Genomic DNA, 144,179 nt, shown 5'->3' on the forward strand with positions numbered 1-144,179 from the left:
GAGAAAAACTGCACAACTTCATTCAAAATATTGTGTTAAAAATTCGTTGACAGGTGCATTTCTTCATTGATATAAAAAGTGACATATCCAACTATTCACCTGAAATCAAATATTTGAAAATTAATGATTCTCAGTGACCTTGTCATTGTTCTCCTGTAGCCAGCTACATTTGATATGAATTACTTCAAGCATATCATATTTTATTATATAATTGTCAAATTTTATTCTTTTATGGAAGATTATTTAAAAGTCAGTAAAACTAACTAGACGTCTGAGGAAGTACTAGATTAAAACACTAAATAAGTCGTGTAATTCATGTTATTTTTAATATTTAACTAATTTATACAGTTTTATAAGTTAATATTATAGACATTTGTTTTAATGTCATCTATTAAAATATTAATGCCATTAAACAAAATTTTAATAAAATTAAAAATTACATATATATATTTTGATGGTAGTGATATTTATTTTCCTTGAATGCTACACATAGGACACATAAACGTATATACCACATCCCCACATGCATCCTTCGACATCTAGATACACAGACAAATACTGAACACTGTTCTTTGATTCCCAGCAAGAAAGACTAAAATCTATGTCTAATAATAATGATTATCTCCCTTTTTGTTTTTTAGAGTTAATTTTTAGTCTAACAAGATTGTAAGTTTGATTAGAGGTGTATATACATAGGTGAAATAAAAATTTTTTAAGACTTATGTGTATTCAAACGTATATGTAAAATTCAACCTTGCTTGTACAATGGAAGCACTTGAATAGACAGCTTCTCTGAAACCTGTTTATATAGTAAAGACTATCGGACTGCCTTAGCCATATTTATGCAAAGTTTAAACCCATAGAGCACTTGACTTACAAAAACCATATATTTTATTATAAAATTATATGACTTATGTTTTGAAAAAAGTATTTCTTATCCTACATTGGCAATGATAACTGCCATTAGCAGGCAGCATAGAATAATTGCTTTTGGTTCATTTATACTATTAGTTAATTTTTAAAGTATATTTTAATAAAGCAAAATCCACCTAATTTTAATTAAATCCATACCTAAAACATATATCTTTCTATTATAAAAAGATTTCTCATATATAAATATATTTGTATATCTCTATGCAATTCTTATGTGTATATATACCTAGATAATGTTCTCCATGTTACAAGACATTTAGAAATGATGATTAATAGAAATAAATGACTTCTATCATTTGAATTCATTCTCCAATTGGCTAAATTAAATTTTAAAGGAGACAATTGAAAATAATCTCTTAAAAGACAGTAAATTTGGGCTTAAGTGATAAAGATTTTAATTCAGCTCATACTTTCTAATTGAGGTAATTCTATAATAGAGGGATATAGTGTCTTTGAATATATGGAACTGTGAATACCGTATAATTGGCAAATGAACAACCAGCACTACAGAGCTGGTAGTTGAAAGCCTTTTTAAAGCAGATAGCTGATAATTTCATTGTTCAAGATCAGCAGGTGTTCTCACAAATTACCTGAAGTAATTTGCAGTAAAGAGGTGCAACAGAGAGCTTCACATTAAATATGAATATGGTGTATGCAGTTCTTTCTATAAAACTAAATCAATGGTAATTTTATCTTTTTTTCTGGTACTCATTATTTACCATATAATTATTACCTCGGCTTATAAGAAAATGTGTAAAGTACATATTTTAATGTAAGGTGGCATTTTCAAGATCTTAAGTTGCCTAAGCAATTAGGATATAAATTGTACTTTTTAAGGAGAAAAATGAAACCTATAAAACATATTTTGTGTTACTAGAGTGGTTATTAGTAGTTATTCACAGCTTTGCTTTCTACGTGTAGCCTATGCCATTGTATGTGTTTAAATGTATACACTATCCTATTGAAATTTCATTGACACGTATTAATCAGATGACATTTTACCTACAAACATCTGTGAAGTCACTTAAACATTTTTATAAAATTTATTACATTTTGCATGTGTGCCTAGTTTCTGATAAACCTCGTGTGAGAGTTACATCAATTTTTGTGCCCTCGAGTTTTTTTTTTACTTCATCCCAGAATGGACTTTGATAGTAACATAATATAGTTTACTTTGCTTTATGAAAATTTAAGGTACAACAGCTTAGAGTTTTTGTTAGTTCAAATAATTATAATAAACAGCTCTTGTTAATGTGTATCTAAATATTCATTTTTAATCATCGAATTTTAGATATCTATTAATTTAAAAAACAATAATATCTGGACAGTGCCAAATTCTAATGGATAGACATCATTGTTACTGTGTATTTCCTTTAAACTGTATATAATCTGCCATAAGGATGTTTCAGTGTTTGACAGTGTAGTTTTGTGATTAATTTTCTAAATTTGGAGAAGAAAGTTTATTTCTAATTCAAATATCAAATAAATTATTTACTTCTGACTCCAACTTCTTTGCTTCAAACTTCTATCTCTAATAGAGGTACTTCAGCTATAATGATTTTGAATTAGAAAAATTTAGTCAAAGCAAGTTAGTAAGTTAAAAGACATAAGAGTGGTCTACATGATTTGTGACAAGAGCAAAATTAAACTACCATAGGGTAAATATACAGTTTCATTATTTTTACTACAAATTCAAATATTCCAACATAGTTAAAATTTAAAATCCACAGTATCAGTACAGCCCGATACATGTCCTGTAGGTCTGATAAAATTTGATATTGAAAAATGGAAGCTGCTCCTTATGCTATTCCAAAAAATGTAATTATAAAAAAGAATCATTCCATTTTACTCATTAGTTTTATTTAAATTTAATCACATTTTGTTCTTATTAAGTTAAATATTTCTTATCAAAATACATTACTCTTTAAGAAGAAACAAAATTTGAAAAAAATTTATGTAAGATTACAAAAACATTTTTTGCCAAAGTGTTTCAGTTCTCTAGGATGGATAAAATGTACATTTCTCTGTGATGTAGGTCTCTATTAGATAAAGAATAAAGAAAGGAAGATAGGAAGAAAAAAATAATAAAGCATGCCACCTAGTTTTACAGCTGTTATTGGCAGGTAATATAACCATGAGATTAATGAAATGTTCAGGGCTTCACTTTCATTTATTTGTTTAATTTTTATTTACTTATTTAATTTATTTATTTTTTTCCTTGTTAGAAAATAGGTGTAAAAACAATACGTAAGACAGACTGGGAAGCTTTTTATTATTGTAAATTATTAATTTAAAAAATAAGAGAAAAATGAAAGCTATTATAAGAATTTCATGCCTAATGTAATTTAAAAAATAAGCAATATTACTGTCTTTCTTCCCAAAATCAACTCTGTAAAATCAAAGAGAGAGGGACATATGACCAATATGTTGCTATGAAGAAACCCCTGACACTGGGTAATTTATAAAGAAAAGAGGTTTAATTCACTCATAGTTCCAGATGGCTGGGAAGGCCTCAGGAAACTTACAATCATGGTGGAAGGCACCTCTTCACAGGCAGCAGGAGAGACAATGTGTGCCAGCAGGGCAAATGCCAGGCATAAAATCATCAGATCTCATGAGAACTCACTCACTATCACGAGAACACCATGGGGGAAACTGTCCCCATGATTCAGTGACCTCCCACCCATTCCCTCCCATGACATGTGGGGATCATGGGAATCACAATTCAAGATGAGATTTAGGTGGGGACACAGCCAAACCATATCACAAACTAATTGGAAAATATAACCACAGAAAAACATGCACACAAATATTTATAGCAACTTTATTTATTATACAATCATCAAAATGTGAAGCAACCAATATTTTCTTTAACATGTGCATGCATAAACATATTAGCATACATTTATAAAATAGAATATTATTATTTTTAATAATGAGCTATGAAACCACAAAAAGACATAGTTGCACCTTAAATATATATTGCTAAATGAACGAAGTTCATCTGAAAAATTGACATACTGTACAATTCTAATTTTATGATACTGTGGAAAGTAAAGATATGCAAAGGGTAAGCACATCATAGTAACTAAGACAGGGTCGGGTTAAATAGATAAAGCACAGAGGATTTTTTTGTGATAGTGAAATTTTTCTGGATAATACTGTAATTGTTATCACACATTTGTCAAAACCCATTGAACTTTACAGCACACACAAAAAAGAACCTTAATGTATGAAAATTTAGGCACATCATTTAAGTGGTCTAGGGAATTCTGGTGTAGAATACAGAATGTGACAAAACATTCTAACTGTACTACAAGTATATAAAACAATGTCACTGAAGGTAATCAGGGAAATGGTGCTGACCTAAGGTACTGAAAATTGATGAAGTCTGTAAAACTGAAGTCCAACTGAAAAATACACACACTCTGTATTCTAGAGCAAGGGAAGAAGGCTTAAACGATTCATGTGGGAATAGATTAGCATTGGAGAGATTAGTATGATCTTGTTTTAGCTTATTATATACAGATGTTTACATATAGACATATTTATAGATATGTATACACATACAAGTTAGAATACATGTATATATTCCTTTGTTCTATCAACAGAAAGAGACCAGAAGCAACAGTTCTGCAGTAGCAAGAAGCATATCCAGTACCCAGATATTGCTTCTAAAAGTATTCTGCAATAAAATGCCCCAGGACTCCTTGGAGAAAGGATAATTCTAGAACTGAAGCATGAAATGTGGAAGATGGGCCCAGAGCACCTTGTAATGCTAGATATCAAGGAAGTGGATATATATATACACACACACATATATACCTGCAGTGATGGGATTTATTTCTCACTAAAATATTGTATCAGATGTAATTTGGCCATGGTGCTGCTCCATGAATCTTTATTCCAATACCCAGACTGTAAGTTCCCATGCTCCTATAGGAAACACAGGAAACTCATGGCAGAGTGATATAAATTATTGGTTGAACCACATGAAGGCTTTTAAAGTTTGTACTGAGATGTAGTATTTATATGCCACTTACATTCTAATACCAAAGTAAACCATATGGCCACATCTGATTGTATTAGTCAATTTTCACACTGCTGATGAAGACATACCCAAGACTTGGTAATTTATTTTAAAAAAGAGTTTTAATGGACTCACAGTTCCGTGTGGTTGGGGAGGCTTCACAATCATGGCGGAAGGTGAAAGGCACATCTTACATGGCGATGGGCAAGAGAAAAAATGGCAGCCAAGCAAAAGGGGAAACCCCTTATAAAACCATCAGATCTCATGAGACTTACTACCACAAGAACAGTATGGGGGAAACTGCCCTTATGATTCAATTATTTCCCATTAGTTTCCCCTCACAACACCTGTGAATTATGGGAGCTACATTTCAAGATGAGATTTGGATGGGGACACAGCCAAACCATATCAGTGATATAAAAGTGTCAGGGTAGATTTGATTTTATCATCATGCCTTATATATGCATTATATATAATAACACAGGCATGATAAAGTAATGTGTACAATATATGCTTGTGATATGCATGTTATTTTATATGTATTATATCATATAATCAATAAAATAAAAATAAAATTAATAACTGTCAATGAGTAGCAAATTTTGAAAATGTAGAGCAACATCAGGATAATGTGCACTTTCAGAAAGATATAGTAATGAAAACAAGATAGTATGACCTTAAAGAGGAATTGCAAATAGAATAGAATAGCAAGGTCTGACAATGTATATATGAGAACATTATGTAGAACACCTTGTAACAAAAGTTTATGGGCAAAAACCATGGCAGAAATTAACAATACATATCTATATCTGTATGTTCGTTTGGTAAATGTACTTTTCCTAATAAGATAAATGTTTTGGTAACCTACTGGTAAATTAGAAGGCAGACCACATGTCTTCTCAGCCCACAGGTCTGAAGAAAGTGTAAAATGAAATATTAGAATGTTAGCCATTACTATCTGTGTTAGAGAGGGTATTATAAGAAAGATACAATCTCAAAAAAGAATTGCATGTTTTACAGTAGAAATAAAAGAAAATAGTTTCCTATAATCCAAGGTTTTTCAAGATTGGGAAAGATGATTGATTAGGCTCCAAAGACAAAATTATGAGATTCATAAAAGACTTTGAATGATAATGGTTCAATTCATATGTGTAGTTAAATAAACTTAGAGCAAATACAAGTTTAAAGGTGCAGCTTTCCTATTTAATTCCAAGGTTCTCAAGGAAGCTTCTTTGTTTTAAGGAGAGAGAGAGAGAGAGAGAGAGAGAGAGAGAGAGAGAGAGAAATAGGATCAAGAAAGCAGTTAATAAAAAGGAGCTTTGTGAAAAATGTTCATTAAAAATATTGAGTGTGTTTTTTGGCACACGAAACTGGCAGCAAACAAATGATTTTTCTTTGCAAACATTGTTAGTTTTGAGGAACTCCTACCACCAAAAATTAGGACTAAATAGTCTTTGAATATTCTGGACCCTTAAAATTCTCAAAGCTGGAGACAGTTTTCAGAAGTCATATAGCTCTAAATAGGGCCAGAGTAATGATTAAGAATAAGCTTCCTAAAGTGTGGCACAACTAGCTATGATAATGATGGCAGAAGCAGATTGCGCTTAGTTTATAGATCAGAAGCCTTAAAAGACAAATATTTTGAAGACTATACATAAAGAATATTCCAGACTTTCTGTCCCACAGAAAGGGTGTGAGTGATCTGTGTGTGGGAAATGGGGACAAAAGTATTTGAAGACCACAAGGCTTTGAGTGTAAAAGTTTCAAATAGAATGTTGTACTCATACTTGCTTGAATTAAACACATTGTGACTCAGAAAGGTCACTCCTACTGTCAGATAAATCTTTTTTATTTTAATTTTAATTTTTACATTTAACTGGAGTAAATACATTTATGAGTTACCATTAGAACCATTCTTCAAATGTACAAATATGTAGTGTTAAGTACATTTACACTGTTGTGCAATGAATCTCCAGAACTCTTCATTGTGAAAAGCCGAAACTCTACACCCATTAAAACATAACTTGGGAGTGGGGCCAAGGTGGCCCACTAGAAGCAGCTAGGGTGCATGGGCTCATGGAGAGGAACAAAAGACATGAGTAAATAGAGCACTTTCAACTATAACATCCAGGTATTCACATTGGGACTGATCGGGGGACAGTTTGACCCATGGAGAATGGAGAAAAGCAGGGCAGGATGATGCCCCGCCCTGGGAGCAACAGAGAGCCGAGAGAAACTCCCTCTTCCCAAGGAGGCAGTGAGTTAAGTGTGACCCTGGGAAACAATGCTTCTCCCACAGATCTTTGCAACTCTCGGGTTAGGAGATCCCCTCATGAGCCCACTCCACCAGGGCCTTCAGTCTGACGCACATTGCTGACAGAAGTTTTGGCCGAGCAGCTACTCAGGCAAACACGGAGACACAGGAGCTTCACATACTCCGCTCTGGGATCTCATTCTATGAGGCCAGCATCAGCCTGATACCAAAACCCGGCAGAGATACAACAAAAACAGAAAACTTGAACGTCGATGCAAATATCCTGAACAAAATACTGGCAAATCAAATCTGGCAGCACATCAAAAACTTATCCACCCAGTCAAGGAGGCTTTAATCCTGGGTTGCAGGTTGGTTCAATATATACAAATCAATAAATGCGATTCATCACATAAACAAAACTAAAGACAAAAAATACTTAATTATCTAAATAGACCCAGAAAAAGCTTTTGATAAAATTTAACATACCTTCATGTTAAACACTCCCAATAAACTAGGTATTGAAGGAACATACCTCAAAATAGTAAGAGCCATATATGACAAACCCACAGTCAATATCATATTCAATGGGCAAAAGCTGGAATTATTCACCTTGAAAACCAGCACAAGACAAAGCTTCACTCTCTCACTACTCCTATCCAACATAGTATTAGAATTTCTGGCCAGAGCAATCAGGCAAGAGAAATAAAGGGCATTTAAATAGGAAGAGAGTATGTCGAAATATCCCTATTTGAAGATGGCACGATCCTGTATCTGGAAATCCCCATTGTCTTAGCCCAGAAGCTTCTTAAACTGATAAGCAACTTCAGCAAAGTTTCAGGATGCAAAAATCAAAAATTGCAAGGCATGCCTACACAGCAATAACAGTCAAGCTGAAAGCCAAATCACAAATGAACTCCAATTCATAATCGCCACACACAAAAAAATACCTAGGAATACGGCTAACAAGGAACGTGAAAGATCTCCACAAGAAGAATGGTAAACCACTGCTCCAAGAAAACAGAGATGACATAAACAAATGGAAAAACATTCTACAATTATGGATAGAAAGAATCAATATCATTAAAATGGCTATACTGCCCAAAGCAATTTATAGATTCAATGCTATTCTCATTAAACTGCCATGACATTCTTCACAGAATTAGAAAAAAACTACTTTAAAATTCATGTGGAACCAAAAAAGAGCCTGAATAGCCAAGAAAATCCTAAGCATAAAAAACAAAGCTGGAGGCATCACCTACCTGATTTCAAACTATATTATAGGGATACAGTAAACAAAATAGCATGGTACTGGTATAAGAACAGACACATAAACCAGTAGAAAAGAACAGAGAACTCCGAAATAAGACCACACATCTACAAATATCTGATCTTTGACAATCCTGACAAAAGCAACCAATGTGGAAAGGATTCCCTACTCAATAAATGGTGCTGGGAGAACTGGCTAGCCATATGCAGAAAATTGAAACTGGACCCCATCCTTATACCATACACAAAAATCAACCCAAGATGGATTAAAAACTTAAATGTAAAATGCAAAACTATAAACATCTTGGAAGATAACCTAGGCAACATCATTCACCACATAGGCACGGGCAAAGATTTCATGATGAAGATGCCAAAAATAATTGCAACGAAATTGTGAATGCAAAAATTGTGCAAAAATTGTGAAATGGGATCTAATTAAACTAAAGAGCTTCTGCACAGCAAAATAAACTATCAACAGCATAAACAGACAACTTACAGAATGGGAGAAAATTTTTGCAATCTATCCATCTGACAAAGGTCTAATACCCAGCATCTGTAAGAAACTTAAACAAATTTACAAGAGGAAAAATAAAACATGAAAAATGGGCAAAGGGGCCAGGTGTAGTGGCTCATGCCTGTAATCCCAGCACTTTGGGAGGCTGAGGCGGGCGGGCGGATCACGAGGTCAGGAGATCAAGACCATCCTAGCTAACACGGTGAAACCCCGTCTCTACTAAAAATACAAAAAATTAGCCAGGCGTGGTGGCAAGCGCCTATAGTCCCAGCTACTCCGAGGGCTGAGGCAGGAGAATGGCGTGAACCTGGGAGGTGGAGCTTGCAGTGTGCCTCTCGAGATTCTGCCGCTGCACTCCAGCCTGGGTGACAGAGCAAGGCTCTGTCTCAAAAAAAAAAAAAAAAAAAAAAATAGACAAAGGACATGAACAGACACTTCTCAAAAGAATACATATATGCAGCCAACAAACATATGAAAGAAAGTACAATATCACTGATCATTAGAGAAATTACAATCAAAACCACAATGAGATACCATCTCTCACCAGTCAGAATGGCTACTATTAAGTTAAAAAATAACAGATGCTGGTAAGGTTTTGGAGAAAATGGAACACTTTTACACTGTTGGTGGGAGTGTAAATTAGTTCAACCACTGTGGGAGACAGTGTGGCGATTCCTCAAAGACTCAAAGTCAGAAATACCATTCAACCCAGCAATCCCATTACTAGGTATATACCTGAAGAAATATAAATTATTCTATTAACATTTTAGACACATGGATGCATATATTCATTGCACAACTATTCACAATAGCAAAGACATGGAATCAGCCCAAATGCCCATAAGTGATACACCTGATAAAGAACATGTGGTACATATACACCATGGAATACTGTGCAGCCATAAAAAAGGACGAGATCATATCCTTTGCAGGGACATAGATGGAGCCGGAGGTCATTATCCTTAAAAAACTAACACAGGAACAGAAAACCAAATACTGTATGTTCTCACTTATAAGTGGGAGCTAAATGATGAGAACAATGGACACATAGAGGAGAACAAGGCACACTGGGGTCTATAGGAGTGTGGGGAGTGGGAGGAGAAAGAGGATCAGGAAAAATAACTAATAGATACTAGGCTTAATACCTGAGTGATGAAATAATCTGTACAACAAACCCCCGCAACACAAGTTTAGCTGTGTAACAAACCTGCATATCCTGGATGTGTACTCCTAATTTTAAAATAAAAGTTAAATAATAATAATGATTTAAAAAAAAAACAAATAAAAACCTTTCCAATATTTTTACCCTTTGGGCACCTGGCACCCACCATTCTACTCTCTGTTTCTGTGAATTTGATGACTCTAGGAACATTGTATGAGTAATTGTCTTTTTTTGTGACTGGCTTATCTCACTGGGCACACTATCCTTAAGGTTCATCCATTTTGTGTATGTCAGATTTCCTTCCGTTTAATATCCCATTGTAAGTGTTCTACCATATTTTGTGCATGCATTCATCTGTCAATTAACAATTGGTGGATTGCTTCTACATTTCGGCTATTATTAATAATGCTACTATTAATGTGGATGTACAAATACCCATTTGAGTCCCTGCTTTCAATTCTTTGGGTTTTATTTCCAAGTGGAATTGGTGAACCATGAGAGAATTCTACATTAAGGTTTTTGAGGAGCCACCATATTGTTTTTCATAGTGGCTGCCCTATTTTTTATACCCACCAACAATGAGCAAGGGTTCTAAATTTTCCACATCCTTACCAATACTTATTTTGGGGTTTTGGTTAGTGTTTTGCTTTTTTTTTTAATAGTAGCATTCTAGTGGATATGAGGCAAATCTCATGGTGTTTTTGATTTGCGTTTCCCAGATGATTAGTGATGTTAAACATCTTTTTATGTGTTCAGAGAAAACTTTACATACATTCAGAGTGAAAGCATATGAAATTATTAAGTACTAAATGCAATCTATGCTTCCATTACTGTGAACTGAATATATACAATATGGTTGGTGCTCATTATGGCATAATCCCAGAACTGCTACTAACAGTGTAGTATCAGGGTACATCCAGCAACATGGATTGATTTTTGCAAGGATACTTAGTAAAAGCAGTGAAATATAAAATTAAAACTATTGCATACTATCATTCATAAAAATAAAAAAGCTGTATATTTGATTCAAAAATAAATATATGAATTAAATATTCTATCAAACACATTAAAATTCTGCCTATTGAATGAGAAGAGAATGAGACTCATGAATTGTCAAATAAAAGCAATAGAGAAAAAGAATAAATGAAGAAAGGAGTGAGTGGAGACAGGGAGGGAAGGAGAAGTAAGATGGGAAGAAAGAAGAAAAGAATTAAGAGGGGAAATAAAAAATAGAGGAAGGAATTAAGTAATAAATAAAGGAAAAGGTGAAAAACAGGTAAGAACTTTAGAACTTAACAAATACATATTAAGGGATAAATACATTATTAGTATTATAATATTCTGTTTTTATTACAAAGCAATCATTCATTAGAGTAAGATTTATGCCAGTACCGTTGCGAACAGGTTAAATTAAGCAAATTGTGTTTTTTTGAAAAATATAAATGTGATTCAATTCAACTATTTATTGAGGAATTTTATCAATTTAGAATGTTTCTGGTTAAAATTTATATGTACAAATAGAATGCTGTTACTAACTCTTTATTGGTCCTCCCCAATTTAAAATTATTAATAAAGTATACTTGTGGGTAAACATTGCTCCACAGCAACATATTTTAAACAACAACAATTTACACATACGTACATAAGTGGAGAAGGAATACCCATGCAGAGAAGTTGTAGGAATACACAGATATAAGAAACCTGTAGAGCCCAGAATATTTATTCACTTATTTATTTATTTTTATTTTTATTTTTTTCGAGACGGAGTCTAGCTCTGTCACCTAGGCTAGAGTGCAGTGGTGTAATCTCGGCTCACTGCAAGCTCCGCCTCCTGGGTTCACGCCATTCTCCTGCCTCAGCCTCCCGAGTAGCTGGGACTACAGGCACACGCCACCACGCCCAGCTAATTTTTTGTATTTTTAGTAGAGACGGGGTTTCACCATGTTAGCCAGGATGGTCTCGATCTCCTGATCTCGTGATCCACCCCCCTCCGCCTCCCAAAGTGCTGGGATTACAGGCGTGAGCCACCTCGCCCAGCCCCAGAATATTTAAAATCTGCACTCATCCTATTCTTTAGCTAAGCTGTCTTCCCACTACTCATGATGTTCCTTTGGCAGCAGCAGACATGCTCAGACAAGGAATGAATCTCTATAACCAAACTTCTCTCCCTCAACCTCCTCCCACTCACATATACATGACACTGCCTATTTATGTGCATCAGCTTTCCTCCATTCCAGTGAACACAGACTATTGCTTTCAATTATTTCTGTCAAGAAGACAATTCCAAATGTTGATTAGTGTTTAGACCTACTGATTATCAGTCAACCTAATTGATCCACAAAATCTATCTTGCAGAGTTTCAAAGATCTCTTTGATTTGTATTAATTCTCACCGAATGAGGCACCACATAACAGCACTAATTCAACATTCTGAAGAATTGACCCTTGGCAAGGAATTAATGTAATTCCATTAACAACATCTGCTTAAAGAAAATTTGAGAAATACAATGCGAAATGAGTTCAGCAACTTCACTAAGATTTAGCAAGCAGAGTGTCTCAGCTAGTGGCAGGGCCAAGGCTGATTTACACACACATAATGTTGTGTTCTGAAAGGGGAAGTGAAATATTCCTTATACATTCCGAATAGTATAACATCAGCAGTGCTGTACTAGTAGCTCAGGCAAAGAACAGGGGTACTCATTTCCTATCATTTCCTTTTGGATGACTTCTCCTTTCAGATAGGAAAAATACATCACTTGATCCATGGAGGTCACCATAAATTTAACCACATCCTTAACCTGTCTAATAATGTAATGAATGATAATAAGTTTATTAGCTCATAGCTCTGAAGGGTGGAAATTCCAAAACTGAGGAGTTGACACTGTCTAATGGCCTTCTTACTGTAGTATGTAGTGGTGGAATGTGGAAGGACAACAGAGGGACAGACTTGTCCTTATATGACAGCACAAATGCCACCCGTAAGTTGGAACCCTTATGGCCTAATGGCGTTTTAAAGGTCCCACTTCTTAAAACTGCTACAATGACAAACTTCAAGATTAGTTTTGAAGGGGATAACATTTAAATCATAGCTTTCTGCCTCTGACCCCTAAAACTCAGGCAGTAGTTGCATAAAGACTACATTTATTCTATTCCAATAACCTCTAAATTCTTCTTCTTCTCCTTCTTCTTCTCCTTCTTCCTGTTTTTCTTCTTCCTCTTTTTCTTCTTCTTCCTCTTCTTCTTCTCCTCCTTCTTCCTCTTTTTCTTCTTCCTCTTCTTCTTCTTTTTCTTCTCCTTCTTCTTCTTCTTCTTCTTCTTCTTTTTCTTCTTCTTCTTCCTCTTCTTTTTCTTCTTCTTCTTCCTCTTTTTCTTCTTCTTCTTCTTCCTCTTCCCTTTTTCTTTTTTATTTTTTTTGATGGACTTTCACTCTTGTTGCCCAGGCTGGAGTGCAATGGTGCGATCTCGGCTCACTGCAACCTCCACCTTCTAGATTCAAGCCTCATGAGTAGCTGGGATTACAGGCGACTGCCACCACGCCCCACTAATTTTGTATTTTTAATGGAGATGGGATTTCTCCATGTTGGTCAGGCTGGTCTTGAACTCCCAACCTCAGGTGATCCATCCGCCTTGGCCTCCCAAAGTGCTGGGATTACAGGTGTGAGCCACCATGCCCTGCCAATCTCTAAATTCTTAACTGAATTCAGTATCAACTAAAATATCCAAAGTCCAGAGTTTCATCTAAACTGGATACAGGTGAAACTCAAGGCACAATTCACCTTGAGGCAAATTTCTCTCCAGCTGTGAGCTTGTGAAATCAAACAAATTATATATTTCCAAAATAGAATAGGAAAACAGATATAAGATAGACATTACTATTCCAAAAGGAGAAAACAGACAAGAAAAAACCCAATAACTTGTTCCAAGTAATTACAAAGCCCAACAGGGAGAGCAAGATTAAATCTTAAGGCTGGAGGACAATCTTTTTTGACTCCGTGTCCCACCCTCTGAACACAATGGTGCAGAACTGGGGGCCGCAAGACCTAAGGAAGCCCCATCACTATAGCTTTGCCAGGCAGAGCTCATGCCTGCAGCTCTCATACACTGAGGGCAGGTGCCTGTAGCTCTCTCAGGCTGGAATTGAACACTGGTGACTGCATTTCTGGGGTCTCAAGGGAAGCCCCATTCCAACAGCTTTCCTCAGCCCACTGGGGATTCGCTGTACAGATCCAACCCCAAAATTTTGCTAGATATTTCTCCAGTGGGAGCTTTTTGCAGTGGCTCTGCCCTTATAACAAGTCTTTTCCCGGACACCAGGCTGTTAGCAACATGCTTTCAAATTCAGGTGAAGGAAACGATGCCCCTCACAGCTTGTGTATTTTGCACGCCTGCAGACAACACCACTTAGGTGCCACCAAGATTTGCTGCTCATACCTTCTGGAGAAGTGGGTGGGATTGATTCTCAGCTGTGTGTAGCTGATCCTGGCAGCCCTGAGATGTGGCTGGGGCAGCTGACGAGCCCTGCACTAGAATGAAGGGAACTGAGACTTGAGTTGGCCCTGGACAGTAAGTCCTAAGTTCCTGAGAGCACCTGAAACCTCTCCTTTGACATATTTCCTTCGATCAGGCCTTGACACTCTGGGCCTGTGATGGGAGGGGCCACATTTGTAAGCTTCACAGTACCTTTGTGGCCATTCTCCCACTGTCCTGATGAATAGCTTCTGGCTTTGTTCTATTCCTACTATCTCCTTATCAAATAGGTCACTTGGCTGCAACCTTGGATTCCTCTCCTGAAAATGGTCTTTTATTTTCGACCACACCACCAGGCTCAGAATACTTCAATTCCCTAAATTCTGTTTTCCTTGCAAGTATTTATTTTCCCATTTTCTGTATGCAGTTAAAAGTAGCCACACATCATCCTGAATGCTTTTCTGCTCAGATATTTCTTCCAGCAGACATCTTAATTCATTGCACTTAAATTCTGCCTTCCACAAAGCCCTCTGGCATGGACACAATTCAGCCAAGTTCTTCGCCACTGTATAACAAGAATGGTCTTTACTCTAGTTTCCAATATCTTGTTTTTATTTCTATCTGAGACCTCATCAGAATTGCCTTGACTGCCCATATTTCTTCCAACATTCTGATCACAACAACTGAAGTAATCCTTAAGAAGTTCCACTTTTCCTAAAGTTCTCTTCTGAGCCCTCACCGGAATTGCCCTTAATGTTCTGTTTAGGGCTGTATAGGCTTTTTCTAGCCTACTCCTCCAAATTTTTTCAACCTCCACCCATATCCGTTTCAAAGTTGCTTTCACGTTTTTGGGTATTTGTTATAGCAACAGCCCCACTTCTCAGTACCAATTCATTATCTTAGTCTGTTTTGTCTTCCTATAACAGACTACCACAGACTGACTTATTATTAAGAATAGAACTTTAGGCCGGGCGCGGTGGCTCACGCCTGTAATCCCAGCACTTTGGGAGGCCGAGGCGGGTGGATCACGAGGTCAGGAGATCGAGACAATCCTGGCTAACACAGTGAAACCCCGTCTCTACTAAAAATACAAAAAATTAGCCAGGCGTGGTGGCAAGCGCCTATAGTCCCAGCTACTCGGGAGGCTGAGGCAGGAGAATGGCGTGAACCCAGGAAGTGCAGCTTGCAGTGAGCCGAGATAGCACCACTGCAATCCGGCCTGGGTGAAAGAGCAAGACTCTGTCTCAAAAAAAAAAAAAAAAAAAAGAATAGAACTTTATTGGCTTATGGTTCTGAAAGTGTGAAGTTCAAATCAAGGGATCGTCATCTGGCAAGGCCTTTTGCTGCGTCATCCCATAGGAGAAGGGTAAAGAAACAGTAAGACAGCAAGAAGGAGAACAAGAGGGGGATGAATTGAAGTCACCCTTTTATAGCAGTACCAATTCCACCCAAAAGTGTGAAGTCTTCATGGCCTAATCACGCCTTAAAGGTCCTACCTCTTAATACTGTTACAATGGCAATTAAATTTCAACATGAGTTTGGAAGGGGACAACGTTCAAACCATAGCATGTAGTAACCTGGGATTGAGAAATTAATGAAGCTAAGAGCATGTGAAACTTATGTGATGGTGAATGAAAGTGCACTAAGCAAGTGCATGAAAATCAATGTGGTCAATAAATAGCAAAATACATAATGACTGTAAGGTTTAAAAATTCATCTGAGTGATGGAAAAGGGCCTGCGGCATGAATTAAGCCAGGTGACATTTGAAAAGTATTATAAATTATAACACGAAAAATAACTTACACATCATAGGCCTCTTGTCTATACTTATCATATGGAAAGTTGAAAGATACACAAAGGATACAAGAGATAATCTAAGCCCAAAGCAACAAACAGCCAAGTATATTAAATGCAGAATAAATAAATGTTGATTTATTTATTCAATAAATTTTATTATCTGTACAATTGGAGCAAACTACTAATACATGTTTTTGCATCTATGAGGGAAAAGGTGTGATACTCTAAAGAATACACATTGTATAATTTCATTTATCTAAATTCCAAGAAAAACCAAAATGAATCTATGCTGAGAGATTATTTACTGCTGGGTAATTGAAGAGAAAGTTTACGGAATTATTCTAAATCTTGTTTAAGGTGGTAGTAACATGGTTTTCTACAATCGACAAACTTATCAAAAGGAAAAATTGTAACCTATGCATTTTGTTCCATGAATATTATATCTTACTAAAATCATTTAATTCATTAACTATACATGTCTTTACCTAACTTCAATGTAAAAAATTAGGCATTTATGTATACTTTTAAAAATTAATAGGCCCCTGATAACTTATGTAATTTTTTGCTTTAGAAATACATAACAAGTGTATTATTTTATTTAATAACAAAATAAGAAATTAGATTTGTTTGATGATAGTATGTATTTTATACTAGGGCCTTCTCTTTCGTATTGACAATTGTTATTTCTACTGTTGACATTAAAAGGTAAATATTTTCAGTGATGCGGCTGTTGGCTTAGCCATGCAGAACCAATACATATGCATGCATTATTCAAATGAGATTTTGAAGCATTTTTGGCTTCTGTTTGTTTGTGTGTAAAATTGGCATTTTACAGTAATTATGCAAATAAAGTTTTCCAATGAGAGTCTTTTCATTTTTATCCTACTCTTTAAAGAATTTTATGACAAATTTTTAACCCATGATAATCTTTTTAATTGAGAAAAAAAGATGCATTACTTTCTAGAATGTGAAAATATGTATAAGATTAACTTCTATGTTTCTATTGTAGTTAGTTTAACCTACATTAGTTTATCTTTTCTAAAATGTACTTAATTAAACACTGTATGTACCTTTTATTTTAGTTCTAAATCACATACCCACAAATTAAATTCTATTTACTGAAAGGCAAAACATGTTCAGTCATATTGCTTCCAGCAAGACATAAACAAATACTGTCAGAGGAATAAAAACTGGAGAAAGGAGGTGTTCAGGAATGGTCAATAAACACTATTAGATATTTTTCTAGGCAAAATTAAAAAGGAAGAGTTTTAATTTTAAATTTATATTTATATTCTGAAATCAACAAAATATAATCCAAGTTTGGATTATTTTGAAGTGCAACAATAAAAGTCTTTCCCTTTTGTCTTTTGCACAAAAACATTCTGAGAATCTGTATTAAAAATAAATTATAAATTTAAAATACATTTAGAAAAAAGAGTGATAGATACATATATATTGTGCAAATAATATGAAAAAACAGAATTTAAACATTCCAGCCATCACAAAAATGCACAAGAATAAAACTTGTTAATTGATTAAAAATACTTTTTGTTTGCATTTTTAAAAGTCATTATTATGTAATTTACAAAAGATGTGCCTAAAATGTAAAACCCGGGGTTTTTAAATAAGTTTAAAATTAATTTACATCATGCAAACATTAACACAGGTAAGCTGATTCAAATTAATACCAGGAAAATTGATGTTAAGGCCAAATATATCAGTAGATATAAAGAGGTTGTACACAACAAGGCCTAATTTAATTTACCAATTAAAAAATTTTAAAATACTAAATGTAAATAATAAATTTGTATAGCTCCATTACATAAAACATATAACTCAAAAGTGAAGTAGAGATTGAATTATCCAAAATCACTCTAGTAGTTTTAAGCAATCTCCTTAGGTAGTTTCTAGATCACGTGGACAAAACTACGATGATGATGTAAAGTGATAATTTCAATGTCACAATGAAAAATTGCTGTCTAAAATATATACATGTATGGTCCTAGTACTATTAATTCCCAATCTTCGTAAATGAATACATTCTTTACTAATGTTGACCAAATTCCAGAAGATAAAAAATATGTACAAGACCTACTGAAGAAAAAATAAAATTAAGTAAAAAGACACAGACTTAAACAAAATTAAATATCAAAATATATGAAAATGTTCACTGGATTCATCCATAGAGGGCTCAATATAATATTTCTCCAAAACTAACCATAAGTTAATAAAATATTATTCACAAGTGCATTAGGGCTTTGTATAAAATTTGATTGCATTGATTATTTTTTAATTGTAAAATGTTATTTGCCACAACATATTTAGCAAACTTTTGAAATTGAAAGAGAAAGAAGTAGTAGAAAGAGTTTTGGAAGAAAGAGGAGAAGAATGAGTGAGAAGAAGAGGAAGAAAGTGACAAGGTGAAGAACATCAGGACAGCAACAACGTGTCTTAAAGACATGTCTAAGAATATTTTAATATTCACTGTTTGTCATAGCCAAAAATTCAGAACAACTCAAGTGTCCAAAAGGAAGAGACTGAACATGTATATTGTGGAGCATGCAGGATGCATAAAGGAGCATTAATGAAAGCAGGAAAGAGAGAAGAGGAGAGGAGGAAGAACAATAACAAGAGGTCAGGGTAATGGTGTACCAGATACCTCTATAAATCTTAGTTAATTAAGTTAAGCCATGTAGTATATGTACAGAATGAAAAATAGAATATTGGAACAAAGCAGCTGAGAAACAGAATTACAATTTTTAACAAAACATCAATTTATGACAAATATAAAGGTAAAGATTTATCCGTTAATATTGCTTAGACAATTCTCTAGGAAAAAATAAACCTATCTCATAATTTCTATAAAAGCAATATCAATTCCCTGGTATTAAAGAAAACCAAATTTCTGCTATTTGAAGTAATGAAAAATCCCATGATGCACACACACAAATACATACCGTCTTATAGATCAACTAGACAAAGACAAAAATTTTCAAATCCCTCCTGTGGAGCTCCTCTCCAACAGAGGAAATAGTTTTGAAAAGACAATTAACAAAATAGGAAACTTAGTTACAAATAAATATATAAAATAATGATCAACTGCCAAATAGGAAAATGCAGAATAAAACTACAAATGGATATCATTTTACAAACTTCAGATGAGCAAAGATTTTCGAATCTGACAATATCAAATAGCATAAAGATTGAGAATATTAGAATGTCTTATTTATTCTTGTTATTAATATGTATTGATATTATTTCACAACACTCATTCAATTGTGAAGACATGCCTAAAATATGATATAGCAATTCTGCTACCAAACGTATGCTCTAGTGAAAGGTTCATGCATGCTCATGGATACTAGTTCAGGAGTATTATCAGATGTAAAGCTTGTAATAGCCAAAAATTAGAAGTAATTTAAATATGTAATTGCAAAAGATTGAATGTGTACATTGTAGAAACGGAGGACAAAATGTGCGCAGTATTATTGAAAACAGGTATGTTAGCTCATTTGCATATTGCTATAGGGAAAGAAAGGAAGAGAGAAAGAAGAAGGAAGGAAAGAGAAAGAAAGAAAAGAAAGAAAGAAGAAAGAAAGAAAGAAAGAAAGAAAGAGGAAGAAAAAGAAAGAAGGAAAGAGGTTTAATTGACTCACAGTTCAGTGTGGCTGGGGAGGTCTCAGGAAACTGATAATCATGGCAGAAGGCCAAGGGGAAGCAATGCACCTTCTTCACAAGAAGGCAGGAAGGAGAAGTGCCAAGTGAAGGGTGAAGATCTCCTTGTAAAACCGTCAAATCCCCTGATAACTCACTCACTATCACAAGAGCAGCATGGGGGGAGACCGCCACCGTGATTCAATTACCTCCACCTGGTCTCTCCCTTGAAGGTAGGGGTTACGGGGATTATGGAGATTACTATTCAAGATGAGATTTGGGTGGGGACACAAAACCTAACCATATTAACAGGATAATAGCATTTATAAATATATATATATATACACATACATATATATGTATATACATATATATAGTGTTAAAACATCTAGTGAGACCCTACACTTTGTTGCTAGATATATAAATATGAAATTAGAATTTAAATTAATACATGAGAAGGATTAATAAAAATCTAGGATAGTGATATCTTCTGGAGAAAATCCCGTTATAAAAGGAAGGACATTTTTTAATGCTTTATTTTTTAAGATTGGTGCTGTTAGATACATCAATCATTGTAACTTCATTACATTGAAAATAATATCATAAATTTTTAAGTTGATGAGCCTTGACTTTTTTCTTACTTGTAGCCTCTTCGGGGTTTTTAGTAAAAATTATCTACACTTTTTTACAGCTCGTATTTTGATAAAAGTAATTTCACTGGATCAAACCACATCAGCATACTTATTGAACACTTCTTATGCTTCTAAGAAAGAATATAATAACCAAAGGAAATTCACAGTGTGGTTTGGTGGATAACATATACATATTTCTAAAATTAACCAAAAATACTCACTGTACTGAAAACACTAACATTTTAAAAATGGGCCAGGCCAGCTGGTGGCTTACGCCTCGTGGCTCGTGCTTGATGGCTCACGCTCGGAATCCCAGCACTTTGGTAGGCCAAGGCAGGTGAATCACTGGAGCCCAGGAGTTGGAGACAGGTCTGGGCAACATGGCAAAACTCTGTCTCTGCAAAAAGTACGAAAATTATCTGGGCATGGTGGCATGTGCCTGTAGTCCCAGCTACTTGAAAGGCTGAGGTGGGAGGATCACTTGAGCCTGGGAGGTGGAGGCTCCAGTGAGCTGAGATGGCGCCACTGCACTCTAGCCTGGGCAACAGAGTGAGAACCTGTCTCAAAAAACCAGACTCAACTCTAAACTAAAATAAACTACATTAAGATAAAATAAAATTTGAAAACTTTTCAAAAAACAATTTTTTTTTCCTGGATTTCATTTCAGAGTTTAATGACTCAAACTTTATTGTCAATCTTCAAAAGGAGATATAATGTAGGGCACCTCCCAAATTACCTGAAAAGAGAATATTTGGGTGGAGAGACGGTGTCAATTTCAAACACAACCTTGGAAGTAGTGCTGTGGAATTGCAAAAGGGGAAGGGTTTTTTGGGAAGCTTCATGAAAACATGATGGTTTTTTATGAGCACTTTGGAGAAGAGAGGATAAATATAACAACAGTTTCTGACCATTATTGGTAGACTAATAAAACGTTACATAAATGTCAGAGAAATTAAACATATCCAGCAACTTTTTTGTAGTAAATTAAGCATAAAATATGTGACTTCTTGTAATTCTCCAAAACTTATTTAAAATTTAACATCTTTAGATTATTACATTTTATCATGGCAGGAAGAGTTTTCTGTGCAATTTTGACTAAAATATTAATATTTGACTGGAATATTACATTAAAAAGGAATAATATGGAGAAAAAATATTTACTTTGTTTTCTGATAAATATCCTTTGGGATTCATGGGTATGTCTGTTATCTATTTTTTTTCCACTTAATTGAACATCTGTTAGCCTAGTCCTCTTTTTTTTTTTTTTCTCTTTCTTATAAGGATTCTGAACTTGGAAAGTAAACTCTAAATGAAGCACCAGTTGTTCGTAAGACACTCAAGCCTGTTTTGGAGACCCTCTGGGACACCAGGGCATGTGTTGTTGCTTCCAGGCTACAGACAGCAGAGAAGCTGACAGATGTTAGTGTTAGTCCTTAGATTACTCCTAACGATCACACACCTCCAAAGATGCCAGTCCATGTTTTCTGTAATGGATTAAGTGGAGAGACAAGAAAAATAAAATGAGAATATTCAGTGTCTTATATAAACTGCCTGGAATGTATAGAAAGCTAAGATATGAACCATAGATTGTCTTCTTAAAATGTAAAATACATCAAGAACTGCATTATACATCATCTTGGTATTATTTTGTGATCATTTTCAATAGCTTTTGGATTTACTGAGATTTATGGGCATATCAAAGGAAGAAAATATTTCTATTTAACTAATTCTTCTAACATTTGGAAACTACTGTGGATAAATATTCAAAACACTTTTTTAAAGTTTCGAAAATAAGAATTATAATCTGTCAGTTATAGCCTACAATTCAACTGAACACTTTTTTCTTTGGTGGCAATGATGAGTTCCCTTGTGTTAGCTTATGAAACAAAAAGTAGTTTTTATTGGAACTTTCTCGACATTCTCTTCTTGACCACTAATTTTTTATTTTTAATTTGCCTCTAAAAGTTAGCTACTAGAAAGGGCCAAGTGCCTTTTGACAAATTAAGAATATAGGAAGATATTATATAATTATATAATTCTTGCATTGGCAATGCTGCCATATCATTAATGAGCAGAGAGAATCACTTATTTTTTTAAAGGGAGGTTTTCTCCTTCACACATTTTATAGATTATAGATTTATACTTTAAGCTCTTTTTTCAGTATTGAACTTCTACAAACATTTACAGTTCAGAATGTTGACAGATTCCAGACAGCTCATTAGAATGAAAAATAAATTTGGACATTTTTAAATTTACTTACCTTTAGACTTCATTAAAATAACCTTATTTAAATGTTGTACAACCAAGATTTCCACTAACAGACTGTTTATACGAATAAAATATAATTTATTAATTTAGCACATTAATATTTATAAGCAGAAGTTATATAGGCAAATTCAAACATTTAAATATATTTTATTTTTTAATGTCCTCTTTTTTTCTATTTTTATTTTAGATTCCAGGGATACATATGCAGGTTTGTTACGTGAGTAAATTGTGTTGTTTTTTTTTTTTTTTTGAGACAAAGTCTCACTCTTGCCCCTCAGGCTGGAGTGCAATGGTGCACTGCAATCTCCGCTCACTGCAAGCTCCACCTCCCAGGTTCAAGCAATTCCCTTGCCTCGGCCTCCCGAGTAGCTGGAATTACAGGCACACGCCACCACGCCCTGCTAATTTTTGTATTTTTAGTAGAGACAGGGTTTTACCAGGTTGGCCAGGCTGGTCTCCAACTCCTGATCTCAGGTGATCTGCCCTGCTCGGCCTCCCAATGTGCTGGGATTACAGGCCTGAGCCACCACGCCCGACCATAAATTGTGTTTTGTTGAGGCTTGAGGTACAATGCTTACCCAGATAATGAGCATAGTACCCCATATATAGCCTTCCAACCCATGCCCCCTTCCTACCCTCCACTCTAAAGCAGTCCCCAGTGTCTACTGTTCCCATCAGACTCTAAGAATTTTAAACATCTCAGCAAGCAAATAAAATACAAACCTTCATAACTGGATAAATTATGACCTCTCGTTAAACCTGATTAAAAGCCCTAACACACCTAATTCGGGTTTGTTTTTCATTGCCTCTGTGCTCATCCTTGTTTTGGACACAGAGATGATAATTTCTCCCAGCTACTAAAGCTGGTAGAAATTTTATGTGATATTACCTTTATATCTGTGTATAGTGCAGTGCTTTATCTTACACAAAAGGAAAACAGAAAAATAAATAAATAAACAAAACAACCCAAAACACCATTGCAGACCAGCCAATCCAAGGTTGCAGGATCTGAGGTGTTGACCAACTGATGCTTGGTGAGAGAAGAAAACTGTTCTACTTGGTAAATTTATTCAACTCTATGCATAAAGTCATCATTTCGTTGTTTTTATTGTGATGTCAAAAGAAAATTGAAATCCCTGTTCTCACAGAATTTTAGTTTTGAAGATTCAGATGTGTAGTGTTTAAACAATGTAAACTGAATTAATATTTAGCAGGACTGTGCCCTGCTAGAATAAGAGAACAATATCCTACATATCCACTAATGTTAACCACATAGTGTTATATATGAATAAATAACACAGACTTTTAGAAGTAAAAAAAAATCTGATGAATCAATGCAATATTTAAATTTGCTTGACTGAAAATACCAACTCATATTGGTATTCATATACATAACCTTATTATATTATCTTAGTAAAATGCATGCACATTCATCTATAAATATGATTTAAGTGACACATATTTTACCACATTTACATAATTAAAGATCCATTACATTTTATACGTGAAGCCTATATTCTATATTACAGGTTGGCAATGTACATTCATTTAAATATTGTCCCTGGCTGCTTTTGTGCTACTTTGGCAGGGTTGGGTAGAGATGACAAAGACCATTTGGTATGCAAAGCCTAAATGTTTACTTTCTTTAACTTTGTAGATTAAATTTGCTGACCTCCCTCCTGTGTTACACGGATTTATATAATATTCATGTATATTATGTATGCACATATTCTCTCTCTATCTCTTTCTTTCTCTGTCTCTATCTTTCTCTCAAGGTAAATTGAAATGGAGACCAGGCCTGAAAAATCCTTGAGCAGACAAAGCCAATTAGGTCTTGAAATTAACCTTAATCTTACTTGAACTGCAAAGCTCAACTAATCAAAAACACTCACTTTATAAAAGCCCGTCCAATGAGCTTCCTCATCAGAATCCAAAACCCCTTTTGGTTGGTGTTTACCAACTAATGAAATTGTGTTTGCTCAAATAAACTCTTTAAAATGTTCCTTTGTTTTTTTCAATCTGCTTATCTATTTATCTTTGTATCTATGTATCAATCTGTCTGTCACTTATCCAGCTAGCTATCTTTTTTGGAATACTTTGAGAAATGAAATACCAGGTTTCTTCAGTCATGACATTATATTACCTGTACTATGATCCTTTTTAATAGAAATAATGAGATTTTTATACCTATGTAGTGAAAAACTCAGTCATGAAGTAAATGGCTCTTACAGGCTTCAGAGCAGAGAAATAGAGCTCAAAGGTTATTATATTATTTTATTCAAAACACAAAAACAACTTTCAGAAAACTCTTGATTTTGAAACAAATACTAATTAGAGAAAATAATGTATCTACCATACTTGACTATTCCTTAGCCACTTATTCATGTGCTCTTCCAGTTATTTTATATAGACTTGTATTAATAGTTAAAAAATTATAATCACCACAAAACCCCACTTCTTACCGTTAACTGAGAAAAGAATAATTGTTGAATACAACCACAAGAAGTCTGCATTCAAATGAGAAAACACACTAACAACCAAAAACCACGCCTAAAAAATAGTGTACAAGGCTACCGTTTCAATATTTAAAATTACCAACATGAATTAAGTTTATATTTGCATATATGCACAACAATTTTTATTGATTCTTAGATTGTTATACACAAATGAAAAATGATTCTGAGGATGCTATTATCTGTAATATATAAACAAACGGATCAGAATGGGGTTCTTTATTGTGACTTGATTGGCTTCCATTGCTTTACAATCTTTGTTAACTCTGGGGACACTCCAAGAAAACTAGTTTGCCTGAAATGAATGTTGAGAGTGAATTGTGAATCTATAACTGTGTTGATACACTGAGTCTGATACAACAGAGATGAGTCTGATAAAATAAGATGATACAACATCATCTGAGAAACATTTGTTGGGGTGAATATTTTATTCCAAATCTGGTATCACTTCCGCAACAATACGTGTGGCACTCCTTTTGGCTCCACTGCCAAATCATCCTGGCCAAGGTCCTTCTGGATCAACTGTTGTGCAACCAGCCATTACCAGCAGGTTGCAGTGGCATTACTCCAGAGTGAATTACAGCAAATCAGATATTTCTGTGTAGCAGACATAGAGAAAGCAAAGAAAGCGACACAACGATTTCCAGATTAAAATCATTTAACCTTACAAAGCATTTAATATCATCAATTGGTAAGAATGCTGGTAAAGTTTAAGTCAAAGATTCACCCAGAGACTAAGATTTATCTCTTACAAAGTTTATTGTGCCTATCTTTTCGAATTTAATGACTTTAACTGTATAGAAATACTACAGAGAGCAGGCGTTGGCTCGTAAATAGGGCTTTGGAATTTTTTATTTTAGTCATTAAGAATATTATTCAAATTGTTGAGATCCCCTCAAATAGCTTTAAGGCTTTGATAACAAATCTTAAACATAATTTTATAACTACTGATGGAAGCACACATATGGTAAACAATATAAAAGAGAGTTGGATATCTCTGCAGAGGCACTTAAAAGTTATAGAAAAGATGGACAATCTTCAAAAATACAGAGATTATTGCAAGGGGCTATTATTCCAGTAGAACTAGTCGTGGCTGGGCTAAAGGTGAGGAGACTTGTGAATAGCTAGTGAATGGCAAGATTCTCTTTCTTCATTTTATTCTAGTCAGAGCCTATTTTCTTTCTAGGTTTTGCCTAATAGTCTGTGTTTCCTCTATCCTTCCCACACAACCTTCCTAGGACCATGTTACTCACCTAAGACCCTGTAAGAATCATTGGCTGTCTAGCATTTTATCTTCCCCTTTACCTCACCTCCAGCATTGGAGATTAAAGGTAGCTATCCATATTTTTAACTCCTATTCAGACATTTATGTTGTGTAACACGGCTGGTGGCCATTAAGAAAAGAACAGATACTCAAATGTTCTCCAGGTAGCTGGGAAGTCAGCAATGGTAGAAGCATCTGCACTTTTAACAACTTAATTAAGCTTCATGTGAATTATAAAATATCTCAAATTCCAAAGTAAACAAATAAAACACATAAATTACCCTTCTGTGTATCTTGGTATTTTTTTTTTTAATTTTGGGATCAATTAAGTTGCCAATATGAGATACAGTTTGGAAAGCTTCAACAAAGGTGAAAATTCATGTTGGGTAGAGAAGACCTAATTATGGATAAAGTTTACTGTGTGGTCTTCGTTACAAATTTCACATGTGAGTCATCATCTAAACCATAAATTATAGAACAGAATCAACATCTGAGTAAAGGTCAGATAATGTATCATTGGAGCCATGGAGTAATTAATCCTGCTTGGCATGTAAATACCTTCACAAACATTGCTATTTTGAGATTAACTCTACATTGAAAGAATAGCCTAACTGAAGATTACATTGCTAAATTATATTTTCTCCTTAGGGAATACACTCATTAAACTATTATTAAAATGAACTAAATGGAAAAAATACCAATAATAATAATAATAATAGCAGTTGTAATCATCTCTTCAGGTAACCTCCTTTATATATACATAATAAAGGGCATCCAGAGGCTTCTACTAAGTCTGAGAAATTGTTCTTTGCACTTTCATATATTATATTTTCTAATTCTTATAAATATCTTATAGCATAATTATTATTAATTCTGTTATGTATTAAGAGACCAAACCTGCCAGGGACTGATCAAGTAGTTAAAATCCAAACACATGTATGAATGAAGTGGCTGGAATTTAAATCTACAACTTCTGATTCTTAAGCCCTTGATGGGTTTCTTGAGTAAACTGAATGACTGGATGAATCAGGGTCATTGATTTTTGTGGGAAATGCAGACTGTGGAAGATCATGAGCTTCCACTTTGGCTCATGCCTGTAATCCCAGCACTTTGGGAGGCCGAGGGGGGGTGGATCACCTGAGGCCAGGAGTTCAAGACCAGCCTAGGCAACATGGTGAAACCCCATCTCTACAAAAAACACAAAAATTAGTTGGGCATGGTGGTGTGCCCCTGTAATCTCAGCTACTCGGGAGGCTGAGGCACGAGAATCACTTGAACCCAGGAGGCAGAGGAGGCAGTGAGCCAAGATAGTGCCACTGCACTCCAGCTTGGGTGACAGAGTGAGACTCCATCTCAAAAATAGTAATAATAATAAATAAATTTGACTAGCAAATAAGATAATTTGGGTGGGTAGAGTGGTAAAAAGCAAAGAACATGCATCTCAGGCCAATCAAGACATCTGATAACAGGTAAGATACAGGCTTATAAAATGCTATAAAATATGAATGGTGTTGGCAGACACTGGATTTGAAAGTTGTAGCAAAAGTGATTGATCAGACATAAAAGTGTAACCAGATAGAATCACAAAAGCCAGAGGAAAAAAAAATTTAAGAAGATAATGGTAAATAGTCTTAAATATTGCAAACGGACTGAGCTGCATGTGAATGTGAAAGAGGCTGTTATATTTTTCAGATAGAAGGCAGGTTATTATGTCTGAAAAAGCAATACTGTAGTCAGAGTGACATTTTGGGAGTGAATGAGTGACTGTGATAAGAGAGAGCAGTAAAGATAGAATCACCAAAATACAAGCAAATATTAAACAATCATTTTTCAAATTTTCCAAATATATTGCTCTATGACTTTTACAGCATTTCAGACAAAATATTTGCAAAAAGACTAAATTTTCTTAAATGATATTCTTAATGTATTAGTTTTGAATGTCACCCTACATTATTTGACCTTTCGATGTATTTGGCCATATAATTTTTACTACCTACTTTTTCTCTAAGAGTGAATGTTTTCTTTTAATCCTAATATAATGTTACATGCATAACATTGTTTAACTAAAATGTCAAATTGTGTTAGAAATACTTGCTCTTACCAAATCTACCTCTACCTGCACAGGTGAAAATATTGGGAGCAAAAGAGACCAAAAAATTGAAGTGTAACTAGAAAAAAAAAATAGGACTCAGCTTCACTGCTTTCAAGGTGAAGCTGAGGACAAACGATGTACTGGGCCACTGGGCTTAAGAGAATACAGGTTTGAAAGGGAAATTAGAGTCCATTTATCTAATTAGTTAATTTCCTCTCCTACATTACTACCTAGGCATTCTCTGACTTCTGTCTGTACCTCACATTAGACACTGGCTCAGGATCTAATGAATAAAATTGAGTTATTTTATGTTAATCAGAAGCTGAATAAAAATAAGATATTGAGAGAGAAAAAGTTACCGTGCTAGGAACAAAGTGAATTTTTTAAAATAGTTTAGATGTTACATTATAGGCACGTAACGGCAGATGTAGCGCAGACCCAAGCTTTAACTGGCGCCTGAGTAGAAGAACCCATCTTTAATGGAAAAAAAAATGACTTTGACATTTCCTTGGACACAGTTTTTTTTTTTTTTTTTTTTTTTTTTCCAGACTATGAGCACATGGAAATGAATCCAGCCTTCCACGGATGAAAAAGACAGCAAACATAATCCCTTTACGAGGAAGATTTGGCAAACGACGTGCAGAGGTAAGGAGTGGAGGAATTTCCATGGGCAATGGATTTCAGCCCGTGTATTTCTAAACATTAAACTTTATCAAAGTTCATTTTCTGAGTTTTTCTTTTCCTAAATAGCTACATGCCTTAATCTTCTTTCATCTGCAAAGCAACTGAGCCATGGAACACAGGTACAGCTGTGGCTCCCCTAGGCTAACCCAGCCTGGGTACTCTAGCTACAAGTGGCAAGACAGAGCCAACACTTCACTGATCAAGAACTCTATGCTCTAAAGCTCCCCACTCAATCTCTGAGGAGCTCTTTTAATAAAATACATATTTTAGCCAAGTCTGTCCTTCCGCCACTTCTAATAATTGGACCCACTATATATGTAGCAAATAAAATATGGCTAATCCGTGTTCCAAATTTTTATGTTAGATGACAGCACCTTGAATCATTCTTATCTCAATCAAAAATAAGACTATTTTTGTCTTCCCTTCTCTTATCGAATGCCTTTGAGTTTTTTTTATCATGCTGGATTCCCTTCTCTACATGCATGTGTGTCTGTGCATAAGTGTTTAAGGTCTTTTTTAAAGGTTGACACCAAGACAGGTATAGTGGACTACTCTATATCCTGTATGTCTTAATGAGAACCCACAGTGCCAGAGGAAAGATTTCCATGCACTCCAGAAGAGGAAGGCTTGAGGTCTCTACGAAGAGTAAGATATTTCTGCTGCAAAATCAGCAGAGCTGTATAACCTTGACATGCATTTCAGATATTACTTGCAGTCATACACGTCAGAGTTGAGTTGCTTGACTTACATTAAATGGCTTCTTTGGACTATCATCTCATTAGTGAATTTTATTCTACTCCAAGTGTCTGAGAAATGTTGCTCAGATCAAGGGCAGATGTGTTGAGTACACATATGTCTCGATGTTTTATTTACTGGCCATAATAATACAGGGCTCTTCAGAAACATTGTGAGCTCTCACAATATGAAATATCAGACCTGAGCTTTTCCCGTTCCATCACTGGTACCTTCCTTTTCGTGGTCTGAACTTGTTTTCTATTTATAATAATATACCCACAATCTCTATGTGATTATTTTATTTATCTCCTTAATACAGTCTTGGACCAAATAATATGAAGCCATTTTGTGCTATATAATTGAATATTTTACTAGTCTATAAAGTAATTGATTTACTTTGGGGATGTCAGAATATTTATTTTTGTTTTAAAACATTTATCTTAAAATGTAATTGCATCTTAATTGTGTATCTATTATAGTATTGTTCCTCTGGTGTTCTTGACACTTCTTAGCATGATAACACATCTTAAATCTTTACTGTCCAGAACCTGTGTTGTTTTTCCCCCAAAAGTATGGGTCTCTGCTTACCACAATCTTAAGTATCACCCTCAATAACTACTTATCCAACTTGACTGAGTAGAGTCAAATTGCATGTAATATATTTCAGTGTAAGCCAGGTGAGAACAGATATCTTCTTTCTTATAATCTTTGTGCTACTAATGCTTAATATGTGTCACTTAGTAGACCTGCACCAATTTTTTTATTTAATTTTTTTTTTTGAGAGACAGTCTTTCTCTGTTGCCCAAGCTGGAGTGCAGTGGCACAATCTCAGCTCGCTGTAGCCTCCACGTCCCAGGCTCAAGTAATACTCCTGCCTCAGTCTCTCAAGTAGCTGGAATTACAGGCACGAGCCACCACACTCAGTTAATTTTTATATTTTTAGTAGAGACGGGTTTTCACCATGTTGGCCAGGCTGGTCTCGAACTCCCAGACTCCTGCCTCAGCCTCCTAAAGTGCTGGGATTACAGGCGTGAGCCACCGCACCCGGCCCCAAATATTTGTTGAGTAGTCAATGATCAGAGTCTTATACATTTAATGTTTATTATTCAGATAAAAATGTTTATGATTGAGTCCAAATGTGTGTCAATCCTATGTTTAAAGTCTAACTTTATGTACAGAATAGACCAAGATATTATTTAAATAGCCTCTTTCAAAATATATTCATACACATACATGTATACACACAGATCTATGTATATTTTTCTGATCTCAGTCAAGGAAAATGCCAGCAAACCTGTATCAAACAAAATTGGAAATTCTGCTGTTTTCTACTCATTTCTTACAATCTTCATCCCAATTAAAGTTATTCATGGCTATAGCTTTGGATGTTTGCCAAATATCAGGCTATATGTAGGACACTCAAAATACTTAGGCCCCTACATGTGTTGCAGAGTGTTTGGGTTGAAGTACCAGAGCTTGTGGTTCACAAACAGCGGCATCTGGACCAGTTACTTATAGACTTGATCTTTTCGGAAACTTTGACTCAGACTTCAGTGCATGGATTAGCCAGTCCTCAATTACCCAAAGAGGGAGACAAAAAACTCAATATATGGTTTGCTAAGGGGAAATTTCTCTATGCCCAGATGGAGGCACAAAACAGGGCGGGTTGGCTAAAGAAAACATGGGTGCTTGGATGGGAACGGGACGTGAAAAAAGCCGGGAGGGGTGTGGAAATAAAATGGTCTGAAACATATCTCAAGACAAATATGCCGCAATTAAGAATTAACCCACAGTATGTCTCTTTTGAGTATAGAACTGCCAAAGTTCACTGCCAGTCCTGGAACTATCATTTAGCATGGCGGGGCAGGAAGTTTATGAGTACAATGTTATGATGTCAAAGAATCATAAAGGAGTTGAGAAGTGAGATGGCACAAATGTCAGCTGAACCCAGTCTGTCCTCTCTTCTTATTCAGTCATGTAGCTGTATCTCCTTCTGTTCAATACAATGTGCCTGGGCAACCAACTAGCAATGTGTTTCAGTATCTTACAGTAGTTTTTCCATTTATTTGACAAATATAAAATCACTACTCTCAGAAGCCCATCAGAGTAAGCCTAGAGGGTTATAATGATGAAATGTATCAAATATTTTTGCAATATTTATTAGACGATCTCATTCTGTTGTTTTCTTCTGTTTGTTTGCCAGTGTGCATAAAATTCTGCATGTTTGGAAAAAATGGCGGCTTTTTCACTTTTATTTCTCTTCTAAGAATGCCCCAGTGATCCTACCTTCTGATATCCTAGAGGTAACCCCCTCCCCTTAAGAGTGGGCCTATGTGCCAGATTCTCTGTTAAGTCCAATTCTCTTACACATTACAAACACTTAAAATACAAAGCATGTGCATTGCCAGAAGTGAATAAAAATGCCATATGAGTTAGTTTGAAATAAATCGAGAGATAAAACAAGGAAGAAAGGATTTGTAGGGTACATGGCCCATAGAGAATGTGATGGTGCTATTTTCCTCCAGATAGAACAAGCACCTTCTCCAGTGCTCATAACAATTCCAGGTCACATTGATCCTTAGTAGATTAAAGGAGAGTTGCAGAGTCAGAGTACACATATTTTGCTACAGTGGGTTATACCAATTTTTACTCCCACCAGCAACGTAAGAGAATTCCTACTGCTTTATCCCTTCAACAACACTTGATATTATCAGTCTTATTTAAATTCTTGCCAGTATGGTTATGTTAGTACTTCATTGTGTGTTTAGTTTGAATTTATCTTATGAACAGCTGTCAATATTTGCATGCAATTTAATTATCTTCTTTGTAAAGTGTCCATTCAAGAATCTTGCCCATTATTAAATTATAGTCTTTTCTCATTCATGTGTAGCTATACTTTATATAGTCTGTATATAAGCCTTTGTCAGTTACATAAATTGCATATGTTTCTTTGACTCTGTGATTTTCCTTTTCACTCTTTTAATGTAGCTCACAGACGAAAAATGATTTTTAATTTTAATGACATTCATTTTATCCATCTTTTATTTTGGGGCATTTTATCTGTTTTTTGTTTGTTTATTTGTTTGTTTGTTTTGGCATGGAGTTTCACTCTTGTTGCCCAGGCTGGAGAGCAATGTCATGATCTGGGCTCACTGCAACCTCCGCCTCCTGGGTTCAAGAGACTCTCCTGCCTCGGCCTCCTGAGTAGCTGGGAATACAGGCATGTGCCACCATGCCTGGCTAATTAAGGCATTTTATCTTTTTTAGAAAATATCTTCTTCATGGCTAAACCAATATAATTATTATTATTTCAAGGAGGGTGATTTCTTTTCTTTCGTTACATTTAGCTTTCATGTTTAGGTCTATGATCCCTTTCAAATTAAATTTTGTCTATGGTGTGGAGTAGGGCTTACAGCTTACCCATTTATTTTTGAGTGTAGATATCTAATTGGTGCAGCACTATTTATTAAAAATAAATCTCTTGCCCACAAAACTGCAGTAGAGTTTCTTCTCTATTATCAATCAGGTAGTTGTTTTTGATCAGTTATGTTTCTTGACCATATATTGAATTCATTTTACCAACTCATTAATTGATATCTAATACCACAATAACTTAATTTACTGTCTGTAAGCTAGCTATGCTATTAGTTACATATAAGTTTACATTGATTTTTTTTCATTTGATACTTCATGCTTTTGAAATGGCTCTCTCCAGCTCTCTTAATATTCCTTCCCTTAAATCTCCATTGTCTGATCTTAATATAAGAGTATGAGCTTTATTTTGCTTCTATTTTTCATGGCATTCTTTTCCTATTCTATTATTTTGAAATGTAGTGTTTTTAAATGTAAATTATTTTTCAAGCTCTGTGTAGTTTTTCTTTCAATCAGTTTTGATAACATTTGTCCTTTACTTGTCCTTGGGATACTTAGGCAGGAGTCATTAAGCCTTGGGGCCAAATCTCTTCAGCTGCTTGTTTTTGTAAATAAAGCTATATTGGAATACATCCATGGCCATCATTTTATGTATTTTCTATGGCTGTTTTTACACTACAGGGACAGTGTAGGGTAGTTGAGACAGAGACCATATGGCCCACAAGCATAAAATATTTACTATCTGGACTTTTACAGAAAAAAAAATTGCTGGCCTCTGGATTAAAAATTTACATTCAATATAATACTGGTATGGTTTGGTTTAAATCTGCCTTCTTGCTGTTCATTATCTCAATCTTCCATCTGTTAGGTGCCTCAGGCTCTGTTCCCTAAATTAATCTGCAGGGATATTGACTGGCTCACTATCTCATATAAACCTTGACTACATTGTTCATAATATACAGCTATGAATGTAGACAGCAGATGTAGAAGCTACCTGGTTGCTATGTTTAGATGAATATGTACCAGAGACTGTTGGATCAATCGATCCTATAGAAATTTAGGATCTGACATTCAATGACTTTTCTGGAGTGAAACAGTCTGGCAAATTTTAGAATTCCCCCTTCAAAGAAAAAAAACAAAAACCTGTAATTTAAATTCCTACCCATAAGAAAGCTAATGGATCACATTTTAGAATTAAAATATATATATATATTTTTTATTATTATTATACTTTAAGTTTTAGGGTACATGTGCACAATGTGCAGGCTTGTTACATATGTATCCATGTGCCATGTTGGTGTGCTGCACCCATTAACTCTTCATCTAGCATTAGGTATATCTCCTAATGTGTGCATGTGTTCTCATTGTTCAATTCCCACCTATGAGTGAGAACATGCGGTGTTTGGTTTTTTGTCCTTGTGATAGTTTACTGAGAATGATGGTTTCCAGTTTCATCCATGTCCCTACAAAGGACATGAACTCATCATTTTTTATGGCTGCATAGTATTCCATGGTGTATATGTGCCACATTTTCTTAATCCAGTCTATTGTTGTTGGACATTTGGGTTGGTTCCAAGTCTTTGCTATTGTGAATAGTGCCACAATAAACATACGTGGGCATGTGTCTCTATAGCAGCATGATTTATAGTCCTAGAATTAAGATATTTCACATTTGAGCACCTGGCATTCATAGCAAAGCAATGATCTCAAAGCAGGTCCAGCCAGCAGTAGAATAGTTCTACACTTGACCTGGATAACCCAATGAATCCAATGCTTATTTAAAGTATCTGTAGATCTCTAGATATTCAAAGATCATCTCTAGATTATCAAGAAGCTGACTCTGCAATTTCAGTATCAGACTCCAGTAACAAAATTACAGAGGAGAAAGGGACAATTAGAACATTATAGCTCAGGAGTGATATTGAAGAAAAGCGGAAGAGGGAAATCTCCCCACTAGGCACAATTTAAATAGTACTCTTGATTAGTCAATTTACCAGTAAGACAGATGACCATTGGCATGGCTCTATAGTAAATCAAGATTAAAGCTAAGGGTTTACTTACCTGTTTAGGATATGAAAAGAACAAGCATGAGAGATTCTTGACAAAGCATTCATTTCAAGGGGTGTGTATGGACACTTGGAATTGGCTCATAAAAATTCATTGTAAAAGGTGACTTTAGTAGTGGCTGTCGATCTCTTTCTTTTCCAGTTATGACTATTCTTTCCAATAGTTACACATGCACTCAATCAAGACTAACCTTAACATCACAGGCTAAGTTAATATGTCAGCAATACAGACTACAGCTTACTCTCTACATTTGCTTACCTCTAAGTGTGACAGACTCAGAAATCTCAAATGACTCAAAGACTGCAAGGAGCATACTCATGAAAAGCTTTCAATAAAAGCAAATGATGTTGTTTAGCAGAAGAAAGAGTACAACATGAGGGACCCGAGTGAGTTCCAGGCACAGCTCTTTAGATCACCATCTTATTTCACTGGATTCTGTTTGTCTACAGAGCAGGAAGAACACATATTTTTGCAATGGACTTGGTTTCCAGAGAGCTTTGGCAAAATCTATAGCACGATACTGTGTGCCATACTGGTCAAGTGGCCAATAAGGCTATTTATTAGATTATTTAACCTGTTAGCCATAAATTAAAAAAACAAACAAAAAGTCCCTGGGTCCCAACAAAGAAGTTTTAAAGATTATACACCTGTATCAGTTAGCTCAGGCTACCACAACAAAATACTACAGACTGGATGGCTTAAACAACAGAAATTTACTTCTCATAGTTCTGGCGGCTGGAAAGTCCAAAATCAAGATGCTGTTTAATTAGGTTTCCAGTAATGGCTCTCTTCCTGGCTTGCCTATCTATGGCTGCCTTCCTGCTGTGTCTTTACCTGGTGGAGAGTTATCTGATGTCTCCTCCTTTTCCTGTAAGTGTACCAGCTCCATCAGATTAGGGCCCCCTTCTTATGACCTCATTTAACCTTTATCACTTTCTCACAGGTCCTATCTTTGAAAATTGTTACATTGGGGGTTAGGGCTTCAACATAAAATTTTGGGAAAACACAAACATTTAGCCCGCAACACCACCATATTGTAAAGTATTACTTAGTTTAGTAGCATTTACCTTAAATGAGAATCAGTAGCAGTTTCCAGATGTTCCCAGAGATATGGCTTTCTCTGTCCAGTGAAAAAATAGCAGACATAATAACTAAGAGGACAAGTCAAATATATTAAACCAACTCCAGCAATTTTATTTGCTGAATATATAGTTTATTCTGATTACTTACTTGTGTTTTCTTTCTATATTGCTTCCGCCAACTACCCTATCAGTGAATATCTAAACCTGAATGCATAATTTTCCATCATTCAATATATTACTGAGGCCATGTGCTGATCCATCAATGTGCTGATGATATTCACACGTCTTATCATTTACCCTATCATTAAAAGAGCATCTAGTCTTATAAAAGAGTAGATATCAAATGGAGAATGTTTCTACCAGAAAAACAATGTTAATTCAGAAAGCTAGAATTTGACTCTTCTTCCTGATCATGTTCAAATATTCATTTCACCAATCCAGTAGGAAAAAAAAAAGGAGGAAATCTTGTTAAATGGCAAAATTTATTTATCAAGAGGATATAATTTTATCACAATTTGATGGAGGCAGGGAGAAGTATTCTGAATCCCCATGATTCTATGGGACACATCCAGATATTCTGTATTTTCAAAAATAAAAGTTAATAGACTCATCCTGATGTAAGTGTAAACACCAAAGGACACAGCTGGAAAAGTTCCACTATCTGATGTGATATGCACACGCTAAGTCGATGTGGTATGGTTACCGGAATAAGACATTCTAAATGTAAACTATGAATTCATGACTAGTACATCGTAAGTACACTAGGATGTCCCACAGTTTCTTCTTCATGCTGATATGTGGTTAAATGTTCATGTTCCCTCTATAGAGTCACCTAAAATATATTATGATGGGATTCCTCTCAGTTTAATTGTAACATTTCACCACTTCATTATGAAATTCAAGATGAGATTGGGATTTAACTAGAAAATACACTGACAATTTATGAAAATTGGGGCATCACTTTATAGAATTATTGTGCTTGTGTGTGGGGGGGCGGTAAGTTTGTGCGCATCTGTGTGTGTTTAGCAGGAATAGTTGCATTAGGCAGATGTTACTGTTGCTATTAAAGTGTGGATATTGAGCACTTAAGATGTAGGTTGCTGCAGATGCTCTAGTTAAGTTTGCTAAACATCCATTGCATATCCTTTCTAAACTGGATCTGTACGAAAAAGTGGACATACTAATAATTACCTTTTCTACAGTCCCTTGTAGGCCAGCAGAAGGGGGTCAGATCACACCACATGAATGTGCAGGAGATTGATTTGGTATTTTTTTGGCAAAATTGTCAGGCATCTATTTCGTTGGCATATATTTTCAAGAGATGTCCTGTTTTGGACACTATCAGCTTTGGGATGGCTCCTCGGTTAGTAGCAGGTATTCAGATTGAACAAGTTATTGACTATGAAAGAGGTGGCATGGATGTGAGTCTAACAACTGAGGTTAGTGATGGCAGAGACTGGTTCTCTTGGTGAATGTGGCTGCATATGTAGGATTTTTTTTTTCTAGAATTGCCTGAGCTCTCCAATTGATTTCACATATCTTAGTAATTTAATCTATATTTTAATCGTGATTAAAATAGTAATTAATCTATTAAATTACTATTTAATTTAGTAATTAAATAGTAAATATTTAGGATTAAATAGTAATTTAATCTATATTTTAATAGTGAAATCTGATGTTTATAATTAAAGGCATTTTGCAATACATAAGCTTACACAATTCATTGATAACTTCTTTCCATTTTTGTCACCCAGTTTGGGCAAAAAAAAAATTTAATTCCTCTTCCACTCACATTGCCTAATTGAGCTATTAGATTCTCCATACTCTTCTTATTTTATAGACTCCAATTCCTACCTATATTCAAATGGCATTCAGTTGCTTATTGCATATATTTTATCTGATTTATAGCTTCATGTCTGAAGTTAGGAAAATGATACTAGGAAATAATACAGTAAAGATGATTGGCATATGTTACAAGAAACTGTCAATGAAATGGATTTATAAAGTAAAATACACAGTCCCTTTCAAATTCTTCAGTTAAACATAAATTTGATTCATACGTTTTTTTCTTTTAAATTTTATTTTTACAGACATTTCAAAACTAGGAATGAACTTTGTAACATTATTGAAACCTATTGTGACATTAACTTAAATTCTATTCTAAACATTTCTTCACCTCTTGAACACTAAATTTTAAAAAATTTTGTCTGACATTTAGACTGGCTTTTAGAATATCTTTTGGAAATGTCTTCATAATGTCTCTGGTTATTATAAATATGTAGCTAACGGGACCATGAAATAACTCTCTGTGCTCTCATCTTTGTCTCTGAGGCATTTTATTACTACTCACCAGATATGTAAGGAAGCTATAGCTGCACTTAGTATGTTATCAGGCTCTTTCCCTGTTGAGTATTTTAAGTGCATGAAAGCAAACTTTTAAAAGATAAATATGGTGAAAGTCTTCAAAATTAAGCTTTTCATTAAGGCATTTAATAAAGAATGTTGAGACGCCTCTCTGTTTTGTTAGTTAGGTGGTCCAAATAGAAGAATAAAATTCATGTCTCTTGTCCCAAAATATCTTTCACATTTTTCTACTGTCTTAAGTGAGAGCAAAAAACCAGACAATTATACTACAACAAATGATTATGTGAAACATGAGTCTGTCTATAATAAAAACATATTCAAATTCAGAAACCAGACCAGAGACACGAATACTGTTTTAACTGTGGTTTCTGGAATCTTAGAGCTAACACCACCTGCAAATTCTCAGGCCTAATCACAGATATACTAAATTAAGTAGTATAGGGATTTTGGTCGAAGCATCTGTTTTTAAACAAACCTTTCAAGTAACTCTGAGGCAGGTTCAAGTTTGAAAACCACTGGCATAGAATATTATCTTGAAAGATTATCTAAGTCTATAAATTGTTAGTTTAAATATATTAATTATACCAAATTATCTTAATTGGAATCTATAAATTATCTTATGTTCTGTGTTAAGATATTAAAGACAAACTGGAATAAATCTATAGATCATAATGATTCTAAGAAGTTGTGAATAATTCAAGACTTTGGGACCATACAAGGATGCAGAGTTGCAAGAGATGATGCTGAATCTTTGTTCCAATGCTTGTTTATGAAGGGTCTTTACGTTGTGGTAAAAAGCTTTGATGGTATCATTTAGGTCAATAGGATTTATACTTTTGAATTGCAATCCACATTGAACAGTAGTTTTTACACTTCTATACAGTACAGATGTGTATGTGTGTATATTCACAAAATTTTTTTTACCTTTCTTTTTTCTTTTTTTTTTTCAATTTTATTAGTTTCTATTTCATTTTAAAAACTGCTGATCTAGACACAGTATAATTCCATGCAGGTATTTTGTAATGGCTACCAACAATGTACAAGGGTTGCCTTTTTCCCACATCTTCATCAAAATTTTGTACCCTTTGTCTTTTTTATAAAAGCCATTCTTAGAGGTGTATGATTATATTTCATTGTGGTTTTAATATGTATTTCCCTAATGCTTAGTGATATCAAGACTTTTTCCATGAACTTGGCAGCTTGTATGTCTATTTTAAAGAAATGTCTGTTTAAATTATTTGCCCAGGTTTTAATTGGTTTATATGTTATTTTTTGATATTGAGTTGCTTGTATTCCTTATTTATTTTGGATAATAACCTTTTGTTGAATGTGTGGTTTACAAATATTTTCTCCCACTCTGAGTTGTGTCTTCAGTCTGTTGATTGCTTCTTTTGCTGTTTGGAAGCTTTTTAATTTGATGTATTCACATTTGTCTACTTTTGCATTTGTTGCATGAGCTTCTTGAGTCAAATCCAAAATATTGTTTCCCAGATCAATATTGCGAAACTTTCTCCCTTTGTTTTATCCTGGAAGTTTTAGAGTTTCGTGTCTTATATTTGTCTTTAATTAATTTTGAGTTTATTTTTGGATATGATATGGGATAAAGATCCAATCAATTCTCCTACATGTGTATATATAGTTTTCCCAACACCATTTTTATGCCTTTCCTTTCTCCATTGAATATTTTTGGCACTTTTATTGAAAATTAGTAGGATCATATCAAAAGACGCAGAAAAATAAATTGACAAAAGTCAATATCTTTTCACGATAAAAACTCTTAACAGATTATGTATAGAATGAATGTATCAAAGATACATGAATGAATCATTTGATAAATGAATGTATCAAAGCACAATAAATTCCATATATGATGAACCCAGAGTCAACATCATGTTCAAATGAGAAAAGCTGAAAGAGTTTTCTCTAAGATCAGGAATAAAACATGGTTGCCCATTCTCACTACTTGTTTTCAACATAGTACTGGAAGCCTTAGGGCAATTGAGCAAGAGAAAGAAATGAAAGGCCTCCTAAGAGAAAAAGGAAAAATTAATTTTTTTTCTGTTTTTTTGACAATATGGTCTAGCATAAAAACTCAACCAAAGTACTCAACCAAAGAAACTATTTTTTTGAGATTTTATTTTATTTATTTATTTATTTATTTTATTATTATACCCCAAACAGCCAAACCAATTTTGAGCTATAGAGCAAAGCTGGAGGCATCATACTACCTGATATCAAAATCAAAATTATAGTAGTCAAAACGGCATGATAATAGCATGAAAACATATGTATCAACAAATGGACCAGGATATAGAGTTCATAAATAAATCCACAAAATTATAGAAAATTGATTTTCAATAAAGCTGTCGAGATTTACCTTATCTTCATCTCATTCTCCTTCCAGTCCCATTTTTTCAAAATTATCTAATAAAAAGCTAAACTGTACATCGAAGTCCTAGTTGCTAAGTTTAATATCAAGGGCTGTGAGACTATCTCACATCAGATGTAGTATTGGCAACAAAGGGATGTAAATTCTAGCGTTAGATTAATAATTATTTCTATTATTATACTTTCAAAGTTTTGAAACCTTAATCACTTGAAAATATCTGTCTAATAGGTTTATTGCATAGCTTACATTTAGAAAATATGTGTACATGAGTCTGCTTTTAAGTTATATTAATATATATAATAATCAGGAAGTAATTACCTGATACTGATATCATTTAGATAAATTATCTAAATGATTTAACATTTTGATGTAAGACAGAATCACACTTTTAAGATTTTACTAGGTTAACATTGATAATCTAAAAATTATATATTTGTTTCCTCACATATTAATAGTATGTGAATTATATTTAAATTATTTTATTTTTAGTTATGTTCAGTTTAATGGTCATTTCATGTAATTATAATTACTTACATAATGGTTGTATAAATAAATGTATATGTATAAATAAACATATGCATAATTTATACATAAATGTACATTGATACATAAATGTAATTTATACAGAAGTGTACAAATTATGTATAAGCAGACACATCAACCAATGAAATAAGATAAAGGGTCTGGAAATAAATTCATACATTTACAAAAAATTGATTTTCATGTGTTTTATAAATGTATACATTATACGGCCACCAAGTGGTAAGCAGATTAATGTCTTCCAAATATGTCCATGTCTTAATTACCAAAACCTGTGAATGTTACCTTCTGTGGCAAAAATGATGAGTTCATGTCCTTTGTAGGGACATGGATGAAGCTGGAAACCATCATTCTCAGCAAACTATCGCAAGGACAAAAACCAAACACCGCATGTTCTCACTCATAGGTGGGAATTGAACAATGAGAACACATGGACACAGAGAGGGGAACATCACACACCGGGGACTGTTGTGGGGTGGGGGAGGGGGGAGGGACAGCATTAGGAGATATACCTAATGCTAAATGAGGAGTTAATGGGTGCAGCACACCAACATGGCACATGTATACATATGTAACAAACCTGCACGTTGTGCACATGTACCCTAAAACTTAAAGTATAATAATAGAAAGAAAGAATGTGAGGTGGAGTTTCTAGAAGGACTTCCATGTCTTCACAATAAAAGTAGTGTTAGCTGCAGCAGTGGTGTCTTGTGGAGGACTTGAGGAGAAGGAAGACTGGTCTCTCCCCCTCACACTCAACCTTTGTACAGAAAGTTATCCCCTGGTATTAATAAAATTGATATTCTTTGTCAGTATCCCATGTGTACAGCAGAATGTCATGATGATCTCCATGAATTTATTTAAATATATTTTTGAAAGAAACAATAAATTAATGCATATAGATTTTCTCTTAGTATTAGGGAACTTTTGTAGGTCACTTTATTTTGGTTATTCCTCATGAACATCAAATGTTACCTAAAATCAGTATTTTATATCTAATACAATAGAAATAATTTTATTTCCAGAGGTTTAATGAGAGGATATACTTGTGTATGTGTATAAAAGTGTATATGTCTATATAGAGAGGAATATATTACTTTGAGTATGAACACAGAAATGTGTGTGTCTGTATGGATGTGGTCTTTTGTGCATGAAGTTTAGTTTTGGAAAGCTAAGCTGAGAACCTGTCAAAGAATTGTTCTCTGCTCTTTCAAATAAGTAAAATCATATTTGTATATCTTGCAAATATGATAACTGTGAAATGCTAAATATATTTAATGAGACTTCACATGTTTGCATTAAATATTTTATGGCAATAATATGACATTCAATTATTAATGTATTTATTCATTAATCTCTAGATACTTTTAAAATCAAGTGATTTTGCATCTCTCTAAAACATCACATTATATTAAAAGATCCTTTTTTAATAAAAAAATTTTTTTTTATAAATTAAGCAACTAAATACTGCAGGTTACCTCAGCTAAAATAGGTACCAAAATGAAGCATGAGAGGCAATGAGGAGAGCTTTATCAACTACAAGAGGCAGTTGACCGCATCTAGCTGGAAACCAAATAAAGAATACTAACAGTCTGAAGCTTGCATCATTGTTCTTATCACTGCCAGAAAGAGGAACCTCTGAGGCCTGAGATGATTTAACAACAGATACCAACATGTAGGCAGGAAACAACGTTCAGGGATGCATGCTGGAACCCATAGTCTGAAGTCTAGGCAGAATGGCATTGAGGGTTATGAGTCTTATTTACGAACAACAGGAATCCATCGACAGGCTGCCACTGAAGGACAATATCCAATATTCCAGCAACTTGGGGATAAACACAGCACAATATACATAACCTAGAAAGACACTGAGTACTAAGCAGGTAAAAAAGAACAAAATCAACAGAGAAAAGCAGACACTGTAAAAACTGTTTCTTTCTTTTCTTTTCCTTTCTTTTCTTTTCTTTTTTTTTTCTTTTTTTTTTTTTTTTAAATGGAGTCTCACTATGTCGCCCAGGCTGGAGTGCAGGGGCACAATCTCTGCTCACTGCAAGCTCCAACCCCCAGGGTTTAAGGAATTCTCTGCCTCAGCCTCCTGATTAGCTGGGATAACAGGCACGTGCCACCACACTGGGCTAATTTTTTGTATTTTTAGTACAGATGGGGTTTCACCATCTTGGCCATTTTTTTGTGTTTTTAGTACAGACAGGGTTTCACCATCTTGGCCAGGCTGGTCTCGAACTCCTGACCTCCTGATCCACCCACCTCGGCCTCCCAAAATGCTGGGATTACAGGCTTGAGCCACTGCGCCTGTCCTGTAAAGCCTGTTTCTTAAATTAAGATCCACAGAAGTTTTTTGGCTCAGAAATTTAGTGCAGGAAAGAGTGGAATGGTAGCAGTTCAATGAAAATAACCTCAGTGATCACAATTATACAAAATATTAAGCATCTGATTTTGATTAAAGGTGAATTATTAGCTCAGTGATTAGGGCTCAAACATCACTTCTCCATCAATTTCAAAGGCAAAGTTAATAATGATCTTTCATCAAGCACTTCATTTACAACTCCAACCTGCTTAGTCTTTTAAAAACTGCATCCCTTTGGAAATAGCTCAAAAGACAACAAAACCACTTTTTATAAATGGTCTTGAATCCACTTTGGATAAATATAATAAAACATCACACTTTCAAATTTTCTTAAAATAGTTCCATACCAAGAGAGTGTTTAAACCCACTGTAGAAGCTTCAAAATGGGCCTTAAAAACAAATCTCTTCTTCCATAATTTCTGCTCAGACTAGTCTGTGCTTCTTTGTCAAGTAATTCATGAGTATTATATTCTCACTGATCATCATTTGTTACTAACACACATGGCTTTTTATAGATGCTTCATTAAGAAGTTGTTGATGATGACTTGAATATTTTACATATTTCTAAATATGTTGTCATCAAAACAACACTACTGTACTTTTTAGTAATATTCAGTTTCCACAAGTGGTAACTTAACAGCACTAATTTAGAGTTACAGATACACAGATTTACAGCCTTGAAATAATTCAGTGTTTTCATGTTGTGTGAGTTTTCACCACTTAAAGTCTTCCTTTCTTCTGAAGTCCTTGTTTTATAATGTGAACTTGAAATGCTGCCAACTTCAAAAGGACAGAAGAACACTTTCTATAATGATATAAATTTTATCATTGTAAGAATATTTCAGACAAAAAAAAATCACTTTTCCTTTGGATAAACTCAGATTCACTCCCCTCAGTGTTTTCCCTACAGTATCACTGAGTCAAAACTGAAGAGTTTAATGTATAATGAGAGCTTTTCTATCACCTCTTTTAAGAAAAAAAAAAAAAACACAGTTTATAACCATTACTTGGATTCCCCAGGCAAAAGACATTTAAACTGAAAAGATGGATATTTGCAAAGAGATTAAATGCAACTAAAGAGACTGAAGTCAACCAATATGGAAAATTATAAGGTAAAAGGACAATTTACTAAACTGCATTTGCAGTTTATAAATTGAACTCCCATATTTCTGCAGTTACAGAATCAGGTGAAGCATAGATAGTATTAGATTTGTTATCGTTATTTTTCATTATATTTCTCTATTCTCCTTGATGTTACCCCACAGGGCAATGAAATATTGTGGTGCTCTCCAGGGTACTGAATATCATAGCTCATACTATAAGCCCTAAGAGACAACGGAATATTTAGTTTGTAAAAATAATCCAGAGACAAAAAGAAAGTCATGGTGAAAAAGATAGATTCTAACATATCTTTCGTATTAAAACACATTCAGACATATGCAGTTACACACATGCCCCAAATAATATTGTCTGAAACTACATTAAAGCACATAAATATGTAAAGCAAATATTCACAGATCTGAAGGAAGAGATAGACTGCAACACATTTATATTGGGAAGCCCCAATATCCTACTTTAAACAATCAACCAGAATATCCAGTCAGAAAATCAATAAGGAAACATCAAACTACGCTTTAGACTAAATAAATTTAACAAAAATATACAGAGCATTCCATTCAAATGGAATTCTTCTCAAGCACACTGGACACCTCCAGGATAGATCATATGTTAAGTGACAAAGTAAGTCTTAACAAATTTAAGAAGACTTTAATCACATCAAGTATCTTTTCTGATAAAAATGGTATAAAACTTAAAATCAGTGATGGGAGAGAAAATCACAAGTATGTGAAGATTAAACAACAGGCTCCTGAGCAAGCAATGGAATAAAGAAAACATTAAAAGAAACCTTAAAAATATCTTAAGACAAATGAAAATAGAAACACAGCATAGAAAAAATGTATGGCGTACAATAAAAGGAGTTATAAGAGGGAAGTTAATTGCAATAAAAAGCACCACCAAAAAAAGAAGAAGGAGCTCAAACAACCTACTGCTACACATCATAGAATTACAGAAAAAAGAACAAACTAAGCCCAATGTTGGTATAAGGAGGAAAATAATAAAGAAGTGAAGAAATAAATAAAATAGAAACTAAGAAAACAATAGAAAATATCAATAAATCTAAGAGTTATTTTTTGAAAGGATAAAATAAATCTCTAGGCTAGCTAAGAAAAAAGAGAAGATTTAAATAAATCATGAAAGATAAGACATTACAACTGATATTATAGACACACAAAGGATCATGAGAGACTACTGTAAACAATTATATGCCAACAAATTGGAGAACCTAAAACATCGATACATTTTGAAAACATAAAACTTACCAAGAATGAATCACGAAGAAAAGAATATTTGAACAAATTATTCAGTAAGACTGAATAACGGCTAAGGAAATCGAATCAGTAACAACAATTATTCCATCAAAGAAAAGCCTAGAATCTTACAGCTTCACTGCTGTATTCTACCAAATATTTCAGGAACCGATACAAATCCTCAGAAACTTCCAAAAAATCTAAATGAAAGTAATACTTCCAAATGCATTTTCAACACCGGAATATTATTATTATTATTATTTTTTTTTTTTTTTGAGAGGGAGTCTCGCTCTGTTACCCACGCTGGAGTGCAGTGGCACGATCTCGGCTCACTGCAAGCTCTGCATCCCAGGTTCACGCCATTCTCCTGCCTCAGCCTCCCGAGTAGCTGTGACTACAGTAGCCCGCCACCACGCCCGGCTATTTTTTTGTATTTTTAGTAGAGACAGGATTTCACCGTGTTAGCCAGGATGGTCTGGATCTCCTGACCTCGTGATCCTCCTGCCTCGGCCTCCCAAAGTGCTGGGATTACAGGCGTGAGCCACCACGCCCGGCCCACCAGCATTATTATCTTGATACCAAAGTTTGTCAAATACACTAAAAGAAAAGAAAATTGCAGTCCAATGTCCCTGATGAATATAGATGCAAAAATACCCAGCAGCTATACATTAAAAGTGATCTATCATAAAAAATAATCAAAAATAAATCCCATCTGCAATAGCTACAAAAATAAAATAAGAACAAACATAAAAATGGAGATAAAACATTAGCACTGAAAATTATAAAACATTAATGAAAGTAATTGAATAAGACACAAATCAATGGAAAGATATCCCATATTCATGTATTGTAAAAATTAATTTTAAATTTTCCATACTATTCAAAGTGATTTACAGATTCAATTTAATTTCTATCAAAATCCCAATTATATTTTTCATAGAAATAGAAAAAAGATAAAATTAATATGGAAGTACAAAAGACTATGAATAGCTAAATAATTTTGAGCAAAGGAACAAACCTGGAGGCATCACACTAATTCAGTTTAAATTATGTGATAAAGCTGTAGAAATCAAGACAGTATGGTACTGGCATAAAAGCAGGATACATTGACCAAGGGACTAGAGTAAGGGGCTGAAAATCAAACCCATGCATACACAGTCAGTTGATTTTCACCAAAGATGCCAAGAACACCCAATGGAGAAAGGATAGTCTCTTCGATAAATGGTGTTGGGAAAACTTGACATACACATGTAGACAAATGGACCTTTCACCAATACCTTACATTCAAAAAAATTCAAACTAAGTAAAGACTTGAACATAAGATCTTAAATTATAAAATTACTAGAAGAAAACATAGGGGAAATCTCCATGACATTGGTTTGGGCAGTGACATTTTGAATTTCACCCCAAAACTTCAGGCAAATATTGCAAAATAGACAAATGGGATTGTATCAAACTAAAATGCTTCTTCACAGCAAAGGAAACGATGAGCAGAGTAAAGAGAAAACGTTTGGATTAAGAGAAAAAAATTTCAAACCATACATTCAATAAGGGGTTAATATCCAAAATATATTATGTATGCAATCAACTCAATAGTGAGAAAACAAATAACCCAATGAAAAATGGGCAAAGCATCTCAATAGACATTTCTCAGTGGAAGATATACAAATGATCAACAGGTATATAAAAAATTATCTACAGCACTAATCATCAGAGAAATTTAAATCACAATGTGCTATCACTTCACACCTGTTAGAATAGCTACTATCAAAACTATGAAAAATCAAGTGTTGGAAAATTTGTGGAGAAAAGGGAACCCTTGTACCCTATGGTGGGAAGGTAAATCAGTACAGCCATTACAAAAAAAGATTATGTGGAGATTCCTAAAAAAACTAAACTCTCATATGATCCAGAAGTCCCACTTCTAGATATCTATCCAAAGGAAATAAAATCAGTATTTCAGAGATATCTGCATTCCCATGTTCACGGCAGCATTATTACAATAGCCAATATATGGAATCAAACTAAGCATCCATCAGTGAAATAAAATAATGTATTGCTTTTAAAGTAAACCTATTAGACATACTAAGAATAATGTGACATGAAGAGACATATCCATATTTTCAAAGTGGACAAACTTTGTGTTTTGTTTTGGATTTTTTTTTTAATAGGGTCAGAGCTCTGTAGGTTTTGTTCATTTGTTATCATTTAAAACAGTGTTAGGCAATATATTTCTTTGACTTGTTTTATTTTCTAAACGATGTGATAGAACTACTGAACATATGTTAAATAAGATATGATTCAGACCCAAAATAGAAAGTGCATCCCATAAGATAATATCCACCTTAAATATAATAATTTTAATTTTTAGCAATCCTGGAGTCCTTAATTTCTTTCTAAAAAATGCTCTTGCATAATACTATTTTTTCGGCCTGGGCCAGAGAGCAAGACCTTGTCTTAAAAAAAAAAAAGAAAATAGAATGTCATTATAAGTAAATAATGAAGTGGATATATAAATAAAGGCACGCTGGATTTTTTAAAAAATAACTAAAAGGCAAATGGGAGAACTATTATTTTCAATTTAATTACAATTTTAACCAAGATAGAAAACAAAGGAACAATGTAAAGGGGGGAAAATATTTTAAATTTGAGAAGGTGCCTGCCAAAATAATAAACAGACTAACCTGCTTACATAAGGTGATTTATACTGTAAATAATGAAGTTAACTTTGGGTAAATGAATCCTGAATATGGAAAATCTTGAAATAGAGAATTAGGATGAAATATTATTCAAGTTTCTGGGAGGAAAGGATGAAAATAAGGATTTAAGATTGTTAATTTGGTGACAGGTAATAAAACACATTGAATTCAACAGCAACTGGAGATTACTTAGTCTGCTAACTTGCAGGCAGTTGCAAATTTGAAGACATTTGTGCCATTAAATGGATATTATAAATTGCTTATATCTAAACATAGCATTTCTTTTAATTTTCCTTCTAAATATAGTTTAAACTACAAAGTTTCTGATAAAAACTACAGTAGTAAACAATTGAGGAAAGTGCTACTTTAAATGAAATGTCAGCTAATTAAATCCTACAAGTACTCTAATTAACAAAAAGATACTTTAATACGGTACCAAATTCTTGACCACCAGGAAATGTAAATAGACTATCTTCTTAAGATGCTTTAATACAGTACCAAATTCTTGACCACCAGGAAATGTAAATAGACTATCTTCTTAATTCTTAAGATGAGATTAGTTAAAATATGGTGATAAGAGGTGCAGTGATTCAACAAAACTCAAAATCACAACTCAGCTAAGGTAATCACTATAATCATCTAAGGAATTTATTAAAAATCCAGAGTTCTAGGCCTCAAACCCTCTGAAATCCCAATTCATTGGGTCTGACAGAAGATGCAAATATTGGTAAGTTAAATTATGTTCCTAAATTCTGATGCCGTCAATTTACTGAATACATTTTGGGCAGTGTTGTCCCTGAGTTAAGAGTCAAGCCATTTCCCTAATAAAGTATCAGTCCATTGAAGTTAGTTTGTGAATTTATTTAATTCTCTAATGGTCTCACAGCTCTTACTACTTTACAGAAATATAACATATAAATTTGGGGAAAAAATGTGATATATTAAGCCAGAAATCAGAGGTATTTTACTATATTTCAGATTCAGATATTAGGTTTTATGCAATAGAAATAATGGCATCTTTACTTTGCTAAACTTGGTATTTATTGTTTTGTTTAAAACAGTTTACATAATAATTTAATAATTGGCTGCTTTACAATGTTCATGTTGCCCTTTGTACATTCATGTTTACTAGTTGTGTATATATAGTTCGTTAAATATATTTCACATTCCTTTGTTATAGATTATTGATTCACTCATCAATGTGTTTGGAGCCTATTTAAAATAATTTTCACCACTTGGAAATAAAGGTAGGGAATCAGGGAAGGTGAAGTGGAAAGAACTTTCAACAGACTCTCGCCAGTTACATTCTGTAAAAGCCAACTCAGTGGGGACTTGGTTTTCAATCTCAGTCCTGTCAGTACCCATGACTTTTCCATGTATTTGTAGCAAAGAATAATATATAAAAAACCTCCAGCAACAATAATCCTTTGCAGTTCGGTGTTTTTTTCTAATCATATTATTTTTAAATAAATATAATATTTCTCAGAGAGAGATTTAAATGAAATGAAAGTGTTTTAAAATCTATTGAATGTACTGAATCTTTCAGCAATATTCTCATAATAAAAGCCAAATTTATGTTTCAGAGATTGCATATTTTTAATTACAAAAGCATTATACTAGTCCTAAAATGTTAGGCAATAACTCTACAATAAAAGACAGAGCAAGCCAACTAACAAAATATTACCTAGAAGTATCCAATGCTTACTACTGGGAAACATTCTTCCCAACAACTTTTGTTGGTTTTTAGAAGGAAATATTAGAACGCACAATTTTAAGTTATTTTTTAAACAATATTAAATATCATTAATATTCAGAGCATGAATTGACACTGTCACACTCACTATTTGTATGGTAGGTTATCACATGTGTTACATGTTAAGGAATTATCGAGGGTAAAACGAAAAGAGCTACAGTTAGGAAAACAAGATTCACTCCCTATCAGGTGTCTGAAATGCATTACTTTCAGACTACTCTAAGTCATTACTCTTTTTTGTATGTTAAAAAAAAGATATAAACATTGTCATTTTGTTTCAAAAATATTTAAATAGTAGACTATTTTAATGACTAAATAATAACATGGACATTTAGATTAAATTAACTTATAATACACAGACATTTACTGGCTGTCCACAAAAAGAAAACTGTAAAACTTAGAAAGTCAGTCAACTATAAATTTATTCATGTCTCAACATTTACAATACTGTAAAACAGCACTTCCTAATTTGATAAATAAAATATATGAAATAAGACTTTGAGTAATATTTGACTAGTTGATACTGGAGAAATGGAAATGTACTAACTTTGATTTTAAAATTGTTTTCATAGCTCAAAGTTGAAAATGGAGAATGAATGAGACCATTTAAGCAAGCACCACCAAAGAGGCTTTTGTTCGATTTATATTCAAGTGTCCTTGGAATATATTTTTTAATTGTAATCAGAACAAACTTTTGAAATCCACTTAAATGAAAATCACGTTCACAAATAATTATCTTATCGTCTTAAACTAAGTGTTTTAAAGATGAATTTGAATATATGATCATATTTTATTTGTGAAAACATTTAAAATTGTACATTTATCTCAGTATTTTTAAACTTTAATAGTTGTATCATTTTTATATTGTTAAAATAGTATTGAGAAATGACATGTACAAGTAAACATATGTTAGTGGTAAAATTCAATATTTTTATATTTATTTATTTGAGACCGAGTCTCACTGTTGCTTAGCCTTGTGTGCAGTGGCACTATCTCGGCTCACTGCAGCCTCCACCTGCCGGGTTCAAGCAATTCTCCTGCCTCACCCTCCCTAGTAGCTGGGATTACAGGTGTGAGCCACCAAGCCCAGCTAATTTTTGTATTTTTAGTAGAGGTATGTTTTCATCACCTTAGTCCGGCTGGTCTCAAACTTCTGATCGCAAGTGATCTGCCCACCATGGCTTCCCAAAGTGCTGGGATTACACGTGTGAGCCACCACGCCCAACCAAACTCAATATTTTAAAATTGATAGTAATGTTTTATCAGAACCACTTGGAGATGAAAACCATGTATTATATAATCCATTGCTCAAACATTCATTCTTTTTATACATTTTTTAAATTCTGCAAGAAGTTATGATGAAATATCTCATGTAGCTAAAATTAGATATGTATATTCTGCTAAGAAATTTACATTATATTTTTTCACATAGGTTAAAAAACAAATTTTAATTATGCAAATTAAAATGTACAGTTTTTACTGTGTATTTAACATTCATTACATTAACAGTAAAAAGATGAGTACCTTAAAGACTAGTGAAATTTAAAATTATAAGTGGAAGTTTAATGTTATTACCGCAAAATGATGGAAAATAATTATTTGTTTCTTCCAAGTTAATACTTTAATAAGATCCCGACTTCAGCAGAACAAGGACTGTGGGGACCTTGACTGCTACTATTTATGTAAGGTTTTCCAGTATGTTCTGAGCACACTAAAGCTGAGAAGGAATCACAAATAAATGATGCATCCAAAACCTTTCTAAATGCTATGAATTTTGAATCCATCTTGCCTATTATGTAAGTAATTATTTTGCTCTTTGACTTTATTTTATGATTTAATATTTGGATTTTATGTTTTCCAGATTGCACCATTTATGAATTCAAGTTGTCCTAGAACTTTGCTCTCAATATTTAACTTCTGAATTGGTGTATCAACGACTTATGAGCTAAAAAAAAAAGAAAATATGAGTCTGTGTAGATTAACCCATGAAGTTTAGGTAGACAGCAAGATTTTGTGATTATGAAAGAACGTATGCAAATATTGATTCATTCTTAGTATGTATGTATCCTGTTTTCCAGAATTATCAGTTTCTGCTTGTTAGTGCCATTCATCAAGAACTGCAGTCTACAAATGTATTCCTATGAAACCTCCAGCATATAAAAAATAATCCTGGCCACATATAGATATCACTGCTCAGTAGCAAGCACTAGTTCAGTTTCCAGCACCTGCCTGAAACTGGGGCTATCACACCTATAAATGGGCTTAACCTCACCTAATTAATTAATGAGTTGTCTTATTTACATATGTTCTCATAGTAAAGCATCTTTTCATGCCTGGAATACATACCATTTGCCAGATAGATTATTCTATAAATATATATTTACCTAGGTTTGATGATACGTTTTGCATATACTTTGATAAAAGGAACAATGTATTCATTTTATTATATTATTCTTAAAATTTTAGCTATTGATATTAGCTTTCAGAAGTAATTTATATCTTCTTGTATACTTAATATCTGTTTAGAGAGCATAAATTTTTTCTTTATTTAAATATTTAAATTAACCTGGCTATAAACGTATCTGTAATTGAAGGCTTGGAGGTAAAGAGTTGATGGGTCAGTTGCTTTTTCTTCTATTTTGTTTTACTTGACTAGAATTTCATTCATATTTTTTTCTGGTTTTAAGGTTAATTAGTCTTCAATTTTTTTTACTACATGCTTGAAATTTTGTTTTTATAAAATATGTCATTAATTCAGTCAAAATTATCTTCACAGATATATAAAGACTTTTTCTTATGACATTAAATAATGTCATAAGAAAGTGAATGCCTTACCTTATATATTAGAGGCATTTTAATTATTTAAATTATAAATGCAATGTTATATATATATATACACATACATATATATACACATATATATACATATATATATATATATATATATATATATATATGTTTTGTGTGTTTGTTTGTTTGTTTTGAGACAGGGTCTTGCTGTGTTGCCCGGGTTAGAGTGCAGTGATGCGATCTCGGCTTGCTGCAACTTCTGCCTCCTGGGTTCAAGTTCTCATGCCTCAGCCTCCTGAGTAACTGGGATTATAGGCATCCACCACCACACCCAGATAATTTTTGTATATTTAGTAGAGAGAGGTTTCACCATGTTGGCCAGACTGGTCTCAAACTCCCGACCTCTGATAATCCACCCGCCTAAGCCTCCCAAAGTGATTACAGGCGTGAGCCACTGCACCTGGCCGGGTAATACATATTTTTATTTTTAAAGCTTACATAAGTGAAAATAATGTTCCTTTAAAATTTTTCCCAGTCCAGTATGCTTCCCAGAGATAGCTATTATTACAGTACTGTTTGGTTTCTTTCCAGAATTTTTTCTACCTACACAATTACATATGTATGCATATGTGACTTGAGATATGTCATTGCTTGGTGACAGGATGTTTCCAATACATTTGTTATTTTAACATGTAATAAATAGCTTTTTCATTTATAGTACATCTCGGTAATTCTTAGTATCAGTGCATATGAATGATATACTTCATCCTATTCCATTGAAGTCTAATGAATAATAAAATCATGGTGTTGAGAATTCTCAAATTATGTATTTCCCTTTGCTAATGATTTTTATCATCCTTTTTGGGAGTCATTATAAATAATTTGTAACTTGTAGTTAACCTCCTTCTTGTGTCTATATTTGACTTGTTCTCTAACTAATATAAAAGAAGTAGAATTGCTAAGTTATGGGATTTGTGCCGCTGATATTTACTAGATTCTCTCAATCTGTTCCACCAAGGTGCCTTTTCGTTGTGAATTTTATAACTTTGAGCAACAAAAAATTCTTTTTCTGATATATATGATTTTAGCAACGGTAAAGAAGGGCTGTGCAAAGAATATAAAACAGTGCATTTTACAAAATGAACTCACAATAATTGTTAGCTATTATGGCATCCCACAGAACACTTTTTTTTCCACATATCCTGCTAGATGTAATTTAGTACCATTTAAAATAATTTTCTTAATTGTTTTTATTTCCTTTATAGAATAATACAGGCACATAAGATAGCTCTTAAGTTGTTAAATAAATCATATATTGATCTTGCTAAACTGTCTATGAGTACCTTCAATTTGTCAGCTGATTCTTTAGATTTTTTAGACAATAATATCGTCTGAAAACATCAAGGATTTGTTACTTCCTAACCAATTTGTCCTCCCAATTTATCATTTTTTTTCCTTTTACTTGCATGTTGGCTCAGAGTTTCAGAATGATAATGTATAATGTAGTTTATAATGGATGTTTTGCTTGTTTCTGACTTTAATAAAAATGTTTATCCTATTTACCCTTAATTTGATGTTTAATTTAGACTTTTGCTAATGTATTTTCTAGCTTATAAAAAGAAGGAAGGTTTTTCCCATTCCAATTTAATATTTTTATTATTCTAACTGTGCATTAAATTTTAGTGAATGTTTATTTTTTTAATCTACTGAGATTACCATGTGGCTCTTTTCATTCCTTTAATATATTAACGTAGAGAATTATTAAATTTTCTAATGTAGGTGTACACTTGCAGTACTACGAGGTCCTAAATGACGGATCTCATTCTCTTTCCCTAAACCCATTAATAGGCTTTCCAAGGGACATTCATTTGCAAAGGGAGGAGAATAAATGGTCAGACATATAGATTGGTGGTTTTTGGAGTTAATATGTATTAACTCCAGGTTTACAAATTCATTAACATTATGTTATTGCATTAAATGAGATTATGTATATGTATATATATATACACATGTATATGGGATATTCATGTATACAGACATATGTGTCTATAAGTATATGTATGTACATGTGCATACATAAATTAATACACACACACACAAATACATACACAGAGAATGACAGGGATATGCACATGTAAACTATTTGATCCCAGTGTTTGACATGGTATTGTTGTTCAATAAATATTAGTTATTATTCTTGGAACATTTGAGGATAATAGCAATTAATACATCAATTACATAATTACATAAGTAACGCATAAACTTTGATAAATGATTGTAAAGAAAGCTACTGAGTGATAAGAGATCTTACAAAATTACAAGGGAATTATCTTGTCTCTGAAGTTGTAAGAGGTACCTTTGAGAAAGTGGGTCTCAAAAGATGAGTAGAGTTAACTAAACAACGGAATTGGAAAGACGTTACAAACAGGCAGAATAAACAACGTTAGCAAAGTCCTTGGGGGCCAGAGGAACCCACACATTGTAATTACATCACATACTATAATTTTGACACCAGTAGTGAGAGTACTGCTGGTTTCTATTGTGTGTAAACTAGGCTACTGCTAATCAAAATGTGGTTCTCATTGAGATTAGGAGAATTTGTACACTGCTTATTTCTGATTATGTTTTTTTTAATAGTAAGTCTTTTCAAGTGAAAGAAGCAATGATTAATTTACATTTTGCTGAAAGCTACTTACTCATCCCAGGCCTATATTATTAATAGCACTTACCTGCAGTAAGAGAAAGAATCTTTTTCTTGGTGCACTATTACCAACCCCCACATCAGTGAAATTTCTGGAATAAATTAAGCACACGATTAATACTGTTTTTGGCAGAAATGTATAACATAAGCACCCAGTAAGTTATTTAAATTGTCCCAATAACTATTAGTTTAAGATACTATTTTAAACAATCTCTTGTTAGTCAAATGTATGAGAAATAACATGGTTAAAATCTTTCAATTAGAAAAACCTGAGGTACAAAATTAAAAAACATCCTCAGGAAATATTATTTAAAAATGAAAGGGAGTGTGCATTTCAAAATACTCATTATATTCTAATTCATTTTTATAAATTATGCGTGTGTGTGCTGACACACAAATTATTGATATACTGTGATTTGAGAGCATGAACTAATTGAACTAAACATGCTAATATACTACACACTGGCTCTTAGCTTAAATGAAATCCTACAGATGCAAAATACCACTATGGTCCACCTGCTACACACACACACGCGCACACACACACACACGCGCACACACACACACACTCACACATACTACAGAAAAATTTTATCACCTCATCTTTGCAGATAGGGCATTTATATTAAGAAAAGTAAAGTGGATGTCCCCAGAAATACTCTTGCCTACTAATATATTAAGCCAAAAAAATAGCTTATTCTTGGATGGATCGCAAATGTTGGTGTCCATCGGGACTTGCAGGATGGCTGGGCGCAGTGGCTCACAGCTGTAATCCCAGCACTTTGGGAGGCTAAGGTTGGGCGGATCACCTGAGGTCAGGAGTTTGAGACCCGTCTGGCCAACATGGCAAAACCCCGTCTCTACTAAAAATACAAAAATTAGCTAGGCATGGTGACGGGTGCCTGTTATCCCAGCTACTCGGTAGGCTGAGGCAGGAGAATCACTTGAACCCAGGGGGTGGAGATTACAGCGAGCTGAGATTGCACCACTGCACTCCAGCCTGGGCGACAGAGTGAGACTTCATCTTAAAAAAAAAAAAAAAAAAAAAAGACTTGCAAGACGCAAGACTAATTATTACTATCTCATGTACATGTGTCCATTTAACTCACCTACTTGGCCTGTACAGACACTAGAATAATTTTGGAGAATAAAGACAAAATGTCATTAATTAAATTAACTGGTGATTTATATCACACTTGCCTGTGCCAATGTATCTTTGCTAAAGCATACGTATCATGCAAGTTTGTTTGTTTGTTTGTTTGTTAGACAGGATCTCACTCTGTTACCCAGCGTAGAGTGCAGTGGCACAATCATAACTCACCAGAGCCTTGACCTTGGGGCTCAGTTGATCCTCTCACCTCAGCCTCCCAGGTAACTGGGACTACGGGCCCATGCCACAATGCCTGGCTAATTTTTTGTATGTTTTGTAGAGACAAAGTCTTGCTATATTGCCCAGGCTGATCTTGAACTCCTGGGGTCAAGAAATCTGCCCACCTCAGCCTCCCAAAGTGCTGGAATTACAGGAGTGAGCCACTGCACCTGGCCTCATACAAATTTTAACACCTAGTATGTGGTTGTTGATCTGGAGAATGCTTTTGTCTCTATGTTCATAAAAACCATAAGAAGCAGTTTGTTTCAGCTTTCAAATATAAGTAACTACAAAACCACAAAAGCTGTTTAAAGCAGAGAATGAAGCTAATATAACCCTGACGCCAGTTCCTAAGGAGTTAAACAAAACAGAAAATGATAGATCATTATTATGTTTGTATGAAATTGTTACATATAAATATATTCTTATATATTTATAAAATGCAAATAGATAAATGAAAACACTCATTTCTAAGACTGTAATTAACAAGTAAACTTCAATTGATTTAATAGAAAAAGTCATCCTGTTGACCGTGATTTTGGCCCAACGACAGGCTTTGGGGATTTATGTGCAACTGGAAGTTAATACGTTTGTGTTGTTTTAAGCCACTAAGTTTGCAGTAATTTGTACGGCAACAAGAGAAAACCAGTACAGATACAGAAATAATTCTTAAAACATTCAGAGAAAAAAAGACAGCTTTCTACAAGAAAAAAATGAGTCAACTGACATTTTACTTCTGAAAATCATCAATGGAGTTCAAAAGTATGTGGAATAATATGTACAAAGGTCCAAACAACATGTCTAAATCTAGAATTGGGAATACAGTGAAAGCATCATTAAAGGACGAAAACAAGTAGAGATATTTTCACATAAACCAGGGGCAAGAAAGTTCACCACTCGAAAAACATCTTAACAGAAGTAAATCTTCATTAAAAATCTTAACTGATGTCTAAGCAGCGGTTGTCAAACTGTCATCTGCGGACTTCGGCATTATCTGTGAGCTTCTTTGAGATTAAAAGAAAATGATTAAGTAATAAAAAATAAAATAATTAGCAATCTAGATACAGGAAAAAGAAATAGAATTGAACTATTCATTCATGATAACAACTTTTAGCAAACGAGGAATAGCAATGAACTCTACAGCTAGTCAAAAATATTCCATACGAAAACTGTAGCAAATGCTGTATTTAATGGTAAAACTTTCCTGTTCCTGTTTAAGACTAGGGACCAAGTTTGCCTACTATTGTCACTTACATAAAACAAACTAGAGGACTTAGTACAATGTAACATACAAAACCAGGAAATAAAAGAGTTAAAATTCAAAACAAAAGGTGACATATGTTGGTAGATGATGTGATTATATTCATAATCACTACACAAAGGAAACTGCTTCTTACTTTGGTGCATATTTCCAAAGTAATTTCTAATTGTAACGAGTGCTTACGCTGTATTCCAAGAAGTATTCCCTGTTCTCTTCACATCTGTGAAATGAAGAGACATGTAGAAGAGAATAATTTTCCCCTAACTAACCTAAGTATCCCCTTGAGAGTGTAACTGTTCAGCACTGTATATTCTAGTTGCTTTAATACTTATAATAGACCCTTTTCCACATGGTAACTAAATGATAGGGCATCAAAAATCTAAAACAAAATTAAGTTACTCTCAAACTTGGTTAGGCAACAACACCGTGAATGCAGAACAGGGAATCTTAACCTCCTTTGACTAAGAAAAGCGAGACCTGGATGTTGTGAATGGTAAATGTGAATATTCAGTTGGATTGTTTTTTGGTAAAACAATACTGTGTGGAATTCTAAGGAATGATCATTATCCTTTAAAACTGTGTGCTTGTGTGTGTGTGTCAAGTAATTAGGGTGATGCAATTATTTAAACAAAGAAAACACAACTATTTCATCATGAAACTTTTTCTTTCAGATTGAAAAATCTATTCTCTTCTTGTTTAAAAATATATTTCTATTCTTGTGTATATTCTGCTTACAATTTAATGAAAACTAAATACGTATAATCGTGCTTCATAAAAGCATAATAAATATGTAATATGGGATATATATCACATGAAACTGTAGATGCAATTTAGTGTACAAAATAATATTTGCAGATATGCATTGCCTGTATTAGACACAGAAATGTAAAGGGCCATCCTCTGTTGTAGCACAAGCTGCAGGATTTGGGGCATTAATAAAATCTTAAAGAAAGCAAAAGCTTAAGGCTCAAATGCAATTGTGGGAATAAGCATCATACAAATTCTTCCTCTGAGCAATTCTCTAATCTGGAACCCAGGAACAAAATCCATTATTTTTTTCTCTCTGGCATAAATATTTTAAAACTAGCATTAAAATTTTATAATTTTACAAAGATATCAGATATAGCTCTATTGTATAGATGGCTCATGTAGTTATAATGTGATTGGGTTTGCCTTATTGGCACTGGTTAATTTGAGAGAGGTCAAGTTAATCTCTCAGTAATGCAATATATGTATGTGGTAATAGGAATCCATAGATCTAGTTCAGTAATTTGAATAATAAATGCTGAAAGTCAAGTTCCCTAGTTGAGGCAATTATTTAAAGTATTTTGTAGTAAGAAGCTTTAGCTCTGTTATGTTACTAAGATAAAATTCAGTCTTGCCAAATGTGTCTAATATCCTTTGTTCAGTTGTTTTCTTTATGGTAAAATATGTATGCTATTTCCAAGTAATATCTATTTAAATTTGGTATCTTCCATATAACAATATCTGTTTTCATAAAATTTTTAATAATGTATTACACACCTTTTTGAAGCATAAATTACTGATAAAAGATTATATATATTTTATCTGGGGTGCTGTTTATTTGGAATTATACCAGTGGAAGGAGAGCAGTTTCATTAGAAGTTTTTATTTTTGAAAATGTTTCCTCTTGGTACATGAAGGTGAAAATACAATAAAGCTGCCTTCTGAGAAACATTTCTGAATTCATCTGCTGAGTGAACTAATTACCCACTTGCAGACATCTCACCTAATTAAATCCAACAGAGGAATTTTCTAACGAATCACTTTTGGAAGATAAAGTGCTTGTTCGGTTTATTGAACTTCATTTCAGAAATGAAGAAAGTTAGAATTAATGAACACTTTAAAAATGGTTCTAAAAGATGAATGAAGTAGTTGAATTTAGATTGCATTTTTTTTTTTTTTTTTACATTCTGACATGAGAGAATGTCACATTTGTGTGGACTCCTTCTAAGAGAAAGACGCAATAGTCATAAATCCTCTAAATCTCACAAATACAAGCGATCTTTCCAAAACAGTTCTTACAATTTATGTGTTATTATAAATGCATTTTTATCTCATGCAAATGCATAAAATTCAGTATCAAAGCATATAATGTAAGATGTTGTCACTAGAGGGGTGAGAGTTCTCCTACAAAATCTGTTTTTCTTCGTAACTCCCTCTCGTAGATCTGCTATTAGTCACAAACAGCAAGTTATTTTTATAAAGAGAAATTATACAGGAAAACAGAACACTGAAACTAGTAAACATCTTAAGAAACACATCAGTGTATTAAAAATAGGTAAAAATAAATTTATGCAGTTTTTTATTTAGCATATAAAAGAAGGGAATTAACTAAGTGTTCTTGAAGAAAGAATTTTCTGGAAGGAAAAAAATTCTGCTTTAGAGATTGCTGGCATTCTTTGTTGAAAGTCCCCAGAAAAAGAACTGTCATTTTTGGGCAAGATGAATCTGTATCTATCTATCTCTCTATATATATGATATATACACACACATACTCATATATACACACACATACATCCATATACCTTGGAATATATAAGCATATATTAAATATATATGTACTGAATATATACTTAAATATTCCAAGGTATATGAAAAAAATATATATATATATATTCCTTCTCCCTATAAGTAGATACTTAGCAAACTAAAAGATTCTTGCATAAGTAGGATTGGTAGATTAAACAAAATGAACTGAACATAAAGAATATGATTTATTGGGCCAGGTGCAGTGGCTCATCCCTGTAATCCCAGCACTTCGGGAGGCTGAGGTGGGTGGATCACGAGGTGAGGAGATCGAGACCATCCTGGCTAACACGATGAAACCCTGTCTCTACTAAAAAATAAAAAAAAAAATTAGCCTGGCGTGGTGGCAGGTGCCTGTAGTCCCAGCTATTCAGGATGCTGAGGCAGAAGAATGGCGTGAACCCGGGAGGTGGAGCTTGCAGAGAGCTGAGATCATGCCACTGCACTCCAGCCTGGGTGACAGAGCAAGACTTTGTCTCAAAAAAAAAAAAAAAAAAAAGAATATGATTTCTTATTTTAACAGAGAACCATTTTTAACTCAATCAAAATACTGAAGACATGTTTTATATTTGCTTTTCAGACTGAGATTATGCAGTTCCATGACAGATTCTGAGATGGTAACAGTCACTTGCTAAAATAAAAGCACTAAAATTTGCAGTTCAATGGCTGTCACTTTATAATTAACTACTTGTTTTTTCATTAGCAGTTAAAGCATTTTAGTAGTGAAGTATTGATGAAGATACACAGAACATCTTCACATTGTATGATAATTAGCTTATGAAGAACTGTTCAAATATATTAAATGTCATGATAATATTAGCATTTTTATCCTTTTTTTTCATTTCTGCTATTATGTTCTAGCACCATGGATTACAAAACGAAAACAGACTTGATACTGGAAATCAGTTTAAAGCGAAGACCTGGACATTATAACAATTCATTATCTGCATGCTTTAAAAAGGATTGGCTCTAGTGGTTTTCTTGGTTGACTGACAAAAATTAAGCTCAACTAGGCCCACGTTCAAGGAGGATGAGATGCCATCACTCCCTTGGTAGCATATAAGGGAAGGTATCCAAAAATATAGAAATATGACAGTGGATTAATCAGGAGAGAACTTGTTCCCTCCCCACATTAAAGAGTCTGAAGGGTAGGTCCTTGCAAAACCACTGATACCTACACTATAATAACAGAGAGTTTTGGTGGCTGTCCTAATGGTGGAGGATGCTGCTGAGCTCCCAGGCATTACTGTATATGACAGGACCCTGGAGTTACAGAGGCCAACGAACCGCAAGAGACAAGTTAGGCACAATGACTACAATGCACAGCAGAACAAAATGGAACCCAGAATGTTCGACATATTTGAGTCTGTGGAACAGGATCTTTTTTCTGAAATCTTAGGCATAAAAGAGATGGGAAACCTCCTACTGTGCTAGTGAGTTTATTAGTGTTTCTGGACTATTTCTTCTATTCCATTATCTGTTTGTCTTTCCACAAATTTCACACTTTCTTAATTGATTTATCTCTATATTAAGTCAGAATACTTAGTAGAATATGCCCTCTTACTGTGTTCTTATTCTTTAAAGCTTTTTGGCTATCACTGAACTCATGCATACCCCTACTTCCAAACAAAAAAAATTCCAGGGTTTCAAGGAGAGAATGGCATTGAATTTGTATATATATTTGGAGAGAAACAGAATCTTTATTTTATTAAGTCTTTTAATCTAAAATTAGAATATATCTCTCCAGAGATCTATGTGTAATTTCTCTTGATTTTTTTTGTATTTTATTTGAAAATGCTTCTATTTTGTTAAATATATCAGTAATTTATTTGAATAAAATTTTAAAGTCAGCACAATTAACTTGAGTCCCACTCAAGATTCTGGCACCTATAGGTAGTGAAAGTTTCACTGAAATAAAATTGTTTGTTCATGATGTTTTAGTGAAAATCAAGCATATCTACATGTCTACTCACATTTTGCTTCAGATTTTTAATAGACAATATGGTATGATGTCCACATCTGTTACGAGTTTCTCACATTTGCAATGACAAATAACAAAACACATATCTAAGAATTAAAATATATTTATTCTGACACTGTCTGTTGTTTGGGACTGTAGCAACTCTTATCAATGATTTCTTGAAGCTTTTTTTAAATCTACTTACAATATCTTGTACTGTCTTCTTTAAAGAGTTGTGCTTTGTTCCTTTCTTTGCATTTCTTGTAATTTTTTATGCAGTGCTTGGAGCAGTAGCAAACTCCTCCCCAAAGTTTCTATAAAGTCCTTGGTGTATTACACATTGTATTAGTTCATTCTTGCATTGCTATGAAGAACTACCTGAGACTGGGTAATTCATAAAAGCATATTTATAATTTATAAAGAGTAGAGGTAATTTATAAAGAGAAGAGGTTTAATTGACTCACATTTCCAAAGGCTATACAGGAAGCATACCTGGGAGCTGGGAGGCCTCAGGAAACCTACAATCATGGTGGAAGGTGAAGGGAAGCAGGCACGTCTTACACGGAGGGAGAAGGAAGGAGAGAATGAAGGGAGACGTGCTAGGTAATTTTTTTTTTTTTTTTTGGGACGCAATCTTGCCCTGTCTCCCAGGCTGGAGTGCAGTAGTGCAATCTCGGCTCACTGCAAGTTCCCCCTGCCGGGTTCATGCCATTCTCCTTCCTCAGCCTCCCAAGTAGCTGAGACTACAGGCACCTGCCACCAAGCCTGGCTAATTTTTTGTAGTTTTAGTAGAGACAGGTTTTCACTGTGTTAGCCAGGATGTCTCGATCTCCTGACATGATCCACCCGCCTCGGCCTCCCAAAGTGCTGGGATGGTGCTACACACTTTTAAACAACCAGATCTCATGAGAACTCACTCACTATCATGAGATTAGCAAGGGGAAGTTGGCCCCCATGATCCAGTCACCTCCCACCAGGTCCCTCCTCCAACAATGGGGATGACAATTTAACATGAGATTTGAGTGGGAACACAAATCCAAAGCATACCACACATCCTCAAATAATATTCATGAATGCAAACCTTAAGATTTCAGGATGATTTATAGAGCTTTAGCCCTCATACCCTCTTGAATACTTTAAAAATGTGTTTGAAGGCAAAAACATTTTCAAAAAGTAAACATAAACTGAATTTAACAGAGGTATTTATTTCCTCAAATACCAAGAAATCAAGTGATAGCAGCCCAGGACTTCAGTGGTTTAAAAATACCATCTCCTCCTTTCTTTTGTGATCATTTTACTTAGCAGATTATCTATCATTTCATGGTTGAAAGATTTCCCACCGAATATTCAGGCTTTAATTTTCTATTTCAAAGCAGTAAAATGTGATAAGAATCATCACCTACTTCAGGCTCTTACTTTTATAAGAAAACAGAAGATTTCCTAAGAACTCTGCATCCTACCCCAGGAAATCTCTGTTGAAATTTCATTGTTTGTACCCGTTGCATGAAAACTAAAGGGCAAAGACAGGGAAAGAGATGTATTTTAGCTTTTTCAGATTCCATCGTGTGGGCCATTAAGGAAGGATTTTGGAATTGGTATAGGATTAGCCAAACTATGCTATTAGCTTAAAGCCTTATGATAATTCATATAATACCACTTGATTTTTTCCTGTGGTCGACTTTTTTAAGTAGCATTTCCTCTCTGTGGTAGTGCTGGGTGTCACATTTCTACAAATTATCTTAATTCTTTCACTGTGTCTTTAGTTCTGGAAATGGTTAAAGATCAATTAACAGTCACTGGGTAAAGAACTTTTTGTTCCTTTTTTGGAGACAGGATCGTCCTCTGTCACTCAGGCTGGAGTGCAGTGGCATGACCTAGGCTCACTGCAGCCTCAACTTCAGGGGCTCAAGCAAACCTTCCACCTCAGCCTCCCAAGTAGCTGGGACTAAAGGTATGAGCCATCATGCCTGGCTAACACTTTTTTTTAAAGTTTTTGTAAAGACTGGCTCTCCCTATGGTGCCCAAGTTGGCCTCTAACTTCTGGGCTCAAACAATTCTCCCACCTGAGTGTCCTAAAGTGCTGCAATTAAAGGCATGAGCCGCCATGGCCAGCCAAGGAATATTTTTATACTTAATATGCATTTTTTCCAGAGTGTATGCGAACCACCACCATCCACATTTTTCTCCCAGCAAAATTTATACTTGGAGTTGAAAATAACTATAAATTGTCTTTTTAAAAAAATCTTTTCTTAATTTGCTATAGAACACAGTACAACAGTAGACAGTTACATAATTCTAACAAGAATGTGCCGTATACTGTCTAATAACTTTATAACTACTCACTTAATCTTTATATTAACTGTATGACTGCAGCCGCACAGAACTTAAGTGACCTGCCTAAGGTCATTGGGGTAGTACTTGGCAGGACCAGAGTTCAAACCAGACTTTGCTCCCAAGTCCACACTCTTCAGTACATTTAACTGCACTATATCTACATTATATATAGCAGGGGTTCTATAATTCTTCAAAAGATGTTGCAGAGAATTCCCCAGAGTCCTATACTTCCTCAGTCAACCTAAAGCAATTAAAAGGAACTTATGTCATACATACATTTTGTGGAAATATGAAGAGAGATTTGAAGTCATCAAATGAAAACTAAATTTTAAACATCTTTCCCATTCCATTTTCAAGGGCATTAATGCAATACAAACACTCAGCCGTGTTTTCATGGCAGTGTGAATTAATTAAACCAATGTTTCAAAATCCATCAGGGGCAGATTTGGGAGTGAAAGAGTCTCTTATTTATAAGTAAACCAGGACAATATGTATAAAACTGAATTATCTCCCAGTAAACCAGGACTTTTCATCACCCTAATTTTAAGTCCTCAATATATTCAGTAGAATTGTCTTATTTTCTTTCAACAAACCAAAAATTCTAAATGAAATGATTCATCCAGGTTTCTCTGAAGCATAAGCTCAATTTTAGAAATACACCTTTCATTTCATGTAGGTAAATATCTGTCACTGTATTCAACTAATATCCATAATTGTCAGCTTGTTTCTCATTGTCTTGTCAGATTCCCTACTGCTATAATTGTATTCATTATTCAATCTCTGGGATGAGAATACAAGCAAACTCCTGGAACAGCACACTATGCGATGAAATAATGAATCTCCAGCTTTGAAAATCATGGTTTCAAGATCTCCTTAATACTTGTTTTCTGAAACTGCCTCCACTTTGTACTGATGTGTATATTACAGCGGGGAACTATTAGCTAGGGTTTGTGGCTGCGGGTAATATTTTTTGGAGAAGTAAATACCTGAATAGTAATTGGGTAAACTAATATAGATTACCTAAATTGACATGTTTATGTTTTCCTTAGCAATATGCTCCCCAAACCCAGCCAGGCAGGCTTCTGTACTCTTCCATTCCTGGGAGAAGATGGATGTTGCAATACATAAAGCTCATCTCTGATCACATTGATCCCCTGGTCAGAAATAGTGAATTCCAACCATCCACAAATCAAACTTAACTTGTTAGCCAGGCTTTCAAATCTTTCACAATCAAGCCCTATTTAACCTTCTTTCATAAATTGTAAGACATACTTGTTTTCTACATTTTAACATTTATGAACAGGGGAAGAATCTCTCAATCACCATTGTTCAGCATGAGTATTTCTTTGCAGTTTAGACTCTGTTATATTTCTGTAATAAGTACATTGATTTTTCTTCTGCTTTGCGTAATTTGCTGTTAAGAATATCCAATGTTAACTGTATATATTTATGGGGTACATGAGATGTTTTGATACAGACATGCAATGTGTAATAATGACATCATGGACAATGGGGTTTTCACTCCCCTCAAGCATTTATCCTTTATGTTACAAACAATCCAATTACACTTTTTTAGTTATTTGTAAATGTACAATTAAGTTATTATTGACTATAGTCACCCTGTAGTGCTACAAGATAGTATGTCTTATTCATCCACAAAAATTATAAATTAAAAAATTTAAAAACCATAACAAATATCATTTTTAGTTGAGGATTGTTGTTTTCAATTCAAGACGTTTCGCCTGCTTCCTTTTCATAGCTACCTTGTCTCTCCTACTACATTAATATTTTTATTTAAATCACCTATCATGTATATAATGGCTGTTTTAAAGTTCTTACGTTCTAACTACAAAATTTCTATCATTTCTGGTTTTGTTTCTAATGTAAGAAACAAAGGTTGCCTACCTTAGGATAGTCCTGTAGTACCATCTACCAAAGAACCATTTTAGATGGAAACGTTGAGGTCCCTTATCATGTCTTTCTTTTAAAAAAAATCACTGACATAAACATACGTGCACTATTCACAATAGCAAAGACTTGGAACCAACCCAAATGTCCAACAGTGATAGACTGGATTAAGGAAATGTGGCACATATACACTGTGGAATACTATGCAGCCATAAAAATTGATGAGTTCATGTCCTTTGTAGGGACATGGATGAAGCTGGAAACCATCATTATCAGCAAACTATCCCAAGGACAAAAAACCAAATACCGCATGTTCTCAATCCTAGGTGGGAACTGAACAATGAGAACACATGGACACAGGAAGGGGAACATCACACACCAGGGCCTGTTGTGAGGTGGGGGAAGTGGGGAGAGATAGCATTAGGAGATACACCTAATGTTAAGTGACGAGTTAATGGGTGCAGCACACCAACATGGCACATGTATGTATATGTAACAGACCTGCACGTTGTGCACATGTACCCTAAATCTTGAAGTATAATAAACAAACAAACAAAAGTTACTGCTGAATGTTATAGTAATAGAGAACAGCCTGTTTTTCACTAGACTTGTATTATTATGTTTTGTTAGCAGCCTATTTTATTTTGCTTTCTAAATAAAAAAAAATTTTAAAGCCTACATTATATTTTGTTTCCCTTGTCCATCATACTTGATAATGTTTTATTATTTTCATAGTCTACTAGGATATTTAGTATTTAGTTTTGTGTTTCTGTGATATTGGTTGTTGGTTATATTACAGAACTGTACTATCTTCATAAAATGAGCAGATTATTGTCCTTTTTTTACTCTCTACTATCAAAAAAAGTTTTTATAAGATATATTTCTTCATTATTTGCCAAAACTTTCTATGACATTGAGACTATTTTATTTTGAATAGAAAGATTTTTGTTACCAAATAACATTCCTTAGTGGATATTACATTTTCAGATAGTATATTCCTTTGTCTTATTAATTTAATTTCCTCAGATAGTTTACATTTATTTAAAAATATTTGAATGTATTTATTATTTAATGATGATGTTTTCTGATATTCCTCTTTAGTTTATTGAAATGCTTTAATTGTTTCACTATTCCTACACAAAATGTTTTATGCTTTATTCTTTTTTAAAAAAATGAAAAATTATTTGTTTTGTTTTCTCTTTTATGAATTTTTGTCTCATGTCTCTTGCCCATGACCTACTCTAGCTAAGTTACTCTTGTGTTTTTTAACGAAATGATTTAATGTTGTTATTTTTTAATACATTTTGCTCACTTTATTTTGTTTTCTGGTGTTTCTTTAAAGATTCAAATGATTTCCTAATTATAACTCTACATGAATCTCTCACTCAGTTTTCCCAGTGCTGAGTTAATTATTAGTCTTAGATTTTCATATTTACTCCTTAAATAACTACTGTAAAATCAATAGATTCACATCTATAAAAGGCACTGACCTCCAGGGTGGAAACTCATCTGAGTTATTTATTTTTTTAGTATTTTTGTGATATAAAGGAACCAGCATATACATGGTAGAAGAAATTTGGCAATTAAGTTTAATAATAACTAACATTTATTTCTATTTAACATGTATCCCATAAAACTGTAGGCATTTTTCCTCATTTAACAGGTATAACAACTCAGCCATTGTTTTACAAGAGTTTAGGATCATGCTGCTATAAAGACACATGCACACGTATGTTTATTGCGGCACTATTCACAATAGCAAAGAGTTGGAACCAACCCAAAGGTCCAACAACGATAGACTGGATTAAGAAAATGTGGCACATATACACCATGGAATACTATGCAGCCATAAAAAATGATGAGTTCGTGTCCTTTGTAGGGACATGGATGAAACTGGAAAACATCATTCTCAGTAAACTATCGCAAGGACAAAAAACCAAACATCGCATGTTCTCACTCATAGGTGGGAATTGAGCAATGAGAACTCATGGACACAGGAAGGGGAACATCACACTCCGGGGACTGTTGTGGGGTGCGGGGAGGGGGGAGGGACAGCATTAGGAGATACACCTAATGCTAAATGACGAGTTAATGGGTGCAGGAAATCAACATGGCACATGGATACATATGTAACAAACCTGCACATTGTGCACATGTACACTAAAACCCTAAAGTATAATAAAAAAAAAAAAAAAAAAGAAAAAAAAAGAGTTTAGGATCATAGAGTTTCTAAGTAAAAAACATAAATCCACTATTGTTCACATAGGTAATTTATGTTACTATTTGTTAAAGTTTTTCATATGCCTTTTCTGGGACTGTTTGTTCAAGAAAATCATGATATCTCCATGATATCTTAATTACCTAAAATAAGATAATAATGTTACATTTTCATATATTTAAATGGCAAGGCCTGGTGGCTCATGCCACCAGGGAGGCCGAGGCAGGTTGATCACAAGGTCAGGAGATCGAGACCAGCCTGGCCAACATGGTGAAACCCAGTCTCTACTAAAAATAAAAAAATAATTAGCTGGGCATAGTGGCGTGTGCCTATAGTCTCAGCTACTCAGGAGGCTGGGGCAGGACAATAGCTTGAACCCGGGAGACAGAGGTTGCAGTAAGCTGAGATCGCGCTATTGCACTCCAGCCTGGGCGACAGAGCAAGATTCTGTCTCAAAAAAAAAAAAAAAATATATATATATATATATATATATATATATATATATATATATATTTATATAAATGTAACTAATCATTTGTTCTATATACTGTTATCTGTGTTTTATAGGAAAAAATACATAAATCTTGTTTTCTTCACTAAATAAGTGTTTGAACTGATCCAAAATTTTAAAAGAAGTTAATTTAAAGAAGCATTATATTTTTGGTCTGCTGTGGGAGTCCAATTCCTCTGACCAAGCATGAGACAACTCCTTAAAGACAGGCAGTTCCTAATTGGGTTATCGACCTTTTCCAGAGATCTTAATTTCTCTGCCTTTGCTTTCTGCTGAAAACCATGATTTTTTAAAAAGGAGAAGAATTTCTGCTATGAATTTTTTTTTACTTCTTTCTATTCAATCTATGTTTATCGGTTTCATTTTTATCTCTGCCATTCTCCTTCATATTTGTGACCTAGTTTATTTCTTTCTTATCAGAACTCCTCACCAATGTGCAGTATCTACTGTCTTGCTGTCAGTGCTTGAAAATCCTGATTGCTTTAATCAAGAATGCTGACAAAAACATTTTTAAAGATGTATTTGCCATGTAAACTTCCGATTAAGTCAATTCTGTAATTTCGCAGTTGCAAATGCCAATTGTTAATCCTCAAATCGTGCTAAACAAAATGTGAAATTTTAAATTTTAATAAAAGAGGCTAACTACACTTAACAACCAGGTGTGAATTAGCATGAGAGATCAAGAGGTAATTGAAACTGGTTTAGAAGCAGCTGTTCTGCTGGGCTTCTGTGTAAATATAAGAAGACCAAATAAGTAATTGAAATGATTTTGTCTGAAGCCATCTCTGCTGGTATCTTCCCTGGACGTGCACTTTAGTATAAATCTTTAATATTAAAGAATTTAGACTCAAAAACCATGCCCACTGATAGGATTCAGGCATCCATGTGCTTCTGCCTATAAAACTGGAGAGAGTTTAAGGGCCAAGCTACCTGCTACTTAAAAGATGGACACGCAAAATTCTCAGACAACCATCCTCAGGTCTGTATTACGAGCTAGCTCTGAAATAAGGAGACGAGAGGTGTGGGTGTGGGTAGAGGTAGCCTTAAAGAGACAGGAGATTATTTTAAAAATAAAATGTAAACTCCTATACATATCTATTAACCTCTCCACATACATGAAAACATATAAAACATAACCATAGATAACACTATTCTTTATAGTATTGTGATATTGTAATTTATTTTCTTTTTTCTTCAAATTTAGACATTACCTTACCATTATACACGTGAAAGTATTATAATGAAAAACTGAAATTTGCTGGTGTTGTTTGGGAATACTATAGAGATATAAGGTATGAGTTTAGAGAATTAAATAGATTCATGTAAAATATTCTTATTTGAGCAATTTTTTTGAGACGAGTCTCATTTTGTTGCCAGACTGGAGTGCAATGACTTGATCTCGGCTCACTGCAACCTCTGCCTCCCGGGTTCAAGCGATTCTCCTGACTCAGCCTCCCGAGTAGCTGGGACTACAGGTGCCTGCTACCAGGCCCAGCTAATTTTTGTATTTTTAGTGGAGATGGGGTTTCACCATGTTGGCCAGGATGGCCTCGATCTCTTGACCTTGTGATCCGCCTGCCTTGGCGTCCCAAAATGCTGGGATTACAGGCATGAGCCATCAGGCTTAAGGCTCATTTTTCACTGATTTTCTTGATCTGGCATTTAATTATGAAATAATAAAAGATTCATGGATATTGTTCTTGCCTTGCTGAAATGGTATTAGCTAAGATTTTAATTTATCATTACTGCTATATAAAATGTATATTGTATCACAAATAAATATATATTAGTTCTATACTTGTGAAATATTAATCTCTAGAGAAATCACTCAAATAAAAATGTCCTCATGTCAAACATCCTTGCCTTTATATTATTTTCACTGAGTTACACAGTATAAGCAGTTATGAGTAATATACTCTAGTCTTTTCAAATATTAGATCAAACTCAAGAATATATATTTATTTATGAATTTATGATTTATGACATCTGCTTGTATATTTTTTCAGAGTTTTATTGACTGTTCACTTTTAATTTGGCTTATTTTTTATTTTTTATTTTTTTTGAGACTGAGTCCCATTCTGTTACCCAGACTGGAGTGCAGTGGTGCGATCTCGGCTCACTGCAACCTCCACCTCCCGAGTTCAACCAATTCCCCTGACTCAGCCTCCCGAGTAGCTGGGATTACCATGCCTGGCTAAGTTTTTTGTATTTTTAGTGGAGAGAGGGTTTCACCATGTTGGCCAGGCTGGTCTCGAACTCCTGACCTCAGGTGATCCACCCGCCTTGGCCTCCCAAAGTGCTGGAATTACAGGCGTGAGTCACCGCACCCCAGCCTAATGTAGCTTATTTTGATAGCCTCCACTTGCATTTGTTCTTGTCTATAATAATAATAAAACTTACTCTAAATGATGTCTCCTTTCAAGCAAACTCATTTAACACAATATCTAGAAATATATATTGGTGATTTGCCTATAATTTTGAAATACATAATGCATTACAATTAAGTGTAAATAATTTAACAATAAACGCTTGTTTGTCCAGTCCACCTCAAAACAACAAACGGAAGTTTTTCCTCCTTACCCTGCCCCCCTGCCTTGTATACAATGAATAGCAGCGTTATTATGTATATATAATCTATATATAATCTATATAATATATATATAATATTATATAAAGCAGATACAATTACACTTCAGGTTTTTCTTTTCCTCTTGGTAACTGACCTAAAAACAAAGATTTCATGTTTTATCAAAATAATTTCCTCTGTTGCCTTTATTAGGTTTTTGATTAATTAGAAAACTGAGCTTTAAAGGGTTTAAGGTTTTCACATCTTTTACATCTATGTAACTTTCTCAATTGCTTTTGAAGTATTTTGATTACCACTCTGGACTCTGTTTAAATAATTGACTTTTTTTTTTTTTTATACTGTGACCTGTGATTGTGTTTCATCAAACATTTTAAACCTTTTGGCATCTTTTGAAGGTTTCCCCAGTATCAAAATTCTAAAGTATGTTTTTTGGATTAAATGATTAGACTTACTTGGTAAATCGTATGAGAAATATTATCAAATAATAAATTATACCAGGTCTTTCAGTTAGATTTATGGGTATGTTATTGATATAAATGTCCCAAAATTATATAAAGTCATAAAAATCAAATGTTAGTTATAATTTTAATGGCTATGCTAAACTGTTTCTAAAATTATAGTTATATAGATATGCTATTAATGTAAATATTTTTAAAAAATTATAAAACATTTTAAACATGTGTTGGTCTTGATGTGACGCCCTCATTCATGATTCTGATTATCTTAAAATGCTGCATGTGATAGAAATAACGAATTTCCTTGTCAATTGAAAACTTTCATCAAATTTTAACTGTGGCTATTCTAAGGTTTTGTCATCCAGAGTTTTGGTTTGCATTTTTCTCTAAAAATATTTATGATTTGTTTTAGTCCAAATTTATTTTTATGGGGAAGTCTCTCATAAGTATTGATATAAAAAGGGGTAAACAGTACAACTAATAAAAAATACAAATATATGTTCCGGTTATCATGTATTTTTTCCAATATGTAATTTTGATGATACTAAGTATGTACTTCTATGTAGAATCTGTAGTATCCTTGCAATAGTCCTGTTGAGTTGTCATTTTGGGTGCAGAAGTGACAACATCGGGGGAAAAAAGGTCATTCTGATCAAAACAGATGTGTGATTCGAAGCATGTTTTCCAATGAATAGGCAAATATGCACCTAGTCCTCCTTCCTTACAACCGCAACTGAAGACTATGAACCTTCCTAGAAAAGAGCCTTCCTAGCTATTTGGCACAATCAATGTTGGTTTTGTAAATATAACTGGGAGATTAATTCATGAGCAAAAGAAGAAACTTGTGAGACAATGTAACAAATGTAAAAAGCCATATTTGCTTATTGCTGCTTACAAAATTTTGTAAATCTCCTGAATTTGAGACAGTGTGCAGCTCTCTGAAAACATACTTTGAAGATAAAACAGGATTCAACACACAATTCCATGCACCTCTTGCCTTAATAAATATATTCCTTATAAAATAAGTAACCCTAGTCCTTGCCTTTTCCTACACACAACATAATGTCTGATTTGGTGAGTGGTTATGTCTCTGTAATCTATAACAGACCCCAACCTTGCTGTGATTCTGCTGTATTATAACTTCAGAGCAAGTTCTGTATCATATTGCATTTACTGAACCTCCACCACCTGTATATATGCAGGAGGCTGAAACACTGTGGCAGAACAGTCTGGAAGAATCTCTTGAAAGGGCTGTTTCCAGGCTAGAAGCTTCAGTCTACAGTCCACAGTAACACTTCCAATAAAACTTATTTTAATTACTTACAAACTTGATTTTTTCTTTAGTTGGTATTATTTACCAAATTTTTGGTGAGTAAGTGAGTGATGGTGGTTGTAGTGGCTATCAGTTAGATCAAGGAATAAATATTTGCTAAGGAAAATCATAAGGAACACCTCCTATCACTGGGCAGTTCAAAAACAAGGACAAATACGGTGGGCTTGTGGAGAGCTTTTATACCACATTGTTTATTATGCATTTGTATAAGTATTGTGTATTAGTCAGGGTTCTCTTGAGGAACAGAACTAATAGGATATACATATATATATAATATACATATATATATATAGGAGTTTATTAAGTGTTTATTAAGGAGTATTAACTCACACGATCACGAAGTCCCATAATGGGCCAACTGCAAGAAACCAGTCCAAGTCCCAAAGCTGAAGAACTTGGGAGTCTAATGTTTGAGGGCAGGAAACATCCAGCACAGGAGAAGATGTAGGTTGGGAAGCAAAGCCAGTCTAGTCTTTTCACATTCTTCGTTTTGTTCTTCTTTTTATTCTGCCTGCATGGGCAGCTGATTAGATTTTGCCCACCCAGATTAAGGGTGGATCTGCCTTCCCCAGCCTGCGGACTCAAATGTTAATCTCCTTTGGCAACACCCTCAAGATACACCCAGGATCAATACTTTGCATCCTTCAATCCAATCAAGTTGACACTCATATAAACCATCACATACTGTATGCCTTAAAAATACTTATTTGGAAATAAATTGTATTCATCCATTCTATTCTTTTTTTCATGTGATTATTCCAGTTTAGGGTGGCAAATTGCTGAAGCCTATCATGACTGCTCTGGGAACAAGCCGGGAACCAACACTGGCCATTCCATTTCCGGGCACACTCACACGCTCAGAGGGGGAAAATTTAAACAAACTAATTTTCCTAAAGAGCACATCTTTTTGATATAGGAGGAAACTGGAGAATCCAGAGAAAACTTACAAAGACATAAAGAAAACATGCAAACTCCACAAAGATAGTGACCTTAGCCATCAAGAATCAAGTTTTTTCTTATCAATATTATAATTAAACAATGTTGAATGAAACACATTATTGGAAGATCTTCTGTATATGTAAGTAATGGGGTTAAAAATTCAAATAAAATTCTCAGTGGGTATCTAATCAAAATATTTCATGTGCCCCATAAATATGTACAACTATTATGTATCCATAATAATTAAAAATAAAAACTATTTAAAAAGAAAATAAATACATTATATTTTATGAAATAAATATATAAATAATTGATTCAAGAAAACTGGACAGGCTACTACAATATGGTGTTTCTCTACCATGTTTTCAGCTTTATAATATGTGTGCTAAGATTTTATGGGTATTAAAGTTAGCCTCTCTTATGTCATTATGATACTAAGGTGTGAGACTGAGAAAAAGTTCCCACAGAGAAGATTTGATTTTCCAGGAAGTGCAAGCTCATGAGCCTTCTTATCTGCCTGTCTATATGTGAAGCCACAGGAGAAGGGAGGTGAGGCCCAAAAAGAAGTCAGTGATATACATCAAAATAGAGGTCAGACTTTATTTTCTGGAATAAATAACTAAATGGATATTGATATGGTTTGGCAGTGTCCCCACCCAAATCTCACCTTAAATTGTAATAATCCCCAAGTGTCAAGGGTGGAGCCAGGTGGAGATAATTGAATCATGGGGGCAGTTTCCCCCATATTGTTCTTATGGTATGAGATCTGATGGTTTTATAAATGGGAGCTCCCATACACAACCTCTCTCTTGCCAGCCACCATGTAAGGCATTTCTTCCTTTTCCATGATTCTGAGGCCTCCCAAGCCATGTGGAACTGTGAGTCAATTAAGCTTCTTTTCTTTATAAATCATCCAGTCTCAGTCATGTGTTCATTAGCAGCATGAGAATAGAAAAAATATAGGTATAAATAAGGTTTTTTTTGTCTTTGTTTGTTTTACAGAATAATTTCAGCTATCAATGTAGAAGAGATGAGAGAAAAATAGAATCACCACTAGGTGAACATCAACAGTAGTAATAGTTATAAGGCAAAATGTAGCAATAGATCTAAAATCAGTGGATAAAACTTTAAGAAGGAATAGAATATCGCATTCCTTCAAAGTACAAAAGTCAGAATAATATATTTAGGATGAAGAAATCTAGCAGTCACTATCTTAACCAAGCAATATGGGTTACCAAAGATAAGGCATATCAAAATCAGGTACCATCTGATACGATATGCTAAGAGGAGAAGAATAAACATTATTTTCCAAAAATGAATAACCTCAAACTAATGATAATAAAATATCACAGAAATAAAAAATGAGAGATATTCCAAACTTACCTGATCAGTATTTTTTAAATGTGTCAAAGTAATAAAAAAAAAGAACCAAAAAACTCTTATAAGTTGAAGAAAATGAGAGACATTACCGTTAAATGTATTGTGTGATCCTGGATTAAATTCTGGGTCAGAAAATCATATTAGTGAAAATCGTAATGGAATCCAAATATAAGTTTGTGGTTTAGAGGATAGTATTGTACCATTGCTCATTTCTTAGGTTTACAATTCTTACATGTGATATTAACATGAGAGGAAGAGGGATTAATGCCATTCAAGCACTTTCTGTAATATTACTACAACTTTGCTATAAGTCTAAAATCCTTTCAAAATAAAATGGTAAAACATTTTTTAAAAAGCTGTACTAGGAATGTGTCCTCAAATTAGTGCATAAACTTTATGCAGTAATAATGGTTAGGTTAGTAATAACTAATGATCAGGTTAGTAATAACTAATCGAATCACCGATTCACTTAGTAAACAAAAATTATGTGAAAACTCACATGCCCAAAGTACCAGCGATGCAAAGATTTGATTTTAGAAATGTTAACACTAAGGATTTTCATTTTCATCTTTGATTATCTACAACTTTCAGCTTTATTCTTCCTCAGGGAACTTGTCCCAATCCTTCAAACTGTGCTATCCATATAAGCCTCCAATCCCACTACTTATCTGGACAACCCGGAGCATGAATGCATATTTTATGATGCTATTTGAAAATAATGCCTGAGTGTGCTGAATGGTGCAGCTGATGTTACGGGGTCCTCTGTTACCAGTGTGGTGGGATCGACAAGACACTTACTTAAATATCTCTTTTCATAAATGGAAAAAACGAGAGTAGGGGCTTGTGACAGTCAGATAGAAAAATTGCCATTCCTAAAAATTACTCAATTGATTCATATTTACCAAGCACCTATGATAAAAAAAACTCATTGTGCTAACTGCTGTTCGAACAACCTAAGAATGTAAGAAAAGTTAAAAGTTGAATCTGGTAGTAATAACAAAATATATGTAGAAAGTGAATTATTAAACACACACATACACACTCTCTGTCACACACACACACACACACACACAGAGCCAGCTTGAAATTTTATGTACTATGAAGCTTAATAAGCAGTGAAGGTGACAAAGGGTTTAGAAGAATAATTATTTGCAGATAAAGATGCTTAGGGAAGATTTCTGTCTCTCCCACTCTCTCTGTTCACCTTACCCACCTCCAACCCCATACACACAGCACACACACATGTAAACAGGAGATTCACCGGGCCCTTGAAGAATGTCAAGCAGGGCCTGGGACTCAGGAGAAAATGTTCAAAATGAGGAGTATCTTCTTATCATTCTGTAAGAGTTTGGGAAAGGTAGACATTTCCTTTGATAATGAAAGTCAGAGAACAATGGTATCTTAAAACACTAAGAAAGAAAATTAAATGGCATGGAGTGCTCTGCCAAAGCACTGGGCTATTTGGTTAGAAGAAATTAGAGTTTAAAGTAATTTCCACTCCAAAATAATTTAGCCACATAATATGAGTCACACTGTTTCTAATTTCATCTCTTAACATGCAGGTGTAAATGATGCTTGAGTTTGTTCTCTAAATGAAGAATTTGGGGAACATGTTTGAAGTAAATTTTGAAATACCGGATAGTTAGAAATCTGGCTCTTTATGTCTATTAGCAGTCTATTTATCAGATAAAATATTTGCTTTTTAAAGGTAGTAAAATTAAAAATTAAGGACTTAACAGTATCCAGAATAAAAGAAAAGTTGCTCCTTTCTTCGAGCTCCACTCTGATTGTGGCGGTTTCTTTCTCTCCAGACATGTTTTGTGCACAGGGACATATGGGAAAGATAAATAAATGGGTGACAAGAACGCACATAATTTTATTGTTTATAAAAGTCAGAAATGTTGTGGGATACTAAATTGATAACAGAAACTTAAGTTACTCTTTCTATTAAAAAAGAAAAATTTGTGAAATGGATCAATTTTGTGTGAAATAACTATTCTTTCTTGTGCTAATGAACAATATATATCCAATAATACTAGTCTCTAACGTTATTTATTTTCTTAAAGCAGCAATACAAATTAAACAGACCTATTTTAATTTCTGCAATAGGGTTTAGTCAACAGGAAAAATAAATGCTGCAGATAATTGCCTTTTCTTATATAGTTTTGAAGGCTTTGAACTATATTATTGGGCTCTGCACTGTTTTGAAACTAACCCTCCATTTTGTGTATCCGTTTTCATGTGCTTAGACCACAGTGAGTCATTGACTTACTGACTTGTTACCTTAGACTTTTGTGAATAATTAGGTTCATATTAACCTTTCTGTGGACTCTCATTTCTTAATTTATAAATCTGGATTATTTCTGACTTGGTAATTGTTTGCAATTTCTGCCAGATTCATTCTGGGATGAGTAGACAAAAAGAATACGATCTTGACTATTACTCTCTAGCAAAGATTTAAAGCCTTTGCTTAACCATAATCACTACCACATACATGAAATAACAATTTATGAATGTAGACATATGGGATTGTTAATAAATTTGACCCTTCCTCTTGGCAAGGGCAATGATATTCTCTTGTACAAACAGTTAGATTTGCCAGTGTGATTAGAAAACAGGCATAGTAAAAATATCCCTGGATAATTCTTCTGAGGTACAGAATGTCCATGGGGATTTGCTAATTGAATTGTTACAGGCATGATTGAGCAAGTTAACTGCTGTGGTTCCACGTGTTCAGGGATTAACTGTATTTCATTATGTCAGCCAAAACTGATTGCCAGAAGAGGAGTACGTGTCAGAGTGTAAAATATTTGGTCTCTCTGGGGGTTGGGCCAATGTTGGTGTACTGATAATTGAAGTTTACAGGCAAGGCCACTATGTTCTTGTCTTATTGGATAAATTTTACAATGATTGGGAAGCAAGAATGCTGCCATTTGTTTCTCTGACCATTTAACTTTCCAAACAAACAAAACCAATTTATCATGAATAATATGTAACATTTTTGGTCCGTATTCATAAAGCAAACCCAGTACCTGAGGACCTAATACTAGAGAATAATCCTCTGTGGGAAACATAGGCCATTTTTGGTGAAAGTGGATCATAAACAAGGAGTTTGAAAGTCACTAATTGAGTACTACTGGATACCTGGATTTAAACAAGCTGCTATACAATCAGAGCAAATATTTCTGGAAGAGACAATAGCAATTGGCAAACTACCATTCTGTAGATCATACAACTGTTTTTATAATACTACATTTTTCAAGTAATCTAGGATTGAGCTCTTGTCTATGATGCTCAGTCTTCCTATAATATTAATCTATTTTTATTCGGGTTTATGTTACATTGAAATTATATTTCTAAAATAAGTCAACAGTGTTTGGGTGTTGATATGTATTTACATACCTGTGTGCATATAATAGTTGAGGTTTTATATGCTATTTAGTTAAGATTCTTTGTTGTTGTTTATCTATATTTAAAGTCATTTTCCTTTCTGTTATTCATCAAATAGCAATGTACTTGATCCCCTTAATAATAACGTGTGCAACAAGATTAAGTCACATTTAAAATAAACTTCAATTATTATATTTTTATAAGATAGAATAATCGGGTAGAAACTATATTTATGAACAACTTTTATACATAAAAGTGAGTGGGTTTGAATGACTAATCTTCCAGTATAACAACTGAATATGCCACTGGGCCTGGATAAAATGTCTCAACGTAAGACCTGATACTATAAAACTATGAGAAGAGAACATAGAAGAAAGGGTCCTGGATATTAGTCTTGAAGATGTTTTGTTTTGTTTTGTTTAAAATATCACGCCAAAAATTAAGACTAAAAAAGCAAACATAATACATGAGACTACTAAATCAAACTAGAAATCTGCACATCAAAGGAAACTATCATCAAAATGAAACTTCAGCCTATGGATTGGGAAAAAAATATTTGCAAACCATATATATGCTAAGGGGTTATCATCCAAAATATATAAATAACTCATACATTTCAGTAGTGGAAAAACAAATTATCAATTAAAAATAGGCAAAAGACTATAATAAACATTTCTTCAAAGAAACATAAAAAGAATCCACTAGTATATGAAAAGGTACTCAACATCATTAATCACCAGAGAAATGTAAATCAAACTACTAAGGAATACTACCTCACACTTGTTAGGATGGGTATTATCAAAAAGTCAAAAGATAACAAATGTTTCTTATGGTGTGTAGAAAACGGACTCATACACTTTTAATGGGAATATAGATTGGTGTCACCATTATAGAAAACAGTATGGAGGTTCTTGAAGATATTAAAAATAGAACTAACATGTGACCCAGTAATCCCTCTTCTGGGTCTATACCCAAAGAAAATAAAATTTAATTTAATTTTCATAAAAATTTCTGCAATCTTGTGCCCATTGCATCATTACTCATAATAGCCAACATACAAAAACAACAGAAGAGTCTCTAGTTGCATGAATTGATAAAAGCATTTAGGTATACGGATACTATGGAATACAATGAAAAAAAAAGATATCCTGCTATTTGCCCTAACAAAGATGAATCAAATAGGCCAAACACAGAAAGAAAAATATTGTATGCTCTCATTTATCTATGGAATATATTAAAAAAAGGTCAAATGTACAGAGATAGAGAATAAAATCGGTTACCAGGAGTAGGTGAAAGGGGGTGGGAAATAGGGAGATGTATTAGAGAATACAAGGTAGCAGGTACGTATAATGAACAAACATACAGATTTAACGTACAATATGAGGACTATAGTTTTTTTGTTTGTTTGTTTTTTGTTTTTTGAGACAGGGTCACACTCTGTCACCCAGGCTGGAGTGCAGTGGTGTGATCTCGGCTCACTGCAACGTCCACCTCCTGGGTTCAAGTGATTCTCCCACCTCAGCCTCCCTGGCAGTGGGGATTATAGGCATGTGCCACCATGCCCTGCTGATTTTTGTAATTTTATTAGACAATGGAGTTTCACCACGTTGGCCAGGTTGGTGTCGAACTCCTGGCTTCAAGCAATCCACACGCCTCGGCCTCCCAAAGTGCTGGGACAAGAAGAGTGAGCCACAGCGACCAGCCAGGACTATAGATTTTTTAAAAACTGTGCTATATTTGGGATTCCTACTAAATAAGTAGATTTTAGTTGCTCTTAACACAAAAAACAAGCCAAAAAATGGGTAATGGTAACTATGTAAATGATGGATATGTTAATTTGCTTCACTGTAGTAACCATTTTAGTATCTATCTATTATCTATCTGTCACATAGCAACATGCATGTCTTAAATATACACAATACAATTTATTTTTAAAAAGTAAAAGAACAAAAAGCTCTTTGTAGAAAGTTTCCTTGTTTGTTACAATTAAATTATCCTTCTCCGTTACATCACAAGGTATATTCCCAGCTGGAGACAGATAGATGTGGGAGAATCAGGTGATGGGAGGGAAAAGGTGATAGTCTCTGTGGCAGATGCTGTTGGGGCCCCTGCTTGTGTTGATCATAGGAAAACTGATGAATCAAACTATGACTCTCAAAATTATGGAGAGTAAGAATGTGTAAGTCCCCCAAATCCCTTGCCTTTCTGGTAAGATAACTGAGGCATATTCTACACCGACTCTCCGTGGCGTCCAGAGGGATGAAGGCACGGAGCTGCTCTCGCGAGGACCCTGCTTATTAACACATCTCTTGTATTCCATCCCTTCCCTCTGCTACTTCCCACTCTTCTACCAGTGCTTCCCAGGATCCCTTCCTGAGCAAGCTACTTCCATATCATCGTGAAGTAGCTTGAGTGTTGCATTTCCTATTGAGAATCAGGTCTTGAACAACATATTTACATTCAGTATTTTTTTTTACAATAGATATCAGGAAACAGCCTAGAATATTTGACACTTAGGAGCAAAAATCACACTTTGGCATTACTTATTTTTATAACCAGTCCTCCTCCTGCTCTTTCTCTGCCCTCCACCCCCAAGCATATTATGTTTAGCTACATGGATTTAATATTTTCTGTTTTTTCTTTTATGACTATCTTGTGTAGTCAGCAAAAATAGACTGTAACATTAGGTTTCAGAGTCTATGTTAGTTTTAGTGAAAGTGAGTGTTTCCTACTTTCCCTTTGATAGAGAGGAAAAATCTAATTGCTTAATGTCTTTTTTATCAAATGGGGTTTTATGTTATTTTGATTCTAAATGCCTTGAAGAGGAGCCCTATATATTTTAATACTCATTTTATATACATACCTATATACCTTTTATATATGTATAAAAGGTATATAGCTTGCTCAGGAAGGGATCCCGGGAAGCACTGGTAGAAGAGTGGGAAGTAGCAGAGGGAAGGGATGAAATATGAGAGATGGGTTAATAAGCAGGGTCCTCGCGAGGGCAGCTCCGTGGCTTCATCCCTCTGGATGCCACTGAGAGTCAGTGTAGAATATGCCTCAGTTATCTTACCAGAAAGGCAAGGGATTTGGGGGACTTACACATTCTCACTCTCCATAACTTTGAGAGCCACAATTTGATTCACTGGTTTTCCTATGAGATACACACACACACACACACACACACACACACACTATGAATAGGTCAATTTTTGACCTATCAACTATAAGATAACATTTTAATATATGCGATATGGCAGATATGCCCTAAAATAAAATAAACATTGTGTCTACTCAGTTTTTATTTTGCTAGCAACAATATGATGTAGAATTTATGTGTGTTAGCATGTAAGCCTGCTTGTCTAGTTTCAGAAACCCGGCAAGCTACTTAGTTACTAGATGATCTTAGGCAACTCTTAATTATTCTTAACCTGTATTTTTATTGCTGTTTATCTCACCTTCACCTACTAAGTTTCTTTCTTGTACCAGAGGAAATTATTAAGAAAGTGGCAAAGCGCCAATGAACCAAAATTTTGAATATGTTGAAATATAATGAAAACAGAAAACAGAAGTTAAAACTCCCAGATCTCAATTTCCATATGAATTAACATAATGCTATGTGAAAATGTCAATAACAATCTACATTTTTATGTGAAAATAAAATTATGCGAAAATGTAGACAAAAATGCTAGCTAATTCATATGTTAGAAAGATTAAAGGAAATCCTGTGTGTAAAATGATCACTTTTCTCTCAAAGCTCTTGCTTGTTCATCTATTAAAGTCATTTCATTGTTCTCAATAAAATTGTAGACAGCATAATTACTGCCATTTGTTAAACTGAAAATACCGAAGAGACCTACCTTTCCCTCACACATACACACCCTGGAAAGAACTTGCAGAAAGAATAAATGGTTTGTCATCTAATCACTGAAAATACTGAATTTTCATTTATTAAGATGTTTTAGGGAGGTTTCATGTTGAAGACTGCTTACATGCCTCAAATTTGGCTTGATCATTGCTGAGAAAATCAGGGTAGATTTTATTTCTGTAAAGTCACCTGTGGGAATGACCACACTGCATTCTAGAATAAATTTCTCCATTCTCCATTCACAGTATTTTGCATGTATAGAAGAAGCAGGATGCGTGAGACACATCCACATCTTCCATCAATAATCAACAGAAAAATCATACATGCATGATAATAGGTGCATCATGCACCTGGAAATATTACAGGTACATCAGGGGTTTCAGGATTTGGGAACATGCTTAATTGGAAACTTCCTAGACATCTCTTAAATCTTTGAGGATTAAATATTTTTCTAATTTAGTTTACTTGGAGACCTAACTTTGTTTAAACTCTTCTTCAGAGTTAACAGGTTTACTAGAGACTCTGAAAGGAAATAAAAATGGAATTTGAGAGCTCTTCAATATACCGAGGTAGTCTACGGTTGCCATAGAGAATGCCTGTAACTGTCAACCTTGCACAAAGCTCCTAGGTAAGAAAACATAGGCACTACAGTATTTGAAGACTGATCAGTACAGAGATATCTTTGTCATTTTACTCCTAGTCTAATTGCCTCTAGGAGAGTAATAGATGAATTATGAAGTTGAGTCAGTCAACACTTCGAATTCCATTGCTGAAATCATTCTTGTCATTTGGATAAGCAAGCCCAGTCAGAAATATCTCTAATTACCTATGTGGCCTTCTTTCTCCCTGTTTCCTGATTATCCGGTCTCTGTCTCTTTCTGTCCTTCTTTGTCTTTCCTATTTTTTCAATATTTAATTAAATTACTTCCAATTTAAATCAGAAATATAAAAATATCCATTTCAGTGGAGCAAAGCACTGATGACAAAAACTTTTATTTATATGAAAATATTTTACATGAAGGATAATTTGTTGGTTTTAAAATCTCATTTATGAACATTAGTAAAAATGATGCAGTTACTCTTTTCTTATGAAATAAAATAATGGGTTTTTTTGGAATTTATTTTTTATAATATTTTTTAAACAGAAAAATACTATAAAACAAAACTTGTAATATTTTCTTTCAAATGAAGAGCTATATCTAGACCCTTTATATTTTAGCAATTTATATTTTTCTGAATCAGATTTATAAAAACAAAATGAAAATACTTTTGATATCTGCTCATAAATATGCATACTGAGTGCTTGTATTCATTTATTTACTGGCAGGGCGTTAGCTGTATAATCAGACTGAAAACCAGAAAAACAACATGATATTTGATTGGACCAGATACAAGAAAACACACAAAGGAATCATTGAGGTTTACTGTTTTTTTTTTTTTTTTTTTTTTTTTTGGAAATTGTCTTATTTTAATTTCTACCCTTTCTCAAATACATCTGTGATTAGGTCCATATTAGTTATGATATGACCAGGAAAAATGTACTGTTTGAAAAACAATTTGTTGATACAAAAATAATATTATCATATTTGTGTATGCTCTTTGAAAACATGTTTATTTTACTTTGCAATAAATAATGTTGACGTTTCTTCGTTAGAATAACAACTTAATTATATTCATCATTCATTTTTTGCATCTTTTTTGTGAATCGTATGTCAGTGAATACCACCACTGTGTGCCCCAAAATGATTAAAAACACACCAAACACATATACACAGCAAACACATATATACACAGCAAACACATATATATGCATGCAAAAAAAAAAAGCAAACAAATGTAAAGAACACATTAAAAACTCTCTGAATTGGATAATTTTTTGCTCTAATTTTATTTTGGTTAACTAAAACATTTTTGCTGGTCCTAATTGAGCTTGATTCATTTGCTGAACCCAGAGATCTTAAGGCACATTTTTTTATTCATTAGCTCATTTATTCACTTATTCAGCCTATTCCTACCATGATAGAAAAGTGTAGAGAATAAAAATGATCCTCTAGCCTGTCTAAAGAAAGTGAGGTTTATCTAAGAAACAGATAATTATCACATAATAAAGCCAGGAAGAGCCACTGGGAAGATATGAGTGTCTCAGCACTGCTATTCATTCTTAAAATATGTTTTTATAGTTGAAGTTCAAAAACTTGAACTTCATTATGTGAAGGGTCAATGTCAAGGTTAATCAAATTTCTTCATGACAGAAAAGTAAAATGAAACATGACTGAATAATTAAAAAAAAAAAAACAGGTTCTGCTAGTCTTTGGAAAGCATCTCACGTAAAGGTATACACCTCTGTGTGTGCATATGTGGATGTGTGTGTGCATGTACGTGTGTGTTATGTATTTAATTTAATGTAATTGTATTCATATTTTACACATCTAAATCCACATGTATGTGATTGAAAGGGTGAATACAGAAACATCAACAATGAAATTCTAGGAAAGGGAAATTGCAACTGATATCCCATAGCCCTATGATGAAATGTCTGTTTTTGCTTTCTAGAGGGGAAAAAAAGCTGTTCTTGAATCAAAGAAAGTGCTAAAGAAGCCCCAGGCAACACCCCAGTAGACACCTTCTTTGTGAGATATAGTTATGTCATTATGCCTCATTCCAGGGCCAGATCACCTCTTTCTAGCTAATCTAATCTTGTGGTGCGGTAATTTTTATAGATTCTAATAGTTTTTCGCTGCAAAGCACTTATAAACGTGGCTTCCTCCTCAAAAAAATATAGAAACTGATTAATGATGATGTTGTAAATAAAATCTGTAAAAAAAATTGTCAATGCCTAGTAATAGTGGAAATAAAATGCTATTTATTAATTTGAGTTATATTTAAAGTCAGAATCACAGTAAAATCTACCACATTAATACCGTAATAATGTGGTAGGAAAACTAAGTTATCTACAAGTTGAGGCAAGGTTATCTCATTGAATTTTGTCACCAATAAGTATGCATTGAATACTCATTCTGTAATTATCATGATGTTGGATTCTGACAGCAAGACCAGGGGGAAAGGAGGTTCACTTCAGAAATTATAAAAATAACTATAAGGAATAAAGATTGTAGGATAAAAATGAGCAAATCATAACATATGTTCAACCAGATCTTTTGGATAGGTTGATTAAAAATAAAATTAGAAGGATTAAACACAGGTTTAATTTTTAAAAATTTAATATAAAAACTAATAATGTTAGAGTTAATCTAGTTACACTTACTCCAGTCCCAGGCTTGAAGCTTGAAACAACACGCTTTGGAAAAAGAATATACTCCCACTGTAAAAAAAAAAAAAAAAACATTATTATACAATGTAAATATACTTCTTTTTTCCTCAAAGTACAGATGTATTCTACTAGAGAAATTTACAGTCCTAAAGGACTTTTATTTTAATCAGTAGTAAGCAAGAGAATTTCCCTTATGGTTCATGACAAGGCAACATAAAAATGACAATCCTGATACTAGTAGTTTTGTCTTCCAAAATATATGGCTATTAGATGAAATTCTGTCTTTTGAGAAAATACTCACATGAATTTTAGCTTTACCAAGTATTTACAAATACTTCATAAAGGCAACCTTCTGTCTTCACGGGTTGTAAGGGATTCTGAGTTCAACTTCAATTGAGGCCACAATTACATTCAACAAAATCTGGATTTACTGTTCGGATGTGGGTTGCATTTGTGTTTGACAGGGTTGTTTTCTCCCTCTCTCTTTGTCTCTCTCTCTGCTGGTTATATTTTTGTGATACTTTTTCTCCTATCAGGCATTTCATCACTCAAAGTAATAGTTATATTCATATAGTTGCTCAGACGATTCCATGTTGAAATATCCTGTGGGAAAATTGTCTTCAAGAAATTTCATTCTCAAATAGGGTGCCTTCACATCATTTCAGGTGTGAGTTGATAATATAGAAAAAATAAGTAGAAGAAAAAATTTCCGTAAACCTCAGGGTGAGTCAGATAACATAGAAATTATTTTGCTTCATAGTTGGCTCTAGGCATAAACACCCAAATGTGGTGGTCGTATTTCTGGAGACTTCTTTATCTTATGTAAAGCTCACTTAAGTTTCAGGGTAAATAAGGTAAACAAATTATTAAAAAGTAACTGTAAACTTAGATTTCAATCACAACTAAAGGAAAATTTAGTGTTTGTCTCATATTCCAGGACCAGAGACAAGATTGACCTTAAAATATTTATGAAAGTAAGTGTGAATGGAAATGTGTGTGTGTGTGTGTGTGAGAGAGAGAGAGAGAGAGAGGAGAGACAGAGAGAGAGAGAGACGAAGAGTTATTGATATTGTTTCTACCCCATCTTCCTGTATTCCATCATTAAGACAGATAACTACCTCCCAGGGAAGGTGTTAGAATGACACCAAAGAAGAGAGGAAAACACAAGGTAAGTTCTTAGCTTTTAAATTCACTGAAATATAAAATGAATTTAAAAGCTAATTCAAATATATATATAAATATTTATATATACATTTATATATACATATATTTATGTATTTATTTATATATTTATATATATATATATATTGTGTGTGTGTGTGTGTGTGTGTGTGTGTGTGTGTGTGTGTGTGCAGGAAGTTACAGCTTAGGTACTTGTTTTCATCTTCTCCTAACCCCATCTCCAGATTTAAATGATGCTATTTAAACTGGTAAAAATGAAGAAGGCTGAACAGTGTGTGTTGCCCTGGGCCCTCCCTTTTCCTTTGTGTGCAGACTCTTGGGTAAGAGAGTTAAATTAATCCCCTTTGAGAAATATGATGTTCAAGTAAACATTTTGTGCCATCCTTTCAGCATATAGCAGTGGATACAGCCAGTTCCTGAGAATATATGTCTCAAGGGTAAAACATGCCATACCAAAGTAAACATGGCAACATGATAGATTCAATAATGAGAGAATAAAACAAAATACTACTACTAAAAGAAAATATTTATTAATCTTTCCTCATGTAAGGGTGCTCCTACATCCAACTGCCACAACCTACACTTACTTACAGCCTGCAAATGGTGGCAGAAAGCAGATAAAATTTTCCTGTCCCTGAAAGAAGTGTGCAGATGTGTTGGAGTGGCTGTGGATGAATGGGAGATTGTGGAGTAGAACAGGAAGAAATATAAGCTGATATGAATCACATGTATGAAGGTTTCATGTGATATCAACAGGACAATTGTATTAGTCTGTTCTCACACGGCTAATAAAGACATGCCCAAGTGTGGGTAATTTATGAAGGAAAGAGGTTTAATTGACTCACAGTTCCACATGGCTATGAAGGTCTCCCAGTCATGGTGGAAGAAGAAGGGAGAGCAAAGGGACATCTTACATGACAGCAGGCAAGAGAGACTGGGTGCAGGGGAACTCCCCTTGATAAAACCATCAGATCTCGTGAGACTTAGTCACTATCACGAGAACAGCATGGGGCAAATCTGTGTGGCTAGAAACAGATGGCTTTTTTTCTCCTGAGATACTTGGCTTAGTTATGATAGCTGCAATGCTGTAATTAGATGGCCTGGGCCCTCACAGGGCTGAATTTATATGATGTTCTGTTGCATGGGGAAGAAAAATTGCGCTTTGCTTTTTGGTTGACATAGATTTAAGTGTCTCAAAAAGTGATGGTAGTGTCTCATTTTGTTATACAAAATAATTAAATGGTGATTTTTTTTTTTAGTCTATAATTCTTCATCTCTAGGATGTACACATATAGAGTGAAGACACGGTGTTCTGAATTTCTTCTCTCACCTAATAACTACCCAGGGTTTTTTCATGGGACAGGTTCTCATCCTATCTGCCCACTTTTTCACTTAAATTTTATTTTTATCAGATGTCTCTTAAAGCTCCATGTCATAGTCCATTTTTTGCTGCTATAAAAGAATATCTGAAACTGGATAATTTATTTAAAAAGCAGTGATTTATTTCTTACAGCTCTAGAGGTTGGGAAGTTCAAAGTCAAGGGGCCTAGCTCTGGTTAGAGTCTTCTCACTGAGCCATCCCACAGTGGAAGACAGAAGAGCAAGAAACCACACATGCTTGTGTACAAGAGAGATCAAACTTGCAGCCTCAAGCCTTTTAACAATCAGTAATAATGCATTCATGTGGGTGGAGCCCTTATGACATAAACATCTTTTCCTATGCCCAACTTTCCAACACTGTTGCATTGGGGATTAAGTTTCCAACACATGCTTCTTAGGGGACACATTCAAGCCATAGCTCTCCACCACAGCCCCCAAAATTAATGTCTTTCTCACATGCAACATACATTTATTCCACCTAAATAGTCTCCAAAATCTTAACACTTTCCAGTATCAACTAAGAGGTCCATAGTCCAAACAGTTATCTAAATCTGACATGAGAGAGATTCAAAACATGATTCATCTTGAGACAAATTCTCTCCAGCTGTGAGTCTGTAAAATTAAAACAAGTTGTCTACTTTCAAAAATACAATAGCAAAGCATGTTCCCATTTCAAAAGGGGAAAATTAGCAAGAAGAAAGAGGTAATTAGTCCTAAGCAAGTCCCAAATCCAATAGGCCAAACAGGATTGAATCGTAAGTCTTCAGAATAATTTTCGTTGACTACATATCCCACATTCTGGGTAGACTCCAGAGAGAGTTTGGCCCCCAAAGCCTCAAGCAGGCTCACCCTTATGGCTCAGCCCATGCCACAGCTCTCTCTGAGTTGGAATCTCCTGACAGCGGCTCTCTCTGGCTATCAATGCATGCTCATAGCTCTACAGTTCTGAGGTCTTAGTGCTGGTCCCACTCCCACAGCCCCATTAGGAGCTGGAGGAGGCTATTGGAGACTATGTTGGCCTGGTTCCCATGGATCCACTATGCACTACTCTCTGTGGCAGCTCTGCTCCTGTGGCAAGTTTCAGCCTACGCCACCAGGCTGTCTGCAACATATGTTAAAATTTAGACGGAGACAGCTGGTCTGAGTGCAGGGTTATTTACAACTAATTGACTACAATGAGTTACAGTTTTTTTGTTCCTTGTCCACTTCTACTGCTTCACTTGAGTAGCCTTAACAAAAAGAAAGCAAGAAATCTAAGTGAAGACTGTCAACGCCCCACAGCTCCCAAACTCTGTGTGCCTGCAGAATTAGCAACACTCTCATGTATCAAGGCTCGCTGCCTGCACCCTCTGGAGTGCCTGTCCAAGCTGCACCTGGACCCAGGTGAGCTGTGGCAAGGGCAACTGAGGAGCATTGTGCCAATATGCAGGCAGCAGACACTGGAGGTGGTGCAGGGCAGCAAATGCTGAGGTCCCATGGGCACCTCTCTGGAAACCCTGACCTCAAGGTCATGCTTTGGGCCTGTGATGAGAGGCCTTGAAGATTTCTGAAATGCCTTTGAGATTTTTTCCCTCATTGTTTTGATGAATATTATCTGGATCTCTTCTATCTGTGGCACTTTGGCAAAGGATTGCTTGGCCATACATAAAGTTTGTTATCCAAAATATGCCTTTTCATTCTTGACATGGCGATGCTAAAAATTTCCAAAATTATTTCTAATGTTCTTTCAATTATAAATTCCATCTTTAAATCATGTCTTTCTTCTCTCATTTTACTTCAACTGGACAAAAGAGGCCAGGCAGCACCTTGGATGCTTGGCTATATAGATATTTCTTCTACCAGATATCCTTGTTCATCACTCTTAAGTTCTGCCTTCCATGACACCCCAGGACAGGGACACAATCTCACCAAGTTCCTTGCAACTATATGATGATGGCTTTTGTTCCAGTTTCCAATACCTTGTTCCTTGGTTCCATCTGAAACCTCTTTAGAATGCCCTTTCCTGTCTGTATTTCTACCAGCATTCTGATCATTACTACTTAATATCTAAGAAATTCCAGAAATTTCTTAGAATTTTTCTCTTCTCCTGAGCTCTCACCAGAATCACCCTTAATGTTTCATTTAGGGTGTCTAGGCTTTTTCTAGCCTGCTCCTCTAAATTCTTCTAGCTTCTATTCATTAGAGGCTAGAAGTTCCAATAGAAGTTCTATTCATTAGAGGCTAGAAGTTCTGTGTATCTAGGTATTTGTCATACCAACAGCCTCATTGTTCAGTACCAATTTTCTGTCTCGGCCCATTTTGTGCTGTGATAGTATACCTGAGACTGGTTAATTTATTAAACAAACAAACAAACAAACAGTAAGGGCGTAGTAGCTCACACCTGTAATCCCAACACTTTGGGAAGCAGAGGCCAGAGGAAGGCTTGAGCTCACGAGTTCAAGGCTAGTCTGGGCAACATGGTGAAACAGTTTTTTTTAAAAATACAAAAATTAGCAAGGTGTGGTATACATGCCTGTAGTCCTAACTACTTGGGGGGCTAAGGTGGGAGGATCGCTTGAGCCCAGAAGGTGGAGGCTATGGTGGGCCTTGTTTATGCCACTGCACTCCAGTCTGGGCGTCAAAGTGAGACCCCGTCTTAAACAAACCAACCAAACACACACGGAAAAAAAAAAAAAAAAGAAGTAAAACCAGAGATTTACTTCTTACAGTTTGGAGGTCGGGAGTAATAGGTCAAGAGGCCCACATTTGGTGAGGGCCTTCTTTGCTGCATCATCTCATGGTAGAAAGAAGAAGGACAAGGGAGAATGAACACATGAGAGAAAGTGATTAAACTCAAAGACTTAAAACCCTTTTAAAAGTAGTACCAACCCATTTATGAAGGTGGAGCTCTTATGACCTAGACATATTTCATTAGGCCAAATTCCCAATAGCATTGCATTGGGGATTAAGTTTCCAACACTTGCTTCTTGGGGGACACATTTCGGCCATAGAACTCCATATGCAAATAGGTTTCAGCAAATCCACCTTTGCATCCACCTGACAATTGAGGTTTAACTTAACAACTGAGGTTTAACCCACATTTCTTTCTACAGCATCAAATTAAGTTTATTTAAACAGTAAAAGTATAGAATTGCTTGAAAATAGATATAATTCTACTATATACAATTATATATGTGCACTTATACTTTCATATAATATATAATATATTATTATATATTATATTATAATATATTATAATATATATTTTATAATATATTATATACATATACAATTATATATGTGCATTTATATATACTTATATATAATATATAATATATTATAATACAGTATTATAATATATTATATATAAGTATATATAAATGCACATATATAATCTATCATAAGGTCATACAAATAAAAGGTATATTCTATATTTCATTATCTGACATAAGTTTATTATTTATTTTCTATCTTTTTCAACTAAAATCTAAGGTCCATGGTTATAGAAATTTGCATGGAATTTTTGCTTGGCACATAGTATGCTGGTAGGCAAATTAAGAAGATTAATTGTAGGTAAAGAATTGTGCCAAAAATATAAAAAATACTCAATAAATACTGGTTCCAATTATGCTTAAATTAGAGTGACAACCAAGAACAAATAATTTTGGTTAAATGGGATTTTTACATGATTTACTTTGAAAATGAGAAACTAGGTGGCATGTTGCTGAAAAGTATAGAGAATACAGCTTCTTCTTGGTGCATTGTTTCTGTTAAATACCAGTTCATTCAAAGCAGCTCCTCTAGCTTCAGCTATCATTATATTCCAGCCAGCATAAAGGAAGAAATAAAAGAAGAGTTTATTCACTCCTTTGAAAGAGATAGAGAAATCAGAAGGAATAAGTAATTTAGGAAAGATGATGATCAGTTTTGCTTAAGGTATTTTGAGTTCAGGGTGCTGGTAGAATAAGTTACATACTCATGAATTAATCAGTAAATAAAATTTTAAAAGCCAGTTTTGTTGTGAAAAAAATAGATTTCAGAGTTATTCATATTTAACACTTAGAGTAGATAAAATTACCAAAGAATTTTATAGTTCCTGCTAGTTTTAAAAGTATTATTGAAGAAAATATTTTATTTCACTGTATGCTATTCACAGTACACAGTGCCTTGTACTTGATGCATTCTAAAGATATGCAGAAATACATATATGCACATATGATGAATGAATAGAAGTATTTTTAAGCAAGGAGATATTGATTAATACCAAGTAATACAGTGCATCTCAAACTCACTGCACTTTAAATAAGCCATAGAGCATATAAAATATTCTAATGCCCAGATCACTCCCCTAGACCTATAAATCAGAATCTTCAGGAGTGGAAGACAGATATAATTAGAAAACCTCCATTAGCATCACCAATAAAAAAATAAAATAAAATCTTTGGTGATATTTTAAATGCTACAACCTTTTTTATATTAAAGAACATAGAGAGACACAATGTTTATTTGACATGAGGCTAAAATTTATCTGATTTGAAAAATGAATGAATTTTCACATTTCTTAAATATAATTTTATTATGGATGGGTTATATAATTTCTGTAAATTTAAAAAAGATTCATAAGAAAATATTAAAATATTGAATTATTGCCAGAAATTAAGTTTCTCATAGAAAAAGAAAATTTTGCTATTTTAAGATGATTTTCTAAAATTTAACTTTGCTAAATGACTATCCAATGACATGTATGATGGCATAGCTTATTAACTAAGTTGCTTCTTACTTTTTAAAATAAAATCTAATAAATTGCTTGTTTTTTTTGTTTGTTTTTGTTTTTGTTTTTTTTTGTTTGTTTGTTTTTTTGAGACACAGTCACACCCTGTCACCCAGGCTGGAGTGCAGTGGCGCCATCTTGGCTCACTGCAAGCTTCACCTCCCGGGTTCACGTCATTCTCCTGCCTCAGCCTCCCGAGTAGCTGGATAAATTAATATTTTAAAAACATCCTCACTGAACAGATGAACTTCTCTTAATGGATTATTTTTTAATCTACTTATTTTAAATGGTGTACGTATATAATCCATTCTATTCCTTGTTAACTCAAATGAGATATTTTTATATTTTATCCATATTTTTGTTGTCTTTTTTTCTAATTTTACTTTGGGGCAGAAGAAAAATACAATTTTTCAAATGTTAAAACATATAATTTGATTATATTCTGCAAATAAATAACTTAGGTTTCTAAAATTACGTTATGTTTGGAAATTGGAATCATCTCTGGTTTAACATAAATTATCACAAAGTGTTATGACACGTTTTATGAAGCTTTTTTGCATTTTATTTTTCGTGCTCACTTGAGAATCAGATGCATCTGGCAACTCATTTAAGTCAATGACATTTATTAATCACTTCTCATTATTTCAGTTATAATGTATGAAGGCTTTCACACTTGTGAGATTTCAAAAGTATCTAAAACTGACGATTCCCATTTCCTCATTTAAAACCTATTATGAAATGCTCTCCTGAGAAAACAGCCACCTGTGTCCGGTAAGCAGCTTATGGTCATCTAGAATTCCTGATTGTAAATCTGAAGTTTATTTACCTTCCACTCCTATATATTCATTACAACTGTCTTCAAAAAAATTGGCCTCATTTTTTGTTAATATTGCTTTTAATGTAATTTATCAATTAAGTAGATTAATCAAAAATCTACCTTTTCTGCATATTAGTTCCATTTTTGAATTGGTTGACATCAAGGAACCAAGTAAAATGCATTATATCACAAACAGAATGCAGATATCCAAATATCCATAAGGAAATAAGCAAATAATATTTGTCATCAATTATGTCTTCAGGTTTGTATATTTAATAAAAAATTAATTTGAATAAGATAAATGTATATAGGGAATATGTTAACCGATACTATATCATAAAAGAATATTATTTGAGATAGTTTATATCATTTTCTTGATTTTTTTAAGAAAAGTAAAATATAAATGAACAAAAAAATCATTTAATCAATATTCTCATCTTGCCCCCCAAAAACTGAATATGTTTTCACATACTTCTCTCTCTCACTCTCTAAATATAGCTGAATGTATATATGCACATATACATGTATATGTATCATATATGCAATGTATACATACACACATATGTGACATTGAATATTGATGAATGAATTAGCACATTTCTTAAATATAATTTTATTAAGGTTGAGCTATAGAGTGAGCAAACCATTATATATGTATTATATGTGTGTATATATATACATGCGTGTATATATACACGCATGTATATATACGTGTGTGTATATATACAATCAGCTACATATGTGTATATATACATTCAGCTATATATATAATTAAAAGGGATTTATGATATATAATTGACTGATTGAAGAAAATCTTTAAAAAATAAGAAATTTCTGTGTAATCTATTTTTAAAATTTTCATCACATAACAATCAAGTCCCCAGTTGATACATAACTAGTTGCAGCACTTTACAAGTTTCACATGTACAAAGTAAACATTTAGTGATTTTAGTAGACACTTAAGGATTGTAAATATTTGTAACAACAAATATGAGTAATGATTGTTTGAAAACTGAAATAGAAACACAAATATTCTTAAAATATGAGAAAATTATGAATACAATAAAACTAGAAATATATATAAAATGACATATAGTGTTTTGCATCAAAATTAAGAATGATCAAAGCATTAATATTTCAGGATATTTATAGTTTACAGTTGACTAATAGATTTCATGCACCCCAGGTTTTTTTGACCAAATTGATTTGGGTAAAATAATATAACTTAAATAGTCCTCTTACACTGAGCAAATATATAATTATAATAAACTTATTATCTTAAGCCTATATATAACTATATATTCAGAGTATTTTTAGTAGGGAGAACCAAGATGAGCATGCTTAATTTTTATAAAGGTCACAAAACTCTGACATCTAAAATTATTATTCAAGATAATTAGATGTGCTTAGCCATCTGGGCAAGGGATGGTTTGTAAATGAGATGGGAGTGCTTCATGAATACATTGACAGATAACATGATATACTTCAGGAAGGCATCAATTGCTATAATTAAATGATACAAAATATGCTGGGATCTATTTACTTGTAACCTTCTTGGCATGAAGTAAGGACATTTTGCTCCTGATTTATTTTCACACTTTCAAGGGATCAAATGGAGGGCCAGTTAATATAGGGATTGATCTGATCCACTCTGCATACTTAAGGCAGCATTAATATTGTTTCTTTTGTTGATGAAGTTTGAAATAAGTGGAAATGATGACTGAGTCATACCTTCAATTATGCATTACATGTTCGTCAGGATTTTGAATGGTAGTTACCTAAAACCTGAGAATCTAAGAAATAAGCCCCAATCACCAACAACCCATAACCTGAGGAAGTCTTTGTAAACCTCCCGTTAAATATGGTACCCACTAGTCACTTGTGGCTATAGCGCCCTTGAAATGTGACTAGTCTAACTAAAGACACACTCTAAGTGTAAATTAAACACAAGAGAATGTAAAGTTCCTCATTAATAATGTTTCACATTGATTCAACGTGGGAATACAATAGTTTAGAGTATTATGAATTAAATAAAACAAATTTCTAAAATTAATTTCACTTAATTCTCTTTCAGTTTTTTCATGTGGTGACTAACAATTTTAAAATTACACATGTAACTTTCACTAAGTTCTATTGTACAGAAGTCTTCTAGACCCTCTAGACAGAATTTGCTAAAAGTAAGTTAGTTGATATTCAAAATGACCTCAAGAGCCTATGTCAGAGGAAGATGAGACATTGGCAGAAATTCCCTGAAGAATAGAATTGGTTGAATTTAAAGAAGGTAATTGATAAGCTTAGGGGACGAATGTTTTGAGATTTCCTTTTCCTCCCTTCCCCAAGCTAATGGAGAAAACTTTTTTTAAAAAGTTTAGGAATAATTTCATGAAGGAGAGTTACAAAGACATTCAAGTCCCGTGGAAAAGGGAAGCATAACGAGGGTGTTATTGGTGAAGGTAGAGATTTTCCTCCTAGACTTTACAATATATATGAAACAATGAACAAAGAGGCCAAAGCATAAATCCCCTTGCACAAAACAAAAACTGAGATTCTGGCTGGGGCAGATCACACCTGGCACAGCCATATTTTGTGAGTGTTCTATGAGCCAGAGGATGGCAAAAGCAGGTGGGTTCAAGGTGTTTTAATGAAAAACTTTCCAAGAATCTTTGTTGACTCTTTTTGAAATTGAATTATACTTAAATTAAGAACAGGTCTTAGGCTTAAGACCAAATCCATAGGAGGTTTAAAAGAATATTTACGAATACATCACAGCAAGCCACCTCATAAAAACCTGCAGACCGGAAAAACCAAACCAAAGATCCTGTATCTTATGTGTGTATCTTGTAGGTTCACTTTGTTGAACAGTAAGTCTCAGAATCCTGTCATTGTTGCAGGGAATCCATACTATCTTGAAGGCATGTGTGGGTTTTGCTTTTATTAAATAGAGTGAATGATAAATTGATATACATAAAGGTCAGAAATACTGTAAGATGATCTCAGCTCTCACTGCAACCTCCGCCTCCCAAGCTCAAGTGAGTCTCCTGCCTCAGCCTCTTGAGTAGCTGGAATTACAGGTGTCTGCCACCATGACTTGCTAATTCTTTTTTTTTTTTTTTTTTGAGACGGAGTCTCGCTCTGTCACCCAGGCTGGAGCGCAGTGCCGCGATCTCGGCTCACTGCAAGCTCCGCCTCCCGGGTTCACGCCATTCTCCTGCCTCAGCCTCTCCGAGTAGCTGGGACTACAGGCGCCCGCCACCAAGCCCGGCTAATTTTTTTTGTATTTTTAGTAGAGACGGGGTTTCACCGTGTTAGCCAGGATGGTCTTGAACTCCTTACCTCAGGTGATCCACCTGCCTCAGCCTGCCAAAGTGCTGGGATTACATGCGAGAGCCACCGTGCTCGGCCGAAGACAAGTTTTTTAGCAGGAGAATTCATTAAAACGTATTTGGACATAAACAAAAGGAATTACACTTGGAAGAGGGACAAAAGGGCAACTTGAGAGCTCCAAATCCACTGCAGCCATTGACTTCAGGTTTTATATGTTGGCACGTTTTGGGGCGGGAGATTACCTCTCTCCTCCCTCGAATTTTCCTAGGGTTCACATGTGCAGTGGCCTGCTGGCACTTGCAAAGGGGCACACACACAGTGTGTTTACTCAAGTTATGCACGTGCTCATTTGAGGCATTTTCACTTACCAGTCAAGTGTTCGCAGAAGAAGGTCATATACCAGTTAAAACGCCACCATTTTGCCCCTTAGTGCGCATGCTTGAGCCCGCGTATCCAGCTCCCGAGTTCTTATTGGGAAGGTGCTGATCACAGCGTCCAGTATTTTCTAACTATTGGGAGACTGTCATTCCCTGGCGCTGGCTGTGACCAATTATTATTTAGAGAGACAGTTTAACAACCGCCTGACCACCACCTGATGGTTGCCTGACATTTATGGTGGAGGAGAGGGGTTGGAGGAGCTCTGCTGCTCTGCTCACATCTGCCTGTCTTCCTACCCTAACAGTAACACCTCTTAACATCTCTCATCTAAATTAATTATATTAATAATTTTATGTCAATATCCTCTTTACAAGTAATAATGTCTCTGTTCCTTTTGTCCAAGCTGAAACAATGCCTTACAATATTTCTGACGTTTATGTGTATCAATTTATCATTCACTCTATTTAATAAAAGCAAAACCCACACACGCCTTCAAGATTGTACGAACTCCCTGCAACCAATGACTGTTAGGATTCTGAGACTTACTGTTTTAAGAAAGTGAACCTACAAGATACATCTATAAGCTACTAAGAGGATCTTTGGTTTGTTTATTTCTGGTCTGCAGGTTTTTATGAGGTGGCTTGCTATGATGCATTCATAAATACTCTTTTAAACCTCCTATGGATTTGATCTTAAGCCTAAGAGCTGTTCTTAATTTAAGTATAATTTTCCCGCTGGAGAGACTTGAAATGAGAAAGTGTTTTTTTTTTTTTTTTTAATACTACAAATCCTGGCTCCATTAGTTTTAACTTTTCTTAGTTGATCTTTCTTCTCTCACATTTTTTTTTACAGTCAGTCAAACATTAGGTATTATTTTCAGTAATCTTCCTGAAAATCCTCTTAGCTAGATCACCACATTTATTTTGTATATTTCTATTTTCTATTTATAGCTACTACCTGTAAAGTGTTTCCTTTCCTCCAGATTCCATTTTCTTTTTTTACTTTCTGTTAAGCCATTACTGATAATTTTCTCAAGCCTTTTAGGCTTCTTCTAATACGAACCCCAAGGGTCTTCCAGCTTCTGCCTTTTTCTTTTCTCCAAAACCAATGCCTCTTGTATCATGTTTCCCCAGCTGCTTGGCACTCTGTTACAAAAGCAGTACTGCAGTAGTAATCCTCCTTAAAACTTAGCCTATTTAAACAACAGAAAATATACACATATTTTAGTCCATGAATTTGAATTTAGGAAGAGCGCAAAGAAGATAATGTATCCGTTCCATGAAACGTGAGCTGGGCAGCAGAGGACCATTTACAAAACCGTTCACCCACACATTGGCAAATTGGTATTGATTGACGGCTGGGAGTTAAGCCAGTGAGTTTCGTATAAATTCTCTTTATCAGGTTGGTGAAATTTCATTCTTTACCTAAATTGCTGCGATTTTTGTTTGTTTGCTTGTTTGGTTTTCTGAATGACTGCTGATTTTAGCCCCATGAGCAAGTGCAATAATGGTCCCAACATTCAAAGTGGCACTGCAGTCTATAAACATGTATAAAATATTTTCCCTAATTTATCACATACTTTAAAATTATACTCACAGCTCACTATAGACTCTACCTCCTGGGCTCAAGCAATCTTCCTGCCTCAGCCTCCCAACTAGTTGGGACTATAGGCAACTGCCACCATACACCAAAACATAACTAATTTATGTTTCGCAGAGATGGGGTCTCCCTATGTTGCTCAGGCTGGTCTCGAACTTGTGGGCTGTAAGCAATCCTCCCACCTTGGCCTCCCAAAGTGCTGGGATTATAGGCATAAGCCACCACACCTAGCCAAAAAGTATTTTTTTATTTATTACTTCATTATTTGTTTTCTTATATCCTTTAGCCTCTCTTATTATTTCCACAAAATTGTTCACTGCTTATACATCTTTGTATAATCCTTTAAAATATTCTTTTCAATTCTTCTATTTAAGGTAATTGTTTTGTTAACCTGATTAGTAATTAAATCATCTTGAATACAAAAATCTTAATTTTATAAAACATATTTTGTATTTTAGACAAGCCCTTGTTTTTTTAATTCAAATACCACTATTTTGCTACCTATTTGTTATCTATATTGTTATTATAAATTGATTCATTTCTTAGAAAGTATTTATTTCTCAAATAGGAGTAACTCACAATTGCATTTTCTCCTCCATTAAGTGTATTCAGATGGAGATTAGACTATTTTGTGTCCAACTACACTCCAGCAATATTGTCAAAAGAGGCTAAATTTATTTGAACTTACAGCAGAGACTCTGGTACAAAGAATATTTATAGTTTTCAAATATTTTACTGTGAATACAAATTGTCTCAAGATATTAGCTTTCTAAACATACATTGTAAAATATAACAAATGTAAGGCTGTCTGGCCAGGCACAGTGGCTCACACCTGTAATCCCAGCACTTTGGGAAGCCAAGGCGGGAGGATCATGAGGTCAGGGGATCAAGACCATCCTGGCTAACAAGGTGAAACCCTGTCTCTACTAAAAATACAAAAAAATTAGCCAGGCGTAGTGGTGGGTGCCTGTAATCCCAGCTACTCGGGAGGCTGAGGCAGGAGAATCGCTTGAACCCGGGAGGCAGTGGTTGCAGTGAATCGAGAGCGCGCCACTGCACTCCAGTTTGAGTGACAGAGGAGCAAGACTCCGTCTAAAAGAAAAGGAAGGCTGTGATGTAAGAGTAATATAAACTGTTTTTTATCCACAGACATGTGTAGTCACCATTCAGGTTACACTATTATAAGTTGTGAGGTACATAATTACATAGTATTACTATTCCCCGAACAGGGTGGTAGGAAGTATATATTATACTTAAGTATCTTATCTCATATGAATTAATAATTCTAAATTTTCTATTTGATGTATTTTTTTTTGCATTTTCCCTCTGGGAATAGATTTTGGATAAATATTTTCTGCATACTTTTCTACACTTTTCTACCTTATATGGCAACAATATTAGTGATTGTAAACTCATTAGGTGACTGATGATCATACTGAATTTGTATGAAAGACATAAATTTCAAAAATATATAAATGTTTTAAAAATATTATCATCATTATTATTTCCTTATTTAATTTAGACTTTTCCTTTTGTTGTAGATTTTTCATATGTGTTAAAACTTCTTTTTGGCCAGGCGCGGTGGCTTATACCTGTAATGCCAGCACTTTGGGAGGCTGAGGTGGGCAGATCACAAGGTCAAGAGATCGAGACCCAGTCTGGCCAACATGGTGAAACCCCGTCTCCACTAAAAATACAAAAATAAGCCAGGCATGGTGGCACATGCCTGTAACCCCAGCTACTCAGGAGAGAGGCAGGAGAATTGCATGAACCCAGGAGGCAGAGGTTGCAGTGAGCAGTGAGCTGAGATTTCACCACTGCAGTCCAGCCTGGCAACAGAGCGAGAGAGACTCCATCTCAAAAAAAAAAAGAAAAAAAAAAAAAACAGCAACAAAAAACAAACTTCTTTTCTACATCCTCTAATTTTTTTTGCTCTAATTGTATTAAGTATCAGTAAATTTTTTTTAAAGTGTGCACACAATTCAAACTAATTCCAAAGCTATCACTCTTCCCCTATTTTAACCCCTATTATTAAAGTGTTTATTTATTTATTTATTGAGGCAAATACTTCCTGTCTGCTTCTCTAGTACCTGTAATTGGCACTTTCTGTCAAATCAGCCTGCTGGGTAAAGTGCTCAAACTTGAAGAGTCTTATTTAAAGTGCTCCCAGGAAATTCAGTTATTATAAGTAATCTACAGAATTCAAAAGGAGTGTATGACCGAATATAAAATAGACAACATCAGATTGCTGCAAAGTAGAATATGTTTGAAGAGAACACCCGTAGTTGACTGAATTTTTTTTCTGTCTTTTTTTTTCCTGCCTAATAATTAGTTATTTGTTTCCTTTCTAATTTTCCTCTGGTACACATGACACTTAGTGAACAAGAGTGAAAACAAATCACAAACAAGATTATAGTAAAATAAGGAAAATTGTCCCAATCCTGTTTGAATTTTCTCTGTAGTCTTTAATCAGGTTTATTTCATATGGCTTCTTAAATGAACTATGGGCTGTTGTTCAATGCAATGTGTGGCTGTGAATATAAACAGCAAATTATACAAATGAACTGTCTTTCTTAATCTTTTTGACATGCCCAACTAAGAGGGTTATAAGGGAAAATAGAACTAATGCAGTAAACATAAGGAAATAAAAAAGGAAAAGAAAACAGGAACAATAAATTCAAAGTGAATCAGACATGTGCTCATAAAGTGCTTCCTGGCAATTTCACTACCAGTCACCAGAATGTCTGAGGAGCAGCAAAAAATTGGGTGTTGGGATTCTTGCTTTGTGGCCTCACTGTGAAAATTAATGCTAGTGAAACCAAGCTCAAAGGATTTTCTTTATCCTGCCAGATACCTTCTGGATTTTTAAGAAAATCAGAAGCCAATATAACTTACAAGTTATATTGCTAGTATTGGAAGATTTTTTTTTTTTTTTTAGATGGAGCCTTGCTCTGTCGCCCAGGCTGGAGTGCAGTGGCGTTATCTCGGCTCACTGCAAGCTCCACCTTCCGGGTTCATGCCATTCTCCTGCCTCAGCCTCTCAGGTAGCTGGGACTACAGATGCCGGCCCCCATGCCCAGCTAATTGTTTTGTATTTTTAGTAGAGACAGAGTTTCACTGTGTTGGCCAGGATGGTCTTGATTTCCTGACCTCGTGATCCTCCCACCTCGGCCTCCCAAAATGCTGAGATTACAGATGTGAGCCACAGTGCCCAGCCTGGAAGAATATTAAATTCATTTGTTCATTGTAATGTCTCTTTACTAACATAATCTCAAGACTGAATAAAAGTATTTCAGAATGATAAATAGCATACAAATGTAAATATAAATTAATGAAAAAAATTATGTATTTATCAACTGTTCAGCCCACAATATTGTGGTAATTATTATGTTAAATGATAATTAAAAATACTATGATATTGCCATTACCAGAAGAGCAATCATTAGATCCATTACGTATCATAACCATCAGATACTTGGTTGACACATTGAAGGTAATTTGTTTTATGAACATGAATATTAAAGTCATAATTAGATAATTATCTTCATCTTAAGGCAATAGTCAATATCTCTTTTCAATTCCAGAATCTTAAAATAGACAATATTTTAAAATATTTATATAATCCTTATGATAAAGTAAAATATTTGTGCCAACCATCTGAAAAGTTTACTAAATTCTACGTGGTTTAATAATTTATATGGAGAATTGATGTTTTTCTCATATTTAAGTATCACTGCATATAATATTCACAATATTGTACATCATATTTAAAGCTGTGCATGAAAACCTGACTCAAGTGTGCCAGAAAACTGTTGACACTCTTACCTTCCTGCATTGGTTTAGTTTTTGCTAAACTGTTGATACCCTTATACAAGTAACTCCATAAATCAATGTAGATGACAAATTCAAGCAACGTTGCTACTTCCTGTTCTCACTCTGTTTATTTTCTTATATTTGACTCATGCTTATGATAATATTGGGAGCTGTTTTGATATAAAGTCTTATTTATTGCAAAGTCTGTGATCTTAATATAGGAATACAAAGAACTAAAGTGAATTATAACATCTACAAAACCCTCAGGCGGTATAGCACATTTCGAAGTCATGTTCAATATAATAATAAATTCATCAAATGTTTCATTTAAAAATCATTCAGTAACTTCTTTGGCATTGCCAGTGAAGTACTTACTTGGATGGTTAGAATATGTTAGTACTCTACTTCTTACAGGAAAATCTTCCTATTGCAACTGGAGAGGCTCAAAAATAACCCTTTCTATGTTTCTCATAAAATATTAAAGTTTTAAAATATTTTCTCACCTGGTTTCAATTTGGGAAAAAAGCAAAAAATGGATATCTTACAAGAAATCATAAGAAATATGAAGATTATTGTTATTTGTGCAAACTCAATTGAAATCTAGTTGTAAAGGTAAAACTGCAAGGCTGTCAATTAGAAAACGATAAACATATTCAAATGTACGTAAGTATGGGGAACCCACTTTAGAGGTTTAGATTTAAAAAGAATGAGGAGCGTGTGGTAGCTAAGAGTACATACGAGTTTGAGTGAGTTCTTTTTAACCATTCTAGAACTTGTTAGCTATCTGATTTTCCTTCTACTTAATCTTTTCTCTGATTAGAGGCCTTTGAGAAAAAAAATAGGCATTTCTCCAGTGCATCTCTGAGCTCTACAATGTATTCTACGGTAAAACACATTTTTCATTCCCTTCAAATACTACTGCTAATGCAACATATCAAAATATAACTTAAGTATTTGATTAGCACTGTATTGGTTTCCTATTGCGGCTGTGAAAATTGTCACAAACTTAGTAGCTTAACGCCAATCATTATCTTACAGTTCTGGAGGTCTGAAGTCCAACAGGCATCTCACAGTGTTAAAATCAAGGTGTGAGCAAGGTCAGGTTCCTGCTGGAGACTCAATGAAGAATTTGTTTACCTGTTTCAGGGGTGGCACCTTCTACCCCTTGGCTTTATGGCCCTTTTAGGCACCAACAGCCTCACTAAGACCTCTGCTCCGTCTTTGTTATCTCCTTTTCTGATTTCCTATTTCTCTCATAAAGACTTTTGTGATTACATTGGTCCTATCCGGATAGTCCAGAATATTCTCCCCATCTCGGGATCTTTATATTAACCACTCCTGTAAATTCCCTTTTGCTGGAGATTAGATATTAAACATCTTTGCGGAAATTAACACTATTCTTACTACCAGTGAATTATATGTTCAATTTTATTTACTAAATCAATGTAAGGCGTCAATGGCTTGTACTCAACAGATCACACCCAACCCCCAACCTTGTCTTTTTTTAAAATGTTTTCAGAGATAGGGTCTCACTCTGTCAAGCAGGCTGTGATCATGGCTTACTACATGAATTACAGCCTAGAATTCCTTGTGTCAAGGAATCGTCCCGCCTTAGACTCCCACAGCCTGCCTTTTATTTTTCCCCCTATTTTTAAAAAAATAAGTATTTCATAAACTTTGCCTTTCCAATAAATTTCTGTTTTTAAGATGAGAGGTTTGGCAGAGTTAAGCTATTAACCAATTAAGCTATTCTTCAGGGTTAAAAAGAGTGATAGAAAAATTAATGATTATTTATCAAGATTATTTTAACCTCAAAAAACCAGCCATTTAACCATTAAAGTTATTTCAGAATGATCCCTTAGTTCTCTTTCTTTCTTCTCTCTGTTTTTCTCTCTCTGTCCTCTTAGAAAATTAGCTTTTACCAAATTTTGTAGATACAGAGGCAATACATATAATTAGAAACAATGTTATATATTTTTATGATTTATCATTCACATAAACTATAAATTGTGAATAAAATAATTGCATTGGTAAAGAAATTAATCTAAATAAAAGAACAAGGATTCACAATGATATTATGTCATTATGCCTTCCTAATTGTCAGAAAATGAGAATTGCTTTTGATCAGACCCTATCACTTGCATTTTCTTGCCCTTTTGTGTTTGTCTTTCCTCCAAAGCCCTCTTCCAGCATCTCAGTAACTAATACAGAAAGGAATACGAGCAATCCTGAATCCAACAGAATACATCTCTTCATTTCAGGCATGTTGCATTTAAATAATTATAATTTGTCCGTAGTAATTCCCTAAAACTAAAAGAGCCACCTCAATATTCCACGTCTTTTAAAGAGCTGAGCAAATCCTATTTCCTTGATAAAAATTTTCACACAGCTTCTAAACTGCATCAGTCTCCTCTTTCTTGAATCTCCTTCAGAAACACAAGTTATCTTTACCTAGTTATGTACTCTCTCATATTGTATTATTACTGCTATGACTCTTTCTTTAAGCTCTGTGAGGCCTGAGCTCTTAAATTGTGCTTTTTAAAATCTGACCTAACATCAGTCAAAAAGTTAGGCATATAGAAAACCAAAAACTCTCATTATATATGGTAAAGAAATAGACCTCATTAATTTATAATTCTACATAATGTTATTTTCTCTCCAAATATTTTTCTATGGTGTTGAGTAAAACACTATCAAAAACAACTTTTCTGGAAGTAATTTAATTGCCTCTAGTTGAGTAATGTTTATTTTTAACAAACATATTACTCATATTCTGAACACAAAATATTTTAACACAATCATAATTCTATTAATATTTTTAAAGACAATAATCCTTTAGTTTCTACTAAAATTGCCATTTTATAAGTTAATACTAATATTTTAAAAATATTGTTCCGTTAAACATAAAACTGACATCTCTTTAGATGAAAGTAATGAGAAACATCTACCCATTAGCATATAGAAAATGTCAATCACTATTTCTAAAGAAATTTTAAGTAAACAACTATTTCATAGGTAGGTTTGGGAGACTTTCTTATAATTTAGGTAAAATCCTCCTACACGTTTCTTTTATTGCTTTCTTTAGGTGAATGCTAGAAATGTGCAGATCTAATGCTAATATATTAAATTATTATTCATTTAAGACATTCCAAGTATCATAAGTTTTCTTTTTAGCAAAGTCTGTAGTTGATGCATTAACATTTATTACAGGTAGTCACCTATGTAATGGCACTCAGTTTGAAAAACATCAAGTTAATTCTTGACTGTTAGAGGTGACTCAGTATCTTTAATATATTTTAAAAGATGACCTCAATTCAAGAAAAATGTCAACATAGCCATTTAAAGAATTTTGCAAAATATCTAAAGAAGGTTTAATCAGGCTTGAATTTTTCCAATAATGTAGTCAAAGCACTGCTCAAATCTGGTAGGAGATAGGGCAGAAACATTTCTTTAATTTTTGTTCTGTGAAATCAGTGGCCAAAATAAGACTTTTTCCCTTGTCACTTTTCGTCATATTCTGAAAAGATTGTGGCCAGAATATGTTCAAGCCTAAATTCAATAAAATATATTAAACATATGATGCTTATATTTTTGTGAATGTTGATTATTTTTATTTGAGATCATTCACATATGTACAAATTAATCAAAGTATTTTAAGGTGAAAAAACTATTTTTGTAATAAAAGACAATTTGTGAAACAACCTGCTTACGTTTTTCAGATTTCACTTTAATAGTAATTGAATTCTGATTCCATTCCCAGGAAACCACATTATTTTAAGTCATTGCTTATGCCACCTTTCACCATTTTTGCAGGTACTGCTCTGAAGTCGCCATGACCTCTAACCTAGATGGCTGCAATACCTACTACGACTTCTCCCTGCCTCCACGTTTGCCTCTCTACATTCTATTCTCAACAAGGCAACAAGGATGATACACTTAAAACATACAAGTCACATCATGTCAACTCGTGTTACTCTGAAGCTCTAACAGATTTTCATCTTCTCAGGATGGAAATGAAGAGTTATTAGAATACCATAAAGAGACTATGTTATGTGTTCCCCAAATGCCACACCCCTACTATACTGGCTTCATATTATACTCTCACCCTTTCTCTTTCTGCTCGAAGCTGTTAGTTGTCTTGCTATGTCTCCACCATAATATATATGTTGCTAACTCATGGCCTTTATGCATATGGTTCTGATAATCTTCTTCCTCAGATAATGTTTCACACTCACTTTATCCTTTAGGTGTTTCTGCTATATGTCACCTATCAGTGAAATCTACACTGGCCACCATATAGCATGCCCTCATCCCCCAACCATGCCTTGGCACCATCTCCCCAATTTATTGCTTTAATTTTCCTCATACAATTTATTGCCACTTGACTTGACACATATTTACTCATCTGTTTATTGTCAGTCAATCACCAGAATATTTAATGAATACAGAATAAATATGTGTTAAATGAATGAATAAATTAATACATAAAAGACAGGAGTTGAGTTTTACTTTTATACCAGAGGCAGATAATCTAAAGCCCTCAGACTAAATCTAGCCAGCCATTTGTTTTCTATAAGTACATAAAATTTTATTGAAAAGAGTCTTCCAAATTTGTTAACATATTGTTTATGGCAACTTTTACACAATGGCAGAGTTGAATAGTTGTGACAGAATGGGAAGTTAGCAAAGACAAAAATATTAAGTGCCTCCTCAAAGAAAAGGTTTGCTCACCTTTTAACTTTTGTTAAATCTTCACATAAACGACTTTTATTCTCCTACTCTTCATTTTCAAATGGGCAAGAGTAGCTGTTTTTGTATCATTCAATGTTTTCAGCAGTGATTGAAATAAGATTTTGGTAATTTGTGGAAACCAAGATTTACCTTAGGTAAGGGAACGTAGTTTTGGCATCACAGTTTTCACATGAAAATTGGTGACTGCATAATGAGAAGTTTCATATTTCTGTAACCATTCTCTGGGAAATATTCCCTAACTATACTGATAAAACTGATACAAAAATACCACAGGCTAGCCATTTAATGAAAGGTGTTAAAGAGATCATTTGAAAAATAAAAGGGAAGCAATTTGGATGCGAGAGATGACATTTTACTCAGATATGTTGCTTTATCTTTCATCTTCCTCAACTTACATGGACAAGGACATGTAATGTTTACTTCCACTGAGCAATTAAATATTTAATGAGAAAGAACACTAATTGGTAGGTAATGCTGTCATTGATTGTTTCCTAACCAGTTAGTAATTGCATATAAAAGTCATATATTAGGGACTTGACTAACAATACAAATTACTCTGCCAAAAATGGCATATCATTATCACCAAATTTATGTTGAAGCTGTCTTCATTTTCCACTATGGTTTTGAAACCTTAGTAGAAGAAAGGACACTAAATTTAAGTTGACTGTTTCCATGGTTTTTTTTTCTAAATGCATTTGATTGTTCAATTGCTAAAGCCATGTATTCTTTAAGATCTGTGCTTATATGTAGAATATCTTGAGGGAATATGATTTACTGCCCCGGTTTCTGGAAAATGAACTAATATGATAAATGAAGTAGGATGAAGTTCTTGGATGGAAACAATCAAATTGTCAATAATTTTACATTTAGTCTTAAGAAATATATGCCATTATCAACAAATCTAACGAAAGAATACAATAAAAGAACTTTTATCTTAAAATTGATGATTTTGAATTTTGTGATAATTCAGTTAAACAACTACCTCTGAATTTTCTTTATTTGGCTTAGTGTATTATTATAGGTTGCCCTTACTTGTATTCCCTGTATAGGTTAAGAAATATAACTTTTCCACCCATTCCAAAAGACTCCCTTTGTGGTCCAGACCACTAACTGCTCTTTATCTCAATAGTTAACCACTATCCTGATACATAATCAAGTCCTTGAATTTCTTTACGTTTTGTCAAGCAAATGTGTATCCTGAGACACCAGAATATAGTTTCCCCATTTTTGCTGTGTCTTAATCTCCACGATTTTCTTTTCCTTTTTCTTTCTAATTTTTTTTTTAGGAAACTGTAAAGTTTGCCTTGGAGAGTTTTCCTGAATCTCAGTCAGGCTGATTATAAACTCATGGTACACTCTAATATATTTCAGAAAAGGATTTGATTAAAGTCTTCAGATGATTTCTTTTAACAGGAGGCTCAGTATATCTGCCTTCTGGCTTTTATTTTTATTTTTCTCCCAGCAATTTATTGCCTGCTAATTGTTCATTTCATCTTCTATTTGGTGTTAAAAAGTGTTTGCAATTTAATTTTATCATTATATTTTTTCAGGTGTAATCATTTTGCAAAGGAATAGTACCTTTCATCTAATATTTGATTATCCAATGATACAGTTCACATCTCGATCCTTTCTGTCATTTAATCGTTTTCCAAAAGTGATTTGGATCACTGTCATTTCAGCAGTTGATCAATTATTAGTTTTCACATTTATATAAACTCATGGATTTATGATGAGTTTCAATTCATTGTGCCCCTTACCCTTACTGAAGTTCAATTTGTCCCATCTATGATGAGCAAAACATCAGAAAGTTGGCTCTTGAATTCTTCAGGCATGATCCTAGCGGTCATTGATAGCTTCCTTGCTATCTGTTTTGTCAAGATGGTCTATAGTCAATCTTGTACATTTTCTTCCATAGGCATGAACACGTCTATTTCTCCACAAAACACACTCTCTTTTAAATTGGACAGTACTACAATCTGAGTTTATTATATTTTCTAGTTCTTTTCAGGGGATTTAGGATTAATAGATAAAGACAAAGTTACACAGATAAAATGCTTGTGAGGCCATACTGATATTTCCATCTTCATTTCCAGTTCAAAATTATGAGATTTTTGCAAGACTTCTTTTATATTACCTCTTTGTTGCAATTCACACGCCATGATAATTCTAACTCTCAAAATACAAGAGAAGATAGAATGAGAATATCCTGTAATTACTCATTTGCTTCATTTCTCATTGTACATACAACTGTCTCAGAATAACAATACTAATACTGCCATCTCCAATTATGATTACTAACTAGAGTTTTCTTATTTTGTTTTGCATTTCTCTATTCTCCAATTTATATTATTTCTACATTTACGATTTGTATCTTCTTTCCTTGTTCCTGATAAGTCTGACTAGAAGATTATAAATTGTATTAGTCTTCTGAAAGTACACATGTTGGGTAAATTGATTTTATTTATCTATTATTTTGTAGGGTCAAGTATTCTAAGTGTGAAATGTAGATCAGTGTGGCTTTCTCTCATGCTTTCCTGTCAGCCTTGCTGACTTTATTTTATTTTTATTTTCTAGGCTTTCAGCTATTCATCCATTAAAGGTCAAACAAAAATTGCTCCTCAATGTCTTCCCATCTATTTTTAAGGTGGTTTTAAAATATATTCCTTATTTTAAAAGATTTTACTCACTTATGATTACAAGTTAATTGCCAAGTGAATTTAAATATGGCTTGAATGTTTCTCAACAGATAGCTGTAAATAGGTTAGTTTACCAATGGTTCATTAAAAAAAAAGACTTAGTTATAATCCTGAACTGTAATGATATAATTAAATAATACTTTAGAACAGTGCCTAGTACAACTTAGGAGCTCAGGAAATGTTAGCCAATGTAATTTTCATCTTTTTTAAACTAAAAATGCCCGTGTATGTGATGCTGTTTGTGAAATACTTGTCATGTGTATTGTAAATTTTTTTTTGGAAATAAATAGCTCAGATGAGGTAATCGTAAAGTTTTCATTAATGTGACTTCCAAGCCAGTTTTATACTACAGTCACTGAAAAGAATAGGTATGTGACAGATTTTGCTTAGAAAACATTTCTAAATTAATAGAATAAAGTAGGGAACCATTTGAAATTATTTTTAGTAGAAATCTGCGAGATTGGGATTTATGTTAATGTGGTCCCCCATTGTAACCCCAAGGGTTCAGCGTAGAAGCTGAGAATTAGCTATATTAGAAAGAAATAATTTCATAGTGACTATTTTTAAAAACAATAATTTCAAGTTTCATGAAACTATATGGGAGTTTTGAAAGCATTTCCCGAGTTAGATCTCAAAATATTTTTCTTTTAAAAGTGAAATAAAAAGTTTGATATAATAAAAAATCAAATAAGTCCAATGTTTGACCTTTTAAAATTGAGACAATGTTAAGAAAGAAAAGGTTATCGAAAAATACAGAGACAGAGTTGAAGGAAAGAATCATTTATGGAAAAAAGAAAACTAATACAAAAATAGGCATTAACAAACTATAATGTACCATACAGTGTAATGTTTGGAAATAAAGTTAATAATAAATTAACTGAAAGAGTATGGAAGTTTACATATTTTCATTGTATTTGTGAAAGAGAAACACCTATTCATTGTCATCTTTTTACTACATTTAAACAGTATTTTACATTATGTGTCCACTGCTACTGATAGCCATAAATTAATTAGTTTAAGATGACATTTCAAAACTTAATACCCAAGTTTTGTCACCATTCTGTAAAGGTTAAAATGATATGTCAACGCTTTCTTGGAGCAATTGAAAGGCTAGCAATAAGTAATAGTTCAAGCCTCATGACAGTTGACACCAGGTTTCTTTGTGATCCCCTTCAAAACTACCAGAATGTTAAATTACTTCCAACTACAGTTGTATTTTTCATATACATTTCATGACTTCAACATTTTGTCTTAATCATAATCTTTTAAAGCTAGACTTATTTAACTTCACATTAGTTTTACCTTGATCATTTTTACGTGCAAATTCTAAAGGGGATGTTTAAATATAAATATTATTGAGTGCATTACTTACCTTGACTCTTAGCTTGTTGGGATCGGTCATTAGACCCGTTATCTGTTCCTGTCGCTTTAGCCTCCTAACTCCTAGCCACTATGTGTGAGTGCATCTCCATCCACATTGGCCAGCCTGGTGTCCAGACTGGCAACTCCAGCTGATAACTCTACTGCCTGGAACATGGCATCCAGCACCATGGCCAGATGCCAAGTGACAAGACAAGACAATTCGAGGGGGAGATGACTCCTTTAACACTTTCTTCAGTGAGACAGGCACTGAAAAGCATGTGCCCAGGACCGTGTTTGTAGACCTGGAACCCGCCGTTATTAACACAGTTTACACTGACACCTACTAGCCACCTCTTCCACCCTGAGAAGCTCATCCCAGATAAGGAAGATGCTGCCAGTGGCCATGCATGAGGCCACTACATCATTGACAAGGAGATCTTTGACCCCATCTTGGACTGAGTTCACAAGCTGGCTGATCAGTGCACAGGTCTTTAGGGCTTCTTAGTTTTCCACAGTTTTGGTGAACAGACTGGTTCTGGGTTCAACTCCCTGCTGATGGTACGTCTTTCTGTTGATTATAACAAGAAGTCCAAGCTGCAGTTCTCCATTTACTCAGCAACCCCCCATCCTCCCGGTTTCCACAGCAGTAGCTGAGCTCTACAACTCCATCCTCACCACCCACACCACCCTAGAGCACTAAGACTGTGCCTTCATAGTAGACAGTGAGGCCATCTATGACATCTACCATTTGGTTATCCAGTGATATAGTTCATATAGGAAAGGATGAAAAAACACCTCGACCCTTTCTATCATTTAATCAGTTTTCCAAAAGTGATTTGGATGACTTTTGGAAAGCTCAATATTCAGTGTCCAAACTACACTAACCTTAACCATCTCATCGGCCAGATTGTGTCCTCTGTCACTGCTTCCCTCAGATTTGATGGTGCCCTGAATATTGATCTGACAGAATTCCAGACCAATCTAGTGCCATATACCCACATCCACTTCCCTCTGGTCATGTGTGCCCCTGTCATCTCTGCTGAAAAAGCCTACCATGAACAGTTTTCTGTAGTAGAGATCACCAATGCTTATTTTGATCCAGCCAACCAGATGGTAAGATGTGATCCACACCATGGTAAATACATAACTTGCGGCCTATTGTACCCTGGTGACAAGGTTCCCAAAGACTTCAGTGCTGCCACTGACACCATCAAAAACAAATGCAGCATCCAGTTTGTGGATTGCTGTCCCTCTGGCTTCAAGGTTGGCATTAGTTACCAACTTCCCACTGTGGTACCTGTTGGAGCCCCGTCCAAAGGACAGAGAGCTGTGTGCATACTGAGCAACATCACAGCCATTACTGAGGTGTGGGCTCACCTGGACCACAAGTTTTACCTGATGAATGCCAAGTTCCTTTGTTCACTATTCCGTGGGTGAAGGGATGGAGGAAGGAGAGTTTTCTGAGGCCCACAAGGACATGGTTGTCCTTAAGAAGGATTATGAAGTGGTTAGTGTGGATTCTGTTGAAGGAGAGGATGAGAAGGAAGGAGAGGAATACTAATTATCCATTGCCTTCAGCCCTGCAGCATGTTATATCCGCAGAATTTCAACTTCAACATCAGCTGACAGGCATCCAGGCTTTTCAGTTAGATTGTTTGCACTCAGCAGTGATCATGTCTTTTCCATGTGTACCTGTAAAATTTTTTCTTCATGTCTCAAAGTGAAGGCCTTAGAATAAAAAATGAATAAAATAAATAAATATGAATATTATTCAATTATACAGGATATGTTTTAGTTTCATGAAGAGATTAATGTAGCCCCTATAAGTAATGAGAATTCATACCACCATTCACTGGATTTGGATATATAGTTATTTCATGTTTTGGCAAACATGAAATATGAGAAAGATCAGAATAGAAGATGAATGTATATTAATAAGGATAGTATTTTATGAATACATAGGATCTTTTATATATCCCTATCCATTATGTAACTCAATCTATCATCTATATCCAGGGTCTGCAAACAACATCCTCTAGGCCAAATCTGGCTTGCTGCCTGTTTTCATAAATAAAGCTTTACTGAAACACGGCCATACTCTTTTGTTTACATATTATCCATGACTGCTTACCTATTACAGTGGCAAAGTTGAGCAGTTATGACAAATCCACAAGCCATTTAAAATACATATAGCTGGTCAGGAATGGTGGCTCATACCTGTAATCTCAACACTTCGGGAGGCCAAGGCAGGCAGATGAATGAGGCCAGGAACTTGAGACCAGACTGAACAACACGGCAAAACCCCATCTCTACTAAAAAAGTACAAAAATTAGCCAGGTATGTAATTACAGCAGGGCACACACCTGTAATCCCAGGTACTCTGGAGGCTGAGGCAAGAGAATCACGAGCCTGGGAGGCGGAAGCTGCAGTGAGCCGAGATAACACCATTGCACTCCAGCCTGGGCGAAAGACTGAGACCCTGTCTCAAATAAATAAATAAATAAACAAATAAATAATAAAATAATACATATAGTCCTTTGCAGAAAAAAGTTTTCTTATGTCTAATCTGTAACATCAATATTAATATATGTATCTAATCATCTATCTAATCTCTTAATATATATGTATACATACATACACAAATGTGTATGCATACCTATATATGTGTGTCTGAATGTATTTATACATATGTATATATTACTCTGAATACATTCATTCTTCCAAAAAGGGCTTCTGATGGCATACACATTTGAAACAGAAATAACACTATAAAATAGAAGCAAGACAACAACAAAATTCACAAAAACCAAAAAGAGCAATATTTTAGAAATGATGATTTGTTCAATTTGAGACTTATTTTTGGTCTGAGATTTCTGGCAGGTATGACAATAAACAAAATATTGAGCTAATTGTTCTAATTAGAAAATGTGGTAAATTAAAGCAAATTCATAATAACACTAGAGTAATTTCCTTCTTATATTCTTCTGTAGATTTACGGATCACAGTCAAGTTGACCATAGAAATATAATCTCTCTTTGTTTTTTTGAAGACTTGAGTTTTAATACAGAGTGCCTTATAAAGCATATTTCCTGAGGGCTTTATCAGTCAACAAATATACAATAAACTGAAGTTCACTTCATGTGATAGGAAAAAATCTATGATAATATAAGGAGACATATAATTCAATTGTGAAAATTAACATTTTTACATTTTCAGTAATAAAGGAAAATATTTGTAGTAACCTATTTAAATGGGATAAGTAAATATATATTTTGAGTGTCATTTTTACTTTCTATTTTTTATGCCTGAATGCTAAAGTTAACATGTATTTTCACACAAAAAAAGTCTAATATGAAGGGTTTATATAAATGAGTTTAGTAATATTTTGACTCCATTTAGCTCAGAAAAATGTTGAGTATTAAATTGTAAGGGTGAAAATAATACAAAAACTAAGAACTGTTGATTGATAGTGCCCTAATCTTTCCCTTGTAAGAAGGAAAATCAATGCACTTATAATTTCTTATTGAGTTGCAATATTCTACAATAATATGTTAACATAATTTTGATCATCATGTTGACAACTCATGGATTAAAGTTGACTTTATGTGATGTGATTGTTATAAATATTAGATTTTTACTTTCTCCGTATTGCAATGGATAATCTTATGTATTAAGTAGAATAACTAGGAGAAAAATATGTTTTTCATTATTTCATGTAGCGAAGTTGGTAAGTTTTATACACTTGTTATTTGTTGTTAAAATATAAAGATGCAGCTAAATGAAGAGAATAGAATCCTTTTTCTTCAAGAAACTATGGCTATTATTATTAAATAATTATCTGGCTAAGTATAGTAATGCAGCAAAAAGATTTTTTAATGTGCTCTTAACACTTAGGGGGAATAATAGAAAAAAAAATATTGCCTCACTTCTTAAAAATGTCAGCAGATATTTTACTACTGTTGTTAAAAACTCTCTTTGGAGCCAGGCACAGTGGCTCACACCTGTAATTCCCGCACTTTGGGAGGCTCTGGCGGCTGAATCATTTGGCCAGGAGTTTGAGACCAGCCTGGCCAACATGGTGAAACCCCTGTCTCTACTAAAAATATGGGAAAATTAGCCAGGCACAGGGGCATACGCCTGTAATCCCAGCTACCTGGGAGGCTGAGACACGAGAATTGCTTGAACTCGGGAGGCAGAAGTTGTGGAAGCTGAGATGGCACACTGCACTTCAGCCTGGGTGACAGAGCAAGAATCTGTCAAAAGAAAAAACAAAACTCTTTGGCCAATTTGGCAGCACAACTGTGTCTACCACTGTGACATACTCTGTGAAAACATCACAGAGACCCGAATGTCAGTTTTCACAAGTGAGAAAGGAGACTCAGGGGCATATGTTTATGTATTGAATTTTATGTATTGAATGGAGAAATGGTTTTTGTTTGCTTTGGTTTTCTTTGGTTTTTTTTTTTTGGAGGCGGAGTCTCACTCTGTCACCCAGGCTGGAGTGCAGTGACGTGCTCTCAGCTCACTGCAACCTCTGCCTCCTGGATTCAAGCGATTCTCCCGCCTCAGCCTCTCAAGTAGCTGGGACTACAGGTATGTGCCACCACGCCTAGCTAATTTTTTGTGTTTTGGTAGAGACGGGGTTTCACCGTGTTGCCCATGCTGGTCTTGAACTCCTGAGCTCAGGCAATCTGCCCGCCTTGGCCTCCCAAAGTGCTAGGATTATAGGCATGAGGCACTGCGCCTGGCCAAGAAATGGTTTTTCATATAATCTCCATTGTCTCGTCATGATACCAATAGCCCTTTTTCTTTTTGGAGGGAATGTTGTTATTTTATGATTACTCTCCTTTTTAGGAAATGAGACATGATCTACTTTCTCATGCCTGCTCCCTCTGTCACATTTATATGCTCGATACAAAAAAAAAAAAAAAAGGAAAAAGAAAAGTAAATAGTTTTGACAAGTTAGGCAAGTTTGCCTAGACATTAATTTTAAACAGACAGCCTTTGACTAATAACTACATTTAGGGGGAATACTTTATTTTCTCGGAAGTAAAAATAAATTACATAAAGCTATTACTAGACTTAAAGAGGCATGTATTCGTGTTTTCCTTTTGTTTTATTGTTTTGATAAATCTTTAAGGAAATAATAGTAACAGAAACAGCAATAAGTAACAATAATAGTTGGCATCACTTAATTGAACTCTTATTCTGTACAAAACTTTCTTCTAAATACATTATATGCACTATCACAGGGAGGTATTTACTAATTATATTCCCATTTTCCCAACAAGGAAAGAAGACACAGAAATGCGTATTAACGTGACCAAGTTCACACCATTAGTGAGAGGATGAGCCAGAATTCCAACTGAGGTAGTCAGGTTCCAGAGAAGCCGCATTACTTCTCACTAAACGAAATGTCTTTTTTGAAAATTCTAAATTCACTGTTGTGGGTCAATGACTATATTAATTACACTGAGAGCTACATAGCAGAAGGTAAGCTTTTCTTGCTTAATTTGCTTAAATAAATAAAACTTTTACAACTGTGGCAAGATAGACATTAAAATTACTTTATAAGCAATTCATGTCAAGTAGAAAGTTTGAGCTAATTCTATCCTTTTAGAAAATAACCTGATCCTGTTTAACAGATATTGTAAGATACAATAGCTAATCCATATAGAATGTTTACCTTGTGTCAAGCACTTGTTTCAGTAAGTGAAAAGTGAAACAATTTCTATTGTGTTACTGTTTTATCAAGCAAATGTAATCTTTCAGAGTCCATTATAAACAGCACATTCTGATCCACGCTTAAACTATGAAAAATATCTTTTTGAAACATTCAAAAGGAGAGGTTTTTTTTGGTTATGAATGTTTGCAAGTCCAAAACTGCATTCAATGCTAGCAAAAGATAATTTATAGCTCGTGTTTCACTTATAATATTGTCTATCTTTTTTCCTGCCAAAATTCGGGTCATTCATAATAGCAAGTTATGCATTTTATGGGACATTAATCAGGCAATCAGCTGTTGCAGGATATTAAAAAGGGCCTTGCAACAGAAGAAGAGTGAGTAGAAGATTTCTTAGGCAAACTCAATTATAGATACAGCACTTCATTTGTTTCAGTTCAGATTTTTATCATACTCTTTTGTTGTGTACCATACTTTATGTTTGTGCTCATGTATAGTTAAATGCCAAATCTGATTCCCTAAAATACAAGTCAATTATATATTTAAGTAATCATTTTCCTCTGAAGTTGATTTGCAAGTGGTTTTCAAGAAAATTAAAGTGATCCGTAGTTTGTTAGTGGTGTCCTTGTTCCCATGGTGAAGACTAACAATATAGATATTGGATTTAAAATTCATTTTGGTTCAAGCTAGTCTCTTACTTAACTTTTGACTTATTAAAACTCTGTACATTCCTTAGCTTTTTGTTGTACCTTTAATACCTTTACTCCCTTATTTCATAACAATATGATTTTTCTCACATTTCATAGCTGTTCACAGCTGTGTAATGTTTATTACAGTTAGGGTGGATAAACTGCTAGCATCTAGGCAATGACTGAGGAGAGGAGATGTATGTCACTGTAGGCTGGCCCTTAGTGAGAAAGATGTGTCAGCCTTCTCTTTTTCTCCTTTATTAAAAGCTGGAATGTTGGCTTAGTGACTAGGTATCTTCATCTAAACAGGTAATCCATCCTAGGGATAGTACAACTACACTTGGGGGAAACCTGAGTCTTCAACACCTCAAAATTTTGATATTTGCCTTTAAAAAAAAATTTAGATTATTACAGAAGGAAAACATGAACTCCAATTTTGGAGTTCCTTGCTAAAGTCACCTATTATTTATTATATCCAAGACAAATGTTGGTACAAACGTGTTAACATACTACAAAAACAAAACCAAAAAACAATAAACAATCTAAAATCTAAATGACAGCCCCACTAGTAGATTAAAGATTAGGTAGGAAAAAGGACTTAGATACTACTCAGATCCTTGTTAAGTTATGGTAAGACTGTTCCCATATATATTTTTTTGTTTTGTTTGTTTTTTTTGAGACGGAGTTTTGCTCTGTTGCCCAGGCTGGAGTGCCGTGACTCGATCTCGGCTCACTGCAAGCTCCGCCTCCCGGGTTCACGCGATTCTCCTGCCTCAGCCTCCTGAGTAGCTGGGACTATAGGCGCCCGCTACCACACCTGGCTAATTTTTTTTTTGTATTTTTAGTAGAGACAGGGTTTCACCGTGTTAGCCAGGATGGTCTCGATCTTCTGACCTCGTGATGCACCCGCCTCAGCCTCCCAAAGTGCTGCCCTGGGATATTTTGAAAGACAAAGGATGTGCAAACTGAGCTTGAAAATTAACTAGAACTGGATGGAAAAAGCAACAACATGAGAAAAAATATTGTGTGATTGCATTTATTGCTTCTGTAATCAAAGTTCTACCATTGATGAACTAACACTGGTTGCAAAAATGATCCTGCTCTATAGACGAATTGGAGACAAGGCTGACTCTCTAATCCTTTCCCCAACACCTTGTACGAAGATTTCTGGGTCAGGTGTGGGAGCTAACCAATAGCAAATATTAAGTCATGCAAATTATTTTCTTCTCAGCCTAGTACTTCAGATGACCTCAAGGTGGCATGATGTGACTAAGTTTGGGCCAATGAAATATAAGCAGAATATTTGCAGAATAATTTATTTCAAAGAATAGAATATGAGGAGCTTTCCCTCTCTTTCCTTTTTTTTTTTTTTTTTTAACCTGATGGCAGGATGTCACCAAGCAATAGCATGTGGGAATGTGGGAACGGCAAAACTCAAAAATGGATGGAGACTTGGTTTCTGACACCATCAAGCCCGCCAGATCAGCCATATTGTTAAGTGAGAGAGAAAACTAGATTAAAATACTGTTTGGGGAGTCTCTTTTATAGCTGCTTCACCCACACCCAATTATGTATTTTACCAGATTAACAAATACTAAACTATTGGGTAATGAATCTAAAACCTTGTAAATAAGAAGTACATTTTATTAATTATAATTTTCCTATATTCATCTAATAAATTCTTTTCTTTTTTTTTTTTTTTTTTTTGAGACAGAGTCATACTCTGTCACCCAGGCTGCAGTACAGTGGCGTGATCTTGGCTCACTGCAGCCTCCACCTCCTGGGTTCAAGCGATTCTCCTGTCTCAGCCTCCCAAGTAGCTGGGACTACAGGCACATGCTACCACACCTGGCTAATTTTTTGTATTTTTAGTACAGACAGGGTTTTACCATGTTAGCCAGGATGGTCGCGGTCTCCTGACCTCATGATCTGCCTGCCTCAGCCTCCCAAAGAGCTGGGACTACAAGTGTGAGCCACAGAGCCTGGCATCTGTTAATGATTTCTATACTCCCATTTACCTTTTATTATTCTGTCTACGTATCTATCATAACCATGCTTACATAAATATATTTATAGTGGTCACTGAATCACCATATTTGTGTCTTTTGTGTGTGAGTTAAAATTTTTGCATGCATATGAGTCTGTAAATAATTTTACATAGAGCATGCTTTATAATCTAGATAAATATTGTTTTTATTACTATTCCAAACCCAACCATATGAGAAAAATAGAATACATGGGAAAAAATAGAAATTGGCTGTCTGCAGTGATATGGTTTGGCTGTGTCCCCAACCGAAATCTCATCTTGAATTGTAGCTCTTATAGTTCCCACACGTCATGGAGGGACCCCATAGGAGGTAACTGAATCATGGTGATGGTTCTTTCCTGTGCTGTTCTCGTGATAGTGAATAAGCCTTACGAAATCTGATGGTTTCATAAAGGAGAGTTCTCCTCCACAAGCTCTCTTGCCTGCCACCATGTAAGACGTGACTTTGCTCCTCAGTCGCCTTCTGTCTTAATTGTAAGGCCTCCCCAGCTTTGTGGAACTGTTAGTCAATTAAACCTTTTTCCTCTGTCAATTACTCAGTGTCAGGATAGGTCTTTATTAACAGCATGAGAACAAACTAATACATGCAGAAACAAATTACACAAAAGAAGACAATTTCTCTCCTCTTGAAATTCAAAGTTCTGATGTAGTGCTAATAGGTCTCTATGTATTAAATAATAAAATCCATGTTTTCTGCTTTTCCAGCACTTGTGTCTCCCACTAAGTTTGGGGTTTGATTTGGTTTTATGCTCCTTTTAACAGCTTTTGCAAAGATGTACTTATTATGTAGCACTTAACTATCTCAGTTTAGGGGATGTGATGCTTAACAGAGATAAACAGGATATGTGGGGTGAATGGTCTAAATATCCAGGATGACAGTGTTATACATAACTGTCATTAAATGAATATTTTGTAAGATTGTAAAACATTGAGTACTTGTCTCTTATCATCTAGCTCCCCCCTATAATAATATCAGATGGCTTTATAGAAATCATGTATTTCATTTAATACAATGCAAATGTATTAGGGAGTTGAAAGAAAACAAATAGTAAATATATGCTATGCTTGTTTTGTTTTGTCCTGTTTTTAACTTTTCTCTTAAATAGTAAAACAAAATATGTGTTTACAAATATATTATGAAAATCCTACTTTAAATTATTTATTAATATATTGTAGAGCAAAAAAGACACTAAAACAGTGTTGCAACTAAAACTATAAAATATTAAATGTAAAATATTAAATGTAATAAGAAAATCAATTCTCATGTTTATGCAATTAATATGTTCTGAACAGTCTTGCAAAATTTTAATGTTGCATTGTCAAAATAGTATTTTGCTATCACTATAGATTTTAGAAGTGCATAGTAAAAAATTACATATTACCATTGAAACTATTTTACAGCTGGATTAGTCTAACTGAACGCTTAAATGTTTACTAGGACCACAAATTTACAAGACATTGGTGTTGAAGGTAAATTGGTGAACAAAACCAAATTATTTCCTCTGGGAACTTGTATTCCAGCTGTAGGTTGCAATTGTTAAATATATATGTCATCTTAGACGGGCTCTTTAAAGCAGGAAACAGAGCTACTGGGGTGAGAATGTGCTTTAGGTGGAGTAATCAAGGAAAGATTATGTGATGCGGTGACATTTGAACAGTGGCCATAAGGAAATAAGAGAGCATATGGTACAGGATCTAAGGGGAGAAAGTTGGAGCCAGACAGATGAGGAAGTGGAAGCACCTAAAACTAATTACCCTTACTGTGCAAAAACCATAAGGATGAGGCCAGCATGGGAGGTGTGGAGAGAGCAGGGGGTGGCAGTGATGGGAAATGAAGTCAGAAAGGGAACCAGGGGGGTAATTTTGCTCTGAGTTAGGTATAACATTTTTGGAAGGTTTTAAATGAAGTAATTTACAACCTACTGATAGGGACAGGGAGCAGAGAAGTTCTAGGCAGACAGGGGCAGTTCCCTGGCAAAGCCACACCCTCGCCAAAAAGCCTGAGACCCTAACCCAAAGTGAAAACTTCTATCCCTGTTTTCCCACTCAAATGTTGCCTTTTCCTAAACCACCCATGGCCCCACCCCACCCTGTTTTGTGCCTATAAAGACCACAGACTCAGCTGGCATAGGGAGAAGCAACTGGACACTGGGGACTATGGCCGGATTATGGAGAGAAAAGGCTTGACCTCAGAGGGACAGCTTGACGATGTAACTTCAGAGAAGAGTGTGACCAGAGACGTTAAACTTTGGGGGAAGATTACCTACATCCCCTCCTCCTCCGCTTTTCAGCTCCCCTTCCTGCTGATATCCACTTACCTTGGCAATAACACCCCCACATTCGCCATCCTTCAATTCGTTTTGTGAGACCTCATTTTTCCTGGATGCCAGACAAGAGCTCAAAAGTCATGGGTGTGGATGCAAAAGGCTGTCACAGCGACCCTTTGTCCTTGCTGGAAGAAGGCAGCCACCAAACGCAAAATGGCAGAGGCCCACTGAGTGGTCAACACTGAAGCCATCTGCAGATGGCAGAGCTAAAACAGCACTGTGACAGGCCTCTGGGGCGTTGGGAGTAACAGGCACCCCGCCTGGATGCTGCTGCGAGGCACAGTTTGCTCCTGCCTGCACCCACAAGCACTCACTCCGGCTCTTGCACCCACTCACCTGCTCCACGATGGGTGGAACATAGTGTGTCCGAGTGAGTGGAGCTTGATCCCACTGGTGCAGAGGCAGCCAGCCTCTTCCAGCGCTCCTGCACGCCAGTTCCCACCTCTTTCGCTCACACACTCCCTCCTGCTAGGAGTTGAGAGCAGCAGGCTGAGTAAGCAAGGCACCCCTGTTGCGAGTCCTCAGAAGGGATCAGGGAAATACTCGGTTTCACTACCTTATGTTTCGGAAGACCCATCCCTGCCTACGGTTCAAGTAGACTCTGTTAGATCCAGGAGAAAACAATGAAAGCATGTAGGAAGGTCCTGCAATAAACAAGAATGAGTGGAGTAAATCTTACTTCAGGGTTATAGCCACTGAGCTGATGAAACATAGTCACACTCTGCATGTAATAAAATACAACATCCAAGGGACCTGCTGAGATGCACTCATTTCTAGACTTGCAGGATTCCAGGACGTTTCCTCAACCCTCCTTTATGGCTCATCTATCATGAAGTTTCCAAGTTCATGCGTTCAAAGAAAGGAATAAAGAAATTTTCTTCAGACCCATTCTTCTTTGCATCTTGCAACCTAAACCTTTTCTAACACAAGGGAATATACATATGTTTTGCCCACTGGCTTTAAGCAGATGGAGTAGTCCACCACAGAAAGACCAAAACTCAAATGAATATCTCAAGGATTTTTCCTGTCACATTCTTTCCCTAATAAATAAATAAATATATAGAGAGAGCGATAGAAAAAATACGGCATAAATAAAAATATGCCCAGCCTATAGTCATTCTCATCTTGCCCCAGCAAAGGTGAAGATTGAAATAAATGTTTCTTCTAGAAATTATATATATAAAATACACAATAATATAAAATATAATATATACTGTTATATAGTATAGAGTATATACTATTATATTTAGTATAATATATAATATAATATATAGTTATATATAGTATATCATGTATTTTATTATATATTATATAATTATATATACATTATATATGTACATGTATATTATATATTTATGCAGATTATATATTATATATAAATGTAGTTTGTTTTTTCTAGAAATTATAATATATAGGATATATTATATATTATGTAAAGTATAGTACATATTAAACTCTATATATTATATATAATTATACATAATATATAATTAAATATATTTTCTATTATATATTCATATATAACACATAAAATATATAATAAATGTATAATATAAAATATATATAATGTCTAGAAAAAATATTTATTTCTATCTTCGTGTTTGCTGGTATAAGATGAGAATGAATATAGGTTGGAAATATTTTTATATGACATATATGACAGTAGTCTCCAGAATGGGTTGTATGCATCCCTAGCAGGTTTGTATGGGATACTCCACTGAGGTACAAAAAGCATATGATACAACTTTAACAGTTCAGTTTCCAATGTCTGGACTTTTCACAGTATCCATAAACATCTAGAGGCAAAAAGGGAAGGTTCTAAGGTTGGCAAAAATAGTGGGAGGCCTTTGAGTTGCTTTCATATGTACATCCCTGGTTTTGCAGAGTCTGAATTTGCAAGACAATGATCGCTGCTTTAATTCCCTTATAAATAGGGTTATAGCATGAATGATATCAGGAAATGACCCATTCATTCAACTGCATTGTCTTCAATTTCCTTTTTTTATGTCAGCTGATGGATTTTCAGTTTTTCTTTCTGAGTATCAAACTGAATTTTTATATTGTTTGAGGAAATGGAGCTGAACTCAGAGGACCGTTTTATATTAGAGATTCAAAAAAGTCTTCTGGTGTATAGGATTATAATTTTGTTTTAAATTTGATTTCTGCCTTTTAATCTTGTCAAATGAATCTCTAAGATTGGTTGCTATACTTAGTTTGTATCTTTGCATAGTTATCAATAAAGATAGCTGATTAAGACGAGAGCATTTTGAGAAGTTTTCTTTTTAAATATAGCCAAATTATTTATTGCATAGGTGACTCAAGGCAAAAATACTTTCTTCCTAGAAAGTCTCAAAGACAACTTTCCAGTTGTGGAATATCGTGGATGTAAGTGATGGTTTTAAAATGACAGCGGATAATGTTGCCCGAATTATCCCCCCAAAATTTACTCCCAGAGGTAGGCTAAGATAGCAAAAGATCTTTGCTGCCAAGGGCAGTTAAGGATGATGTTTTTGAGTGGTGTCTCCTGCCTCCTCATGAAATTGTGAACACATGAGTATGTGGACACATGGAGTTGCCTCCAGTCCCAGGCCCACCAACCTAAGACACCAGGCAGGCACCTGTGGGATTGGCTTTCCCAGCACTAACCAGGCAACAAAGGTTGAGATGACAAAAGCGCCTCGTGGAGGGGACTTATTAAGACACACTCCCCTGAGAATTTGGCATATTTGGAGCAAAGAGAGTGGGTCTTAGTAATCTATGTGTCTTGGGTTCTCCGTCCTTTTAGACTGGCCACATGATGTAATCTGACAATAACCCGTCTTGCTGGCAGGGACTAAGAGAAGGTGTTCTCACTTGGTCACAAAAGCCAGGCTCTCAAGGCATACAACAAGACAAAGGGGAACTTCATCCACTATGGTTTCTCAGGGACTCACAGTACAGTTTGTCTAAACCAACACCTATGGGATGTGAATCCAAAACTCACCAGTCTCTAAGCCCAGCTTGAGCAATGTGCTTCTAAGGGTTTTAGGTCTGTGTTTTATAGTTCCCTTCTTTATGACAAATAACATAGACAGAGACAAAGAAAAACAGAGACAATTTTCAGGAGGAGAAGCTTGAACAAATTCAAAAATTAAGTAGCACATACAATTGCACTACAAAACTCATAAAATACTTTTAGGTGTAAATCTTCCAACATATGTGCAATGTCTATATTCTAAACTGTAAAACAAAATATTTCATGTTTATTGATTAGCAGACATCATTATTATAAAGATGTCAATTCTCAATGTCATCTATAAAATCACTGCAACTAAAAAGCCAACAAAAAAGTACTGGAAGGATATTTTTAGTGTTGGAGAAGCTGATTTTAAATTTCAGGTAGAAACACAGATGAAGATGAAGAACAAAGTTAGGTTTCTTATATTTTCTGACTTCAAGACAAATCATTATCAGATTTCAAAACTACAGTAACCAAGACAGCATGATATTGAAGAATTTATGGACATGCAAATTTGTAGGAGAGAATAGAGAGTCAAGCAATAGAAATGCTAAATATAGTCAGCGATTTTCAATAAATTTGCAAAAATAATTAAGTATAAAAAATAAAATATTTCAATGAATTGTGCCGTAACTAATAGATAACCATATATAAAGGGATATTTTTATTACGGAATATACATTACATGTGACATATTGTATATGTTGTATATTCACATATAGTTACATATTTGTATAACTTTTATATAATTATATATGTTACATATTTACATATATTATATATAATTATATAAAAGTTATACAAATATATAACATAATTATATAAAAGTTATATAAATATATAACTATATATAAATATACAACATATACAATATGTCATATATAACATGTTCTGTAATAAATACATACTGATTATACATATGTGTATATATAGTTATATTTTTATATGCAACTTATATACACACAAATGTTCTTACATTTGTATATACAAATATATATTTTAATATATATACATATATATAACAGCCTCTTTTTATACCCCATATATACCTCATTTATACCTCACTTCCTATAAAAAACTTGAAACTACTTTTAGATCTAATGTAAGACAATATTTTTAAGCTTAAAATCTTGTAGAATTAAGCATACAAGAAAGTCTTTGGGACCTTGGCATAAGTAATGATTCCTTAGACATGATACCAAAAGCATATAAGAGAAAAAAATTGATAAATTGGTCTTTATAAAAATTTAAAACTTCTGTTGTCTGAAATATAGTGTTAGGAGAAAGGAGGGAGAAACTACATTTTGGGAAGAAATATTTGCAAATTATATAAAGGATCTGTATCCAGAATAAAAAACAAAAACTAAAACCTGCAAGCAATATGAAAACAAACAACCCATTTAAACAATGGATAAAAATCTGGGCCGGCCATGGTGGCTCACGCCTGTAATCCCAGCACTTTGTGAGGCTGAGGTGTGTGGATCAGGAGGTCAGGAGTTTGAGACCAGTCTAGCCAACATAGTGAAACCCCGTCTCTACTAAAAATACAAAAAAATAGCTGGGTGTGGTGGCACATGCCTGTAGTCCCAGCTACTCAGGAGGCTGAGGCAGGAGGATCGCTTGAACCTGGGAGATGGAGGTTACAGTGAGCCGAGATTGTGGCATTGCACTCCAGCTTCGGGGACGGTATGAGACTCTGTCTCAAAAAAAAAAAAAAAATCTGAACAAGTACTTCATCAGATAAGATATACAGATGGCAAATAAGCACAAGAATAGATGTTCAACATCATTTGTCATAAGGTATCGCAAAAGAAAAACTGGACAAATGTATCAAAAGACCCTGATTAAAACATCTAAACAAACAAACTGACAAAGAGAAATGTTGATAAGAACAAAAAGTTCAGAAATTCTCATGCACTATTGCTGAATATGCAAAATGTTACAGTTATTTTGGAAAGTAATTTGGGAGTCTTCTTAGAGCATCAAGCATACACTTGTGCTATGACTCTGTAATCCCACCCCTAGATACCTCTCCAAGTGAAACAAAATACTAAGTTTGCTAAGAAACCTATATCAGAATATTTATACCAGCTTTATTTTTAATATACCAATACTGGAAGCAAAACAAATGTATCTCAACTGAGAAATAAAAAAAAATGATGTTTGCTTACAATAGAATACTACTAAATGACAAAAAGTACAAACTATTGATACACACAACATCATAATGCATAAATAAGTGACACCCAAATCCTTTATAGCATGTGATTTTATTTATATGGTCTCTGTAAAATTATTGGGGCCTGAAACAATGAATGCTGGGTTAATGAAGAGGCTGGCTACAGCCACAAAGGACATTTCAAGAAATCTCTCCAATGATGGAGTTGGTGTATATTGTTGATTATTGTGGTGATTATCTGAGTGTACTCATTTGCCAAAACTCATGAAACTGTAAACTAAAACTGGTGAAATTTATTGGATATACATTATACCATAATAACACCAATGGAAAAATTCCTACATGATATAGTTACAATTGGTACTTAAACAGTCACCTGTTAAAATTTTCCTTTCTGATGCACATCCTTTTTGCTGTAATATATTTCAATTTGGATCATTTTCCTTCCTTAGTATTTCCTGTAGAGTAAATCTTCTGAGTGTTTCTTTTTGTTTTTCTTCTTGTCTTTGAGATGAGGTCTTATTCTGTCACCAAGGCCGGAATGCAGTGGTGCAATCATGGCTCACCATAGCCTCAAACTCCCTGGCCAGGTGATTCTCCTGTCTCAGCATCTCCAATAGTGGGACCACAGGTGTACATTACCATGCCTGGCTATTTTTAAAAATTATTTATAGAGATTGGGTCTCCCAGTGTTGCCCAGGCTGGTCTGGAGCTCCTGACCTCAAATGATCCTGTTGCCTTGACCTCCCAAAGTGCCGGGATTATAGGTGTGAGCCACCATGTTTTTCAAAAATGTCTCAAATTCACTTTCTTTTTTTAAAGAAGGTTTTTGCTGGTATAGAATTCTGGATTGATGTTTTCATTGCTTTTTGTTGTTGTTTACTTTAACATATTCCGGATGTCATTCAATTATTTTCTTGTATCTATGATTTTATTATGAATGGGTCCAGGCAGGTAGCTAGATCTCTGAAAGCCAGATTCACTTTACATATAATCACTTGCTTCTGGTAGACTAAAATATGAGGCAAAATGAAGCCCAGATCAATACTGCAAGTTGGAGAATTGCTGAAAGAATGTCTTCTTGGCAGAAGGATTTTGGACTTTTTTTTCACTTTCGTTTCTTACAGCAAGTTTTGTATAAAACTGGGCATGGAAATTCTCAGTATGGTTGCATAAATTACATATATGCAGACCGTTTTATTTAATTTTTTAGCTGAATACCATTTATATACAACATCCATAGTTGTGCTGTATATAACCTAATACTTTCTGAAGTGTAACATTAGTCTATCAAATTTGTGATATTTCAGCTATATAAAATGACTTAAAGGCATATATCCTCATTTTATTGCACATTAATTTTATGTGTAATGGACTTGTGTTGGAAGCGATAGATGGCAGTATTGGTTCATTATTAAATATAATTTATAATTATCTCATTTACCCATTATCCATCTAACCCTATTATTTTTCTATGGTTTTATAGGTGTGTGAAGATATTTAAAAAAATTAATTTAAAGACAGCTTCAATACAAAAAACCTAGGTAACTTTGATTTGCATTTTCTCTGTAAAAAACATTAACTGAGGAATGACAAAAGTAGGGAACAAAATGCTTTATTCTTTTCTTTTATGTGTGGGTCAGAATAGATTACTCACAAAGTCAGTTAAAAATTATTACAGTGTGCTGGTATGGGATCATCCATCCTCTTCATCTTCAGTTCATTGAGAACATTTGTTCCTAGTAAGCTTTCCAGAGCACTTTCCATAATACCTCCTTAGCCTTTGAAATCACTTTGATTATAACATATTATTTAATTCTGAAGCTAAATCAAATGTAATAAGAAATATCTATTTTCCCAAAATAGGTTTTCTGTTGTTCTGGGGAAAAAAGAAATTAAATTTTAAGTGAACAATGAAAAACTGAATATTCTATAGACAAGAAAGAAAAGTATTAATTTTAAATAGTATCAAGAATATGACTAAGGGGCATGCATAAAAAATTATTGCCATGATAAGATAACATTACAATGAATTAGTCATATATTGCAGAAGAAAGAAACCAAAAAAGACAGCATATTTTGGGTCACCTAGTTAATATTCTTTACTAAATGTTTCTACTATTATAAAGGTAACTGCAATGACCTATTAAGCTTACCTTGAGATGACTGTTGGTGATTGTTTGATAGCTGAATAATGCATGTCACTGATGAATCCATTTAGTTCTGTTGTGTGAGTGTGTTAGATTTCAAGGAGTGTGTTAGATTTCAAAACAAAGTCCGATTTTAAAGTTATACTTTATTTTCTTCTTTATAAAGAGAACAAATATCAATTTCAGTTAATAGCTAGAGTAAGAAAGTAACAATTTAACATCATCAAATTGTCATGAAGGCTTTCGGCAACAAGAATGCAATGTCATGGAACCACACTAAAGTGCTCCATTCTTCACCTGCAAAATAATATTTCACACTTTCGTTTTGCACCATAAACAGCAACTGATATGGGAGCAAGTTGAACTTGTTTGTAAAATTTGCAAAATAATCAAGATATCATTGTAATTCTTCCTTTTGAATTAACCACATTTGAAAAGATAACTCAAAATTATTGGTATTAATTTTTTCTTTGTAGTTTGATATGCACTTTTTATCTTCTGCGTTTCAATATCAGACAAATGACAGCAAACCCTCCCTTGATTTAACCTATGCTAATTATTACTCTTTTTAAACTTTTCAATGTGTCTTTTTATTGTGAAAAAAAATACCCTCTTTAAGATAATTAGGTATAATTTCCAAATGCCAGTTATTGATTTAGAAAAATGATAACTCCATGTAAGTAAGTAAATTGCCTGAGGTCAAATAACAAATCATTGAAGGAGATTTCGAATGAAGAATTCTGATCATCTGTTCCTCCATCTTTCTGCTACCTCGTGCACCTTCCAATTTGAAAACTGTTCTTTTACAGATTCAAAGCCTTTCTGCTACCTCGTGCACCTTCCAATTTGAAAACTGTTCTTTTACAGATTCAAAGCCTTTCTGCTACCTCGTGCACCTTCCAATTTGAAAACTGTTCTTTTACAGATTCAAAGGTTTTTGAAAATATTTTAAATTAATTCTCAAAACCACAGATTTATGGTCTAAAAGGAGATAATCCAAAATATTGTAGGTACAAAGTAACCATATTTAATGAGCATAAGAATTGTATTAATAATTTATTTGCACTCATAAACATTTTGACGTATTTGAAAATGGACCATGACATGTTTATGATACAAAAAGGTAGCTAAAATTTTACCTGTAAAATTACAGAAGCTAACATGAAATTGAATCTTAAAATATGTTGAACTCTTAATGATTTCATTAAAGCAGGAAGAGGCTTCTTTAAAACAGTTATTTCACAGTTAGAACCCAGACAACAAAAGCACAAACAATAACAACTATAATTTCGACTTTATCAAATTTTAAACTGTTGTGCATTTAAGGAAACAAGAAAGTACAAAGCCAAGCTATATTATGGAAAAAACTTTAGAAAAACTTATATCTGATAAGGTATTCAGCATATATATTGAACTCATGACAACTCAAATACAGTCCATTTAAAAAAAATAGGCAAAGAATTTGAATAAGTGTTCTCCAAAGAAGCTGTACAAGTGACCAACAAGCACATAAAAAGATGTTCAGCTTCATTAGACTTTTGGGAAATGGAAATCAGAACTAAAATAAGCTGCCACTTCAACCCACTGAGATAGCTATCAAAAAACAAAGAGACAGACAAAAAAATACTCAGAATAATAGTCTGGGGAGGATGTGGAACAACTGGACATCTTATGCATTGCTGATTGGAATGTAAAATGGTGCAACCCTTATCGGATAAAGTTGGTCCTCAAAAAGTTAAACGCAGCTGGGAGCAGTGGCTTACACCTGTAATTACAACACTTTGGGAGTCCCAGGCAGAAGGATCATTTGAGCCCAGGAGTTCGAGACCAGTCTGGGCCACAAAGCAAGAGCCTCGTCTCTACAAAACATAATTAAAAACAAAAATTAGTTGGCCATGGTGGCACATGCTATTTGGAAGGCTGAAATGGGAGGATCCCTCGAGCCCAGAAGTTTGAGGGTACAGTGAGCTATGATTACACTATGGAGCTTGCTCCAGCCTGGGTGACAGATCACGACCTCGCTCTCTAAAATCCAGCAAAACAAAACAAAAAGTTGAACACAGAATTACCAAATAACCCCAAAATTCCACGCCTTCATATATAGCACCACAAAATTAAAATCAGGTATTCCAACAAATACATTTACAGATATGTTTACAACAGCACAAAATGCAGGTTGGTGGTTTCCAGGAGCTGGAGGAGGCGGGGAAGCAACTATTTAATGAATATGAAGGTTTATTTTGTAATGATGAAGATTTTTTGAAACTAGATAGAAGAGGTAGTTTTACAAAGGAGCAAATGCCATTTAATTGTTCAATTTGATTGGTACTAAATGCCATTTAATTGTTCACTTTGACATGGTTAATTTTTATATTGTCAGTTTCACCTAAATAAAAAATTTCAAAGAAAATATGCATCTCAGGATGTTTTTAGCCAGACTGTACCTTTAGCTAAATCTTTCCATGTAGATAGACTAGATTCCAAAGGTAAAAACTGGCATGGATGATGAAGACGTATTTCAAGGTTACTCTCATTTGGTTTATAGCTTCATTAGCCAAAAAGCAGTGCAAAGGAGGACGTAAAACAGAAAAGACAACACGTGGCTTTATCTGGATTTCTGTTGCCATTCTTATACAAACCTGCCCACATTTGAATAGAGTTAGTTCAGACAGTGAAGACTGCGCAATCAGTGAAGGAGCTACTGCCTTAAGTTACATTAGACTTGTAGAAGACCGTGTCAGCAATCAACAGCCCACCTCCTACCAGGTAAGGAGGTTCTTCATATTTCATAGTTGTATACTTCACCTTATTTTTTTTTTTACTAGGCCTTTGGTCCAATAGCAGTGGTAACTATAGAATTGTAAAAGTTTTTTTAAATTATTTTTTCTATAAATTATTTTTCTATAAATTATATCCACAATGTTTATTTAACCATGTTGTTGCTTGGAAGGCAAACAAAATAATGTACAGATGGCATATCAAGTATACAAAACTAAAATCAACAGTGACTATCAGCGAACATTGGTACAATGTATGAGTGTAGCTCTACATGGTGCAATCTCACGTGTAGGCTGGTGTAAACATCGCCACAGTCAAGCCATAGAACTCTTCCATTATCATAAATATCCCCCTCGTGCTATTTCTTTACAGTCCCGTTCACCATCTTCTCATAGGCCCTAACTCTACCTTTCGGCAACCACTAATTTGTTTTTTCTTTTCTATAATTTGGCCACTTTTTATTGTTATGTGAAAAGTTTTACATACTATGTGATCTTTTTAAGATTAGCTGCTTTCAGTGGGCATGATGGCCTCAAGATTCATTCAAGCTGTTGATTGCAGCAGTCGGTTACTATTTGTTGCTAAATCATACTCTATTATCTGGATGTACCAAGTTTATTTAACCACTTGTCCATAAGGGAGCACTTTGGTTGTTTCCCGTTTGGGGCTGTTATAAATAAAGGTGCTATAAATATTGGTGTAGAGATATTTGCATAGACACACATTTTCAGCTCCCTGGCTTAAACGGCTAGGAGTGCAATTGCTGGATCATATGATAAGCATATGTTTAGTTTTTTTACAAAATTTCCAAACCACTTTTTAAGCTACTTCTAAAAGCGGCTGTTCCATTTTACATTTCTACCAACGGTATATGAGAGATTCAGTTTCTTTGTATCCTCACCAACATTTGGTATTGTCACTTCAATTTTTTAAAATTTTTGCTGTTCTAATAGGTGTGTAGTCATATCACTTTGTAGTCTTAATTCACATTTCCCTAACGGCTAGTGATGTTGGATATCTTTTGATGTGCTTATTTATCATAAGAATGTTGTTTTCAGTGAACTGCCTCTATGTATCTTTGGACATTTTATAATTGGATTTTTTTATTGTTGCATTTTGAGAGTTCTTTACATATTCCAGATATAAGTCCTTTTTCAGATACGTGCTTTTATAATGCTTTCTCCGTCTGTAGCTCGTCTTTTCATTCTCTTTACAGAATAATGCACGCACAAAAATATTTTAATTTTGATGAAGTCAATTTATCTTTTTTTATTAACTGATCTTGTTCCTGGTGTTATATATAAAAACTTTTTTTAAAAACTGTAGGTTGTAAAGGTTTTTCCCTATGTTATATCCTAAAAGTCTAATAGTAAATTTTTTCTCATTAAACTTTTTAAATGAGTCTCAAAATTCTGTGACAAATTTTTGGTCAAGTTGTTTCCATTAAAAAGTACTGATTTTAAAAACTAATAATTTAAACCTGCCATACCCAAAAAAGAAAACCAAAGTGGTCCACAAAACCTTCTCCTTTCCTTCTGAAGGTTTCACAATGCATTGTTATCACTAACCAGTCTTTTACTACTAAACTTAAATGGCCAATTGAAACTAACAGTTCTGAGGCTGTTCTTCCACCACTGATTAAGACCGGGGTGGCAGGTATTACGCATAATATTCATTTATCCTTCTGAGCTTTCTGTGCAGACTTGGTGACCTTGCCATCTCCAGCAGCCTTCTTGTCCAATGCTTTGATGACACCCATGGCAACTGTCTGTCTCATATCACGAGCAGCAAAGTGACCCAGAGGTGGATAGTCTGAGAAGCTCTCAACACACATGTGCTCACCAGGAACTGTATCAACTATGGTAGCATCACCAGACTTCAAGAATTTAGGGCCATCTTCCAGCTTTTTACCAGAACAGATATCCATCTTTCCCTTCAGCTCAGCAAACTTGCATGCAATGTGAGCCGTGTGGCAATCCAGTACAGGGGCATAGCCAGTGCTGAACTGGCCTGGATGGTTCAGGAGAATCACCTGAGCAGTGAAGCCAGCTGCTTCCATTGGTGGGTCGTTTTTGCTGTCACCAGCAACGTTGCCAGGACGAGCATCCTTGACAGACACTTTCTTGACATTGAGGCCCACATTGTCCCTAGGAAGAGCTTCACTCAAAGCTTCATGGTGCATTTCTACAGATTTTACTTCAGTTGTAACATTGACAGGAGCAAAGGTGACCACCATACCAGGTTTGAGAACATCAGTCTCCACTTGGGCAACAGGAAAAGTACCAATACCACTAAGGCTTGTCAGTTGAACGAGTCTGTGGTAGGGTGCAGTCCAGAGCCTCAAGCAATGTGGTTCCACTGGCATTGCCATCCTTACTAGTGACTTTCCATCCCTTGAACCAAGGCATGTTTAATATGTAAATTTATGATTGATTTTTATTTAATATTAATGTAGGGTGTGGTTTTTTGTTTCCCTTATGAACAGCCAATGACTTCAGCACCATTTGTTAAAAGTACCATGCTTACTCCAGGAATTGCTTTGTACCTTTGTGAAAAGTCAGTTGGCTGTCCTTGTTTGGAAGTTATTTCTGGGTACTCCATTCTGTTTTGTTTATCTTTGTTGTATCTCTACCTCTTAAAACGGTACCGTCATGAGTACAGTAGCTATATAGTTAAGTTTTCATATTGACTAGAGTGAGTCTACCCATTTTATTATCTAAAATATTGCTTTAACTATTTTTATTTCCTCTCATTTCTATACAACTTTTACAATACAACTTTTAGAATTGCTTGTCTAGAAAAGTCTTAGGGGGATTTTCAAAGGAATTGCAATGAACATTTCTCTCAGTTTGGGGAGAATTTACATCTTCAACACAATTCTTCCAATGTATAAACTTTGAGGTGCTATTTATTTAGATTTTCTTTAATATTGCAATATTCAGTATACAAATACACTTACATGTATTTTTATTTTGTCTATTGAATTTTTCAGTTTTAAAGTTTCCACATTTTTAATCTTCTGTTTTTTCATGTGTCTATTTCTGTGCTATACTTTCTTTTTCTTTCCATTTGTTTCAAATGAATTTGTAATTGCTTGTTGAAACAGTTAATAATAGCTGTGTTAAATTTCTTTTGTGATCATTTAAATACTTCTGTCATCTTAGTTTTAGTATCTGTTGATTTTCTCATTTTATTTAACATGAGATATTACAGATTCTTGCTATAATGAGTGACCTTCAATTAAAATCTTGACATTTTTATAGCATGTGATGAGACATTTGACCTTATTTAAAACTTGAATTTTAGCAGGCATCCTCTGACATTGTTCCAGCAGCTGAAAGGTGGCATCAACTCCTTACTACTACATTGGAATATGAATTTATTACGCCAATGTTAGAATTAAACTTTTGAAACACACTCTACTTCTTATACACTCTAAGTAATATTGAATTTCTGGGCTCACCAATAACTATCATAGATCTTTTTAAAAATGATGATGTTCACGACACAATATTTTAATCACTGTAGTTTTTATAATAGATTGATAACTAGAATGACAGGCCACCCTGCTTACTCTTCCTCAGCAGTGTCTTGGTAGCATTATTATTTTGCTTTTCTATAACATTCAGATTCAGCTTGTCAATGTTCTTTATAAGTAAACACCATGTAAAAATTTTTAAATTGCATTCAATTTATCAATTAACAGAGAATTGATACCTTTACAGTAATGAGTCTTTCACACCCATAAGCAAATTATCTTTACATAATTAGATCTTTTCTAATAATCTTCGCTGAGAATTAAAATTTTCTCTGGGTAAATTTTAGATCATTGTTATATTGATAACTATATATCCTTGTTTTTGTTTACATGTTTAACTTTAATATATTTTAATTATATTTTTTAATTTTACTGACAGATACAAAAATGTAATTGAGGTTCTTTTTTCAGGCCTAAACTAATCAAATTGAGTTTAGATATCGTGTTTATTTGTATTGCTGTTTTTCAGAAAACCTTTTGTGTTCTATGCAGGTAATCGAATTATTTTGAAAAATAAAAGTTTATTTTTTTCTATCAAAATTCGAGTATTTCCTCCCTATATAATACTATTTAACCTTATATTTTCTTGATATAACACAATGGTTTTGAGTTTCAGTACCATAACAAATAAAAGTGTTACAGCAGTCATCTTTGTTTAATCTATGATCCCAAATGATAAGCATTCAATATTTTTTATTAATGTGTTTTATTTATTCCTCACATTGTTTGTGTCTCTGTCTGTAAATAGCCTTTGTTGGGACAGAGTATCCCTGCTCTTTTCTTGTTTGAGAAGATTTATATTAATGGACAGATGCTACATTTTTTATTTTAGATTTTAGATTTTTTTTCTGCATCTATCAAGATCATCCTATTTTTTTTTACCTTTATGTTTTGATAATGTGGTTGAAAGTTTATCTACCACTGCAGCCCTACATAAATCCTGGTCAATATAATATACTTTTGTTTGGTTTCTCTATTGGTTTTATATGTCGTAGGAGTTGATTTTCTAAAAATTTTTGTTTAGGATTTTGCTTTTACGTTCATTGAAAAAAACGGATTATCACTTTACTTTCTGTTCCTTATTAAATTTTGGTATTAAGGCCTTATAAAATAATAAGTTGGGAAGAGCTTTCTTTTTCCCAGTTTTTGGGAGAAGTTTCTGTAATGTTTATTGCTTTTTCAAATTTGAGCAGAATTTAGTGGTGAAAGCATATGGAAATAGAAGTTTATTTGGACAGAGTTTAAATTGTAGATTAAAGTTTTTAATGGTAGAGAATTAAATATGCATATTTTATTAGGGGAGTGTACAGTGATGTAACTAGTGGCCACAGCACTCCCTGAGGAGCTCATTGTACTTGTGTGATTTTGGAAAGAGTTTTCTCCAACACTTTAAGCCATGGAGAAACAGAGACATCTCCTTTTTATTATCTTTTAAGAAGTGAATTTTATTTTTCTAGTTCTTTATCTCAGTGCATATGTAAATCTTTTTGGACAGAATATATGTAGAGGTTTTAGACTCTACTCCTCATTGTGTGTTTATCCAAGGCTCTCCCTTATCTTCTCAAGCCTGTCTTAAACATATTAAGGTCTTTGGATTCTCAGGGCAGTTATTAGTATCAGAGACCACTTAGCTTCCTTGATTTTATATAAATGAGTGAAAATATGTGTAGGAATTAGTAATATGATTAGATCAGTGTAGTTAATGTTAATAATGCAAGGATACCAGTCATTTCACCTTTAATACACACCTGTCATGGCAACATCTTATTTTCACATCAATTTTAAACTAAACAAGTCAATTATAGGGTATAATAAGAAGGGTTCAACACTAAAACTTTATAGGCCTACCTTTCCACAGAGTAATTAAACATATTCTCTCAGTTTAAAATTAAAGAACAAAGAAATATACATAATAATAATTGAGAGAATAAATATTCAAGATTCAGCAATTATTTATGAATGATTTTTACATTTTGTTTTCATTTTAAAAGCCTATCCTAGATACAGTGTTTAATGCTAAATGAATGACTAATATTAAATATTGTCTGGATCATTACATTTTTAATATGATTTGTTCTGATAAATCACAAGGAGTCCAAAGGAATTCACCCATCCACTTAAATGCTCATTGTTATTAAAAGAAGAGAGAATTTATGTCAGGGTGTTTTTTAGATTTACTAGTTCCAAGAGCAGAACAAATTATTTTCTGTAGGCTAAAAATGAAAACTATTTATCTTCATCCTTGTATCCAAACTATATTTCACAGCTCATGAGACTCAAATGGGAGTCAATTTTCAATAAAATTCATGCTTGATTTTTTTTTACAGTTAAAAAACAAAAATGTTTATAGTGAGTGGGGAGGTACTGTCAGAAAGAAGGGCTACAGAATAATCCATCATATAATAAAGACATGATATTAATGGTTTTGAATCTTAAAAAAGGCAGATATTATGTTGAGGAGAGTTAAAAAAGCTGGCACTGCATTTTGAAATGACAGTAGAATGAAGTCTATCTACAGAATGATTATTCATAATACAGTAAAAAGATTTTGGATGAATAGTAATAATCAGGCATTTTTATGCAAATTTTTGACCATCTCTCATTTCCTGAATACAAAAATGTATGTTTATAATCAAATAAACATATAAAGTGCCCATTGCATATGCATATTTTGTGTATTCAATTGTGCTGACTCCCAAATTCATAAGTTGAAGCCCTAAGCTAAAGTGACTATATTTAGATACATGGCCTTTAACAAGGTAACTAAACTTAAATGAGGTCCTACGGGTGAGACCCTAATTCAATATTACTAGTGTTTTTATAGGAAGAGAAAGAGACACCAGAGATGCGTACACAAACAAAAGACCCTCTGAGGACACATCTGGCAGACGCTTTCTGCAAGTCAAGGAGAGAGACCTCAGGAGAAAATAAACCTGCCAATACCTTAACTTTGACTTCCAGCCTCAAGACCTGTAAAAAAATAAATTTCTGTTATTTACATTACCTAGTCTCAGGTATTTTGTTATGGCAGTCCTAGCAGACAACTACACATATTAATAGAAAAGGTGATTATGTGAAGGAGAAAAAAAATTTGGAAAAGTTACTGTGTTTCTTTTCTCTAAATATCATAATAAAATACCCTAGGTTGTGTGGCTTAAACAACAGAAATTGATTTTCTCATTGTTCTGGAGGCTGGAAGCGTAAGATCAAGATGGTGACAGATTTGGTTTCACCTGAGACCTCTCTCCTTGGCTTGCAGAGGGCAGACTTCATTGTGTAATCAGATAATCTGTGTGTGCACTTCTGAGGTTTCTCTGTCTGTGTCCTGATCTCCTCCTCTTGTATGGAAACCAGACTTATTATATTAGAGCCCACCCTAATGACCCTACTATAACATAATTACCTCTTTAAAGGCAGTATCTTCAAATACAGTCACAGTCTAATATACTAGAGGTGAGGACTTCAACATATAAATGCTGGGGACATAGTTTAGCCATTCCAGTTACCTTTACATAACTCATTTTCAAAACAGGGTTAAAAGGTGAAATGAAAAGAGAATTTTAATTTCGAACATATAATCTACTAAGAAGATACATTTTAGTGGCAAATTGCTACATGGAGAACATATATATTTATGCACTTGCTTACATCGCTTTGTTTAAGATTTTTAACAAAAAGTTTGCCACTAATAAAATGGAAAAATAGATGTATACAATTTTATTATTTAATGTCAATATTTTGTAGTTTGAGACATTTGCTGAGAATTAATGTTTCTTTACTGGATGGTAAACTAACCACATCATTTTTGTTTTGTTTGTTTTTGCTTTTATTATGAAAGGTGGTGGCAAAATATCTATAAAATAGATAAATTATATGTGAACCTCTTTATCCCCTTCAGAAAGTATCAATTTATTGAAATTGTGCTTTATATCACTTCAATGCCCCAGTGATTATTTCAAATCAAATTTCAAATATTATATTGTGGCATCTATGAATAATTCTTCAAAATATGGAATTAGAAAAACTTTTTTTTTCCTTTACAGAAACACATAATCACAGAACAATGATCCTATTGACCACATTTAGGGTAAACTTTTCATTTGAATGAATGAGATATTAGAAGTAATTACATAATTTATTATAACTTATATGATGTGTCAAAATTTTCTTATTAGGGATTTTGAGAAATTGTTAAATTTATGTTCTATATGTCAAATGAAAATTAGAAAGAATATTTAAAATTTTATTCAAGTTTTAGATATGTTACTTAAGTCCAGAATAAGATTTATCTAACCAGAATTCTGTGAGGTAACACTGAGGGTTATAAAAGGCAAGATGATAAAATAAATCAATTATTGATTTCTACATTAGTGCACAATGACAGCGACTGAGAAATCCCATTAGCAATTTCATTCCTGGTTTTCCAGCCCTGCATATCAGTATTCAATATGACCATGTTTACTTGATTGAGTCAGTTCTACATTTGATAGTAATGACCATCGATAATCACTGAACGTGGGATTGCAGGGAACTGATGTTACTCCCTCCTTCTGGAATAACTTACCCCAACCTCTTTTTATGGGCTGCTGACTAACTTAATGAACCGAACGGATTAAAATGGTGCAAGAGAAAAGGGCATTTTTACACAAAAGGAAGCATTTTCTGTGTTCCAGTTCAGCTGTTCCATTGACATTTGGTGTTGTTATCAATGTGAATTACGTAAGTTAGAGGTAAAATGTATGGTAAAGTTTCTGTATTGTTATGATATTTGACTATTGAATCATTCTGAATATTTATTGCATTGTTTAATGAAGTTTGTCTTACAATTATATTTGGGATTTTTACATGGAAATTGTCATACAGAAAAGGATAATTTGACGCCTAGGCTTATGAGTAATTCTTATAAAGTTGATGACACATCGTAATAATATTTTTAATCACTTCAGCACATTAATGGGACAAAGAAAAAAGAAACATACAAAAGAAGTGCTAGTTATTAATATATTAACTATATATAGTATAAAATATTACTGTATTTTATATGAGCTGATAATCCAATCAGGCCTATGACATTTCGTATTGTGTGTGAAACAATGTACAAATGCAGAAGGGCTCCTGCAAAGGAACAGGCAATGTTATCACAAGGTGACATTTATAACCTGACAGAAGATGCTGAGGTTTTTATTTATTTATTTATTTTTGGTAATAACAGACAAGCAAGTTTCTGTATCCAGACTGACGTGTCAGCCATGATCTAGAATTTGCAAGATGTGTAATTTACTTTGACTTTCAAGAAAACGTCTTCTGATCTAAGGAACTTCCCAAGATATCAAAGGTAAAGTTATATTTAAAGATTTTTATTTATATTTGAACATAACATGACTTGAAAGAAGTCTTTTGGCATCCATAATATATTAGCATATATTAGGGTTCTCCAAAGAAATATAACTAGCAGGATATATATATATATATAAAAAAATATATATATATATATACACAAACACACACATGCGTTTATTTGTGATAAAGCATTGGCTCATATGATTGTGGAGGCTGAGAAGTCCCAGGATCTGCAGTTGACAAGCTAGAGAAGCAATGTATAGTTCTAGCCTGTCTGGAAGACCTGAGTGTCAGGTGTGCTGATGGT

The 144,179-nt window shown here is 34.2% G+C and overlaps 2 long non-coding RNA genes and 2 pseudogenes across 2 annotated transcripts in view; 2 read left to right on the plus strand and 2 right to left on the minus strand.

Moving 5' to 3' along the window:
• Nucleotides 1–36,805: 36,805 nt before the first annotated feature.
• Nucleotides 36,806–88,148, minus strand: LOC134736840 (uncharacterized). The gene is made up of 3 exons (XR_010121213.1): nt 88,085–88,148; nt 56,785–56,848; nt 36,806–36,824 (listed from the first exon to the last, which is right to left on the minus strand). It is a non-coding gene; the product is annotated as an uncharacterized lncRNA (long non-coding RNA).
• Nucleotides 88,149–114,233: 26,085 nt separating this feature from the next.
• LOC129482861 (tubulin alpha-1A chain-like) lies at nt 114,234–115,752 on the plus strand (annotated as a pseudogene).
• A 20,894-nt stretch (nt 115,753–136,646) lies between these two features.
• Nucleotides 136,647–137,402, minus strand: LOC129481818 (elongation factor 1-alpha 1-like; annotated as a pseudogene).
• Nucleotides 137,403–143,114: 5,712 nt separating this feature from the next.
• The window catches only part of LOC129481817 (uncharacterized), an 11,216-nt gene continuing 10,151 nt past the window's right edge, over nt 143,115–144,179 (plus strand). Inside the window, exons 1-2 of the long non-coding RNA XR_008657522.2 lie at nt 143,115–143,251; nt 143,745–143,867. This is a non-coding gene — a long non-coding RNA (uncharacterized lncRNA). The remainder of the gene's footprint in view (nt 143,252–143,744; nt 143,868–144,179) is intronic.

This window comes from Symphalangus syndactylus, chromosome 5 (assembly GCF_028878055.3).
Source record: "Symphalangus syndactylus isolate Jambi chromosome 5, NHGRI_mSymSyn1-v2.1_pri, whole genome shotgun sequence".
In the NCBI taxonomy this organism is placed as follows: Eukaryota; Metazoa; Chordata; class Mammalia; order Primates; family Hylobatidae; genus Symphalangus; species Symphalangus syndactylus.